This window comes from Micropterus salmoides, unplaced genomic scaffold, assembly GCF_014851395.1.
Source record: "Micropterus salmoides isolate LMB-PRFRI ecotype aquatic unplaced genomic scaffold, ASM1485139v1 Ms_hic_scaffold_18, whole genome shotgun sequence".
NCBI lineage: Eukaryota > Metazoa > Chordata > Actinopteri > Centrarchiformes > Centrarchidae > Micropterus > Micropterus salmoides.
Window position 1 is genome coordinate 1084177 of NW_024040928.1, and position 119481 is coordinate 1203657.

Genomic DNA, 119481 nt, shown 5'->3' on the forward strand with positions numbered 1-119481 from the left:
TTCAAGACCAGTCAAGACCGTAACATTGGGAATATCAATAAATTGCTTTTGCATTGTCTGATTTGTTAACATCCTAACTTTGATTGGAAGTAAAACATATTGCTTCAAATGCAACCAATAACCCTAATTAACGACTGTCCCCCCTCCCTGCGATGCTTTGTTGATTTCAGCTCTTAGTGTTTGTATGTTGGTGTTTTAATGGGAATGTGGATCTTTCAGATCAATTTGAGAACTACCTATGATCTCGTTTCACATTTTATTGCATGCTATGCAATGCAGGGAACTGGTCTTGGTCTTGACTCAGTCTCGCCCTCCCTTGGTCTTGGTCTCGACTGCTCTCAGCCCCTAAAACTCTTGGTCTTGTCTCAGTCTCGATAAACTCTGGTCTTGGTCTTAGTCTTGACTAGCTGTAGGCCAGGGGTCGTCATAAAAACTTGGGTGTCCGGTTAGCTCAGTCAGTAGTGCACAGGCATTTCAGCTGAAGGGTTGTGTGTTTGGTTCCCCCTTGAGTGAACATATTTTTTTCCCTCTTCAACAAATGAACTATGAAGAGACTGTTTCACATGCTCACAATAAAGCACGTGTTCAGGTGCGTGCATCGTTACGATTGATTCACAACCTATGGACGCGTATTTTCATTTCTGTAGCATCTCCAGGCAGAAGAAAGTCCTGTGAATTTTTCTTAACATAAATTTAATAGAACAGGATGCAATCCCCTTATTACACACTTAGTTAATTCAACTAGGCGTATTTGTTTTAGTTTTTGCTTAATGATGCAGTTTTTACCAACAATAATGCATTGATTATTGACAATTATAGACTGAAATTTACCTCTCCACCACTCTGTAGAACAAGAGCCTGCCAGACTTAAAAATCAAGCAAAAACTAGTGTGCATTGTGTTTCAGCGTCGACAAGGTAACGTGATAATGTGGCAAAGTGCTGTCCCATTCCTGTTTACAGCATTTTCAGACCTTGCAGCCTCTTGCACTCAATCACTTTCCAAGTGACGTCAATAACGTTTGTAAGGGTTCAGGTCTTAGGGCTTAGGGGATTCTCAGTCATCCAGCTCAGTTATCCAAAGAAGGTTAAAGTCAAGGGCAACTGGACTTGGTTGAAGATAGGGCTTAGGGTAGACATTGGGATTGGGCCAATGAAGTCTCATGGCCTTGAGCCACCATTTTGACCTAGTGTTGTGCAATTCATGCATGTGGTCGGGCTATTGTGTATGGTATTGTGATGTTAGTTGGTTGAGACAGCCAGTTACTGACTCATCCTTCACTGTTGGCCTATTACTAATAATTAATGCTTCACTCTTGACAATTTATAGGTAAACACCCTTCACTCTCCCTCCCTATTTATGTAACAGCCCAGTCTTTGTGGGGTGGCTGTGGCTCAGAGGGAAGACTAATTTCATATTTGGTTATTGGTCCCTGATTCCAGGGTGGTGTCCTGTATTTATGACAATTAATGATTTTTAATTTTTAAAAGTAATGATTTTATTTACACTTCTAGGAAATCTTTTATTTTCAGCTAAGCTGCCAAATTTGACCCCATGTCCCAACAACCCCATGCAATTAGGCTGCTTAAGGACACGTCTTTTCTACATATGATCAATCTGTCTTTTCTAACAGGCTATCCACAGTCCTTTAAAGTAGCTGTAATTAAACCTCTTCTTAAAAAGTCCAATCATGATCCAGCAAACCATAGACCAGTGGTGCTGCTGAGCCCTGCTGCCATCCATTCAAAATCTCTTAAAGCACCTTAAGAGCAGTAGGTTAAACGTCAAGCAGGTAATTTAGATAACTGCTTTAAGTTTTGATTAGATTAGATTGGAACAAATATTTGGGCTAATCATTTTAATGTTTGTCTCAGTCTTTGCCTCATAATCAGTAGTTTAGATAAACTGCTGAGACTGTGGACTTGTTTAAACTGTTTGACTTCTCTGAAACGAGAGAGTCCTTTGAACAAGAGAGGGAAAGACAGAGTATGGGAAGGCACATAACGTGTGTGTGTGTGGGGGGGTCCGTGTGAGCATGCATTACTCATGTTCTGAGGACATAAATCTGTTTACACAGTCACTATGTGAGGACTCGCCTTCCTTTTCGGGACAAAACACTAGTCCCCATAACGTAAATCATTACATTTTAGGGTGAAGACTTAGGGTACGTCTCCAGGGAATGAATGTAAGTTAATGTAATGTCCTCCAAAGTGATGGAAACGTGACTGTGTCTGTGTGTGTGTTTCGGGGGGAGGGACAGAGTCAACAGCCAAAAACACTTAGCTATAAAAGGGATAATTTCTTTGTTTCTGCTTCATGCTGATTGCACTGCCTGGAAACCCCAAGAATTTCACAAGGCATTTAAGACCCAGGAACATGATAACTAGAAACCCAAATAAATTGCCTCAGCTCCAGACAGTCTCTTTCTAATGACTTCACATCTCAACCTTTTTAAAGCACACACATTTTCTTTAGTGAACTACATCTTTATAATTATTATCCTGCACACATTTTGCCCTCTTATAACGGCTATTGTTTCGAGCTACTGCTATTATTAATGTGGAGCGAGCTTTTGAGATTTGAAGATTTTCGTTTCAAAAAGACTTCAACAATCAAAGAAACAGGGAGAGAGCACACACCCTCACAGCTGGTCCATGGAGTTCCATAATTTGGGAACTGTATAAGACTGTGTTCAGACATCAGTGCTGCATGTAAAAATGCAGCCCCCTCATTCATTTCAATGGAATGACTGGGGTTGCCAACAAAGAGTGCTCTGGCAAAGAAAAAGACACACATACACACATTCAGCAAGGTGCTGCTTTGTCCAAACAAATACGAACAAGAACACATTCCTGGGTTACTTTGTCATGTGAACAGTGTGAACAGGCAATCATCACAATAAAGCATAAAATGATTGCGCCCCCCCATAAAAAATACATACTGCGCAAAGTAAATAAACCTAACCTTGCCACCTCCCCACTCAGGTAAAACTGTGTGCGCACACACACACACACACACACACACACAGAATAAGAGAGCAAAATTCAGTTAAATTTAATAAAAGTACTTTTTGCTAACAGGTCCCTTGGTATGTATTATAGATTATTAGTTTGTGTATCATTTTGGTTGTATTTAGGTGTAATTTTAGTATGAATTAACGTAAATATGCTTTACACAAAAAAAAAACTGGACCCCACTCATTTCTAAACCCTGGTTACTGCCCTATTCACAGATGCTGACAACCTCGCCTTACAGTTTTTTTCAGTCGCTAACAAGCGCTTACCCATACTTCAGATACTTTTTCTAAACTCTTAACACAGACTCACACCTACAAAACACAATTGGCCAAATGGATAATTTTCTTCTCAAAAACACATTTTGTTAAATATATACTAACTCTTCATTTCAAAATATAACACATTTTTCTCTGCACACACTATCTTTACCAAAACACTGGAAATCTGACTCAAAATGAAATTATTCTGTCAAAGAATGACACTTGTTTTCACTTCACAAAGTACATGCAGTCAATCAAAGTACACCAGGTTTCAAAATACTGGCTATTGTTGACATTACAAAAACTACATAGACTTTTATGTTTCAGTTTTACAGGTATTTGCATGCAAAACATGCAATCCACCGTTTTTACACTAAATTTCTTGGTTGGTAACTGTATGTCCACAGTAATGTTCACATTCAAAAGCATTCCAGTAAAAAGCAAATCCGTTTTTTTTTCCTTTACTGTTTACTACAGGAGGTACAATAGAAACACGGTATGATAGAACAGAAAAAGTTTTACAGTATTTCTTACAGTGAACAAAATATCCATCCAAGACCATTCTGAACAAAAAAACAACAGCAAAAAGTCCAGATAAAAATTGGGGGAGCTAAAAAAAAAAAGCACAACATTGCTGTATCTAATCTCTGCGATCTTCAGGGTTAGGCCACATGTTTTCGTCAACATCACATCTGATATTATCCAAGGCGATGCACCTGGGATAAAACCGCTTGGTATGTCGGACCAACCCTTGACAATCCTGAACTGTGATGTCCCTGCAGCCAGCATCCATGGCTTCAAGGAGGGACATCTGGTCATGTGGCTGATGGTCATAAACCCTCCACCTCCATGCTGAAAAGAACTCCTTTATGGGGTTGAGGAAAGGTGAATAGGGTGGAAGGAAGAGACTTACCAGTCTTGGGTGAACTTCAAACCATGTTGTTATTGCTTGCGCATGATGGAAAGCCACATTGTCCCAGGTAATTACAAATGTCCTCATGTTTTCACCCTCCAGATCCTGCTCTGGAACCAGGCGCTGGTGGAGATCATTGAGAAAGGCAAGGATGCGCTCAGTATTATAGGGTCCAACCTGACATCTGTGAAGGAGTAATCCTGCATTTGCAATTGCTGCACACATGGTAATGTTTGCCCCTCTCTGTCCTGGCACATCAACTGTGGCCCTTTTTCCAATCACATTTCGTCCACGTCGACGCCTTTTGGCCAGATTTAATCCTGCCTCATCTATGTAAATGAATTCATGAGGGAAACAAAGTTTATGTAAATCATGTCATTACTGTAATCCATACTGTACCGTAACCTATTACTGTGTAGGTTACCTACTTGTAAAGTGCAAAGCTTATAGAACTGGACATTGAATTGAATATACACTATACCTGGACATATTGTCGTCGTAGCTCCTTGACTCTCTCACTGTTCCTCTCAAAGGGAACAGTGTAGAGCTGCTTCATCCGCACTCTGTGTTTGGACAATGTCCGCGTAATGGTTGTGAGGCTGATGCTATCGATGTTATCAAACATCTCATGGTCCTCCACAATTCTAGTCTGAATTTCACGCAGTTTTATTGCATTGTTTGCAACAACTATTTCTACAATGGCAAGCTCTTGATCATTATTGAGGAGCTTTCCTCTTCCCCCAGAGGGTGGAAGATGTTGCATTCTTTAGAGGGACAAAAAAATTTAACATATGCATTACTGTATGACCTTATTGACATGTCAAGTGAGAATAGAAACAATCCATGTAAAATGCAATACTTACCTGTTGGTTTGTTGAAAGATGCGTATAATGGAAGCAACCGTTGACCGCCTCAAATTGGGCTGCACTCTTTCACCAGCCTCTCTTAGTGAAAGACCGTGGTTGATTACATGGTGAATGATAGTGGCACGAATTTCATCACTGACTACTGTTCTTGGAGCCGTTGGAATGCCACCACCACGCATTCTTACACCTCTACCTTGCCCTCTCCTTGGGCCTGCTCCTCTCACTGCTCCTGCTCCTCTCCCTGGTCCTGCTCCTTTTCCCTGGTCCTGCTCCTCTCACTGCTCCTGCTCCTCTCCCTGCTCCTGCTCCTCTCACTGCTCCTTCTCCTTTTCCCTGGTCCTGCTCCTCTGACTGCTCCTGCTCCTCTCCCTGCTCCTGCTCCTCTCACTGCTCCTTCTCCTTTTCCCTGGTCCTGCTCCTCTGACTGCTCCTGCTCCTCTCACTGCTCCTGCTCCTCTCCCTGCTCCTGCTCCTCTCACTGGCCCTGCTCCTCTCACTGCTCCTGCTCCTCTCCCTGCTCCTGCTCCTCTCACTGCTCCTGCTCCTCTCACTGGCCCTGCTCCTCTCACTGCTCCTGCATCTCTCCCTGGCCCTGCTCCTCTCACTGGCCCTGCTCCTCTCACTGCTCCTGCTCCTCTCCCTGCTCCTGCTCCTCTCACTGCTCCTGCTCCTCTCACTGGCCCTGCTCCTCTCACTGCTCCTGCATCTCTCCCTGGCCCTGCTCCTCTCACTGCTCCTGCATCTCTCCTTGCTCCTGCTAGTCTGAGTTTCCATTGGTTTTCCTCACTTCACTACCAATCCGACACATCACCAGTGCTCTGGCTCAGCCGGATGAGTGTCTCCCAAAGTGCGAGCCATTGGCTCAAGTGAATATGGTCTGATGACCCCTGTCGCATTGGTGTTCTCGTCCACAGGTGAAAGAGGTGGAGAAAAATCTTCCACCTCATAACTTATGTCATTCATTCATTCAATTCATTAAAGTTTATGTGAAAAGCCTCAACGAGGCTGCATCTATGTCACTTGTTATGGGTAAGTGGAAGGGCTAGAATATTGTAGAAAAAGTGCTGTCCCCCTCTCATGAAAAGTGTTGAGCTGGCAGTTCACCTCTTTAGAACATTTCCGTCCTCAGTAATTTTGCCACGCAATGACAAATTAGTTATGAAATCAGTGTATCGCCTCCAGATCTGGACATCTGAACCAGAGATGGGGACTTGAGTTTGAGAGTGTGACTTAAGTCGTAACACATAGCATCTGCTGCGCGCGGCCGCACGTGAGAGAGGACAACAAACAGCGGAGCTGCTGAGCCCTTCATCATAAACTTTGGCTTTAAAACTTCATATAACAAGACCCAAACAAAGAAGCGCTGAATGCAAAATAGGTTAGTAACCTGAGGTTAGTCAACATGTTTAGCTCAGCATTGGCCATCTATCGTCAGCTTGCTTCTTGCTTTAGTTACGACCTACAAGAGGTTTACTCCGACTGTCGTTCATTATGAAAAGATGAATGAGCGTTTTTTTACTTGCCAAACTTGTGGTAGTCGATTAATGTAATCATTTACGTATCACTGGCTGCCATCACGTTAATTATTAATGCTGGGTGCAAACAGGTTACAGGTTTATTGTTGGTAATTTTACAGTTTTATTTAGTTATAACGTTACACTGGGTTTGAGAGTCTGGGGGGGTGTTGACATACAGTAGTTAATAAGCTGTCATTAGTTGTAGACGCATTGTACATTAGGCTACATGGTTGTGCTCTGTAAGTGAAAAACAGGTTACAGGTTTAATGTTGATCATGTAATGTTTAATGTTGAGTCTATGGTTGGTGTTGACTAACAGTTTATAAGCTGTCATAAATTGCATTGCACATTACATGGGTGTGCTCTGTAAATGAAAAACAGGTTACAGTTACAGAATTCCTTATAGCCATGCAGTGTTATAAGCAGCCTGGATAGAACACAGCAGGTGATACAGCATTCATTATAACCACGAGAGACGTGACTTGGACTCTTGCTCAAAGACTTGTGAGCATCTCTGATCTGAACTGACCATGAAAAAAGCTTACCTCTGAAAATGCTGTATTTGAGCTCAGTTTAATTTGTACACTGCTGACAGCCCATTTACAGAGAAGATACAGTGTGTTCCAGCTGATAGAGCCCAACTCTGAGGCTGGGGACACACTGTAACTGGTAATGTGTGTGATGTTAGTTACCAGTCTGTTAGCTTTTAACATTAAAAACTGAAATCATCTTTCCCATTGTGAATACAACTTACTACCCTATGTCCACAATTCTTTTTTCTTTTTCTTGTCGATCATGGGAACATGGCAGCTTAACATGCCATCTTTGAACATATTTCCTCCTCTGGCAAAGTTGAAACGCGACATTACCTAAAGATTGCCTTTAAGAGGAGCTGTAATTGTGAAATCAGAGACTGATTGCAGCAGGCTGTTGCATGAAGGTTCTTTGTGTCTCGTCTTTTTGTGTCTTTTCATGTCTCCTTTCTAATGACAGATGTAATGGTGGACATTCCACACTACAGACATATGAAAAGACTTAGGACCAGCTGACAGTCTTCACTGATCTCAGACACATAGATGACCTCACTAACAATTTAGAGAAAATTCATTTGATCAGCACACAAGTGTTACCATTTGTCTGATCTCCATCAAAGTGAATCAGAACTTCACATGCATTAACTTAAGAGCTGCAATTTAAAAAAAGGTAAATATATATATATTGCATAAGTTTTCACATAATGGCTCATACTATGATCATGAACAATATGTCTTTCTGATTGAGGCTGAAAAGGGAACTATATGGCTGTAACAATTTACAACTGCAAATACACTTTGAAAGACAAGTAATGCCGTCCTTGGTCATGTACATAATGAGGAAATCTTGTTGGTGTTCCTATCTGCAAAGATGCAAAATGTTCTGCAAAACATACTCTGACTAGAAATGTCGTTTGATATTCTACAAATGCTATTCATGGCAACTAAATCATGATCAATGCTTTAATGGTTCTGATCAGGCACTTAGAACACTTGTTTAAGGGGGATTCACAGTTTTAAAATACCCTGGTATCTTATACTGGCCCTTTATGCACACACACAGCTCCATGGGGACGGGCTGTAAAGTTGTGTAATGGTGTGTGTGTGTTGTCTTGGCTCCTGGATCTTTAAGGCCCTCCTTCCTAAAAGCCTGCTGAGGGGCTTGTGATCCGCTGTGACCAGTTCCAAAGTCCTTTTAGGCAAGTCATGCCACTCGGCTGCCATCTTGGCAACGCTTCCGGGCAGCTATTTCGGACTAAGAAGACCAGGCTCCTATCTGAATGAATGGGGAGAGCGCCAGAACTGCACTTTTACCGGTCACCAGGACATAAAAACTACATGAATAGAATTGGCTTTAAAATCTGATAAAAATTGCTGAAAAAGTTTGAGAACTTTGCCCCAAAATAGGGTTTCTATTACGCTTGCATCACCACTTCCACATATGCGCAGTAGAAGTAACACAGAATCACACGATTGTCTGAAATATGTTTCTCGCTTTGGCTGTTAAAAGCAGACAATTGGCTTTCTAGCGGGAGGGGCGGGATAACCACCATCTTTGCTGTTACGGGCTTTTCTCATAGAGTTGTACTGAGGATGTGATTGAGTGGCGTGTCCCCTCTAAATTGTCTCTGCCAGTTCTCTTGATACACACAGTGCTGTGAGCCGCACTGCCTCGTCCTCCTGCCGGTGTGGTCGACTGCATATGATAGCTTTTATTAATCTTGGAAAACAGCAATATGCGGAACTGAAATTGATGAATTTATTTTATATCAGACCATAAATAAGGCTTAGGTTCGAAAAATGGTAGATGCCACCGGGCTGGAGTGTTTCCAGAGTTCAGGACTCACTGATACAAAGACACACAACTTTTATAACTTGTTTCACTGATTCTGGTGAAACCTGATCATATTTTAAGGAGTTTCTAGATGGACAGCTTTAAAGTAGCCGCTAACTGGTGGTAACTGTAATGTTAGCTGCTGTTAACAATTGAGCTCAGTTGCTCAGCAGTCAAGTTAGCTTATAGGACCTCTAGCTGCACGGCTAACTGAGCTAACTAGTTAATGGCAGGTACAATTAGCAGTAGTTAGTTGTTACTTTAGCAACAGGTAAAGCCATCTGTCCATCAGGAAACTAACATCTTTGCTTCACAACCAAACAAGCCTTTTCAGTGAGACTTCCTCCAAAATTCTAAAGCGTAATTCTGAGCAAAGTGGTCTCTCATAGCAAGATCTCTCCACACTTTTAGCACTGTGCTGAGTGGGTGGATGGGCCCATCCCTGTACTGTATGTGCTGGGCCTGGAACAGATCAAGAGCAGATGATGTTTAAGGACATCCATACCAATCGGACAATCATAAGTAGAAGTAAGTACTATAAGTCTAAGTAGAAAAAAAAACGTTGGAAATATAATAGTCAGAGCCAGGAAAATGGATTACTTTTACATATGTTTACCTAATTATTTAAAACTTTGGCTATGTTTAGTTTGAACATCCAACACTTTTATATATGACAGAAAATAAGGGAAAGCATAATAGGTCAAAGTAAATGTTAGGTAAACATGGTGTCTTGATGAAAAACTGTAAAAGTCAATGCTTACTTTAAGTATGGGTTTGTTTTCCTTCTCAATATTTAACCAAAATCACAGCCTTACCCAAACCTTAACTTAATTAAAGCGTTTTGAGACCACACACATTCACACAGTCCAGATGTCCAGCTCACCAAGCAACGTTTCCAAGCCAGATGAGATATATAATCTCTGCATGCTAACCCAGGGGTCTCCAACCGGGTTGGAAGTGCATGGAAAACCTCCAGAGGAAAGAACCCAGGAGGCATCATGATCAGATGCCCAAACCACCAAAGCTGGCTCATTTTAAAATGAAGGAGCAACGACTCTTCACCAAGCTCCCTTCAGATGTCTGTGCTCATGACCCTATTCGAAAGAGTGAGCCCAGCCACCCTACAGAGGGAACTCATTTTGGCTACGTGTATCCGCAGTAGATATCTGTCATTCTTTTGGTCACTACCCAAGGCTCACGAACATAGTTGGAATGTAGATCGACGTCCGGCTCAGCTCCCTCTTCACCACAATGGTCCGGCAAAACGCCTGCGTTACTGCTGACACTGCATCAATCTGGCTGTCGATCTGATGCTACAATTTGCTGCACAAACAATAGTCAGACTAACTTCTTGTCATATAGCCGAGACCCTCTCATTCTTAAGTGGGAGAACATAAACACACCGCCTATCAACCTGGGCCACTCTGGAAAAGCAGATAGTACAGCCCCTCACCGGGAGTTTGGTTCCAGACCCACTCTGGTTGGTACAACTCCACGTCCTACACTTTCTCTGGTTCCTTTTCTTTCCTTTAAAAACTAGTCTGCGATGCCAGAGGTACCTCACCCCCCATGACCCTGCAAAGGATAAGTGCTTATAGATGAAGGATGGATTTTTTTTGTTGAATTATATTAGAATTAAATTTAAATATAATTATATTTATCTTCATGAACCTTACATGTTATTGTTTCAAATTCTGTATTTATATATAAATACGCCTCTATGTTGGCCATTATTTTCTGACAAGCATTCAGCTGATCACGGATTATTTTTTACACACGAGATGCTAACAGCTCTGTTAAATAAAAACATACCTTGTTCTTTCCTCTGCCAGTGTTGCTGCATTAATTGTTTCCAGGGCTGTAGGTTCCATTGAGAACTCTGAGGTCATGTCCTCTTTTTTTTCTGGGGATGTGGTTTTTAGCAACCGAGGTGCAGGTTACATTTACTCATGGCAGACGATGTTACAAAGTTACAGTACATGCAAAGTGTAACTTTCCATTTGTTATTTGCGTCATAATGGTCTGCTAGCTGTTAAATGGGTTTATTTTATTTTAAATCAGACATAATTGCACAAACTGCATAAACAGGCACTAGTATACTTACCCTGATTTTTTTATGTGTTCAATGTTGCTAAGAGACACAAAGGCCTCTAATTACCTAAAACATTTGCCAGCACAATTCTGGCACAGAGCAGGACAAACTGGATGGATGCACTGTAGGAATACTGCAGACAGTGCCGGAGTGTCTTGTCATCCTGCTGACACCAAAGAAAATAGTGTTTGCTAATCAGTCTGGTGTTTAGAGTACAGAATATAGTATACCTGTTTTGTACATCCTGGTGCTGCATTATAAGTTTTAAATAATTAATAAAGGTTCCATTGCTGTGAGACCCATGTGCAAACTATGCATGTATCATGCCTGCTGCTGTATGATGGCTACAGGTAATTAATTACCTGAAAAGAAATAATTGTATACATTATACAAGCAGTTATGGGTGACATTTAACTTACAAACTCCAACATGCATAAAAAGGGTTTATGTGATTTTGTAACTGTCAGTGTGTGTGCTGCTGCTAACTAAAACCACAAATAATGGGCTTTGTGAGATGTGTTGGTCTGAGCAGACAGAAGTCCAAGAACAATGTCATACCAAAATTGCACTGGGCTGCCTGATCTGCATAAACACAACCTCAGCAAAACCGATTTACCCAGCTTGGCACAAATTACCAATCAGGCACAAAAAATGGACAAGACAGCAGAAAGGCTGCATTGGTTATACCACTGAATGTTTGGAGATGATAACTGAGGAGGCAATATTGAAGCAAGCCCCCGGGCCTCCCACGTTCTCTCTCTGATAGATGTTTGAGCCTCTTGCTGAGTGCAGCTCTGTATTTCACTAGGAGCAGGGAAGTTTGCTTTATTGAAACAGCAGCACTTGCTAATTTAAATTCACATAAATATTTCACCAGAGACTTAATAAAGCTCAGCTTCAAAACACAAGACAAGGTTGGATGTCTCTCTCTCTCTCTCTCTCTCTCTCTCTCTCTCTCTCTGTCTCGCACAAATGCCATTATACAATGTCAGTCAAGAAAAGAACAAGAACAAGCAAAACGAAACAGAAGTTAAAGGAAGAAATCTGTGTGTGTAGGTGTGTGTGTGAGTGAAAGTGGGGGTGTTCAGAACGATTGTACAAATAGAACCTCTGGAAGATACAATTAAATTGAAAGTTTCTCTGTATTTGGTGTTAGGTGGCCTGCTGCTACACTGGTTAGCAGTCAAATCTCTGGGTTTCTGAAATCTTTACAAAGTGCCACAGAGCTGAACATAATCATAACAGAGTTCAAAGCCAGGCCTGGCTGGTGTAAACAAATCAAGCGCTGAAATGGACTTCCTGTAGCAGGACATGTCTCTGTGACCTGACCTCAGAATTTCAGACTTTTCATTTTCTTGAGATGGAAAAATGCAACTTGTTGAATTTGAAACACGAAGATGTATTACACCAAGTCCTTCAAACTAACAACAAAATACTTGAATATGTATCCTGATTCTACTGCCCTCATATAGCCATTTTCTTTTTGCTATGTTAAAGCTTTGCTTAGGATTTAAAAACTATGTTGTTGAGCGTAGGGACAGATTGCGGTCATCCTTAAAAGATATCAAAGTTGACTGTTGGCTTCTTGTGTGCACACCGTGAGCACACTAACAGGCTGCTTCACAATGAGGAACATCAATAATGACCTGTGATTGCTGTATTAATAGGAAACAACAAAGCAAATGGAATACGTACGTTCTGGGCTGGGAGGGTGTTTGATTTAGAACGTCCATAAAAGCATCCAGTGTTTGGCATGTAGTTTAAGTATGTGTCAAAGTCTTTGTTGCTTTAAACACAGAGCCCAGCAGGCTAACAGGAGAGTGGAGAAACAGAAGACAAGAAGGAAGGCAGGAGATGTAAGGAGGAGGAAAATTTATTTTGCTATGTAAGAGAGGGGGGAATATATCTTTAACCTTGATATGGAGGAGGAGTCTTCCATGAAATTATGAAATCCACCACTTTTTAAACACCTTGACAAAGATTGTCACTAAACATTTCTGAGTTAGTCCACAGATATGCTACCCACGATATAAATAAATGCACATGTGGATATGCAGTCCTAACCCACTGTAAAAATGAACAGGGTAATGAATAAGTTGGATTAAAAAAATCCAGATGCATGACAACATATAAGTCAATCTTCTGGGTTGCTGGGTTAGTCAAGGTAGCCCAGACTTTCTTTCCTTTCAGCACTTCCTGGTAGACTGAAAGCCCGATGGAATATCCCATCCCTCCAGGGTGTCCTGGGTCTGCCGGCGTCTCCTCACAGTTGCCTCACATGCCTGTAGATCCTCCACATGGAGCCCAAACTATCTCAACTGACTCTCTTCAATGTGAAGGAGCTGAATTTCTGTGCAGGCTCCTTCAGCATGTCTGAGCTCCTCGCCCTGTCTATGAGGAGGAGCCCAGCCACCCTGCAAAGGAAACTCATTTCAGAAACTTGAAGACATGATCTTAGTCATGACTTGACCAATGCAATGGTACAACCAGGGTGCGAACCACAGGGAGCCTTAAAAAGATATGAGACCCCTTGAAAACAAGATTTGTGAAATTTTGGCAGTCTCTAAAATATTCACAATATGCAATTTTTTCCATTAATTTCCATTTTTCTGTATCAGCATGGATCATGTGTAAAATCAAGTCCGTCAGACTTCATACAGCCAGAGTGAACAATCACTGACCGTTCGCAGCGCGACCTCCTCTCCCTAGCCCCCCATGCTCTAAACCCTGGTCCCTCTCCAGTAAGCCTACTGTGCTGCGCTGGTGATTGTTCCCTCTGTCAGATGATGTCCGACACACCTGATTTTACTCATGATCCATCATGTGCTTCTTCAGCTGGAGGCTCTTCACAGCGCAGCACAACTTTCTAAATTATTCCATCTCACGGAGAAGAGAAAGGTCAGGTCGTAAAAGTGTCGGGAAGCTGCAGGTTTGATGTTGACTTTTTATAAGCTGCTAGTTCGATCTCTCTGGGCAAACTCAGTAACGGATGTGATTTAAAATGTAGCAAAGTTTCTTTGTTGTTGTTTTTCTCCTCCTCCCCCCTCTCTGTTCTATTGCAGGTTTCGTTGCTTTCTGCAATTGGTGTTTCCCACTGCTTTTCCCTGTTGTCCCCACCTTCCATCCCCCTTTCCCCCTTCTCTTACAGGTGTTGTCCTTTCTCTGTGCTGTCTGTTTGTGCCCCCCCATCCCCGTGTCTGCCCCCCTGTCCGGCCCGGTAACAAATCAATACATAATTAAATAAATAATAAAACAAAGGAGTATTTTAATGCTCTCTTGTTAAAGTAAAATCTGTCTGGCACAATATGGTATCCAGGTCATTATACTCTATACCAGGCTGCTGGGCAGGACAGGTTTAAAAAATTTTTTAAAAAATGTAGCAAAGTACAATACTTCATACAAAACATACTTAAGTAAAAGTAAAATTACAGATTATAAAAACTACTAAGTACACAAATAAATTACTCAGCAACAGTAAGGCGAGTAATTGCAATTCATTACTTTCCACCTCTGCACACATGACTCTCTCTGTATCTCTCTGCTCCCCTGCCTTTCCCCATCAGCTGTATGTTTTATGAAGTTGCCAAAAAGACACACAACTCATTTATTTCTCGGAGTTTTTCTCTCCAATTAAAATGGTGTTTCCTGTAGCTGGTAGCGTAGTGTAGTGTTTCCCCCTTCACAGTTTTAGGGCTTAGGTTAGGTTCGGGGTTAGGCGGTTGGATGTAGATTGAGGTAAGGGGAAACACATTTCAACAGGGGATCAGTCTTCAACATAACACTGGTAAAAACTAGAAGCAAACACCATCAGCCCGTGCTGAAAAAAAAACAGTTTTTGCAGTCCCAACGTGGAATCTCTGAAATCCAAAAGTGGAGTTATGACATAGCCACTTAACTATAACCCCTTAATGCGGAAGTTTTAACTGTTAAACCTGGAATCTGTGAGTAAAAGCTTTCCAGTTTGATGTTTAAAAAAGTGCATAAACTATTATTAGACACTGACCAGTCCTCTCTCAAACTTGAGGCTAGATTAAATAGACCTGGTGCTGAGTGATGACCATAGGTCAACTACTCACAAAAGATCTGACATTCTACAAGTTGCCATGAGAAACTCACCAAACACAACATCAGTATAGTGTTTCTTTGGAACACTGAGTTACATGTGGATGACATTATTTGGAAGAATCTCCCTCCCATCACATAAAAAATTGTGTTGCTCATATCAGGCTGCAGTAGATGAAAAAATGAAAGTAAACTAAAAGAAAAAACATAACTTAAATGGTATTTTGTGATGTTGGAGAGTTGACTAAAGCCATGAAAACTGCCCTGGGTCTGCGATAAAAGGTGGACTGAGCAGGATTTAAAGCACCATAATATGAGCCTCAGCTGGCCTGTCCTCCCATCACAGCGCAAACACGTTTGTTTTGAGCCAGGAATTTAGCAAAAAGGCACAGATGCAAATAAATAACGGCTGAGGAAAATTGCATAAAAACGGCAGTTGCCTTAGGATGAGCTTTGTGTCTATATATATAAACCTTTATTTAAACAGGAAATGTCCCATTGAAACACAGTCTCTTTTACAAGGGAGTCCTGTATAAAACAAAATTTTTCAACCATAAGTTGAGTTGGGACCCGACCCCGGATAAGCAGATGAACATGGATGGATGGATGGAAGTTGAAAAACAATATATTACGTAAATTAAAATACAATACAGATGTAGGATCTGCAGGTAAATGGAGCCCCAATGCCTTGTCTACACAAGAGGCAATTTAGCTACATTTTTCAGTCATCTGTCAGGCATCTGATGGAACAGATAAGCCTCCATTTTAATCAATCCAGTCTACACATGCTGTGGAAAGACTTTCTTCTGTTTAAGCGCTTAACTACGATGATTGTGCGTTGAGCTCTCTGCACTGGCAAAATGCAGGTGAATATACTCAGTACTGAGCCTGAATGCATCCTGTGTAGACACAGACAGAGAAGTGAAGCTGCTGCTGCTGCTCACACTAAGCCTCCTATGTAGACACGGTGTAATTTCGGTGTAAAAGTAATTTCTGCCCCGCTGCTGTCGTGGTAACGTAACGTTACACCGTGTCATCTAACAGTCGGCTGTTTCATATTTTCTGTTTTAATTAACGGCCACATATGAGCAAGAAAACAGCTGGATCTAACATTAAAGATGATCTGTGATTGTCTGCACAGTCTGTGAATCGTTTCAGTTATCTTCTTTGCTCCACACTGATGCAGACATACATTTGATTACCATACTGTATTACTCAATACTGAAATAAATCCATGTCAGAAACATGAAAGGTTTTAAGTAAAGAAGCCTAATTAATGTCTGTTATTGTTGTTATCACAACACATCAGTGAGGTGGAAAGTAGATTCATTTTAAGATATGTGCTTCATCAGGATGATTGAATAAACTATTGATTTATTGATTAGACATGTTTTGATAGATATTTTGGATAAATTGGTATGTTAATTGAGAAATAGGCACCATCATTTTTCATTTGAATACACAAAATTAGTCTGATCGAAAAAGTTAGCGTTAGATTAATCGACTTGAAAAATAATCGTTATGCCCTACACTTCTGTTGTGGCTAAAACAGAAAGCATCACAAATGGGCCGCTGCATGTTTGTAAATTAGCAACTGCATACAATACTGTGACAAGCTAAGGTCTGCAACATTGCAACAATCACAGCTTATAGCTTATAGTTTATATGGCTTAGATGAGGTATATCATAGGCAACTATATACTCTATAATGTTGAAATTATACATGTTTTTGCTTTAAGTTAAAAGCTCCCTCCACATGTTGTCCAAATGCTGCGCTGATGCCCACTTGAGCTATGGAAAAACAAAACTACATGAAAGACCATGGGTAGTTCTGGGGGCCTGGGAGATTAGAACATTAACACAAAACATGGCTGGTTCAGCAGCTATTACAGGTCCGAACTAACAGCAAAAATCAACAAGCCCTCACTCATGAACCAAGAACCAGTAAAACATTAGTGATTGTGCTGTTAAGAATTTGCTAGTCATAGTCGCTAATAGTAAGCCAATGATGGGTCAGGGTCAAATTATTTGTCTGTAAATTATAATAAATTATAAAGGAATAGTCATTGTCAAACAGTTGCCCACACAAACAACAACACAGTTGTTTTGAATGTGTATGAGATTTGGTGACCCTGAAACCTGCGGTTGAACCTCATCTCACTAAACTCGTGCTTGTTTCCATTGGCCTCCTTTCCCCTCCTTTACAAATGGTCTTGTGTTTGGACTTAAATGTCATAATCGTTTGGTTTAGCCTCTTAAGGCACTTTAAGCCATTTTCCGACACAGTCCATCGACACACATGCCCATACACACACACCTTGTAGATGTACTGCATACTAACAAACAGCATGTGTTTTATTAAGGCTGTATGAGCAGCAACTGTCCACTGGACAGCCTGAAGGTGCAGGTGATGAGGTCTGACTGAATTCCTGATTCAGCTTGTTGAGGGCAGATGGAAACTCACCTGAAGAAAATAAAAAGGAATGGAAAGAACACAAAAGATGAACTCACAATGAAAATCATTGGAAACCAGAAACAAATTTTCAGCATTTGAATGATGTTTTTAATATCACAAATAATAAAGTGTCAATATAAAATGTTTATGCAAATAAGGGCAACTTTTGCCTGTAAGCTCCACAGTAATGTCCTAATACTAACAAAGAAAATGTAATGCTATAACCAGGAAGTTTATTCTTTTACCTGCTGTGGTTCTGTAAATTCTCTTCTCTATGTCCTTTGCCTCCAGATCACAGGTACCAAGTCATGCAGTGTTGGAGAAATTGGTAGGTTGCTTATTTACAGCTTGTGAGCACTAAAACGCCCACAGCAACTAGCAAACATTGGTGGTTGGGGTGTTCACTACCAGTATGTCTTATAGTCCTACTAAAACATGCCAACTTAAGGAGTTTGTTGGTGTTGACTTTGACTTTAATGCCATGAAATGGCACAATGTACATTACTGAGTATTGTTAGGTGTGTATAATGCAGCCCAGTATATCTAGAAATTACATTTATATTTATATTCAGAAGAATTAATTGCGCTGGTAATGGCGACATGCAGTTGTGTGGCATGGCGTATCTGATTTTGCAACGTTTTACTGTTATCTTAGCCTAACTTCTTTACCTGATCTTCGGGTGACCTAAACAATAATAACTCACCTTAGTTTCAGGGGTTTCCTTCTGTTTTACACTTTTCTGCAACATTTTGTGTGGACTATGTGAGCAGCGGAAGCCTCTCCAGTATAGCTGCGAGTTCCTTCTGTTATGGCGCAGTTCTGGTATGGGAACTGTGGATCCTTCAGCAGCTTTTTCCTGCTGAGATCATCCAACTTGACCCTTCTTGTTAGGTTTTTGATTTTATGAAGTGGTTTGTATTAATATCGTACTTCTCATCATTAACAGTGAGTACAGATGTGGTGTGTAGCCCACGTAGGCCTATAGCCTACAGGGTAACCTCGGGTTAACCACGAACAAAACCTGCTCGGAGCAGTTTAGAGATGCGGTGTAAATTTCCATGGCAACAGACCTCGGGTAACACCTATCCACCTTTCGTGGTACGGGTTAACCGGGAAGTTACACACAACGTCACAAAGTTACTCCTGAAGTTACCTGGATGAGCCAGTTACCTCGCTTCGAATGAACAGGCCACTCGTCTGTTCCTTGTTAGGTTGTAGTTTATTTGTGTCATTTAGTTTTCTGTCTGCTAAGTGTTGCCTTGTGTTCTCTGGTGATTGTTCATTTGACAGTGTTTAGTCTTGCGTGCTTGTTTGTTTGTTTGCCTTTTGATGTTCAGTTGTGTTGGTGCATTTTGGTCTGGTTCTTTCTGATCCTCCTGTGATCACTCTGCATGCCTATGTGTCTGTGTCTGATTGACTCCACCTGATCTTGGTCCCGCCCTGCTCGTTACCTAGTGTTTAAATGTTTGCTTGTTCTGTTCAGTCTTTGTTACATCCTCGTGTGATGTTGAATGTTCTATTGTGATCTGTTCTATGTACTTTGTTCCTTGTTTCTGGATTACCCTGTCATTAATTATTGGTTTGGAGTTTTCTTTGTTTGGACTATTGCCGCTGTGCTCCCAGCGTAAACATATTCTGTTTAACTTTAATAAATCTTTGGTTTGAACTGCATCCTCCTGGCCGTTGTCCGCATTTGGGTCCACACCTCTTTTACCTGCTATTGCCTTCAGCCACCCATGACACTTCTGTGGGGAACCAAAGATGCGCCCATACCAACGTAGGTGAGGAAAAGAGGTAGACGTGGTGGGGTGTGCCAGCGGCTGAAGAGACGGGGCCACCGACAGATATCTCTTCACACTGTGCTCCTGGCTAACGTAGAGGAAGAGGTAGTATTATGCTCATTTTCAGGTTCAAAATCTTATTTACCAGAACAGGTTTACATGGTTTAATTTTCAAAAAACACCATATTTTTCTCATACTGCACATTGCTGCAGCTCCTCTTTTCACCCTGTGTGTTGTACGCTCTGCTCTTGAGCTACAGAGTGATGCATCTTAATTGTACAAAATCTTTGTTGGGAGTTGCACATGCGCAGTTCCCAGGTAAGGACTACTAGCAAATCACAAGCAGAGAAGGGCGGGTCGTAAGAAACAAGGTAGTGTGATCCAAATCAAAGCCCCTTCAGACTGCGACCATAACCTAGCAGATGGTAGAAGTTACTCACAAGCCAAATCGATAAACTCGACTCCACTCGGCCCTGCTCCGTTTTCCATTGCAGACAGTACTCAGAGATAGTACGTAGCTTGTCGTCATAGCGACGCCACACACAACTGGCGTGACATAATGTTCAATGCGACACACACACCAGCGACCAACAAACAGCTTTCTCTTTTTTAAGTTAAAACGTTTCAACCTTCCTCAGAATGTAAAGACAGATAAGCGGTATGAAAACCTTCCAGCTGTGTTTTCCTCTGCCGTTGTTGCTGCAGCGGTCTGTGTGACGGCGGGAGCAGAGGGCTCTGTGAGCGGGCGGCTGGCCGGCCTCACACGCTCCTCCCGCGGGTTGGTGCAGGCTTCCCCCACAACCACTTGCAGAGCTCCTCAACTCAAAACTTTCAAGCACATTTTTGTTCCGCCATCACTTCTCGTAAAACTGTCAATATTCAAAATCTACACAGCTGATTTCTCACCTCAAAACTTCTCAGAAGTGGATTTAGTCATGAAATTACATACGAAAACTGTAAAATATAAAACTTTCCATTGTTAGCTTGCAAAGTTTTTTCTGTTGCTGCTTGCAGAGTTGCTGCTTGCAAAGTTGCTGGCGCACCAGACAGGCCAGCAACTTTGCAAACCGGTTACATGCACAAAAAAGATATATAACTCAACAAAAGCAGAATACCACCTCTTGAAGTCACTCCACTCGAAAGTGGATGAGCTTTGGGCAAATGTCAAATTTCGGACGAATATAATAGCGCCTGTCTCCTTGCTCTGACAGACACATGGCTCAAAGAACAAGACTCTTATTCCAATGTGGAAATCGCGGTTTTTGGGGTACCCTTTCGCCTGGACAGAGACTCCAAAGTGACCGTTAAATCACGACGTGGAGGCTTGTGTCTCCATGTGAACAAAAACCAGTGTAACACGGTGATCATTTGGGAGACAGTGTGTACACCTGACATCAAACTCTTGTCTGTATCCTTATGACACTTTTATTTACCAAGGGAATTTCCTCAGATATTTATTGTGCTAGTTTATATTCACCCGAAGGCTAATGTTGACTTTGCAACACAGACTATGGTTAAAAATGTGCAACGGCTACAGGGGATTGCCTCAGATGCACCAAACTTCGCCATGGGCAGTTTTAATCATTGCAATCCAGGAAAATCTATGTGTGGATTTTACCAGTATGTGACTTGTCTGACACGACACTCGAGATGTTTGGATCTATGTTCTGGATCTGTCAAGGGAGCTAACAGTTCCCTTCGTAGAGCTCCACTTGGCATGTCCAACCATAATGTTACAAACAGGACCTCAAGAGGAACAAACCAGAATGAAGATTAATTCCGCTCTTGACAGATGACAGATATTCAGTGTCGCCAAGACTGGTTGCACTGTGTCTGCTTACATAACATTTGGTGAGGATTTGGTCATTCCCCGGAAATCAGTTTTCATCTATCCAAACAACAAACCATAGAGCTGTGGTGAGGGAACTCCATGCCATTGGTACTGCTGACGTATTGCGGTAAGCGTGTCGACTCATTTCCGTTTCCGGTGCTTGTGTGTTGGTACCGTGTTGTGCTGCTCTCGCTAAATAACAGTTACATTTGTTTGTTACAGCGGCCAACTGTTCGCTAAACACTTATTCTTTACAGTAATTTTGCCTAAGCACTCACAGTTCTTTCCATCTTTTAGTGACTGCTGTTCAATCTCATAGTTGTTCTAAAGTTTTGGTAACTGACGCTACAGTAATTTAGCTTAGCCGTTAGCGACTTTAGCTTAGCAGCTAGCGATGGCTTCTCCTTCTCCCTCTCTCTCTCCTACTTTTTCCTGCTCGGTGTGTCAGATGTTTAGTTACTTCTCTGCCTCCTTTAGCGGTAATGGTACATGTAATAAGTGTAGTTTATTTATAGACATGGAGGCGAGGCTCAGTGATTTAGAAGTCCGGCTCCGCACCTTGGTAGATCAGTCTTTAGCTACTGTAGCTAGCCAGTCCCCGGTAGTCGGTGCGGAACGGCCTGAGTTGGCCTCTGGTAGCCGTCCTCCGGCATCCCCTGTGCAGCCAGGAAAGGGGGGGGGCTGGGTGACTGTCCGAAGGAGGAATAGTCGTAAGCATTCAAAGTCCACGGGGCATCATCAACCTGTTCACGTTTCTAACAGATTTTCCCCACTCAGCGACACACCCGCTGAGAAACCAACTCTGATCATTGGCAGCTCCATTTTGAGAAACGTGAAGTTAGCGAAGCCAGCGGCCATAGTTAAGTGCATCCCTGGGGCCAGAGCAGGCGACATTGAGTCTTATTTGAAACTGCTGGCTAAGGATAAACGTAAATACAGTAAGATTGTTATTCACGTCGGCGGTAATGACTCCCGGTTACGCCAATCGGAGGTCACTAAGATTAATGTTGAGTCGGTGTGTACATATGCAAAAACAATGTCGGACACCGTAGTTTTCTCTGGACCCCTGCCAAATCTGACCAGTAATGATATGTATAGCCGCATGTCGTCATTCCGCCGCTGGTTGTCGAGGTGGTGTCCAGCAAACGATGTGGGCTTTGTAGATCATTGGCAGACTTTCTGGGGAAGACCTGGTCTGATCCGGAGAGACGGCATCCATCCCACTTGGGAAGGAGCAGCTCTCATTTCTAGAAATCTGGCCAAGTTTATTAGTGGACCAAATCCATGACAACCCAGAGTTGAGACCAGGAGGCAGAGTCGCAGTTTAACACACTTCTCTGCCCTTCTTTTTCAGCAGTTACCCACCCAAAACCCTACGCAGAGTCGCAGTCTAACACACTTCTCTGCTCCTCCATTTCAGGAGTTACTTAGTGAAAATCCTATAGTGACGGTGTCTGCCCCCCGACCATCGAAATTATTTAAAAAGGTAAACAGAAGAGGAGCTGTGCATAAAAACCTCATAAAAATTAAAACCACAAGAGCAATAGTGCAAACGAATAGGAGAGTTAAATGTGGACTCTTAAACATCAGATCTCTCTCTTCTAAAGGTGTACTAGTAAATGAACTAATATCAGATTATGATATTGATTTATTTGGTCTTACTGAAACCTGGCTGGGTGATGGAGAATATGTTAGCCTAAATGAATCCACCCCTCCCAGTCATATTAATACTCACATTCCTCGAGGCACAGGCCGAGGAGGTGGAGTTGCAGCTATCTTCGACTCTAGCCTACTAATCAGCTCTAAACCTAAACTAAACTATAACTCATTTGAAAGTCTTGTTCTTAGTCTTTCGCACCCAAGTTGGAAATCACTGCAACCAATTCTTTTGTTATAGTGTACCGAGCACCTGGCCCGTATTCTGAATTCTTATCTGAATTTGCAGAGTTTTTGTCAACTTTAGTCCTTAAAACGGACAAAGTTATTATTGTAGAGGATTTTAATATTCATGTGGACGTTGAGAATGACAGCTTTAGTACTGCGTTTATCTCTTGTTAGATTCCATCGGCTTCTCTCAGAGTGTTCATGAACCGACTCACTGTTTTAACCACACCCTCGACCTTGTTTTGGTGTATGGTATTGAAATTGAACATTTAGTGGTGTTCCACAGAATCCCTCTTTATCCGACCACTGTTTGATAACTTTTGAGTTTGTATTGCTGAACTACTCACCATTGGGCAAAAATTTCTATACAAGATGTCTGTCTGATAGTGCCATAGCTAAATTTAAGGATGCGATTCCATCAGCTCTAAATACATTATCTAGTCACAAAGTAACGGAGGACTCCTATGCTAATTTCAGTCCCTCCCAAATCGATCATCTTGTTGATAGTGCTGCAGGCTCGCTGCGAATGACACTCGACTCTGTAGCCCCTCTAAAAAAGAAAATACTAAAACAAAGACGGTTAGCTCCATGGTATAATACTGAAACTCGCAAATTAAAGCAAATATCACGGAAACTTGAGAGGAATTGGCGTTCCACCAAAGTGGAAAATTCTCGTTTAATTTGGCAAGATAGTCTTAAAACTTATAGGAAGGCCCTCCGTAATGCCAGAGCAGCGTACTACTCGTCATTAATAGAGGAAAATAGGAACAACCCCAGGTTTCTTTTCAGCACTGTAGCCAGGCTGACAGAGAGTCACAGCTCTATTGAGCCAAGTATTCCCATAGCTCTCAGTAGTTACGATTTCATGAGCTTCTTTAATGATAAAATTCTAGCTATTAGAGACAAAATTCACCAAGACCTGCCCTCAATTGGCACCGACTTATCTCTTAACTCAGGAACCTTAGAAACAGCTGTAGAACCAGATACATGTTTAGACTGTTTTGCTTCCCTCAATCTTTACCAACTAACTTCAATAATTTCTTCATCTAAACCATCAACCTGCCTCTTAGACCCCATCCCGACTAGGCTGCTTAAAGATGTTTACCCTTAGTCAGCACCTCTATACTAGATATGATCAATCTATCTTTATCAACAGGCTATGTACCACAGTACTTTAAAGTAGCTGTAATTAAACCTCTTCTGAAAAAGCCCAAACTTGATCCGGATGTTTTAGCCAACTATAGACCTATATCTAACCTTCCATTTCTCTCTAAGGTTCTGGAGAAAGCAGTTGCTAAACAGCTGTGTGACTTTCTACAGAGCAATAGTTTATTTGAGGATTTTCAGTCAGGATTTAGAGCTCATCATAGCACAGAGACAGCACTGGTGAAAATTACTAATGACCTCCTTATTGCATCAGACAAAGGACTTGTCTCTGTACTGGTTTTATTAGATCTTAGTGCTGCATTTGATACCATTGACCATCAGATCCTATTGCAGAGACTGGAATATTTCATTGGCATTAAAGGAACCGCTCTAAGCTGGTTTAAGTCCTATTTATCAGATCGATTTCAGTTTGTACATGTTAACGATGAGTCCTCCATGCACGCCAAAGTTACTCATGGAGTTCCTCAAGGATCTGTCCTTGGACCAATCCTCTTCACTTTATATATGCTTCCTTTAGGCAATATTATCAGGAAACATTCCATAAGCTTTCATTGTTATGCAGATGATACTCAGTTAAAAAGTCCATTAAGACTCTTCAGCTGATCCAGAATACTGCAGCACGTGTTCTGACAGGAACCAGGAAAAGAGATCACATTTCTCCTGTTTTAGCTTCTTTGCATTGGCTTCCAGTAAAATCCAGAATAGAATTTACAATCATTCTTCTTACCTACAAAGCTCTTAATGGTCAGGCACCATCTTATCTTAAAGAGCTCATAGTACCTTACTACCCCACCAGAGCACTGCGCTCCCAGAATGCAGGGTTACTTGTGGTTCCTAGAGTTTCCAAAAGTAGACTAGGAGCCAGAGCGTTCAGCTATCAAGCTCCTCTCCTGTGGAACCAGGTTCCAGTTTGGGTTCAGGAGGCAGACACCATCTCCACATTTAAGAGTAGGCTTAAGACTTTCCTCTTTGATAAAGCTTATAGTTAGGGCTGGCTCAGGTAGTCCTGAACCATCCCTTAGTTATGCTGCTATAGGCCTAGACTGCCGGGGGATTTCCCATGATGCACTGAGCTTCTCTCTCCTCTACTTTCTCTCCCTCTGTATGCAACCTTATCCCATTATTGCATGTTACTAACACAACTTCTCCCCTTTCTGGTAGTCTTGTGCTTTCTCGTCTCTCTCCTCTCTCCTATCACTTCCTGCAGGTTTTCTGGCTCTGGAGCTGTGGAGTCTGGAGCTGTGGCTGCGGGTCACCTGCTGCCCCCGTGTTCCTGCTCGACACCCTCTACTGCAACGACTATTGTTACTAGTCTTATTGTTATTATAATCATTAACATTACGATGGTTACCATTAACACTACTATAAATATCTGTACCATTTTTCATTTAGTCTATAGCAACATTACCTTCACTCTGTGTACCTCTGTGTGTATATTGTGTAGGCTGCCTCCCTCCCCTCTCTCTCTCCTTACATCTCTCTCTCTCTCTCTCTCTCTCTCTCTCTCTCTCTCTCTCTCTCTCACCCTCTCTCACCCCAACCGGTCGAGGCAGATGGCCGCCCACCCTGAGCCATGGTTCTGCTCGAGGTTTCTGCCTCTTAAAAGGAAGTTTTTCCTTGCCTCTGTCGCCTAGTGCTTGCTCTTGGTGGGAACTGTTGGGCTTCTGTAAATAACATCACAGAGTACGGTCTAGACCTGCTCTTTTATGAAAAGCGCTGTGAGATAACTGTTGTTGTGATTTGGCGCTATATAAATAAAATTGAATTGAATTGAATTGAATTGAATTGGATCTCCAAATCCAAGTCTCCTGGGTCTCCTTGGAAGGATTCCATCATTGTGCCTGTACCAAAAAATAATGATCCAACTCACTTAATGACTATAGGCCTGTGGCACTTACCTCACTTATATGAAAGTATTCAAGAAAATTATAAAAGAGGTACTTTTGGAAATTGTGCAAGCAAACCTGGACCCATTCCAGTTTGCCTATAGGTCTGGCAGAGGCGTTGAATATGCGGTGGGGACTCTTAGAGGGTGCAAAGATTTTAACTGAAAGATCCCAACATGGGAAGGTAAATGGTGTCCTATAAGACATCCTTTTTTCCTCCACCGGATCTCCCCAGGGTTGCGTCCTTTCTCCTCTTTTATATTTGTTGTATACCAACGAGTATCAAAGTCAATATGGAGGCGTCATATTTTTAAGTTTGCTGATGACTCAGTGATTGTGTCTCTCCTGAGCAGTGACAATCCTGATTATGGCCCTGTTATTACAGAATTTTTAGAGTGGTGTAAATTGTCCTTTTTGGACATAAAGGTGTCAGCTATAATCCCTGTGGTGATCAGTGATCAGGCTGTTAAAGTTGTTCAGCAGTAGAAATATTTTGCCATTACTATTGATGTCAAGCTGACCTTCAAACCTCAGGTGGATGCTATGTGTAGGAAAGCTCACCAGCGTATGTATTTTTACTGTAAGCTTCTGAGTTTTAATGTTGACAACACTTTTTAGAATATATTTTGTTCTTGTTTTATCGAATCTGTTCTCTTCGGTCAGTTGGTACAGGTCACTCAACCTTAACCTTAAATTGCAGGCACAAGTTTGGACAACCTCCCGCACTTATATGAGGTTTGAACTTTGAAGAAGGCCCATTTAGTCCGAGCTGCTCCTAGCCAACCCCTGTTTGAGAAGTTTAAGTTGCTTCCTTCAGCCGTAGATACAGGATGCCAACATGCAGGTTAAACAGACTTAGGAATTCATTTGTCTGAGTTGCCATTGACCTTTTGAATAATTCACTGTAATTCCATTTTATTGTTTTGTTGTTTTTACTTTAACAGTGGTCTTTTAACGTTATTGTATTTCTTAGGTTACGTACCTGTTTTTTTTTTGTGGCCTATTTGTATATTGATATATTGATAGTTGCGTGTTGACTGCTGTCTGTACAACAAATTTCCCCTCTGGGAAAATAAAGATATACTTGATCCTATATATCATTAATATTCTGCAGAGCATGTTTTATGTCCAATGCCTATGTTTACCGGCAAGAGTGTTGAGGTAAGGGCAGTGGATGGGCATTTCATACCATAACTACGATCTCTTCCTAACTGTAATGTTGTTGTTTGTTGTGTTTAAGTTGCCTAACCACTGAATCTCAAAAAGATTGTTATCATCATGTAATCAAAACTATCCAATATCAATGTTCTGACTGCTGATAATGAAGTCATGCATAATACTACTTGAGTTGTGTATAGCTGTATTTTGACTGTACATAATGCTGCTTCAGGGGCTGTACAGTGCAATCAGTGTAAACTGTTCATTACTTTTTTGTTTTAATGTTTTGATATTATGAATACAAAACTGAAATTGTGCCATGTATGTGAACATGAACTATATCTATATGTGTTACACTGTGCTTTGTGCACATGCATGTCAATAATGAGACTTTGTGTATCTGCATACATAATAACAACTGATGCTCTGTCAGCCTGTGAGTCTGTGTAAAATCAGGAGAGTCAGGATTCATCCAGCCAGAGGGAATGATCACAGATTGTCCGGCCTGGCACACTGCGGACGGTCGGTGATCTTTCCTTTTGCTGGATGAAGCCAAATGAAAAGTATGATCCATATGCAGATGGGGACTCTCCACACAAACATGCATTTTTTTTACTCAGTAGCGGATGTGATTTAAAACGTAGAGAAGTACAATACTTCAAACGAAACATACTAAAGTAAAAGTAAAATTACAGATAGTGAAAACGCCTTTAAAAAGTACAAGTAAAAAAAAAAAAACACTCACATTAAAGTAACGCAAGTAATTATAATTCGTTACTTTCCACTTCTGGTTTGTATGTGCAAAATACTGCGTAATGTGTTGTTATCTACTGGTATTGCTAACAATGGCTAGAGGCATCCATGTTGGTTTATTGACTTCTGATGTCAGCAAATCAAAAGAGCTGATTGTGGACTACAGGAAGCAACAGTGAGAAGGACATGCCCCCCATTGCCATCAACAGGACAACAGTGGAGAGAGTCAGCAGGGTTCACATCAGCAAGGACCTGCTCTGGACTCACCACACCAATCCTGGACTCCAGAATACTGTGTAACTTCTACAGGTGTATCACTGAGAGCATCCTGACTGGCTGCATCACTACATACATATGTACTTCATCTCTGTTTCTTTTCCCATGAGCACATTTATGGCCTCCTGATGTAGGGGAGACCGGGTATCTGTCTTTTTACTATAACTCACTTGGACAACTACTACACAATCATAGATTATGTGACTTAGTGTTAAATTCCATTGTTACAACCTACCCCACAGCTGGGGTGAGTAGTAATACCAACTGGGGATGGATGTAACAATGAGAGGTAATTTTAAAATAAGATCCATACAATACAATTTATACAAGAACATTAATAAACAATAAAGAAGACATTGTTTTGAATATTTTATTTGAATTTTATTTAAAAGCAATTTAAAGTGATAAAACAACTGAAAGAGAAAAAAACGCTTATTTTTTCAAAACTTTACATCAACTGAAAAAATATTTCTATGTGTGTTTGTTGTGTGTGTGTCAGAGGTTTAATCACTGTCACAACTGTGGCAAATGTAGATGGCTGCCCTTGGAGTGCAGGCGTTATGGGCCCAGAACTGATCTTGACCCACATTTCTTTTGGCCTTGAGTTTGCAAAGTGTTCCATGCACACAATGCAGAAATCTGAGGATTCAGAATCCTCTTGATCATTGGGCTTGGGCCTTTTGCTTGTTTGTTTTGCTTTACCCTTGTCTGTCTTATGCTTAACAAAAAAAGTGCAAAAAAATATTCTGAATCATCATAAGAGTATGGTTGTAACAAATTTGATGAAGTGTTGCAACCATCCCCACAACAACCAGCCATTACATAGCTTACATAGGTGTTTAAGGTATGTGGGACTAAAGTTAGCATTAATGCATCAAATTCAATTAGAGAAATGGCTACTTTAGGTGATATAAGTTACAACAATGCATCTACAATAAAATGAACGCTAGGCAAAAAATAATCTTGATTAAAAAAATACAGTTTGCGGCAGTAAATCTGGCTTTACGAGTTCAGAATTCATAGTCAAAAGAACACAAAGCAAAACAAATTTTACATGTCCTTTAAATGGGGTTTTAAATGGTCTATTAAATGGGTTTACATTCCTGGTGTCTGCTTCTCCTCATGGACATATGAAGAGGCAGAGTGAGTGATGGAGAGGTTGTGGATGGTGAGAGTAAATCTGTAGGCTGTAAGGTAACTGTAATCATGTAAAAGCAGAGATGGACAACAGGAGACATGAAGGAGAATAAAAGCTATGGGAAGTAAGCTTTGGTTTCTGAAGAAGTAACTTCCAAATACATTTTTGTGTTTGAGAGCATTATTACAAGTTTAATATCATGAGTCACACTTTCCAGATGTTTCACCATTTCCAGTCCCAGTACAAACATACTGGCTGTGGTGGTGGGACACTCCAACTCTACAACTGAAGTCCTCACATTTAAAGGTATTGTATTGAGATGTATGCTTCTTTTAGTTGTTTTTAAAGTTTTAGGTTCTGATGTGGACCTATTTTTGAGTTTCAAGAGCAGGACCTTAACCATGACTCTTCTGGCATTTCTATAAATGCCCTACTAACCCATCCTCTCTTCTTCACTCTAGTATTCTGTATTCGGGATGGTGATGGTGCAATGACTATGCCTTTGGCGTGAGAGACCTGGGTTCAATCCCCCACTGTGACCGGTCCACTATTGTGTCCCTGAGCAAGTTGCTTTGGATAAAAGTGTCAGATAAATGTATTCTGCACCCCAACAAGACCAAGCAACATCCTCTTGCACTTCCTGTTCTTGGGGAAGGCGATTATTGCACCTTTTTTGGGGGGGATAGGAAGCAGGAGACGAGGGTGTGTTCATTTTGCTGTCTGTGGGAAGAAGCTGTTTCTCAGTCTGTTAGTTCTGGTTCTGATTGATCTGTATTTTTTCCCAGAGAGCAGGGGGAGGAAACAGATGATGTCCTGGATGAGTGGGGTTCTTTGCAAAACAACTGGCTTACTTTTACAGTTGACCAGTGTAGATGACTCTGAGGGTGGATAGTGTCGTCCAGATGGTACGCTCTGCTGCCCACACTACCCGCTGCAGGCCCTTCCTGTTCTCTTATGTGCAGCTGGAGTACCAACTGTGCAGCAGTAGGTCAGAAGGCTCTCTGTTGCTGACCGATAGAAGTTAATCAGCAGGTGATGGAGGTGAGAGTGCTTTAACTTCCTGAGGAAGTAAAGCCTCTGTTAGGCCTTCCCCACCTGATGGGAGATGTGTGTGGTCCAGTTGAGGTCAGATGTGCCAAGGAACTGAAAGCTCTCTGCTCTCTACTTCGTCTCCTTGCAAAGAGAGAGCTCAGTGCACTTAGATGTCCTGTAATCTACAATTATTTCCTTGGTTTTTGTGATGTTTAAGTGCATGATATTATAAGAACACTGAGGACACATCCCTTTGGTGCGCCACTGTTAAGCATCAGAGTGATGATGTCGGGTCTCCCATCCTGACATTCTGTGGTCTGTTACTCAGGAAGTCCAGTATCCATGTGCACAGTGAAATTCCTAAGCCCAGGTTGCTCAGTTTTTGAACTGGTTTGTGGGGGATAACTGTATTAAAAGTTAAAATTAAAAGTTGAGCTAAAATCCACAATCAGCACTCTTACATAGGGTTGTTTGGAGAGCTGTAATGACTCCATCCTCTGTCGTCCTCTGTGTTGGTCCAGGTAAGCAGGGATGGCAGATTTAATGTGAGAGAGGGTGATTCTCAAAACATTTGGTGATGATGGGGGTTAGAGCAACTGGTTGATAGTCAATACTGTACTGGTGTACCGGGATGCTAGTGCCACCAGCCACCCACCATCAATCGACTTCATTCGGGGCACCGGGACGCCAGCGCCTACCATTAACCGGCTTCAGCCGGGGCACCGGGATGCCAGCGCCCCCAGCCGCCCACCCTCAACCAACCACAGTAAGAGACAGCAATTACACCAAGCAACCCCCCTTAGCATCCTGCAGTAGGGGTTTGGCACCAAGATGCCAGCGCCCCCCACACCCTTCCACTAACCTCAGCAGAGGGCGTTAGTAGGGACTTCTGGCCCAGAGATGCCAATAGTCGTTTCAAGCTAACATCGAGCTCTCAGTCGTTCTGATCTCGGTCATTTCGAGCTAACATCGAGCTCACAGTCGTTCGAGGTAAACATCTGGCTCTCAGTTGTTCGAGCTAACGTCTGGTTCACGATCATTCGAGCCCACAGTCGTTTGCGAGCTAACGTCCAGCTCTCAGTTGTTTTGAGGTCATAGTCGTCTCTAACTAACATCCGGCTAACTGTCGTCTCAAGCTCACAGTCACTTCAAGCTCCGTCATTTCAAGCTAACGTCCGGCTCAGTCACTTTGCGCTAACGTACGGCTCTCAGTTGATTCGCGCTATCGTCCGGCTCTAGGTCATTGTGAGCCACAGTCGTCACAAGCTAACATCCGGCTAACAGTCGTCTCGAGCTCACAGTCACTTAAAGCTCCGTCGTTTCGAACTAACATCCGGTTCTTATTCTTTTTGTGCTATCTTTTGGCTCAGTTCAAGCTCACAGTCATCTCTAACTAACATGCGGCAAACAGTCATTTCTTCTCGAGCTATTATCAGCTAATAGTCGTCTCAAGCTCACAGTCACTCAATTCAATTCAATTCAAATTAGTTTTATTGGCATGAATGTGTAACAAAAATATTACCAAGGCATCATACATACAACATAAGAACAATCAACCCTATACATTTCAGTCCACTCCAAGTTCTTTTGTTTCAAACTAACATTGGGCTCACAATCATTTTGTGCCATCATCCGGCTAACAGTCATTTCGAGCTCAGTCATTTTGAGCCAACAGCATTTTCTAGCTAAGGCGCTCTGTGTCGTCTTTACCTAAATCGGTATAATCATTTCAAGCAAACAGTATATTTCTAGTTAAGTCGTCTTCAAGGTAAGTTGTTTTGAGCTAACATCCGGCTAACAGCAGTTTTGACCCAACATCCAGTCACGGCCACTTCGAGCTAACATTCGGCTCACAGTTGTTTCGAGCTAAAGCCGTTTAGAGTTTAAAATTGTCTCGAGCGAGCAGTGTCTTCAACTAAGTCGTTCAAGCAAACAGACCTTCGACAGTTGTTTCGTGCTAAAATAATTTTGAGTCAACAGTTGGTCGAACTAAAAGGTTCTTTCGGCACTGGGATGCCAGAGCCCACCGCGGCTCATTCCCAGTCATTGCTAACTTGACTGTGCCACTAGTCAGGCGAACAGAAGTTTCAAACTAAAGTCGTTTCAGTTGTTACAATTAGAAGGGGCTTCCGCAACCGGGATGCCAAAGCCTACTGCTGCTCGCTCCCAGTCCAGGGTTTGGGGGTTCTATAAGGATAGATGGTTCGCAGCGGAATGGTCGCCAAAACCTTAACATTAACAACTAGAGGCCAGCTTGAAGAGCTCCTGCCACGTCACAACTAGTACAACGTAATCACATCAGTCAGCAGTGGGAATTGGTTAAGATTATTAGGATGTGATTTCAATAATTATCTGATAATCTCTTTCACACTGGCACTAATTATTATTAGCTACAACTACGCCACCTGGGGAGTTTCACCCCAGGAAGTAGAAACTAAAGTTGACATTTCAGTAGAATGCACACAGGTTAGTTTTTCTTAGGGAGGTGGGGACTGAGACAGTGTTTCATTCACATATAAAAATATTCTTTATTTTAAATTAACATGCATCTAAAATCTCTTAAAAAGCAGCCATTTGCCTAAACACTTCTGACATGCAGCGCCCGAACAACAACAAAAAAAACGAAATTCAAACAAAGCAAAATATTTAATTCAAGCAGAAATAAATTCAAACCCAGAAAAAAATATTAATTCAAACTAAAATAAATTCAAACCAAGCAAGTGGTTAAATTACCCAAAACAAATTATTTAAAACAAAGCAACCAAAGGTTAATTCCAACAGAATGAACTATTAATTAAAGCAAGGAAAGCAACCCATAAATGAAAATTTATAAAGTTTAGCACATTCAGAAGGACGAGGCAGAAACACAAGTTCCCCTTCGAGGGAACTCGAACTGCGTCGGTTACGACACTATGGGAACGCCTCTAGGCGAAGCAGGTCTGAACGTGAATGAAATCACTCCAATCCTATTGGCCTGTTGCTAGAACGGTAAGGTGTGACGGAATAACCGGAGGAGTATAAAGCACACCTGTACACACTCATCATTAGCTTTTTTCTATTCAGCAGGCGCTCTGTATGTTTTTTGAAGAAAGCTCCAGTCCTACAAGCAGTATGTCTTACCTGAAGAAGAAGTCTACCAGCATGTCCGGCAACCAGATGTACAGAAGGTGTGTTTTTTCTTGCCCTCGGTACATCACGGATGGAGATTCTCATGAGATGTGTGTCTCATGTTTGGGGATGGAGCACGCACGGGCAGCTCTCGAGGGGGCTGCCTGCGCCCGTTGCGAAGCCCTTTCCGTGCGGGTACTGAGGTACAGCATGGCTCTCTTTCCGAGGATGGCCGGATGTGTTTTCCCCGTGGCGCGGGCCCTACGGCCGCTGAGGCGGCCCGGCGGCTTCACTCATGGGTTCACAGCGTGATCTGTCGGAGGATTTCGGGACGGTTGAGGCTTTTTCCCGACCTTCATCCGCTGGCTCCGACGCTTCCTTTCCTCGTTCGGGAGCCCGTTCTCGGCTTCTCCCGCTCGCGGTTTGGATCCGGAGACGCTGCAGCAATCCGACTCCGAGGAGGCGGACGTGCTCAGCGCAGTGGACGATGACTTCCGGGTGTCGGGGCGGCGTCATCTGGCCGCGCCCGACTATGACGTGCTGCTGGAGGTGGTGACTAGAGCCGTGGCTAAGCTCAACATCAACTGGCCGAAAAAAAAAAAAAAAAGAGAAAAGAGGAGCAGACACCACAGGCTAGTGGTAGCTTGATGAAAGGTTTCTTAAGCACCACACGCCACCTCCACGCCGGTCTCTGCCATTCTTTCCTGAAAAGAAAGTACATGATGAACTGAGTAATCATGGGGCAGACCCTTCTCTACATGGCTTTCCACACCCATCACTGAACTACAGTAATGTGATGGGGGTTAGGGACCGTGGTTATGGGAGGATGCCTCGGGTGGAGGATGAGCTTGCGAGCTATCTCTCCCCTCGACTTGCGTCCTCCCTGGAGAAGCCGGCGTTACCATCCAAACCATGTCGCACCACATCCACGCTCGTGGGGAAGGCGTACATGGCAGCGGGCCAGGCAGGTGCGAGCTTGCACACCACGGTGCTTCAAGCCTACCAAGCCAACCTGCTACAGGAGATGGTTCAGAGGGGGGGTCCCTCCGAGGAAGATCTGGCGGAGCTTCGCAGAACCACGAAGCGTTAGACGCAGTGCGAAGCGTTCCACCAGTACCTCCCTCGCCGGTCTGGACCCAAGGCAGCTGAGGCTGCCAGGCGTAGGTCCCTTCCCTCTACGAGCTCCTACGGAGAGGAGAGGAAGCAGAGTGTCGCTTCTCGGGGGCCCCCCGAGGAGCTGGGGCAGCGAGACGGCGCTCTCACCCTCAGCCGTCTGAGAGATGCGATCTGAGGACCGTCATCCAGTCCCGACGGAGCTCAGGGAAGACCGGAGTAGGGGAGTCTTTCTCCCCTCCCGCACCCCCCCCACCCCCCCCGGAGGCCGACCGAGGTCCCCTCCGCCGTGGCAACAGGTGATGTTATCCCGCCGTTTACACGTTCAGGACGCACCTGCCACCATCGAGTCCGCGCCGTACTGCCTGCCCCGAGGGTCTGCAGGCGGACGGCATCCCGACTCACTCACCGTGGATCTTCGGCGGTTCCCCCCTGCCGTTCTGGGGCTTCAGGGGTCCACCAGAAGATCACACGAGACACCAACCCCGAGGGGCTGGTTCCGTTGGCAGAATTTGCAGACGCTTGGTGGAGCCTGACGAACATTTCTCCGCGGGTCCTGCGCACTGTCATAGATGGGTATCGACTACAGTTCAAAACCCGCCCTCCAAATTCAACAGAAGAGAGGGGGTGGTTTGGACTGTGGTCCGCCCGGAGCAAGGTCCGGTGTTGGGACAGGAAGTTTGTACTCTGCTGAGGAAAGGGGCCGTGGAACGTGTCTCCCCCCCAGACAGAGACGCCGGTTCTACAGCCGGTACTTCATAGTCCCCAAGGGCTGCGTGCCCTATTTTGGATCTGCGGGTTCTAACCGTTCTCTGAGGAGATTCAGGTTAAAGATGCTCATCATCCCCGCCACCGTGACGCACATCCAATCTGAGGATTGGTTCGTCACGATAGATCTAAAGGACGCCTATTTCCAGGTCTCCATCCGTCCTTCTCACAGGAAGTTCCTGAGGTTTGCCTTCGGGGGTGTGGCTTACCAGTATCGGGTTCTTCCATTCGGCCTGGCACTTCCCCTAGCACATTCACCAAGTGTATGGATGCAGCACTGGCCCCGCTGAGGCTCCAGGGCATCCGGATTTCAACTTCATCGACGACTGGCTCATCCTAGCCCAGTCTCGAGAGTTGGCGGTTCGGCATCGAGATGTCGTTCTGGCTCGTCTGCGGCGTTTAGGGCTGAGGCTCAACGCAAAGAAGAGCGTGCTGGCGCCCACCCAACGGGCTACGTTCCTAGGGGTTGCATGGGATTCGACAACGATGCGGGCACAATTGTCTCCGGCACGTGTCGACACCATATTGGCTGCCGTGAAAGGGGTGAAGTTAGGCCACGCCATCACTATGAAACGCTTTCAACGAGTGTTGGGTCTCCTGGCGGCTGTGTCCAGCGTAATACCATCTGGACTGCTGCACATGAGACCCCTGCAGTGGTGGCTAAGGAACAAGGGTTTTTCCCCGAGGGGAATCCTCTCCGTCTGGTTTGGGTTACGCGCAAGTGTCTTCGTTCCCTATCAGTTTGGAAGGAAACTTGGTTCCTGTCCCAGGGGCCCGTGCTGGGAGGGTCTTGTCGCCGGCTGGTTCTTTCGACAGACGCCTCCCTCACGGGCTGGGGCGCGGTCATGGACGGCCGCTTTGCAAGGGGATCCTGGCAGGTGCATCGATCCGAGTGGCATATCAACTGTCTCGAGATGTTGGCGGTGTTCCAGGCTCTAAGGAGTTTCCTGCCCGATCTCCAAGGCCACCACGTCCTGGTTCGTTCCGAGGAGAACAACACAGCGGTGGTGGCCTATCTGAATCACCAGGGCGGTCTGCGCTCGCGCCCTCTGGACAGACTGGCGCGTCAGATCCTCCTGTGGTCCCAGCAGAGGTTACTATCGCTCAGGGCGATGTATCTCCTGGGGACGCAGAATCAGGGAGCAGACCTGCTGTTGAGGCAGGGGCTGAGGCCCGGGGAATGGAGACTTCACCCCGAAGTGGTGGAGCTCTTGTGCGAAGAGTTCGGCCCCATAGACGTGGATCTGTTTGCGTCTCAAGAGACTACGCACTGCCCGCTATGGTTTCTCTCGTTCCTCTAGCCCTGTTGGGTCTGGACGCCATGGTACATTTGTGGCCGAGGCTACGTCTGTACGCTTTTCCCCCAGTCGCTCTGCTCCCGGGGTTCTGGAGCGGGTCCGCCAGGACTATGTCGGCCTACTGCTCGTAGCCCCGTTCTGGCCAACCCGGGTGTGGTTCTCGGACATCATGTCGCTCCTGGACGGCCTGCCGTGGCGGGTCCCTCTGAGGAGAGACCTGCTGTCCCAGGCGCAGGGCCGGGTTCTTCACCCTTGCCCCGCCATATGGCGACTGTGGGTCTGGCCCCTGAGGGGGCACAGTACCTAGAGGCGGGTCTAACAGCCGGAGCAGTCGAGACCCTCCTGAGCTCCAGGGCCCCGTCCACACAGAGGATGTACGGCCTGAAGTGGAGTGTTTTCTCCACTTGGTGTAGGGAGCGGTCGGTGGACCCTGTTACCTGCCCGGTGGTTCAGGTACTTGAGTTCCTCCAGGACCGGTTCTCTGCTGGTCCCCTTCCACCCTCAAGGTGTACGTGGCAGCTATTTCATCTTTCCACACCCCTCTGAGGGAGGGGTTCTTGGGGAAACTTCCCTTGGTTGTACTTTTCCTCCATGGTGCCCGGAGGATGAGACCTGCGACTCGGTCCAAGGTTCCCACTTGGGATCTGGCAGTGGTTCTTGGGGCGTTGGCTGAGGCCCCCTTCAAACCCCTGGAGTCAGTTGAGGCTAAGCACTTGACCCTCAAGATGGCCTTTCTCCTTGCTATCACCTCTCTGAGGAGGGTGGGGGAGCTCCAAGCGCTTTCGGTTTCCCCGCAAAGCCTGGAGTTTGCCCCGGGGAATATTAGGGCTATCCTGCACCCTCGTTCAGGATACATCCCTAAAGTGCATTCTTGTGCGGCAGGGTCCACAGTGCTGCAGGCATTTCATCCTCCACCTCATGTGACGGCGGAGGACGGGAGACTTCATCTGCTCTGCCCTGTCAGAGCACTGAGTATTTACACTCTGAGGTCCTCCCGTTGGAGGAAGGCTGACCAGCTGCTAGTGTGTTTTGGGTCCCCCAGGGCCGGGCTCCCTGCATCCAAACATACTATTAGCAACTGGATTGTTCAGACTATTTCCCTGGCCTATCAGGTGCGCGGTTTGCCTTCACCTGTGGCTGTGAGGGCTCATTCTACAAGAGGCAAGGCGGCCTCTCGAGCCCTCCTTTCCGGGGCCTCTTGCAGGATGTTGTTTAGCGGCTGGCTGGGCCACGCCGCACACATTCATTCGGTTTTACAGTCTTGACCTTCCTTCGGCACCTGGCACTCGTGCGCTCTCCTCTTAGTCGTGCCACTTTATTGCACACAGGGGCAGGCGGGGTTTTCGGCACGGTTTAGTGGGTATCTCGTTCCCATAGTGTCGTAACCGACGCAGTTCGAGTTCCCTCGAAGGGGAACGTCTCGGGTTACGTATGTAACCCTGGTTCCCCGAGAAGGGGAACGAGAGACTGCGTCGGCCCGCCGCACCTCTCTCCCCGCCTGAAGCGCCTGCTTCATAGTTTAAGCTAATGATGAGTGTGTACAGGTGTGCTTTATACTCCTCCGGTTATTCCGTCACACCTTACCGTTCTAGCAACAGGCCAATAGGATTGGAGTGATTTCATTCACGTTCAGACCTGCTTCGCCTAGAGGCGTTCCCATAGTGTCGTAACCGACGCAGTCTCTCGTTCCCTTTCTCGGGGAACCAGGGTTACATACGTAACCCGAGACGTTGTTGAAGTATGCCGACTTCACCGGGTCCGTTGATGAGAGGAGATCAGATGAGACAGTGCCTTAAGTTTCGAGACCTTTATTACCAAAACAAAAGCAATTGCAGATATATGTCTGGAGACTCCTCACACCAACACAGAGTCTACTCTGAAGCAGTAAGCAGAGGAGTCTGTCTCTTCCTATGCAGCCTGACAATTTATAGAGGTAACTGTACCCAGAGAGGTGTGTCTGTGTGTGATTAGTGATATGGATGTGTGTGCTTGTGATTGGGTGTGGATGATTGAATCACAATGTATGGTATGTGTTTGTGTCAACACAACTTCCTCTTATCTAAGCCTCACAAACTAAGTATTGCAACACAAGTTACATAAGATATAAAGAGAGCACCATGTACCCTTCTCACAAAGTCCAGCCGAACTATCACTAAGAGGCAACTCAATTAGAAGACAATTCAACTGTCGCTGAGAGGCAGGACAGCGGTGAGAATGAGGCTGATCCTGTGCCTGAAATACACCAAGAGGAGAGCTCAGATTAGCTCTCTTGCCGTGGAATCACAACACACAACAGTCTGTAACCTACCGGGCAGTGAAGGAAGACTGACGTACGGCCCGGAGAAGGGGAATCTTCCCACACGCACGCGCACACTGGGACACATCGATTTCAACAACATGCGTATTTAGACAATCTCCTTACCAATGAATGAACAGCAAATGGCGCGGAGGTGAATACTGCAGACAGTAAGCGCTGATGTCAGTGCGGCAAGGAGAGAGGCAGATAATGCGGAAGTATGAAGCTTTAAAACCTCCAGCGTCTGCTCCGCCAATCCCTGACTACACTCCCACCTCACACCCCGTAACGTCACTTCCTAAAGCTCTGCTGACACACTTGCAAGACCCTCGTGAATCATTGCAACTCTGGGAACACGCCAGATCGTCTCCGAGTCGGTTCCAGTGGTCTCTCGATTCCCAGTGCCACCGCCACTCCCGCAGTGTTAGCAAAGTTGTTGACTCGAGTGAGATTTCACAGAGACACAAAGAGGTTTGGCCACTAGCTATAAATCTCGAGTTGATGTTAGCATACTTAATTATTAGTAATTAGTAAAAATTTGTAATTTAGCTGACGATTTTAAAATTACTATACACTCACCTAAAGAATTATTAGGAACACCTGTTCAATTTCTCATTAATGCAATTATCTAATCAACCAATCACATGGCAGTTGCTTCAATGCATTTAGGGGTGTAGTCCTGGTCAAGACAATCTCCTGAACTCCAAACTGAATGTCAGAATGGGAAAGAAAGGTGATTTAAGCAATTTTGAGCGTGGCATGGTTGTTGGTGCCAGACGGGCCGGTCTGAGTATTTCACTATCTGCTCAGTTACTGGGATTTTCACGCACAACCATTTCTAGGGTTTACAAAGAATGGTGTGAAAAGGGAAAAACATCCAGTATGCGGCAGTCCTGTGGGCGAAAATGCCTCGTTGATGCTAGAGGTCAGAGGAGAATGGGCCGACTGATTCAAGCTGATAGAAGAGCAACTTTGACTGAAATAACCACTCGTTACAACCGAGGTATGCAGCAAAGCATTTGTGAAGCCACAACACGCACAACCTTGAGGCTGGGCTACAACAGCAGAAGACCCCACCGCAACCACAGATCCAGACTCCACAGCTCCAGAGCCATAAAACCTGCAGGAAGTGATAGGAGAGAGGAGAGAGACGAGAAAGCACAAGACTACCAGAAAGGGGAGAAGTTGTGTTAGTAACATGCAATAATGGGATGAGGTTGCATACAGAGGGAGAGAAAGTAGAGGAGAGAGGAGCTCAGTGCATCATGGGAAATCCCCCGGCAGTCTAGGCCTATAGCAGCATAACTAAGGGATGGTTCAGGACTCACCTGAGCTTGATAGCTGAACGCTCTGGCTCCTAGTCTACTTTTGGAGACTCTAGGAACCACAAGTAACCCTGCATTCTGGGAGCGCAGTGCTCTGGTGGGGTAGTAAGGTACTATGAGCTCTTTAAGATAAGATGGTGCCTGACCATTAAGAGCTTTGTAGGTAAGAAGAATGATTTTAAATTCTATTCTGGATTTTACTGGAAGCCAATGCAAAGAAGCTAAAACAGGAGAAATGTGATCTCTTTTCCTGGTTCCTGTCAGAACACGTGCTGCAGCATTCTGGATCAGCTGAAAAGTCTTAACGGACTTTTTCGAGCAGCCTGATAATAAGGAATTGCAGTAATCCAGCCTAGAAGTAACAAATGCATGGACTAGTTTTTCTGCATCATTTTTAGACAGGATGTTCCTGATTTTCGCAATATTTCGTAGGTGAAAAAAGGCGGTCCTTGAAATTTGCTTAATGTGAGACTTAAACGACATGTCCTGATCAAAGATAACTCCAAGATTCCTCACAGTGGTGCTGGAGGCCAAGGCGATGCCATCCAGGGAAACTATATCTTTGGATAATGCGTCACGGAGGTGCTTAGGCCCCAGAGCAATAACTTCAGTTTTATCTGAGTTTAACATGAGAAAATTACAGGTCATCCAGGTTTTAACATCCTGAAGGCACATTTGAAGTTTAGCTAACTGATGAGTTTCATCTGGTTTGATCGATAGATATAACTGCGTATCATCTGCATAACAATGAAAGCTTATGGAATGTTTCCTGATAATATTGCCTAAAGGAAGCATATATAAAGTGAAGAGGATTGGTCCAAGGACAGATCCTTGAGGAACTCCATGAGTAACTTTGGCATGCATGGAGGACTCATCGTTAACATGTACAAACTGAAATCGATCTGATAAAAAGGACTTAAACCAGCTTAGAGCGGTTCCTTTAATGCCAATGAAATATTCTAGTCTCTGCAATAGGATCTGATGGTCAATGGTATCAAATGCAGCACTAAGATCTAATAAAAGACAAGTCCTTTGTCTGATGCAATAAGGAGGTCATTAGTAATTTTCACCAGTGCTGTCTCTGTGCTATGATGAGCTCTAAATCCTGACTGAAAATCCTCAAATAAACTATTGCTCTGTAGAAAGTCACACAGCTGTTTAGCAACTGCTTTCTCCAGAACCTTAGAGAGAAATGGAAGGTTAGATATAGGTCTATAGTTGGCTAAAACATCCGGATCAAGTTTGGGCTTTTTCAGAAGAGGTTTAATTACAGCTACTTTAAAGTACTGTGGTACATAGCCTGTTGATAGAGATAGATTGATCATATCTAGTATAGAGGTGCTGACTAAGGGTAAAACATCTTTAAGCAGCCTAGTCGGGATGGGGTCTAAGAGGCAGGTTGATGGTTTAGATGAAGAAATTATTGAAGTTAGTTGGTAAAGATTGAGGGAAGCAAAACAGTCTAAACATATATCTGGTTCTACAGCTGTTTCTAAGGTTCCTGAGTTAAGAGATAAGTCGGTGCCAATTGAGGGCAGGTCTTGGTGAATTTTGTCTCTAATAGCTAGAATTTTATCATTAAAGAAGCTCATGAAATCGTAACTACTGAGAGCTATGGGAATACTTGGCTCAATAGAGCTGTGACTCTCTGTCAGCCTGGCTACAGTGCTGAAAAGAAACCTGGGGTTGTTCCTATTTTCCTCTATTAATGACGAGTAGTACGCTGCTCTGGCATTACGGAGGGCCTTCCTGTAAGTTTTAAGACTATCTTGCCAAATTAAACGAGAATTTTCCACTTTGGTGGAACGCCAATTCCTCTCAAGTTTCCGTGATATTTGCTTTAATTTTTGAGTGGTCGGATAAAGAGGGATTCTGTGGAAACACCACTAAATGTTCAATTTCAATACCATACACCAAAACAAGGTCGAGGGTGTGGTTAAAACAGTGAGTCGGTTCATGAACACTCTGAGAGAAGCCGATGGAATCTAACAAAGAGATAAACGCAGTACTAAAGCTGTCATTCTCAACGTCCACATGAATATTAAAATCCTCTACAATAATAACTTTGTCCGTTTTAAGGACTAAAGTTGACAAAAACTCTGCAAATTCAGATAAGAATTCAGAATACGGGCCAGGTGCTCGGTACACTATAACAAAAAGAATTGGTTGCAGTGATTTCCAACTTGGGTGCGAAAGACTAAGAACAAGACTTTCAAATGAGTTATAGTTTAGTTTAGGTTTAGAGCTGATTAGTAGGCTAGAGTCGAAGATAGCTGCAACTCCACCTCCTCGGCCTGTGCCTCGAGGAATGTGAGTATTAATATGACTGGGAGGGGTGGATTCATTTAGGCTAACATATTCTCCATCACCCAGCCAGGTTTCAGTAACACCAAATAAATCAATATCATAATCTGATATTAGTTCATTTACTAGTACACCTTTAGAAGAGAGAGATCTGATGTTTAAGAGTCCACATTTAACTCTCCTATTCGTTTGCACTATTGCTCTTATGGTTTTAATTTTTATGAGGTTTTTATGCACAGCTCCTCTTCTGTTTACCTTTTTAAATAATTTCGATGGTCGGGGGACAGACACCGTCACTATAGGGTTTTCACTAAGTAACTCCTGAAATGGAGGAGCAGAGAAGTGTGTTAGACTGCGACTCTGCGTAGGGTTTTGGGTGGGTAACTGCTGAAAAAGAAGGGCAGAGAAGTGTGTTAAACTGCGACTCTGCCTCCTGGTCTCAACTCTGGGTTGTCATGGATTTGGTCCACTAATAAACTTGGCCAGATTTCTAGAAATGAGAGCTGCTCCTTCCCAAGTGGGATGGATGCCGTCTCTCCGGATCAGACCAGGTCTTCCCCAGAAAGTCTGCCAATGATCTACAAAGCCCACATCGTTTGCTGGACACCACCTCGACAACCAGCGGTGGAATGACGACATGCGGCTATACATGTCATCGCTGGTCAGATTTGGCAGGGGTCCAGAGAAAACTACGGTGTCCGACATTGTTTTTGCATATGTACACACCGACTCAACATTAATCTTAGTGACCTCCGATTGGCGTAACCGGGAGTCATTACCGCCGACGTGAATAACAATCTTACTGTATTTACGTTTATCCTTAGCCAGCAGTTTCAAATAAGACTCAATGTCGCCCGCTCTGGCCCCAGGGATGCACTTAACTATGGCCGCTGGCTTCGCTAACTTCACGTTTCTCAAAATGGAGCTGCCAATGATCAGAGTTGGTTTCTCAGCGGGTGTGTCGCTGAGTGGGGAAAATCTGTTAGAAACGTGAACAGGTTGATGATGCCCCGTGGACTTTGAATGCTTACAACTATTCCTCCTTCGGACAGTCACCCAGCCCCCCCCCCCCTTTCCTGTCTGCACAGGGTTTGCCGGGGGACGGCTACCACAGGCTAACTCAGGCCGTTCCGCACCGACTACTGGGGACTGGCTAGCTACAGTAGCTAAAGACTGATCTACCAAGGTGCGGAGCTGGACTTCTAAATCACTGAGCCTCGCCTCCATGTCTATAAATAAACTACACTTATTACATGTACCATTACCGCTAAAGGAGGCAGAGGAGTAACTGAACATCTGACACACCGAGCAGGAGAAAGTAGGAGAGAGAGAGAGGGAGAAGGAGAAGCCATCGCTGGCTGCTAAGCTAAAGTCGCTAACGGCTAAGCTAAAGTACTGTAGCGTCAGCTACCAAAACTTTAGAACAACTATGAGATTGAACAGCAGTCACTAAAAGATGGAAAGAACTGTGAGTGCTTAGGCAAAATTACTGTAAAGAATAAGTGTTTAGCGAACAGTTGGCCGCTGTAACAAACAAATGTAACTGTTATTTAGCGAGAGCAGCACAACACGGTACCAACACACAAGCACCGGAAACGGAAATGAGTCGACACGCTTAACGCAATACGTCAGTAATACGTCCAAGCAAAGACGTATTCAACAGATATTGCTGGCGGGCAGTTTTGGTCTATAATCACAGAGAGAATTAACGTGTTTCCTTTTCCCCGTGTCCATGTTGTAAAATGTCTTTGTAAAAAGAATCAGTTCTAAGAGTAATCAGAACTCTCCCATCAGGAGGAGAAACCTTTTTTGACACATCACATGTCAATCTCAGCGAATCTTATTGGTTAATAACATTGTCCATCACACAGTACCTGCATTAACTGAAGTTTGCATATGTTGACAAAACAAAATTGTTATGTTATATATGACCTTTTTCTCTCTGCTGCATTCACCGGTCTTGTGCCAAGTTGTGTATAACATTATTGGAAGGTCCTGCAAGGTGCACACACAACTCAGCACAACACCTGCACAGCTGTTGAGTTGTCTCTCTTACTCTTCTACCACACACAGGCAGCGCCCACGCATGCGCACTGACACCCCCTACCTTAAAGGTCCAGTGTGTAATATTTCTGGGGATCTATTGACAGAAATGCAATATAAGATCCATTACTATGTTTTCAGTGGTGTATAAAGACCTTACATATTGAACCACTATGTTTTTATTACCTTCTGATTGAGCCTATTCTGCCTACATAACCGCGGGTCCCCCTTACATGGATGTCACCATGTTAAGCCGCCATAGTTCTACAGTAGCTGAAAACAGACAAACTGCACTACAGGGCGCATTCATTCTGAACTTTGTTTTGTACTCTTTTTGAATTTTTCAAAGTTAAAGCTCTCAATTCAACTCGAAATTAAGCATTGCAGCAAAAAAGGTTCTCACGCTTTTATTTTGCAGGCAAAACCACTAAAGAGGAAGTGATTATGTGAATATCTGTTGCTGTCATGACTGAGATCTATTTCAGCACCACTATCAAAGTCTGTATTTATTTAAATTTTTTGCCTCTATCAAAGCTGGCTGCAGGCCAGATATTGCTGGCGGGCAGTTTTGGTCTATAATCACAGAGAGAATTAACGTGTTTCCCTTTCCCCGTGTCCATGTTGTAAAATGTCTTTGTAAACTTTATCTGTTATGTGGTTTGATATTTATATCATGATAGGCTGTATATTAACTTATTGGGAGATGAACGGTAGTTCTATGTAAAATCAGACATTGAGCACCCCCAAATAGCCAAGCGTGACTCTTCGATCCTTCACTCAAACATCTGTTGACCTCTCATGACCATCTGCGCTCCAATGCACTTTGATGATCTTTCTGATGGGCCAACTTGCCCTGGGGAGCTTCTGGGGTGTCCTGCCATTTCTGACGAAGTTGGAGGGTGGGAAAGTAGTTTCGGATAAAAACTGGTCCACCAGAATTTGGCAGTATTTCAATCTCCTTCTGGTAAGCCCCTGGATCATAGTATACACCACCTGAGGGAGTGCACCATCAGGCCGGCCCATTAGAAGGACAATTGGCGTCACTGCATCCTCCTTAGCTATACTAGACAATGTATAGCCTATAGGCTTGGAGTTTTAGATGCCCTCGACCTCCAGCACCTCTTCAGATACTGACTGAGCTCCAATCACTGTGTACAAGGCAGTCTTCGCAGATCTTATTTCCCATTCCCACGTACCTCCAAGATGGGGGGCCACCAGCGGATTAAAATAAAAGGAAATCATCTGCTTTGCCAGTCTGCCTCCTGCCCTAATTGTCCTCTTTTTTGTCGTCCTCTGTGCTGCTCAGCTCCTTGTCCTTGCCGCCACCCGGCGCTCCAGAGACTTTGCTGGCCATCTTCACTGAGATTCAGCTGTCCAGCAAACTAGAGACTTTGCCACCCAGCACCGGACTTCCACCCGGCCTCCACACAGGTATCGCCCACGCCACCGATGTCCAGGTTGCACAACTGAGGTCTCTAGCTGAGCTTCAGTCCTGCCTCCAGGCAGCCTAAGGTCTGCAGCTGCACTTCAGTCCTGCCTCCTGATCGTCCGACTGAGGGCTCCTGCAGCACTTCTGTCCTGCTCTCTCACCAACCAACTTTTCCTCTGCTCCCCAAGTACTTGCTGTCTTTGGGTGTGGGTAGTGTTATTTGCTGATTTATTTTGTTAAACCCTTCCTCCTGGGTTTGTGTTTATGTCACTTCCTGTCTGTGTTGTCTTGCTCTCTGTGTAGGTTTGGCATTGTGTCAAAATATGGGCAGGCATCAATGATAGACAGTCATGCTGCTTTACCTATTTCTGCTTAATTTACTCCAGTAAAATGTGAGCACACTAAAATACCACATGGTTCATCCTAGGTGGGAAACTGCTATTAAATGCCACCATGTAAACGTTAATGGCATTCTTGTAATGTAAAATGTGTGATGTGTACATTTAATGTAATCTTGTTATGCTCTCTTTAGAATTTTAACCTTGCACTAGTTCATAGACTGATTTCTTGATTTGTATATTTTTAAGCTGATTTTTTTTAAATTTGCATTTGAGTGGACATACATGTGGTCCTTAGTCCTGAGTATTATTAATGTGCTGCAGTGAGATGGTTAATGATGGTGACTTATGAGCAATGCTATTATGGCAATGTTTGTTGTTTTACGTACTCTTTCACAACTGCACACAAAGTGGCCATTGTTTGGTCACTGTGTATTAAAATGATACATGCAGTGACTATCGTGGTTGTGAGTTTGTCAGACATGCAGAAATGCAACTTTTCAGTAGTCGGACATGATAAGGAGCTCAGGCTGACAGCCATGTAAACAGTCCCCATTCATTCTCCAAGCTACAAGGGAAGGTAATACACACTGATATGTAGGCACTGATATACAACCTGTACAACATTCACACACATACCCTGTGTTTGACACAGGTATACACTGTTCAACCTGTGTTTGACCTATTATACCTGCTGAAACTAATTAATTCAACTGCAACTGTAGATTAATTCACATCACTGGAAAACTGCAGGATTATACAAGAGCTTGCATTAAAACAGTTCTGACTGCTGAACAGAGTTCAATCAGAACAGACTCCACAAGTAAATGAGAATTATGGTTTGACAGAATCTTAACTTAAAGTCAAGATAGTAGCTTTCAATAATCAACCATATCTTGCGGTGAAAGGGAGCGGATAGAGAAATCATAATCATCATCATCATCATCGGCCAAACACCATATTTGGACAGAGCCAGGTATTACACCCCCAAACTGTCAAACTACTAATTCCAAGGACAACAATGAACTTGTACAACATCCCCAGTGAAAGCAGTGGAGCATTCTTTCATCTGAAACTGACTTTTTTTCACAGTAGTTTTAAATTCAGGCTCCCTAACATGGGCCATGTAGTTGCAGGTGCTGTGCTGGTGTGGTTTATCTGCTACGGACAGACATACACAATGGGACACACAAACACACACACACACAATGGTATTGACCCTGTGGCAACATGCCTGTTATGCACTGAAAAGACTTAGGTCTGTCTGCCAGCCTGTCCTGACGTTTGCTTCTGCGCATGTCTCAGTAAAATCTAATGCCTGACGATTGATCTGCAGCATCTGAACAGTAACAGTCAGCATGACGCCTGCACGCTCCTGATTGGATCTAAACCTAGAAAAAACATGGCAGATTTAAGACAAAACAATCCCAACTCTACTCTCTCAACTATTGATAGTTTGCACAGTTGTCATGGAGATGGATCTTCTGACATAAGAGTTCAGTAGCTGTTATGATTTCATCTATAGCTCTGATATAGACCATGTATTACAGTCTAGAAAAAGCTGTTAACACTGTAAGGTATTGAGTGTTTTGAATTTAAGGCCATGATCATACTCCAATATTCACTGTAGTTGGCTAGCTAAATATATTTCTAGGCCTATAGGTCAATGTAAGCCCCTCTCTGGGGGTTGCTGAATGATATTCTGGGGAACATCCTGAAGCAGAGAGAAAGCAGAAGCAGGAAATAACTTCCCACCACAGATGTCCAGTGAATAGAGTATTTTATTATTTTAAAGGAATTCTCCACCTAAAATCTATCTCAGATCGATTACTGCCTTTGTTCATCTTACTATGTGACATCAAAGGCAAGAGCGCATGTTATTTTGTTGTTTAATTGGCTAATTTAATCTGGCTGAGGGGCAACAGTTGAAAATTAGCCTTTTGGTTAACACTGGCACATTTGCAGTGATGTTTATCAGTGTGCACTTCCTGTAATGAAGGAATACAATAAAATAAAGTGGGGGCTTCCTTTGCTACCAGCTGGTTCAGGTTTAAATGTGACGTCACAATTCATAAAGCTTGTTGAAAGGCCATTTTTAGAGAGGACTCACACACACACACACACACACACACACACACACACACACACACACACACACACACACACACACACTACTTATGCACTTCTCCCAAGTAAGCTATAGTTTCATCCAAGCTCTGTGGTGTGTGGTTGTAAGTCAGTCAGTGACGTCTTTGGATGTCTGAGAGCAGGAAACCAGCTGCAGTACAACAGCTGCCACCCTCAATGTTCATTTACACACTAAATATAAGCCCAGCAAACATAACATGCTTGGTGTCTAACCAAGTAACATACAATTGCTCTTGAGACAGTAAATGGGAAATAATATTGTGGGGCATGTTCTCTATTGCAATGACCTAAGCTAATTGCCGTAGAATTGAAGAATGTTTTAAAAGAGTAGAAGTTTTCAGGAAAAGGGTTGTTGCTGTTGCTAGGCTGTCCTGTTGTGTCTAAGTTGAAAAGAATACTATATAAAGTTATGTTAGGCTTATCTTTGCTTCCTGTAGTATTCTGTATAGTTGTTTAACTTAACAGAAGAGTGAACCAAGAGCTAAGGATTACTATTACCTGACGGCAGGGATGGGCAAAGATACATCAAAATATATTTTAAAATAAATTCAACTACAAAATACAGCAGCCATGCCATGTATCAAAATAAACTACTGTATATTTGCATTTCAAAAATACTAAAAACACCTTGCCAAGGTACCATGAAATCACTACACAATCCTTTCTATCAGGCTGTTTGATCTATCCATTCACCAGAACACTGACTCAGCTGATTAAATGGACAATGTTGGAGCAACAGCTTTCGTGATAAATCTAATATATGCAACCAGTTAACAGATCAAATATTCCAGTCCCTGTAATCACCCAGATGAAGGTTAGTTTTAAAGTAACCAATGTTTAATGTTTAACTAACAGTTTGCTAATAACTCATAATTTTATTTTAATTTAGTTAGTTGGTGTTTGGTAATGATGGGCCTGCTTTGCATCTTCTGAGTGAAACAAACACAAGTGGTGGATGGGTTGACAACCTGCTGTTTAATGACATTGCAGCACAACCTTGTTAATGACAATAATGCACATGTGTCTGCATTTAACAAGTTACACCATCTCGTGGCATTAGAAAGTAATGTTGTACAACAACTCTGAAATGTTTGCGTGCTTAACATAGGCTGAAAACAGCAAGCTTGACTGTGAGAGCTGCTACTGAGGTTGAATAACATCACAGAAATTGGTAAATGATTTAGCCTAGGCTAAATCTAAAACGAACAGAAGGAACTGTTAAGAATTGTAGCAATTTATGCTAAACATCAATGGAAAGCTGGTGACCTACTTGTTTCTCACCTTGACCATCTTCAGATCTTGATCAGTTTTCTGTTCTGATCAAGTCTGGGCAAATTATCGAGTAGGCACCAATGACAGGCAGCATTTCAGAAACAACAAAGCAATTACATTTTCCATCACAATATCCTCATGGGAACAGTGATGCCGGGCCTTGGACTGAAGAATGGTTGTCAGGCCAAGTGCAAGTCTTACAGTGTAGATTTTAAATATCACAGACTGTTCGTCATCTTTGACCTCAGTCTGCTCTTGTTCAGTATCAAACAGTAAGAGATAATGTTTACGCACATACAGTATACATGTGGAGCCAAGAAAACTGAGCATCCCTTTGACGTTGTACCTCATTTACAGGAAATTTGCACTTTTAAAACCCCTGTAGAGCTCTGACAGTGGGGGCTGCTGCTGGCTTTGTAGAGTATCATCACCTCACACATTGCATTTCAATAAACTCCATCTGCACGTACTCCTTTAAATTGAACAGGGAAAGGAAGGTCCTTCACAATGGCAGCAAAATCCTCTTGCAAGTACTGCTTACAGCTAGGGTAGGCAATTTATTTTACCTGCATTTTATTATGAAATTATCTTTACATCCCGACAACAATCAAAGATCAAATGCCCTGACCAAATCATTTTAAAAGAACTCACAGGCCATGTAAATGAAGGTGCCAGGCTGCATGTGGCCTGTGGGCCACAGATTGGCTAACCCTATTGTACACAGTATGCGTACTATGTTATAGTATCTTCAATTTCTACCATGTTAGTATAGTGTTCAAAACTATATGATATCATGCAATCACCAGCTGGTCGATATGAAACCAGGTCCAGCAACTTAAGGAAGTTGCAATCATAGACTGTATATTAGAAGTGGACGTAGTAGTCATTGTGACGCCACCCATTGGTATCTGGACTGCCATTTTGAAGCCTCGAGTTTTGCCGTTTTTTGCAACCAGCGGTGCACCGGACGTGACGATGTTTGGAGGAGACGGTAGCGCTAGTTAGCTTGGTTAGCTAGGTGCATCCGTAATTCACTTTAACTGGGATGCTAATTTTAGCTAGCTAATAAGAGGCTTAAAACAAAAACGTACTTACCGGAAAAATTAACAGCTGACTCCTAATAAGCTTTTTGCAGCGGATACGAGTCACCTCTAGCCTGATTGATGGGTCGCCATGGTAACGACTTGTCATTCACAAGGTAGTCCTGACCTAAAGCATACGCCGCTTTATCATCTATTTTCCTCTAAATTGGACCATATTTTACTGAATGAACATCATGTTGTATTAAAGAAGGCTTGAAACTAATGATTGAAACCATAAACTCATTAAGAAAGTGTTTACTCAAGTAATAAATCAGCTGAGAAGTAGGGTCATTTTACCATTAATTCTAATAGAACCAGACTTTTACAACCAGAGGAGCTGGCCGTTCAATAGAATGTAGGTTTAAGTTACTTCCGGGTCGCGTCACTTTTCAAACCCGGAGGTTGCCCGCTTGGTTGCAATACTTTCTTCACCAATCTTACTACCGCTAAGTACCGCTCTAGCTAGCTAGAGCTGAATCAAAGGGGGAGGGGGAGGTCACCATGTCAATGCGTCAGGTGAGTTTTTAAGTTATACTTTATAGCAGCACGGCATATTTTGCAAATTGCATGTATCTTGTAAGTTCTCAGTCTCTGTTGAGAAGTGTTTGTAGGCATTTTAATGTGACACCTGTAGTAGCTGACAGGCCAATGACAGCAGGAGATGAGAGAGTGTAAAGCAGTGTAAAGAGGCGGAATTAATCTAAATGTAAAGTGTAATCTAAATTATTGGACCAAATCGTTGGTCACATTTCTAAATAATAAAGGCAGAGGGCTTCTAGTAATAATTTATATAAATAAAGTGGATGTTAGAAACGACACATCTTGAGTTTAGCCAAAAATGTAACCAGTGCACACACAAATAAAGGAATGATTTGACATCTCTTGTGCTGGTCTGTTGCTATATTGTCAGCTTAGTGAAATTATAATGAATAAGTTGTTGATGAAGGTTTGACGTCCCCCCATGCTCCTCTCCCTCTCTAACTCTGTGCCACATGTTCAGCTCAGCTCTCTGCACACGTGGTTTGATTTAATGCTGTGGAAAGATTAAATAGGAAACTTGGAGAAGTGAAAAATAGCGGATTCCTTTCATTTTATAAAATTCAACTGCATCTCTTAAAAGCCTTTATCAAAGCTACAGTACACTTTAGGACTGAATACCTCCTGAGCCGTATCACTCTTCTTTATCTGGATCATGACTTGGTTCATGTGGTGTTCAGAAGGCCTTGCCAGTATTAACTGGCCTTCTGAACAACTGAGCTGTTTTAAGTAAATGATACAATCCTCCAGAAATGTTACAATATTTAAGTATTTCATCATAAAGTAAAAAGATAATATATGAATGCCATGGTTATATGTGGCAGTACAGGTAGCTCTGCAGGGTGTTCTATGTATATGTATCTCAGCACACAATTAATGTTCATCTCACTGAAGCATCTATTTTCCATATCTGAATGGAAAATAGATCTGCATCAAATTTGATTAACTATAAAAAAAAAAACACATCAAGAGAAGGCAAGCATGAGGAGGAAGAAGCCAGCACAACCCTATGTCAGTGAAAACAGTGTGTCCAACTTCAGTCTTCCTTTAAGTTTGACTAAAATGTATTATCAACACAAGCCTGAAGGTCTTTAAATGGTTTTATTAGTGGTTAGAGTATTTTTCCAACCACGACAGGGATGTAATTCTTCAGAAGTGTGTGGCAGGTAACCAGCACAGCAGTCAGTGGTGGCATGATGTGGTGCTCGCACCCTAAAAACACTGGCCTGTGGAGACGACAAACTTGATTGAAAACTGTTCAGATCATCTGACTGTGTCCTGCCAGAGCTAACATACTTCATTGTCTTTAGTGTGAATTATACTGAGCATCTAAAGTGACAGGGGGGTTTCTCCTTTCTGAGCTGTTATATTGTATCCTTCCTGTAAGTATTTTATGGTAAGCCCGAACACAATATAAACTGTATATCCAGAATAATGCTGGGTCATAGATTTATTTTTGTATAATTTTTTTATATTCAGTTTTCAGCTATTGAAGTGAACATGACATTACTGCCTGCAGTAGTGCATGACTAATGTCGGCTGGCAACATCTAAATGTTCCTCTTGATTTCCTAAAAGAAATCAACTAGCTATTTCTGTGTTAACGTTATCTGACTCTTTAGCTGCTCACTTCAAGCTAAATCCAAACAATGGACAGTGAGATCAGTAGCTGACGCAGTTAAAACAACCAGTTTAGGAATGACAAGTAGATTTGTTGCATACATTATAGCAGAGCAGAGAAGAGCTGCAACTAACGATTCTTTTTATTGTCTATTAATCTGTATAATAATAATATAATAGTACATATAATCTATAATCAATTATTTTCTCGACTGATCGATAGTTGTTTGGTCTATAAAATGTCAGAAAAATGGTGAAAAATGTTGATCACTGAGCCCAATATGGCGTCCCCTAATGTGTTGTTTTGGCCACAACCCAAGAATATTCAGTTAACTGTCATAGAAACCAGGAAATATTCATATTTAAGAAGCTCGAATCAAAGAATTCTGACTTTTCTTTCTTAAATTGATTATCAAAATGGTAATTCAATTAAAAATTGACTACTAATGGATTAAGCGAGTCTGAACAGTCTGCTATATGAACAGGTAAGCAGTGCCATTTTCTCTAACACTGCAATAGGCGAGTCACTAAATCAAAAAGAATTCACTGACTGGCGATTCATTCAAACCACAGTGATGGCAAAGAGAATGACCTGCAATGAAAACAATCCATCTGTGATTAAAACAGAAACATATTTATTGGTTAAAATAGCTTTTCACAGACACAATGAGTTTTTGTCTCGCTATCATACATTTACACTGTACAACAGTGGATCCCCATAGATTAGCATTGTCTGAATAACTGCAACAAATGACTATTGCTCTTGTTCTGTCAAGGGAGGACATATCCCACAGAACCAGTGGCCAGATGTCTGATATTATGCACTGAAGTGATTTCTGTGTTATAAAATAAATTAGTAACATATGTATCAGAAAACTCTTACCAAGATCTCAGTGCAAACGCCATTGTAGCTGAAAGATCCATGTAACATGTAAGTACCAACAAAATGATGCACAAATGACAATTTAAAAAATTACAATAAAAAGAAGGTAAGCCCAAATTGAGATTTATTTTGGTAGTGGTGGAGCTACATTGGCATACGTTTTAATATAACTGACTAAATATTAGTCCAGATCTATAAGCAGTCTTCTAAAAACTCACATTTTTTATTGTGACACAGTTAGCTTGATTTACAGTACTAAATATCTATTTCTCAAGCAGCAACGATTACATAGAGTCTGAAAAACAAAACAATACCTACAGAACAGAAGCATTCACTCAAATATGTAAAACCAGGATTATCATTCTACTGTTTTTCTCTACCACCAACAAAAAATGAAAAACAAGAACACTAGTCAAATTAATGACAAGAAGCCTTTCTTTATGGTACCCACATAAAAGCAGATCAGAGTTTGCTGTCACAGCAGCCTGAACCCTCACACACACACACCCCCAAAAAGACAAATAAAACCTCAAAATTTAAACATAACACCACATAAATTCAAAGTTTATCAGGAAACAACAGTCCACGCTGACTGACAAAGTTACTGAAGAAAAAAGTGTTTTTACTGTCAATAAATATGTAGTTTATGGGGAGTTAATGTCAGATGTTTTCTGCGAGTTGGAGATACTGGATAGTAGTCAAATTTCCTCTTAGTGGTAGGTGTCCTACAGATGCCAAGCAATAAATATTCACTACAAATGGTTTTAAGCATTCTCCCCAAAACCCTCACTGTGAGCCAAGCGGCTAACACTTTTTTTTTCTTTTATTATGTGACAGTGCTGGCACAATAACTTCTGTCTGTGTCATGACTGAGAGACTACAATGTGAATTTTATTAAGAAGTGGGATAAGATAGTTATTATGTAGTAAAAACAGAAGAAAATGGATTAATAATGTTGATTCACACATAAATTCAGCCTTATCTTGGCCAAACTGTACGAGCAACTCGAGTGAGTCCATTGAACTATCTTTCAATACAAACATGCCTAAAAAAACACACTGAAGACTTGGTTTAAGTTAGGGTAAGTATCCAGGAATTGAATGTAAGTCAATGTAATGTTCTCTTAAGTGTGTGTGTGTGTGTGTGTGTGTGTGTCTCAGTGAGGGAAAATTCTGCTTTACTGGAACCTGGGTTTTATGTGAATATTTCATCCTTGTGGCCATCATTCCTTTCAGCTTTATAACAGAGTGCACCGTGTCCTCATGAGCGATCGCACAGCTTTATATTAAAGCAATGAACGGTACTCACCTGAAAAACCACAGCACTGGTCATTTGTTCAACAGCTAAGATAATCTATATTTGCATGATACCGACAAGAGATCTGCTGTGGTTACACTTGTAATGACTGTCCTTTCTCAGGACCTACCATGGAGGTAGAGTGACATCATTCTGCAGTAATACATATTAGGGAAGAGCTTTTCCTAATTCTAACTAAAAGGTTTAGTTACCTTACCCACAGTGGTGGGATATGGTTTCGATCATTTGGCTAAATTAGGGATTTGGTACATGTGGAGATTTGTTTCTTGCCCTACTGGATTCTACTTTTATTTATTTCCTTATTTTTGACAGGGACGACGCTCACTGATTAGTAGAAAAAAGCACTGTAAATGAACCAGTTAGAGAGAAGGCCATTTTTGATCTGGTCAGATGTTACAAAGACACATCCCCATCCCTTCAGCTCTCAGCTATGACAGTGGCAAGTAAAATTCTGTAACCAATAGGAAGAGAGAAACAAGAAGAAAACTGAACTTTCCTTTAATGAAACTAAATCAGTCATTTTGACCAGTGGGCTCCTCTGCTCAGCTGATCAGTGACTTCTGCACCATCCCTGTGGCTGTTCTGTTCTCTTAAAGCTGGGTTAGCTCAACTAAAAAGTTATGGTGAAAGTAATCGAAAGGATATTTGAAACCTGTACCTTTGACAGTGTTACATAAAAAGTTTAAATGTCTCTTTGATTGACTAAGAGTCTCTATGCTGAAGACAGTGATTGAGGTTAGCCCCACCTCCTATGTGATCGAGTTTTTCCTGATTCTCTGGCTGCAACCACACATCACGTAAGCCAGGTAGAGGTGGTAGGAGGAGGAACCGGGCCTCACACGTCCAGGTCGTCAGGCCTGGCTCGGCTGCTCATCCTGCTGCTGGCCCGGCTGCAGGGCCTGGCGTCCATCAGCGCCAGTGGCTGCAGCTCGTGTCCTGCCGATGAAGACAGTTTCTTATGCTCGTGGGTATCATCAGGGAAGTCAAAGGCTTGTGCATGGGAGTTTGAAATAGTGCTTCCTCCACCATTCTGGCCGAGCCGGTTCTGCTCTGTGGAATAGTTGGCCCAGTTCTGCTCATTGGCCTGCTTATTATAATTACGGCACGAGCCGGTTCCCCGCTCCCCTGTGGCCAGCTTGTAACCTGGGGGAGACATGGGTGAGAGCGGGGCAGTCGGGGAGGAACAGCCATTATAGTAGGCGTACTTGGTGGTGGACAGTTCTTTAGGGGTGGGGCTCAAGGTGCCTCCGCTGGGGTAGAGTGTGGGTGGCTGTTTGCTCTTCACACGATCTTTGATCCTCTTAAAAAACACGTAGAAAAGCTCGATGACATTGAGCAGCAGGGAGACCAGTGAGACCACCAGCATGAAGATGATGAAGACGGTCTTCTCTGTGGGACGGGACAGGAAACAGTCCACCCTGTGAGGGCATGGGGACCTCTCACAGGTGTAGACTGCAGCCAGGCTGAAGCCGTATATGTACCACTGGATCACCAGGAAGCCCACCTCAAACATAGACTTGAAGAAAATGCTGACTATATAGGTTCTCAGCAGGGCTCCCTTCATCTTCACTTTGCCGTGCTCCTCAATGCCATACTTTAGCTTTTTCATCTCGATTTTCTTCAGTGGTATGTCAACATCACCTCCATCATTTTGCACGGCTTTAAGCTCCTCCTCCTTCCTGTTGAATTTCTGTTCCTTCCTGTTCAGATAGAAGACATGAGCCAGGTAGAGGAGTGTGGGCGTCGACACAAAGATAATCTGGAGGACCCAGAAGCGAACATGGGAGATGGGGAAGGATTTGTCATAACAGACATTCTCACAACCAGGCTGCTGGGTGTTACATTTAAAGGCAGACTGCTCGTCTCCCCAGGCTGATTCCACTGCAGTACCTAGAACCAGGATCCTGAAGATGAAGAGGACCGATAGCCAGACCTTCCCCCCAGCAGTAGAGTAGGCCTGGACCTTATCCAGCAGACGGCCCAGAGCACTCCAGTCACCCATTCTCAGGGAGCGTGAGCTGGTGAAACAAAGGGAAATGTTGAACTGGCAGTACTATACAGACAGCATTAACTACTCAAACTGTTATAACTACTTTAAAAAGGTCCGGCTCACACAGATATAACATATGTACGTGCCAAACAGTCATTTATATTTCACGGAAGATTAACATCCTCAGCATTCTTGAAATTTTGGCAGCATTATGTGATTAAACAGCATAGTTACTGAAGGAGACAAAACTAGATGTTTCATGACGCAAAACACAAGCTAATCCAATTACTGAGAGCAGGGTCAGTTCATGCAACACTTTAAATCCAGGCAAGGAAACCAAATGTGACTCAGTAAATACAGTCTTTAACAAACTTAAAGTTTTCATCAAAATAAATAGTGCTTCAGACTGGATGGATAGAGCAAGTTTAAGAAACCCTGAATCCCATCAAAGTACTTCACAGCAGCAGGAGGATCAAATCGTGTACCCACTTCTCAGACTAAGAGACACAGACTGTCATCAACCTGGTCAGTCCTCCAGGAAAAAAAATAAAAAATTCAGTCACATGAGAGAATTCTACCCACAGGACATTTCTGCAGCACTGAACCTCTGAACCTTTACGGGGCCTCAAAGTATGTCAACTGAGAATCCCTGCTGACTATTGTCTTGTACAGCTAGGGCACTTTTTAAAAATCTGTGTGTCAAAGGTTAACAACTTGCATTCTCCTATTGTTATTGTGTAGTGCTTCAACTACTTTCTCAGTTCCACAGTAGTTGCTCTTGTCTGTGAAGCACAGAGCGAAGAGGAGAGACCCTGATCATCAGCAGACCGAGCTTATTTGCTTGGTAGAAACGCAGAAAGGCTTTAGAGAACAGTAGAGCAACCACTGAATGCTGCTGCCAAGCTGTTCACAATGAACTTGTGTACCCAATTTGATAAGTGAGTGCGGCAGAACAGACACTGCAGCTAAATCTTCTCAGTGAGGCCCCGTGCTTTTAGAGAAGCCCTGCAAATTAACAGTTTACAGGCCGTTACAAAAGTGCGGCATCAGCTGAGTTCCTGTTGACAGTACTCCTGATAATTGTGACACTACGCAGTGAAAAGCTCCGATAGACTGGCAAACATACTGTGCCCGCCTGGGCTCATCCCCTGAAAAATAGCACCCCCCTAGGTCAAAATTAACCATGAGAGCTTTAGTCGCAGTGTCAATGCCACAGAGTCCTGAAGCGGCCTAACAATAATTACCGCAGAGCCATTAATGTGAATTAACAAATCACACTTCACAACCAACCATAAATTACAAAAAATGGTTAAATTCAGCACAAATACCAAAGAAAGGGTCCTTAGGGGGTTCTAGGAGTCTTTTAGGACTCTCCAGGGAGTCTTCAACTGGTCACCAGTGGGTACTTATAATGAGCAGCATTTTTACTGTAATTACTGATGAAATACAGAATATAAAACATTTTAATCAGATTTAATCTTCATAACTGAACCAATTCATGTGAAATCTATAATCTTATCAGGAATCTGGTGGAGGTTTGTAGACTCCAAAGTGGGTCTCGTTCTCCGCTCTGACATGAAAATAACAAAGAGGAGCTGTTAAAAGGTGGTAAAACATAAAAGACATTTTCATACAGAGAGCAGGGAGAGTCCTAGCCATGCCTTCATCAGGACGTTAATGTGGTTTAAGTAGGAACCTCCAGTCAAATCCACACGCTCCCAATTATCTTATCTTATAAGAACATACACTGCATCTTACCACCGGGAACACAGACAGAATGCATTCTGTAGAAATCACCTTCAGTATGTAGAGCCGAATGCAAAGTAAAATATGAGCTGTAACAAGGAGTTTGCTGTTGTTATCAGGCAGAGAATATCCCGCCACTTTCTACATGACTGACTTTGTCTGGTGAAAATGACCAAGACAGAAAAGAACAATAGCCTCCAACACAATGGTCTCTGCAGAACTCTCAAATCTTGCTTTTCAAGGAGAAGTCGATGATCTGAATGCAGCCACCCAAAAGTTTTAAAGTTTCTTGGTGTTTCTTTCTGTAAAATAGTCACTGGGTTCTAAGAGAGAATATAAAACAGAACTTTCTTTAAGTCAAATTCCAGAGGACAGATCAGTGGCACAGACTGCAGCATAAGTTACAGCAGCAACAGGATGTTTGGGATGGAAACTAGAAGAAAACTAATTTGTTTCAGAAATAAGCACAGTCCAGTGAATGGAAAACTTCACACATTCCTCCCTGGAGGTGTGAGCCTCCACTGGTGTTTCTGACCGGGGAACAACTTTTAATTAGAGGGGAAACGAATAAAGCACGCAAACTGAGCGGCTTTAAAACAATGAAGGAAAAGTCTACCAACTCTCTGAGTCGCTCCGCGCGTCATGTGGAGCGCAGCGCCGCGTTCTAACGGAGGAACTTTCCTGACAGGAGAACAGTTTCTCCACTTCTTTTAAAGATCGAAGACAGCAACACTTGAACTTACCTGGAAGTTAGAGAGAAAGAGAAGAGGGCCCAGAGGCACTTTCTCCGCCACCTGTTGGAATCACCCTCTGGAGGAGTTGAAATCCAAGTTTGGGACCAGGAGGGAAACTGAGGGGAACTTGTCAAACTTCCCTTATAAGAGTCCCGTCAGAGAAGCTGCGTCAGCTGACCTCTACGTCAAGACGAAGCCCCAGCCTGCTGGGAGGACAAAGACAAGAGTTTGGTTTATTGTATCATACAGAAGAGATAATCTGTGATGACAAACCAAAGAGACCATCTGTGCCCTGCCGAGATCGTCAGTACTGTTGGAGTATACACGGGGTGTATTAATATCAAGCATACTGTAATCGGTAGAGGAATGTCAGCACTGCACTCAGCTTTACTTGAGTATTTCTATTTTCTGCTGCTTCATACTTCTGCTCCACTACATTAATCTGACACCTGCAGTTACTCTTTATTTCAGTGGTATTTCCAACACTTATGATCACCTTCTAAAATATGATGCAGTGACAGATTCAACTCTCCGATAGTTCAGATCAGACCCACCTGCAGTGCACATGGATCCACCAGTTAATGATGGGCTAACACTACTAACACAGTGACGGAGGCCATTCTGTATCACGACTACTTTCCTTTGATACTTAAGTAGGCCTACATTTAGCTGATGATACATATGGGCCTCTGCTTCAGGAAAGATTTAAATGTAGGACTTTTGCATGTAATGGAGTATTGTTGCATTGTGGTACTGATACTTTTACTTAAGTAAAAGATGGACATGTTTATTACATTGCATAGCTTTGATTAAGTCATACAATCAGTTTTCTAAGACAAATATGTCTGGAAGATGACAATGTTTGTTTAAGTGTCATTAGAATGCGCTGTTAATGCCTCCTGTGATGCCTTTTAACTCTGACCTAGTTTTTATTTGGGCTTAAAGCTTTATGATAGCTCCACCTTAAATTGGTGTCGATTTTGCATTATTATTCTGCAATATCAGAATAGTTTGTTTCAAATTCCAGTGTGTCCTTTTTGGCCTCTTTATAATGACTAAAAAAGTGAAAAGGCATTTTATTAGAATTTAAATACACTAAATGCTGTTAATAATGAACCATTGTGCAGTATTTGTAACTTTCCATTAGACCCCTCGGGTCTCCCATCCTACACTTGACCAGTGCACAGCACCACCTAGTGATGAAAAGTATGAAGTGCAGGTGTATGTATGGGAACATGTAGTGTTGCATGCTATTAAATACATGTTTTAGGATGTAACAGCGGCATTCACTCACACACACTCACAAGCAAATGAGTGTTGCCCGAGGCAGCAGCAGATTGGACAGTACCTTTAACTGTCAATTCCAGTTATATTTGTTCATATTTAACTATAAGAATGTGAGAGTAGTATGCAATGAGAAGCTTAATATACACTGATTCTGGCAATTACCATTGCTAAACGTGTGGATGTTGTTTCCGATGCAGCTGATGCATGAGGTATAGTTTGGCTACTGCATGTAGTTATACTGACAAGCCTGTAGTTCAAGAATAGGTTCTGATCTTATCTATCTTAAAACAATACTGACATGCCCATATGTCTATTTGAAAGAGCATTGCTCACTGTAACTGTTCCTGTTGGCCACAAAGAGATTCCATTCCTAATGTGGTTTCCAGGTACAAATGCATTCTGAAGTTCAGCTGAAGCTTGTGTGAGCCTTCAGCAGTCTGAGTTAGTCAAATAAGGTGGGGATCGTCCAAAGGTAAAAAGTTTTTAGTAAGAAATTCTGCCTTTGTGCTTCCACAGTGTTTGGTTGCTGAGCCACGGCAGAGGGATTGAAACACAAAGTGTGAGTCTGGCACCATTATGACTGTAATGTTGGATGATATCTGCCTGGTTTGTCTCTCTCCGACTGCTGAAGCCCTCTTAGCTTTGGCTGATCTTTGGAAAGATTTTTGAAGACCGTGGATTTTGTCCCAGTCACTGACATTGAAAATAATTTTTTCTCACTGCCAGTATGGACAGCAGGAATTATTAAAGAGACTAGAAAAGGTTTCAGTGCACAAACAGGCATGTGAATATTGTTTTAAGACAATCTTGTACTGCAGGTACCATCTTATGATCCTTTTCAAATACTGTGGACTGTCATTTTTAGTTTATGTTGTGGGAGCTCATCAGTGTGTTTGCTGTATCTAATTTACATGTTTTCTTGTAGAGCACACATTTAAATGCATTATTTTTTCTTTTTCTTTTTATTTAACATTTATTTTCCCAGGCAGATCAGTTAAGAAACAATTCTTATTTACAATGACGGCCTGGTCGTGGTTCAAATGGCCTCTAATAGGAAAGGAGTGTAGGATTACTTAAGTTATAATAAAGTTTAAATGTAATTTCTACCCCCTGGTGTTTTTTACCTACCTACCATACCTCCTCCACACACACAGGGGGAGAGCTTTTTGTTGTCATGTAGACTTGGTGAAACAGTATGATATTAATGATGTACATCTCTGTGCGCCAGGCCAGGTTATATGTGCATAACTGTGTAAAAAATTGTTGGGCTTCTAAATAACATCACAGAGTATGGTCTAGACCTGCTCATTTATGAAAAGCGCTGTGAGATAACTGTTGTTGTGATTTGGCGCTATATAAATAAAATTGAATTGAAAATTGAATTGAATAAACTTGATTTGATTGTCCATGACTTGACAAAAGCCGGGAATGTTCAATCCTTCAACACTGGTTTTGTCCAGGTGCTCTGTTTGAAGCAGGATCTGTGACAACATCCAAAGCAGCTGCATTTTCAATGTGTTATTATACCTATATACTTAAAATCATATTTATATTATGTGTACTACATACACTTTCTTAACAAGTCACTATTCTACCTCAGTACAGCCTGCAGAAACACACTTGCACATAAATACAAATCTCCCGTATGGCCTAAGTTTTGTAATGTATACAATGTCATGTTTTACATTTTTATTTTGTTTTATTTATTCATTTTCAACATTTAAAAAAAAAAAATTCCACCTCAGACGCTCCGATACAAAAATCTTGATAAAATGATGTTTTTAGACGAGAACATGGAAAATGTGGAGAAATGATCTGAATCTGTCCATGTCAATTGTCTATCACAAATGTGGCGCAGTGGAGCAGCACTGTCGCCTCAAAGCAAGAAATCTCTGGGCTGTGGAAGGAGCTGGCTGGCTGGGGCCTCTTTGTGGGGAGTCTAAATGAGCTGACCCCAGGCTAAATACTGCATTCAAGTTACATTTTTTGTTTACCAGACTAATGGAACTGAAAAAAAATGTAGTCTATCTGGGGAATATGAAAATCATTTAAATGTTATGTTGTGAGCAGAATTGTGTACAGCTGGATTGAAACATTCAATCAATTTGAATCTTACGTAAAATCTAAATAAATGCTATAAGATTGATAACGGCTGTCTGTAGCTGTACTGATTTTTTTTATTTTATTCATTCATTCAATTCAGCTTTTCAAGAAAACACGGTAAGTGCTATTTTATTAAACTATTATTATTTTCCTGAGGCACAGTACATCTGATAATTCAATCAAGAACCATTCATACAATCCAGCTACTGACCTTAAAAAGACTTAAGCCAAATAATAACAAGGAGAAAACATGTAGAATATATGTATCAGGTGTCCTTCTCTTTACTGATGGAGTCAATGTGTCCGTCTTCATTGCAGACACCTGTCAGACCCGGAGCAGGCCGAGGCAACAGTGGGAAGCCTCCATACTTGCTGCTCGTGTCCACCCAAGCAGTGTTGGATGGGTACGGCTGTGGACTGAGCAGATGCTGCTGAGCTAGAAGCTGTTTCCTGCTGTCTCTCCTCTTGTTACAGAGCAGATAGATTATCTCTATGATGTTGAGGAGTACTGAAATGCCCGAAACTACAAGCATGAAGATGATGAAGATCGTCTTCTCTGTGGGACGGGAAATGTAACACAGGGCACCACTGCTACGGGCACATGGTGGAGACAAAGTACAGTGGAAGTAGAGGTCTAGGAACACAGGGCCAAAGATGTAGAACTGGCCCACGCTGAATCCCACCTCCAAGAAGATTTTAAAGAGCAGCTGAGTAATGTAAGTGCAAAAGAGGACGCCTTTTATCTTCACCTTCCCTCTGTCATCTGTATATTTGGGCTTCTTCAGTGCAGTTTCCGTAGTGCTGTCCCGCAGCTTCTCCATCATCCTCTTCTCTTTGTGGATGATGTGGACAGCATGGCCCAGGTAGACCAGGGTAGGTGTTGACACAAAGATGATCTGCAAGACCCAGTAGTGAATGTAGGACATTGGGAACATCCAGTTGTAGCAGGCGTGTTCGCATCCTGGTTCCCGGCTGTCACAGTTGAACTCTGACACTTCGTCTCCCCAGACTTTGTCCGCAGCAGCGCCCAGGACAAAGATCCGAAACAGGAAGAGGACACTCATCCAGATCTTCCCCACCACCGTGGAGTGAGACTGTACTTTGTCTAGCAGAGAGGACAGGTAAGACCAGTCACCCATGGCTGGAAAATAATGTCTACAGTAGGGGAGAAACACAGAGACATCACACTTACAGAAAGACAGATGAGACTAGTACAAAGATTAAGCATTATTCTGTCTTTTATAGAAGGCATTTGCAATTTTGACAAAAGATAAGACGTTATTAATGCCGGAGAGAATTAAATATTATGTGTCTGTGTAAAATAACAAAAAAAAAAGCTCAGTCTAGGACTAGAATCTACACTCTAGGACTGTGTGAAGCAGAGAACAATGAAATTGTTGAGCTTTGAATTTCTCTTTAAATGTGATCCTACACCTGTATGGAGCCATACTTATCAAACCTCTGAGAGCACCCTCTTAAGAAACAACATCTCAATCAATACAGTTTTCTTCTGTAGGAAGTGTAGGCGTAGCAGGAGTAAGCTTTAAGAGCTGCTCACACGATTAATCATGTATAAGCTCATTGTAACAATAGCCAATCAGACACACATATGCCATACTGTTGATTCAAAATCCTTCTCAGTGAGATGTTACATATAAAAACTGTAATGTAAAAGTATATGATTTATTGTTAATATCACTTTGACAACTACAGAAACAACAAAAACGACAAGAGACTACAAACAAAATCAATGCCAAGTGCAGGAATACATCCTGTTGTTTGCACCCCTAATCTGTTGATCACCCTGTTTGAAATTACACAGATTGCTTCAATTAACATGATGTTCATGATCAATGATATATCGTACAGTCTTTCCAAAACATGTCTGAGAAGGTGTGCTGGCCTCTGTTTCTGTACCACAGCCATGCACCTGAGCTATCTTGAAAATAATAGTAAAATAACATTTACAAACAAAGAGATGAGTACGTTCTACGCCTATGTTTATACCGCACGCTTATCCTAGAAGCAAGTTACTCAAAGTTTGCAACTACAATATTCTGAGGTGCTGAACATGCGCCTGATTTGTCAGATAGAAACAGTGAAAAAAACAATAACATGTTAATAAAGAAATGGTTCAAGGTTGCAGAAACATAAAATGTACTTGCCTGTCAGGCTTCAGATATTAGAAACTCTTGACCATGAGCCCATCACAGAGGAGACACAGTGTGGGCAACGAAAGACACACTACGCTGACCAGGACAAGACTTAAATACCGTTTAAAAGTAGGAGGTCTTTGGGTTTGGTCTGATGCGTACACTTCAGTCCGCCACTCACAGCTTCTTGTTTCATTCGTCAACCTCGTGATGATTTTGATGAGTCTGATGAAAGGTTTCATAACACTCAGTTACTGTAAAGGAAACCTTAACAACCCTTTAAACAGTATTTTTCTCCCATTAAGTCATACTGTAAATCATATTTTGCCTTACCTCCCCCTTTGGACAGATACATCACACGCCTTATACCCAGACTGTATGTGTGTATCATTTCATAGACACACCCTGATTTTGAAACGTTAATGTGCAGAAATGTGTTTTTGTCTAAAAGGGAAGACATTGAATTGCAACATGTTGCTGAGTATTACTGTTAAAATGGGCTGCAGTTAAAGCACATAGCACAGTGGTACGGTGAGTATTATAGGACAGATTTTAGTTATGAGAAGAGGTCAAAGGGCATTCTTCATCGTGCCGCATGTTTTATAATTACTGCCAGGAGATCAGAGGTAACGTGTTCCTTATGTAATAGATCATGTAAAAGCTGTTAATTCTACTCAACAGGTTTACATTGCAACCCAGCTGTAGACTAGATCTTTTAGACGACCTTGAAGTACAGAATCTCAATGTGAATAAGATGAACCACAAAAATGATTTATATAATGTAAGAAGTTATCCATAACTGTGCAGTTATGAAAAGTAATAATATTAATAATAATCATAATCATATTACCACTACTACTACTACTAATAATAATAATAATGATAATACACAGAATGAAAGAAACAGGTCAAAATGACTCTTAACATCCATCCTTAAATGTATTTCCTGAATGACGCTCAGGGCAAAACAAACATTTGAATCCAATATTTTCAGAGACTTAACAAAACCTGAAATTTTAAGAACCATATGGGGCTTTGGTTGGAGGTTGAAAGTACCTTCAGTTCTTTAGTGATTAGTATCACGTCCTGAGGAGAAAAAAAAGAACAAAACCAAATAAAACCAGAACCTGTGACCATGGATACATGACTGTGGTCTGTGATGACCTCTGACTCATTGTACTGAGTCTTAAACAGGAAGCGTTCCCTTCCTGATCACTCATGTTGTATCATACTGTCCATTCCACTACTATGGTAGAACAGGTGTCAATGAAATTATACTGAAAGACATCAAAAAGTGCAATATATTTATATTTATATTTATACCCTACTTTTATATATATCTGGTTTTATATTTTTACTTTGATATGAGTAAGTACTTTTATTTTGTTATGTGTTGCTCTGCTACTATTTTGATTAGTTTCATTGCCATTTGTTGTATCGTCGACTCTCTCTATCTATCTCTATCAACAGGCTATGTACCACAGTACTTTAAGGTAGCTGTAATTAAACCTCTTCTGAAAAAGCCCAAACTTGATCCGGATGTTTTAGCCAACTATAGACCTATATCTAATCTTCCATTTTTCTCTAAGGTTCTGGAGAAAGCAGTTGCTAAACAGCTGTGTGACTTTCTACAGAGCAATAGTTTATTTGAGGATTTTCAGTCAGGATTTAGAGCTCATCATAGCACAGAGACAGCACTGGTGAAAATTACTAATGACCTCCTTAATGCATCAGACAAAGGACTTGTCTCTGTACTGGTTTTATTAGATCTTAGTGCTGCATTTGATACCATTGACCATCAGATCCTATTGCAGAGACTGGAATATTTCATTGGCATTAAAGGAACCGCTCTAAGCTGGTTTAAGTCCTATTTATCAGATCGATTTCAGTTTGTACATGTTAACGATGAGTCCTCCATGCATGCCAAAGTTAGTCATGGAGTTCCTCAAGGATCTGTCCTTGGACCAATCCTCTTCACTTTATATATGCTTCCTTTAGGCAATATTATCAGGAAATATTCCATAAGCTTTCATTGTTATGCAGATGATACGCAGTTATATCTATCGATCAAACCAGATGAAACTCATCAGTTAGCTAAACTTCAAATGTGCCTTCAGGATGTTAAAACCTGGATGACCTGTAATTTTCTAATGTTAAACTCAGATAAAACTGAAGTTATTGTTCTGGGGCCTAAGCACCTCCGTGACGCATTATCTAAAGATATAGTTTCCTTGGATGGCATCGCCCTGGGCTCCAGCACCACTGTAAGGAATCTTGGAGTTATCTTTGATCAGGACATGTCGTTTAAGTCTCACATTAAGCAAATTTCAAGGACCGCCTTTCTTCACCTACGTAATATTGCGAAAATCAGGAACATTCTGTCTAAAAATGATGCAGAAAAACTAGTCCATGCATTTGTTACTTCTAGGCTGGATTACTGCAATTCCTTATTATCAGGCTGCTCGAAAAAGTCCATTAAGACTCTTCAGCTGATTCAGAATGCTGCAGCACGTGTTCTGACAGGAACCAGGAAAAGAGATCATATTTCTCCTGTTTTAGCTTCTCTGCATTGGCTTCCAGTAAAATCCAGAATAGAATTTAAAATCATTCTTCTTACCTACAAAGCTCTTAATGGTCAGGCACCATCTTATCTTAAAGAGCTCATAGTACCTTACTACCCCACCAGAGCACTGCGCTCCCAGAATGCAGGGTTACTTGTGGTTCCTAGAGTCTCCAAAAGTAGACTAGGAGCCAGAGCGTTCAGCTATCAAGCTCCTCTCCTGTGGAACCAGGTTCCAGTTTGGGTTCAGGAGGCAGACACCATCTCCACATTTAAGAGTAGGCTTAAGACTTTCCTCTTTGATAAAGCTTATAGTTAGTAGTCCTGAACCATCCCTTAGTTATGCTGCTATAGGCCTAGACTGCCGGGGGATTTCCTATGATGCACTGAGCTCCTCTCTCCTCTACTTTCTCTCCCTCTGTATGCAACCTCATCCCATTATTGCATGTTACTAACACAACTTCTCCCCTTTCTGGTAGTCTTGTGCTTTCTCGTCTCTCTCCTCTCTCCTCCTATCACTTCCTGCAGGTTTTCTGGCTCTGGAACTGTGGAGTCTGGATCTGTGGCTGCTCGACACCCTCTGCTGCAACGACTATTGTCTACTAGTTGTTATTATTGTTATTATAATCATTAACATTACGACTGTTATCATTAACACTACTATAAATATCTGTACCATTTTTCATTTAGTCTATAGCAACATCACCTTCACTGTCTGTACCTCTGTGTGTGTATATTGTGTAGGCTGCCTCCCTCCCCTCTCTCTCCTTACATCCCTCTCTTTTACTCTCTGTTCCTCTCCTGCCCTCTCTGTCTTTCTCTCTCTCCCTCTCTCCCCTTCACCCCAACCGGTCGAGGCAGATGGCCGCCCACCCTGAGCCATGGTTCTGCTCGAGGTTTCTGCCTCTTAAAAGGAAGTTTTTCCTTGCCTCTGTCGCCTAGTGCGGCTCTTGGTGGGAACTGTTGGGCTTCTGTAAATAACATCATAGAGTACGGTCTAGACCTGCTCTTTATGAAAAGCGCTGTGAGATAACTGTTGTTGTGATTTGGCGCTGTATAAATAAAATTGAATTGAATTGAATTTTAATTAACATGCCTGGTAAAATAAAGGTAAATATCAGTGCAGAAATATTGAGATCATTTAGAAACAGAGTCTCCATAACAGTTTGTCCACCAAAGAGCACTGACATGTTTATTTTTTCACAATGTTCCACTCAGTCACAATAACCACATCTAACCAAATAACCCAATTTACTCACATCAAAAACACGAGTTTATGTTAAAACAAAAAATTGAACAATTTTAATCAAAGTTCTGTCAATAAAGTAGGGCCCAATTTAGGCCCCTATTACATCAGCTAACATTATATTTTGATGGCACAGTGCATGGTACAAATACAATACCAATTAAATTAGCACAAACCAGTTGACAGAAGGTCTTTTAGAGCAACTTAAACTTCGGCACGTCGCTCACGGCTACAAGAGCAGACATTTTCGTGGGAGTGGGGTTTGTTCATCCATATTGCAACAGCTGAGCAGCTGTCAGCTAACTAAGCTGTTATTTCTCATGACAAAACATCAGTGTATTTCAACACTACTGAGTGACAGACATGTCATGTTGTTAGGGAGTGTGGGTGGGTCAATCTGATGATTCTGCAATGTCTGCCTCAATTATAAGAGGGAGAAGTGAGAGTATCCCAGTTGCAGTACAGAGACTGACTGAACAAGGCAGTGGTCATTACAGAGGTAGGAACAAATATTACTGTGAGAAGAGTTAATATTGTACAAATGTAATTTTAATTGTTAATTGGTTGAAATGTGAAAACCACGATGGAGAATTTATTTTAAAATCTGTCTAATCTAATCTGGCAGCTGCAATCCAGTGTTATTGGCTACAGTGACAGCCAATCATTCAAAATTCAAAAATCCTTTTAAACTAAATATATAGTAGCATTATGGAAAAATACATTTGTAAACGAATGCACTTGATGAATCACATCTTTCGATATGATGCTGATGTTTGAATAGATTAGGCAGTCAGGCTCCGGAGCAACACTTGAAGTTTGTGTCTTTTGTGGTGTGTTGACTTTTTTAGTTTTTTTTAGTTTAGTCTCTCTTGAAAATACCTGAAAGTTACACTTTATTCAGAAGTACTGCTGCTTTGATTTGTAAGACTGAAAAAAAAAAAAAAAAAGAGTACTCTGATCACTCTGCATTGGCTTCTAGTGTTCAGTCAGTCTAAATTACATCATGTTTCATAAGGCTTTCAATTATGAACTGTCTGGACCTGACAGATCTGAAACTGTTTCTAAAATTTACACTGCAGCAACAGTTTACTGAAATATAAAGAACGGACGAGGTCACTGGTGAGTGTGTTCCATACACCCCATGTGTCTGTTCGAGGATGTGTTTCCTGTTTGGGTGCGCGTTCACCGTTGTTTAGCTTTGACTGTGTATGTCACACTGAGGTAGGATTAAGGCTGTGGCAAGTAGGTTATGGTAGTTTGATGAATTATTAATGTGTTTGGTAATATGCACCACTAAGCCACAGTGCATTTTTTATCCTGGATGCCAGATGCACAGTCCAACAATGTCCCCTAAACTCAGATATAGAAATCAGCACGTCAATACATACCATGTGACCCTTGGTAAACTCTGGTTTTATAGATATATCTTATCTCAATGTCTTCATGTCCACTTTGAATTGTCCTGTGAGCAAAATGTGCCACTTTGGTAAGGTTGCCTCACGCTGACTACACTGACATGACATTTGCGACCTTCTATGTCAACTGTGTATTCATCATTGCTTTCTTTGCCTTCTCTCTCTTGTAGGCTGTCAGAATGGGGGAGTGGTCCTTTCTGTCTAACTTGTTAGACAAGGTGCAGTCCCATTCCACTGTAGTGGGGAAGGTCTGGATGAGTGTGCTTTTCCTTTTCAGGATCTTCATCCTGGCTGCTGGCATAGATAAAATATGGGGAGATGAACAAGGAAACATGGTCTGTAACACCAACACCCCAGGCTGCAAGAACGCCTGCTACGACCGGTCCTTCCCCATGTCTCACCCACGATTCTGGGTCCTCCAGATCCTCATCGTCTCCACACCAACACTCATCTATCTGGGCCACGTCCTGCTGGTGATACGCAGAGAAAACAAGCTGAGGAGACGCCTGGAGCAGAAAGTCGGTAAGAATGGGATGATTAAAACTCCAACGTATTCAGATGAACATGGCAAAGTTCAGCTCAAGGGCGTCTTGCTGGTCAGCTACATGATGCAGCTGCTGCTGAAGATCCTGCTTGAAGTGGCATTCATCGTGGGCCAGTACTACCTCTATGGCTTCATTATTATGCCTACTAAGATTTCATTTTCTACGTACCCCTGTCGGACACCAGTAGACTGCTTCATAAGTCGTCCCACAGAGAAAACCATCTTTATTTTCTTCATGTTGGCAATGGCCGTCCTCTCTGTGATCCTCAACATCGTGGAGATGTTCCATCTGATGATCTCAAAGATGAAGGAGAAGAAAAGGAGAAGCAGTGGCTCACTTCCCCCAAAGATGTACTGTCTTGACGGGACCAAATCACAATTCCACTGAGAGATTTTCACATTTTTGAAAGACTGAACAGAGACGATCCTGTGTCTGTGAGGGAGCTTGTTTCTCACTCAGTCACATCCAGCTTTAAATGTCAAAGTGCTACATGAATCCTGTTTACCAACAGTTATACACCATATATTTATGTTAGAAAAATTTGCTGTGCTTAAGTATTGTTGCAAGCTTGTCTTAAAATTGAAAAGGAGAAGCGTACAAACATCACAATCTCAGTGAACGTATAAAACAGGAACCGGTGCATAGACAGAGCTGGGAAACATCTATGGGTGAGAGACATGGTGTAATGCAGATAACAGCTCCTGTATGTATCCGAGTGACATGTGACACAGATAAAGATTTAAAAAACAATGGGTGAACCAAATGTTTAAAAGCAGACTGTCAAGCCTTTCTCGTCAGTCAATTCTGTACTCACTGTGTGCATGTATTGACTCCTTGATGCAAGTAAAACTTAATTGAAAAAGACTCCAGTGACTCAGTCATTCTTTGATAACAATAACAATATACTTGTTACATCAGGCTTTAAATAAATCAGATCTTGGTAAGTAGCAGGATAAACTGTATTCAACCCGACCTATGCACACAAGTGGTCAATGCATGGGGTATCACCTGATTCAAGAACTACTGAATGTGAGGCGTGCGACAATTGTAAGTCACTTTGGATAAAAGTGTCAGATAAATGTAAAAACTGTAACCAGTTTAATTTTGTGTGAAACTTAAAACATTTACAGTTAAAGAGGGTAATAGTAATACCAGTAAAAATAGTGTTAATAATAATAATCTATGTGGTGAGTCAAAAGCTTTAAAAAGGCCTTTCTACGTGAGATCACCTCCCTGTATTGAACATCAGTTTTTGACAGGAAAGAACAAAACTCCAGGCCATGAAGTGCTCTTGCTCTCCCACGGTACTCTTCACATTACCCAGCAGCACGGGTCTTGTGCAAAGTACTTCCTGTGACTGATATTCCCATATGCATTGTAATATAGTCAGCAGGCCACATATGATTTTCCTTTTAAAAGAACTCACAGGCAATGTAAATGAAGTTGTTGGGCCGCACATGGCCTGCAGGCCGTAGTTTGCCCACCCCTATAATAGAGTGTTTCATTTAAAATCTCATCAATTAATTTAGTTATAACTGTGTTATTAGCATCAAGCCAACAGAAGTAATCATGTATTTTATTTTCCTTTGTCAAATGAATTATTTGATTAATTAATTTGATTTTATGTATTTTATTATTTGTTCTGTATTTTATCAGGGGAGACCTCAAAGCCTCAGAAAATAGGACAAAAACTAGGTGCAAGACTCAAAACTATTAACACTACAAGGGCAAAGTGGGAAAATGTTTTATGATTTGGGTAGGTTGACCCCAGGTGGTCTGACTGACATTGTCTTTTTAACCAGACGTGGTGATGTATACCGTTTCAATGAATGTCAGTAGAGATATTTTTGAGAGCTTTTTTTTTTTTTTTATGATGGTCTACAGCACACAACACTGCATGGTTGAATTATAAGTGATATGAAATAAGTCATGAACATTACTTGCTGCCCCCCCCCCCCCACAACCTACACCACTTTATATAAACAAGACTACTGAACAATATTTATAACAATACTATATGTAAAACAGAAGTCGCTGTCCAGTTAGTCTGTTCTGTCTAGGCTCTGATTGGTTGGTTGAAGTGACACTGACGAGTGCATCAACTTGATGAAAAGTTGAACATGTTTCAACAAAAAGGTATCAGGTAGCTAAACTCAAACCTTGCTCATCTGATCCCTGTTGTCGTCTGTCTTTTGGCTTCAGCTGCAGAACCTTGACAACAGTTTAACTGGTATCGCTGGGCTGAGTTGCCTCACTGGTCTGCTCTCTCTGCGGCCAGTGCCGTTCGACTCACTGGGCACAGAGGGATGATTGACTGATAACGCCACCAAATCAATCAGCCTTCTTTGTGCTTTTCCTCTTTTAGTTTGTCCACCTCAGTCCACTCCACAAACTTACTTATCCAAACAACACTTCAGAGGTGGGAAAGGTGCGGGGTCCAGGTAAAGTCAGAAAGGACTGGATCAAAAGTAGCTGGCTGGGAGAGAGAGGCTGACAGATGCCACACCCAACCACGGTGGACGTGCAGCCCAGTCAGCCCACAGCAGCACTTAGTTCTATTTATGTGGGGGGGGGCTGGGTTTTTAAAAATATGTATATACTGCGTTGCAGCTGGCCAACTGTCAAGTGGCTCCAGATGGCCAGTCAGTCAAGGGTCTACTCCAGCAATTTTCACTTACAACAGGGTAAGCATAAATTCTCTCAGAACAAAGAATAAATAAAACAAAGAGGTAGTCCTGGCTGCTAAGCAACATGGACAGACTGAGTCACAGGCCTCAAAGTCCCTGGTAATAGAATTACAGAAGAATATTAAGAATAGAAAGACTGCAGATGTCATGCATCCAGAACAGGTATTTATAGAAAGTCAAATCACCAGCATTTTGTATTAACCATGACGAAACCATAACAAAAACATCACTTGTGTTTTTTGTTGGTTTGCGTTTCTTTTTTGCTACTAAAACAGCCAAAACCACCATGAAATGATGTATATAGTGGGACTGACCACTTAATATTTTGTTCTGACTTACCAATATTTTAGAAATGAGAAAACGCTGAAGAATCCAAAAAACTGAGTGAGACAAAGTTGGAGCATCCATATGCTTGATGAGTCCCACTAAACGCTAAGGAACAGCACAGCAGCATTCATCTCTGTGAAATATAAACTATTTGTAGTTAATAAGGTGAAGAATTTACAGACCCAGCAATTTTCTCTATAAGACATAACATGGATACGTATGAAGATGCACATCATTTATTAGTGTTTGCCTGCTGTAAAAAAAATGCAATTCCAAGAACCTGAACTTTTCCAACAATTTAACATTTATTTTTAGGCTATAAAAGGTAACTAAATCATACCTCAGGCAAAGCATTGAATTGATCTTCCCTACACCAACATGTGCTGTCAAGTACATTATTGTGGTATATTTCTTTATCCAGTGTGACAGCAGCCTGTGATTTCAGGTTTTGGCTTTCTTTGAAACCTCTTGGTCCCAGTCAGTGTCAAAAACATCATTACTTAATTCGACAGAGCTAAACAGAGACAGTCCTGAGAACAGATCCTTGGAACCACCAACACTACTTGGTGGAGGGCCCAGCTCAAAGCACTTCCTCTTCTTCAGATGAATAGCACCATCGTTCACCATGGTTACATGTTTGCTATGGTTTCCAGCATTAGTAGGCACAGTCTGCTTTGTTTTAGCTGCTGACTCTGTCCCTTGTTCATGTCCCTGTGCTGGTGTGAGCTCTGTGGCTGGGGGGTGTATTATGTCCTTTACTTTGCCCATGGTGACTACAGTTTTGGTGTTCTTTCCTGAGGGACTGTGTTTTATTGTTTCCCTGTCTTTGACGCATGCAGCACCTGTTTTAAGTGGGCCCCCCCCCCCCACTTTCGTTTGCACTGTGGTCGCAGGTTCAGTCGTGCAGGTGAACGTGAATCTTGACAGTTTAGCCAGAGTTGAGGAGGCCACAAATGACTTGGTGCAACCTGATTTGGATAGTGCTGGATCACCAATGCAAGTGCTTGGTTTTCCTGGAGGCGTGCACTTAAAGCTGTCTGCTTTACTCTCATCACCAGTGTTGGTTCTTTGGTGCGGCCACAGATTTCCTGTATCGTCATTCCCCTTTCGTCTATCTGCAGTTGTTACTTCTGCCAATTCGCCAAAAGAAAAAACATCCCTATTCAGTTCTTCTGACAAAATACTGGCTTCAGACCTTCTCTCACCCACCTCACCCACACAGCTCAGATTTCTCCTGCCACCACCTTCAGAAAGACTTTGGTACTGTCTTTTCTTTCTTCTTTTCTTCTCTGGGTCTGTAAGTGGGTCTTCACTTGAGTCATTATGACCAACTATCTTGCTTTTTGTGGGCAGGTGAGGGTCTCTGCTGCCTGGGTGACATTCTGCCATGACACCTGAGATGGCCCTGAGGTTGTGCTTGTGGACTGAAGGTATCATCTTCCTTGGTTTGAATATAAAGCCCGACAACTTTGCATGGACTTCTTTATCTGCTTCACCTTCAGCATTCATCTTTTCCCTTAGCACAGTACTAATGTTCTTAGTCCCGGCCTGGCCCCTCCTGTCTTCCTTTTCACATCTACTTTTTTTACCAGAGGACAAGTTATCCTGGACTCGGTCATTTGAGGGGCAGTTCTTGCCTGATGACAGCGTGCTGCTAGCGTGGCATTCTGAAGTCATATGATTTTTACTTGCACTATCTCCGGACACCACTATCTCACCTTGTCCTTCCCCTCCCTCTCGGTCACACTGCTGATGACTCAGCTCCACCTCCCAGAGTCTTCTATCTCTCACATGCTTTGAGACTTTCTGTAACACATACCCCAAAGACTCTGGGGGGTTGTTATCTTCCTGTCTCTTAAAGCTCTTTTCTTTAATGTTTTCATATGTCGTACAGTTTCTGTTTTCGTCTTCTGAAGCAGAGATTATGGCTCCAGAGTGATGTGATAAGACGTCTTGGTTTAATGCTGAGCCAGTGCTAAGGTCCTTCTCAGTCTGACAGATCGGCTGTTTGGTTAATGTCGACATTTTCGGCCAACTGGACTTCTGTTTTCTATTCATGTTTTCTTGTGTTGATGTAAGTAGAGGCGAGGCGGTACCATCTACCAGTGATGGAGTGATGGAATGGAACCAGTCCAGGCCGCTCTCCGCTGTCACATCACCCCTGCAGTTACTGGGGATGTCGTGCTGTTGTGTTTTGCTGATGGAGTTTGTGTCTCGGAGCTGATGCTGATAATTATAAGTTGGTGGGTCAGACTGGGAGCCATCTGAGGTGTTGCTTTTTAACCTATTGAACAAAGAAGATGCAGATGAACTCCTCTGGTGTTAAAAGCTATGTACAATTCTGTGCCAGAGAACTCCATGGTCACTCAAAAACTACTACCCCCTGTGCACAAAGTCAGTTGCACAAAGGAATGGTTTCCCAGTTTGCTGTGGAAGTATTAACAAAAAATACAACCACAAGATAAGTTAAATGAACTACATGGGCCATGTTCCTCATTGTAAAGGAACGACCCAGCACAACAGTATGGTTGTTTTATGTTTGCTTTTGTACAATATTGGAGTTTGATGGCATGGATCAATACATAGTAGGAATATGAAGCTAGACAATAATAAAAAAAATATAACACAAGCAACATTCTGTAAACACTGAAATATTCAGTCTAGGTTATCCAACATTAGCTCTATAATCAAGACTCAACAAATGAAAGAAAACAAGCAGTCAGTTACTCACCTGGCCAGTCTGTTCATCTCCTTCTGAAGGAGCAGCGGCAGGTTCAGTCCTTCCAGCAGTAGCTGACACCGAGTCCGATACTGCTGACCAGGGTCGGCAGGGAAGGAGGTAAACAATGCATTTACATTTCCCAGCAGAGCACCACCCTGAAAGGAGGAGTGCACCGTATAGTTACTGCATTGTGGTGGAAAAAGCGGCATGAGCCAAGAGAAAGACAAATCTGTGTAATGGGTCACTTGTGTGTCAGTGTCAAAATGTTTCATGATATCAATCCAATACTGATCAATCCTTTACTTGTCGTCAACAGTGGTTGGCATATAATTGACCCTTCGCTAAGCCATGCCCCCCTTAGTTGCTGTTGCCAAGTCGGACAAACTGTTGGACCTGTCGGATTTATCACAACACCTCCACTGTCTATAACTGGGGAACTTTTGTCAAATTTTTTGATAAATGAAAAAAGCGATCTGAGAAAGGAGACAGAAAGGTCTGCATTATACGTTTGAAGTTTTTATTTAGGCTGTCCAACTGACGTGAAACAAATAAAGACAGAAGCTAAACAGAGTAAACGTTAACCACCGCATCACCTAATGATTGAGACGAAGGACAACGATATTAAGGATCAACATTGTTCCTGTACAGCTGGGTAGGTCTCTATTACACTATTACGTCATTAAAAAGCAAAAACAGTAGGGCTTTATAATGTTACGTTCCGTAGTAATTTAGCTAGCGTTAGTTACCTAACCTACAGTCCCATTTTTCTGGATGTCTTTTAGGTTGTGGAATGGGGAATAAATCTTACTTCGCCTTTCAACCTCTCTGGGTAGCGACTGTAATTATTACAAGTGCCCCAAGAACAGCTTTGACCATGTCTTGGAAAAATACAGCAAACAAACAAACAAAAAAAAACAGTCAATGGAGCGCAGCCATCAAAGTGGCTCACTTAGAGAGAGTCCAATAGTGCGCAGTGATTGGCCAGCTGCGTATTCGGGCAGTGGCTTACAGAAGGGTCAACTGGACTAGGTGAAGTTACTCACAGTCGGACTACACAAAAGTGCTCAACCTTTTGTTTTGGTTGCCGCTCGCCTGCAGGGTTGCCACAGAAAGCACACAGTAAACTTCAACCTCACAGAATCCAACATGCGGTTATCTTTTCTGTCATCAGGAGTCACAAAGGCCCCCCCTCATCACTACTCTATCTGGCTGTAGGGAGGAGTCCCAAAGCACTCACTGTATTTCATATCAGAGGGGCTGTGGCGGAAAAATAACCAGACTCTGTTACACACAGGGTTGAATAAAGATTCACTTGTACTCACTGATTTCACTAAGTGTAGATTCAGAATGTGAATTAACAGGAAAATCTATTAAATCCTTTTTTTAAACATGATAAAGTCCTGCAGTGTACAATGTTTACAGTCAGAGAGCTTATATATTATAAAAGGCTGATTATAATGGTAGGAGGTGTAGTTTTTTTCCTGAGCTGCTGATGAGAGCCTTACTGAGCGCATACAGTATTTATTCAGGAATCCTCATCCCCTCTGCCTCAACTGATTTTTGACACCAAAACAAAAGCAAGTTTAGCTGTTTAGCAACCTCGAACAACAACGCTGTGCATTTCAGGACAATGGCTGTCAATTTCTATACTCGTGTGACTGATTAGTTTCTATGATGTGACTGTCTGCATCAATCAGTATACTCACCAATATATCAAAGTTTATTTATTATACAGTATTGTTTCTATTGTCCACTTCCTCGTCATTGTCTATTAAAAACTGAAAGTTGTACCATAACAGACGAAATATATCAAAGAAAACCAACAGTTCCAAATATAACGTAACAAACAGACAGATAAGGGAAATTTGTCATTATTAGTTTATTATTCTTCTTGTAGTAAAGTATGTTGTAAAGTACATTGTGTTTTGTCCTTACCTGCATTGAGCACTCCATGACAGAGACCGCCATAACAGCATCCTCCACGGTCACGGTCTCTCTGTACATGAGCCTGGCATGGGCTGGAAGTTTCAAATCATTCTGTGTGAGTGCTACAAAGTGTGTTTGTGATTATATTGTACACATTTCACCCTGCTGAAAATCTGTGTTTCATCTTTGGTCATATTTGGTACTCCACACATGGTTCTGATGATGGTGCTTGTATAAGAACTCTGCCTCTTTCTGAACATGGTGAAGATGGGTAACCCAAAGAGAACCAGAATCAGTTAGACCTGCTTTGAGACCCAGGGTCCAGGGCCCTGTTTCAGAAAGTGGGTTTAGTGAAAACTCTGAGTAAGTTGAGCCTGAGATGAGGGAAACTCTGGGTTTTCGGTTTCAGAGAGTGAGATCAGATAAACTCTAGGTCGATCCTCCACTCCTACGTTTTAGAGCCAATCATGGTCGCGTTGGCAGCATACATATTTCTAGCTCCACCCGATTAAAATGGAGGCTCTGCCTTTATTTACCCGTTGCCATGGTGAATCATAGTATCGTAGAGCTCCGTTGATGAGGCTTTTTTTCACCCCCATGCACACGCTTCCATCAGGCTCAACATACTCAGAGTTGACTGAACTTATTCTGATCGGCCTTTCTGAAACGGAAAACTCAGAGTTTGACAGCTCAGAGTTCTTCAACCCAGAGTTCAGGTTTACACTCAGAGTTTGTTGAACCTGCTTTCTGAAACAGGGTCCAGGTCAGTAACTTGATACCAAATGTCCAGATGTTTATTAGCATTCACACAATAGTTTTCTTATTAACATTATAGATTTGTGCTGTACAAAAACACTGAACAACTTTCAGTTGTCAACCATTTAGATTAAGACAGATTTGGTTGTAAAATGAAGTGTTAAAAGTGAAAGGTGAAGTATTAGAACTGTCCACAACCCACAAATCAGCGTCAAAGGTGAGGACAACTCAGGGTTAACTTCAAAACTTCAACTGAAGTCAAAGCCTCACCTTCAGCCAGTCTGCTCAGACTCTCCAGCATGCGAATGGTGGTGCGGGCAGCGTTGCGGCCGTCACTCTGTCTCTGCAGCTGGTAGTAACGAGTCAAGATGATGTTGGCCTCCTCAGACACCTGCGGCTGCAGCCGCTTAATCACACAGAAATAAGCTTTCATTTTCTCCAAGGACCACAGGCTAGAAGACTCAGCAGGTAGTCCTGAGAGCAAAACAAGAGATGTTTCACCACGTCAATCAAAATGCTCTTCAGGGAAGGGATGTGTGATAATATGAATACTGCATTACATACTTGTTGATGTTTTGATTAAATCACTATATAGTATCCACCTTAAAAACAGTTTTCAGTGTTCTGCTGAGACAATATTCTGCATTTGTTAATAAATCTATGTTCACAGGTATTCAAGACCTATTTTCAGTGGACACTGTATTTAGAAATATTATTTATTTACAGATAACTAATACTTATATTCTTATTTCTACCTAGAATGATGTATAACATCTTTACTATACAATCACAATAATTAACAACATTTTTTAAAATTGTTTTAGCTTTTCATTTCCAAAGTCAAAAGCACTTCCTCTACCTCTGTCCTCCAGAATAAAAGAGGAGATGATGCGGTCCCACTCTGAGTTTCTGGTGTCAAGCAGAACTAGGACCAGGTCAAAACGACTCAGCAAAGGGCTGGCAAGCGCTACGTTCACAGACAGTGGCTCGTTGGGATCATACTGGCCTTTAGGGTTGGCGGCAGCCAGGATTGTGGTTCGAGTGTTCAGCTTACACACCATGCTATAGAGGACAGAGAGCAGGATGCAGAAGAAAGAGACTCCTGCTGTTAATGTCCACCCTAACCTGTCTAACATGCCAGCTTGATAAACAGTTTAACCTGCTAAACATCAGTAAAGTCATTGTCAGCATGCTGCCATTAGCATTTAGCTCAAAGCACTGCTGTGACTACATATAGCCTCACAGTGCTGCTAGCATGGCTGTAGACTTAAAGCTCACACTACAGCTTACATAGCTGTCCCACACACAATCATATAGAATATTAAACCCAGCAAGCATCAGCGCAAAACAGAAGAAACAAGCATGTTTCCAGAAAGTGGGTTTAGTGCAAACTCTGTGTTTGTTAAGCCTGGGACAGAGACAGTGATCTCTGGACATAAAAACTACAGTCTGCACTGTCCTTCTTTACCACACTGTGACTCTGTGGACATTAAGGCAGTTGTCAGGTTGGTAACAGCAGTATCACTGTTTAAATGAAACTAATCTATATGCAGCTGTAAGTGATCAATGAACAATCATTTGTCATGTTGTGATTGGTCACACTGATGGAACATTTCTATCATAGTTCTCATGCTGGAGATGATGATGAGGACAATTGTGGTGCAGCTGAAAAAACTAAACGTAGTTTAAAAGTGAGTTTTTGAATATTAGCTGCATTTTAATGTGTTCTGACAGCATTTCATTAAAGAGGTGGTATTATATTTTTTGACTTTTCCCTCTCTCCTTTATTGAGTTGAGTTATATACCTTTTTTGTGCATGTAACAGGTTTGCAAAGTGAAAAAGCCCAAAGGGAGTTCCCACATCCCACAGAAAACTCTGCTCTGAACTGCTTGACAGCTCATTTGTAGTCCAGCCGCTTCCCTTCATCCCTGTGACGTCACAGGGATGAAAGCTAAATGCGCCTCATATAACGCTCGCCAAGCGGCTAGTCCGACACGCCCTCAGAAACACTGGTGGAAAACACTGAGCCGCAGCACAGCTCTCCTCTCCCTTCCAAACACTAGCTACCCTCCAGGCAGTCAGTGGACATAAAGTTGTTACTGTGATGTAGAGACAGAGCTCAGTTAAAACTTTATGGATGAAAGATACTTTTGTTACAGATTAATAACTCACCACTCTGAAACTCTCGCTCCAGTCCATGTTGCCAAGCTGGTCGGCAACATGTACAGCTGAACCGAAGCGTGTTTACCGGCTTCTCGCTGACCTGCCCTTCTCTGCTTCTGATTGGCTAGTATAGTCCTCAACTAGGAACTGCGCATGTGCAACTCCCAACAAAGATCATATAGAGACAAGATGAATCACTCCCATAGCGAAGCCTTCAAGACAGGGTGAAAAGAGGAGCTGCAGCAATGTGCAGTATGAAAAAAATATGGTGTTGTTTGAAAATTTAACCATGTAAAACTGTTCTGGTACAACCTCTAAATAAGATTTTGAACCTGAAAGTGAGCTGAATACCACCTCTTTAAATGTGATTTTTGATGTAACATAGATGTCTAAAAATGTCAGTGAGCTTGAATCTACATAGATTTTCATCTCCACATCACCAAAATAATTATTACTGGGTCGGACTGTGACTTTACAACCCCAGGTCCATGAGTAAACCGTGTTATCTGTTTGATCCATATTTTCATCTTCTGTTATTGCCACTGGCATTTTTTCCCTGTCAGGTTACAGCTGAAAAAATAGATTTAAAAATCAAATGCAACACACAGAAGGATTTATGCACTTTATCATTAAGGAAATTCCATTCTGGTAAATGCTGAATGAACGCTGACTAAAATCTAATATTGTTAACTTACTGAGTCCTTCCTCCACTCCTGTGATAAAGATAAATGTCATGGTCCGCATTCATATATCACTAGCACCAGTGGATTAAAATGGAGGCTCTGCACGTTATTTACCCGTCGCCATGGTGAATTGTAGTATCAGGGCTCCATTCTTTTTTTCATTTCCCCCACACACACTCACAGTGAACCTACTCAGAGTTGATTGAACTGATTCTGATCACATCTCAGGCTTAATCAGCTCAGGGCTCAGGATTAGGCTCAGTGTTTGTTAAACCGGCTTTCTGAAACAGGGCCCTGGTAGTGGTAATGGTGTTGTGTGCATGTTTTACAAGACATGCTTGAACTTCAACTAACTTTCAGAAACACTTCCAAATATAACTAGTGGGAACTGAAGACATATTTACTGACTACTGTTCCTTTGCTCACAAAGCAGTGTATACATTGCTATTCACTAATCAAAAAAAGACCCACCAAGCTTGCATATGTATAATTAGTTAGCAGTGAATCTCACTTATACCCATCCCAAGAGTACAAGCTGCTCAGAATGCTGCTTGACATTCTTTACTGCAGATTTTACACATGGCTTCTATGAAATGTAGTAATTCTCCATTGCCAGTTGGTACAAACACAAAGAGCTGACAAGCTACAGCAGTTGCATGTTTTTGCCCCCTTTCATCTACTTTATTACTACCAAACCCTATAAAAAGTAGATACACAGTGGAGTTTTTTGCCTAGACAAGAATTCTGAGCATGACTGTCCTACCCAGCTTTGGCCACACTAATAGACTGCTGCTCCATAGCTTCATGGATGCTGATGCGATCATGTTCCTTGATGCTGTTGAATTCATCTATGCAGCACAAACCGCCATCTGACAGGACCAGGGCTCCTGCCTCCAGATGCCAATCACCTCCATCTTTCACCGCTGCGACTGTCAGTCCTTCAACAGATGATATCATGCGTCAACAACTTCAGTAACTTCCAGTAATACACAAAACTGACAGGATGTGTTTATATATAGCATGTATACTTCATATGAGGTACTAAAAACCTGAAAGCTGACAGGTAACATGCACTACCTGCACTTGTCGATCCAATTCCAGCCGTGAGCACAGAGCGAGGCATGATCTTGGCTGCATACTTCAGGAACTGAGACTTCCCTGTGCCAGGATCACCAACCAGCAACATATGACACTCACCTAGAGAGGAGAAGATTAACTAAACAGTGAGACTGCATCCCCCAGAGGACTAGCTCTGACACTGACAAAAGCCATCGGAGATTGGTTATTACCTAATATGAGCCTGCAGATGCCAGAGAGGCCAGAGTAGAGGAAGAAAAGAGTGCAACTCTTTTTGCTGAGAACTCTCATCCCTAAAGTATTTGGATTTACTTTCTGTCTGCATCCAATTGTCAATTTAAATGAACTGATACAAACTCTGAGCTCAGTGCATGGTCGTTAACACAAGAAGAGGACGCGGGCAGAGCTGCACAGTGGAGTGGGTGACACTCGGGGACATTTCCAATTTCAGGTACAGCCTAAATAATTTTCTTGTTGAGTGGCAACTAGGGTTGGGCCGAAAATGTCACAACACTGAGCTGGCATCGTGAATTTACCCCACCCCGCAGCATAAAATAACATCTTAATTTTTCACCGTATACCCCTGTGAAACCAGATTTTAATCCCCATGAATATTTTTATTATAATTTTTAAATCTACAGGCTTTGCACCTGCCTCGGATGTCTCTTCTCCACACACTCACACACAGCTACACCTGGTCTCTCACTGCAAACACACACACAGACGCCTCTCTCTGTCTCTTTCTGCTCCCCTGCCTTTCTACATCAACTATATGTTTTAGAAAGTCACCGAAAAGACACAGAACTCGTTCCTTTCTCAGAGTTTTTCACCCGCGATCCATTATATATGAAGAAGCCTATCAAACCACCGAAACCAACATCTGCACTCTGTGTATTCACTGTTGCTTTACCTGGTCCCTGCTTGTAAAATATCCATGTAACATAAAACCACATTTTTTACCAAGTAAAGTGTGACAAATACATTCCTGCAGAGGACGACCCCCATCCCGATGTTTCACTGTAGACATCATCTGATGCCAATTTTGTAGACATCGCCCAACCCTAGTGGCAACCCAGGTTTTCGGGTATTTTGTGGGCTGTGTATTACTACTGCGTAGGCCAACTGCAGCCCACCCAGTGAATTTTTAACATATTTTTAAACTCAAATATGTCTTGAGCTTATTACTAATAAACAGCACTGTACCTACATTGCACATCCTAGTTTAAACACTAGATGTCGCTGTCATTTTGAACAACTATTAGCAAGTCCCATCAACACTAGAGGTGCTGCCTTTTTGAAGGACTACTTGAACTACAAGGATGGATTAGTTCAACAATCAACCTCAGTTGATTAAATATGGCGGAACAGAAAATACTGTGACGACTTAGATTTTTCTGGCCCACATTCAAAAAGGCTTTTTAAATATTACAACAAAATAGCAAAATCACTGAGATACAGATGTCCTTTTCAGTTGCTTCACTTAAAACACCTACGAAACAAAAGAGTTACCTCTGATCTTGGTCCCAGAAGAATCTATTCTCTGAACTCCGCCAGCCAACACCATGGCAACCGCCAGTTTAATCACATACATGCCAAATACCTGTGGGCAGAGGCTTAACAAGATCTGGTTCCTACCTACAGAGTGAGGAGAGAATAACATTTAAAACAACTAATATAAAACAAGAATAGAAATATAGAGGAACTGTTAGTGTTATGAGGCAAATTCTTTCATACCAGCTATGGGATCATGTTTATAGCTATTCCAGAAGTCTTCGAATTCTTTCTGAACATCCTGCATGAGCAGGGCAGCAGCAGCCTGTTGGTTGTTCACTTCTATGTTGTTAGCTTTGAGAACCAGCTCCACATCACAGCGAGCGCCATCATAAAAGGGCTTCCATCGTTGGCACATCACCCCATAGACAGTCACATCATCACCTAGAAGCAGCCCATACAGTCCAACAGCATGAGCACTGTACACTGCCATCATCAGGTGAAAATGGTTATCAACAATGCTTTGTCTCACAGAATCAGTATACAGCGTTTGTATGTAAAATACTTGTACTTGTATTTTAGACAGCTTTTAATTTAGTAATGAACCAAACACAATGTTGTACCAGAAAAGTGGAAATGATGTATGCACAGTGTGTTTCGTGTCTGATCACTGAGGATAGTTGGTGATCATTACAGGCAGTCAATATAGCCTTCTGTCTGCTTTGGTACTCATGTACCAGGGCTGCTGTGGCTCAGGAGGTAGAGCGGGCTGCCCGTTAATCGGAAGGTCAGCGGTTCAATTCTCAGCTCCAGGCTGCGTGGCGAAGTGTCCTTGGGCAAGATACTGCCCCTGGTGGCTGATCCAAGGGCCTGAATGTGCCTGAAAGTTAGTTTCTGTTTGAGTGAATGCAGATGTAGTGTAAAAGCGCTTTGAGTGGTCGAAAAGACTAGAAAGGCGATTTCAAACTGGGCCTTACTTTGAGCTGCATCTTCAGTTCTTACCAGATTTACAACTGTCAACCAGGTCATCCTCCAGAACCACCACCATAGAACGAGGAATACTGCCCACTGACAGCCTCTGCACCTGTGTTGGGGGGGCAGGAGTTACACTGAGCAAAGGGATTTATTTATTTATGTTATGTTTACTTGATAAGGATGAATAGAATGTAGAATAGAACAGCTATTCTACATTCTCAGTATCACAGTGTTTATAGCAAATGCTATAAACTCTTACTAAAGCCAGTCTGTCCCTAGAGGGGCTTTAGTAAAATCCCCTTTTTAGACACAAATCTGCAAATTAACTTTTTTATCTGAAGAAAACATGGTACTGCATATAACATGCATAACTGCCCTACTTGCTCTTGAATCTTGATCTCCTGGTAGTCCCTGCAGGCAGCAGGCTCAGATTCAGACAGACAGCTGAATTTGTAGGAGTTACAGCCATCAGGATTAGGACAGGCCACCGGTTGGACAAAGGTATAAAACTGGTCAAAATCCGCCTGCGCCGTGAAGACGTGCCGACACTTTACGCACATGTAATCCCGCTCATATTCCAGAACCTACAAGAGGTGGAGAAGGCACTGATTCTTATTACAATTCAAAAGGAAAAACGAACACGTATAACCACACATTTGTGTTTCCATTGTTCTGCCACAGCAGACACTTTATTACAAGTCATTTTTCTTCCCACAGTGAGGAGTGGAAGGCCCAGCAAGCCAGAAACTCAAATCTGTCTCAAAAAAGACAGCACACACCCGGTTACCAGACTTTTATTAAATGGCTGCATATTCTGCTCTTTAGCACCCTGGTAACTATTCGTACTTTACTGTGCTTGAACAGAACAACTATAAACTTCCCAGTGAAAATGCAAAAAGTACAGACACAGTACTGTATAGCTTTGACATGGTGGTCATTTCTATGAGGATTTCTTTGATATAGCCTTCTGAAATTACATGAAATGCTAAACTCTTGATCTGCTGATGTTGCATATGATCGGCTTTTAATAAAAATCTCCACTTCTCTTGTGGAAAAAAGAGAGTTGACATAATCAGGCCCAACAGAGAGAGAGAGAGAGATAAAAAGGAGCAGCAACGTAAAGCGCAGCAATCCTGCACTTCATGGTTCACACATTTAATGCACAACCATCAACAATCTCCACTTATGTAAGGGTTACATGAATATGGTCACCCAGTAGCCAAGCAGTGGCGTTAGGATCTACTCTATGTCAGTACCTCATCAACTAATCTTCACCCATCTCACTCAACCATTTCCTAATCCAGTTATTACCTAGTTAGTTAGTTAGTTAGTTAGTTAGTAACTAACTAGCTGCCTGACTAACCCTGACCAATACTGTCTTTTTATTATTCGGATCATATCTGTTTGATGTCGCGAAACGACCCAAGATAAGCGGTTTGAAATGTATTATCTTCATATAGGCATTATAAAAGAAAAGTCTCCTCATTAGCTTACAAGGGATTTACATCCCTAACTTGCTTTACTAACCTCTGCTCCTCCACGGTCACCACCAACCATTCTTTTCCTACCAGCCAGTCTGAAAAGTATTAGGATGTAGCCTACAGTAGAGGACAGAGCTGTAGGCTGCACCAGTTTAATCTAAGCTTGTAGGCTACCTAATGTTCTCAACGCTGGACAAGTAGGCAGTAATAAAATGCAGCTAATATGTTAAATGCTATGCTATGCTAATTGAAGGAATATACGGAAGCCGTAAGTGGCCATCCATTCAAATATTTTTCTTACTCCATTTCCCTGTGATTACAGGATAATTTTTCTCGAGATCTTGAGATAACAAAACAGTACAGAGTGTTTCTTAATGATAATTTCAAAGGAGTTTTCAGTGTCAGTGGTTAGCTCAGTTGCTCAGTTGGCAGAGCACAGGACTTCTAGTCAAAGGGTTGTGTGTAACGCAACTTTATGTCTCTTTCTGTTGTGCATTTTCCATAGCCCGACGATTTCACCCACCGCTGCCAAAATTTACTGCAGGTGCTAATTTCATTCCCTGTATACACCTTTACAGCGGTTTCATTTCTGTGTGTTGTTTTTATTCATTAAATCCTTGTACAAGTAAAAAAGGCTCTACATGGGTCACTAAACTGATAATACTAAGTACTAACTTGTCAATAATCATATTGTTCAAGATTTGAAAGTATGCTGCAGGATCTGTTTTTAGGGGCACATGCGAGAGCCCGGTGTGGGCGTGGATAATGAGCACACACAGAGAAGAGTGTCACACACAGCACACTTTTTTGTTTAATTAAATGGCAACCTTTTTGCGGTTGTGTAATCGCACAAGATGACATCGCAATGTCCTGCTGACTGCCTCATCATTAACTACGGGATTATAAATGACATGTTTAGTGTTAATGTGTGTGTGTCTGTTGCACCCCTTGGCAAACGTTCTGCTAATGTAACAGCAGCAGTATCATAAAGGTTACTTTACTTCAACAAAAACAGCTGGATGAGCAATAGCGCTGAAATGGTGTGGTGTTGTTGAAAACTGAACACTCGCCGTGCTGTTACCTTGGTAACACTGGTCCGTATGACAGTACCAGTGACAGACAAAAAGTGCCCCACATCTCTGGACCTGGGAATGGTGTCTCTGGTCAGCTCTGGGCACACTGGCAGACCTGGGCACACATATGAGAGCAAATACACAACAAAAAGGTCAATAAAAAATTAATTCTAACCAATCTAACAAAAGGCAAACAAAATGTTTAGAATACAAATGTTGGTAATGCAACAAAGCAGACTGCAGAAGAACACTTTGCTGAACCAAAAACAACGACTGATTATGTGAACTGGTTCATCCACCACATGATTACACACCCTTTCTGATGACAAAATGTGCTTCGATTATAAACATAGAATTCAGATATCTTATTTATTTAATAGTAGCCTACATCTGGTAACATCTGACCATCATTCCCAGTTGGAGGTCTAACCTGTAATGCGGGCATGGATAGTGTGTCTCATCCTCTGCTCTTTTGTTCTTGGTCCTCCGTAGTGTTTGGGAGAGGAACTGTCAGATAGCTCCACGGCTGTTCTGTGTAACACTTTATCAAATATAGCCAGGACATCATTGGGATAGGCGTTGAAATAGTCCCCAACCTGTGGTCACAGATAGCAGAGATACCACATGTGTATGTGTAAATGCACGCACGCACGCACGCACTCGCACCTTATTGTGCTGACATTACCTCCATATTGGCTTCAAACAGTGTCATGGCATTAACAACAACAGGGTGATGGGTCTCTTCATTAGTATCTGCAATACGCTGGAGAATGTCCCCATGATGATGCTCTCTCAGGTAGGTTTCAAACACCCGGCCAATCAGGGCCTCCTGTTCCGGGCTTATCAACATAGCGAAGTGATGTGATCTGAACCCCTGGAAGAAAAGAATCGAATTTGAGATCATACAAATGTCACGTTAATTGGAGTTAAAGAACAATTAAAAAACTCAGCCAAGTTCACAACAGATAACAGTTTCCTTGTTATAAATATTGTGTGTTTGCATTCAGGAATAACTTAATATTTACATCCAGAAAGTTTACTTAACGTTACTGGTAATTTTATGTTGCAGCTGATTACTGGTACTTCATCAATACTATAGCCACCAAAAAGAGGGCCAGAGAGCTCCAGTGCTTTTATATACAGTGAAATTCTGGATTTCTGAACAGCTGTGGTTTATCACAGTAATGCATGTGTTCCAAACATTTACATGCTAGGGCAGGGCCGGAATGGTGCCACTGACACACATTTTAAGACCTGAAATATCTATATTTTATTCATGTAGTTTCATGAAGTCGTTCTCCTAGTGTTTGCATTGACGCCTACAAATGATTATTACTTCATGCTTAATGAAATCATAAAAACTGGGAAGTACATAACAAGGGCATGTGCTGTAGCAATATTAAACTGGACTACACCTAGTGTAACGATATCTGTCGCCTCACTGAGGCATCTGTCCTTCAGTGTCAGCCCGGTGTTATGCAGCAGCATTTAGCAGGAAGGTAACGTTAACTGTTTGTAGTCGTAACACCACCTCGGCTAGCTAACAGTTAACTGCCACATGGTTGTAATACAAACAGAAGGCTTCACTTACCGTGACCTTGTTCCAAAAACAAACTTCTCTTTCCCCACGGGAACAACAGACTCGTGTTGCGCGCGCCAGGACTGACAGGAAGAACTACAGCGAACAGGCTCGCTGGTTGGCTCGTTCGCAGGATCGCTGCAGAGCATGTCGGGTAGATTCCTGTTTACAGCCACAGCCCATGCCCAACTTTTTTTTTTTTTTTTTTTTTTACAACTTTATTCAAAGAGAAACATCTTTAACAACAATAACCGGGTGTCTTCTAAAAACAAACAAAAAGAGGCAAATGTCGATCGTTATCACAGCTTAGTTATTGTCATCAACAAGTAAATGTAGTTTAAAGATGATGGTATTTTGCCATTATAATTATTGCAATGATTTAACTTTTGATATGAATTGGCGCAATAAATGATATTGATGAAACTGTTGCTTGTTTTTTTTTTATCATATTATCCACAACACCTTTGGCAGAAATGTCAACCTGGGAGCAGTGCATGGAGCTCCAGGATCTGATCACTTTGGGGTTGCCAAAACACTCCGCTGCCTCCAACAGGGGTTCTACTGGGGTCAGTATAGGTGAGATATGTGAAGGCTATTGCCTCACTGCATGTAAGGACCCCACAGACAGATTTCATATCCAGCTCATACAGTTTCCTGCAGGGTGCCCCTTGGATAGAGTGGGGATTGATGTCCTTGGGCCATTTCCTTGCATGGAGAGGTGTAACCCGATGCATACAGCTTGCCAGACTAGGAGACAGAGACCATAGTGGATGCAATAGTAGAGAGAAGCTTCATCAGATTTGGGGCACCTGAAATCATTTACACCGACCAGTACAGGAACTTTGAGTCCATGTGTTTTTAGCCACAAGACCCTTACCACACTCACCTTCAGAGTGATGAACTGATTAAACCACACATTGTCAGAACAGCTGGCCGTAGTGATAGCTAAACACTAAAAGGCCTGGGACACCCATTTGTGTTAATGACATTTCGGTCTGCTGCCTGGGACACCACTTCCTGCTCCCCTTCCCTTCTTATGTTAGGCATGGAGATCCGGATAGCTGTAAGACCGGCCACACCTTAGCACCCTGTGGGAAGGAGCCATATTGCCAAATTTTGTGTGAATGCAGGTGAAACACATAGGCTGTTTAGTTACTGTTTATGCTTCTCTTCATGTTTGTGTGTAACTCAGCCCTCCCTTGGTCAAACAGGCACACAGACCTTCAGCTGACGAAGCCCATCATGTGTGTAAATGTATTTCAAAATGTGAGATTTCCGCATCACACTTCAGCGACCACTGTCTGATTAGTTTATCTTTATTGACATCTGAGCAACATCTTTGCTGATGTGCCACTGTCTCTGAAGATGTTATTTTGCCTGCCTGTCTTGTTAGTTAGCTCATTCATTTGCCTGCCTGTCAGTAGGACTTACACCTGCTCTCCCCGTCTCCAGGATTTCCTGCCTGTCTGTCTCGCCAGTTTACCTTTCATCCCCTGGATTCCCTCTGCCAAGCCTTCCCCTACATTGCCCCCCCTCACCTCGGCCCCTAAACTCCACCTAGCTACCATCCCACTGTTATAATTTTTTAATATTCATAATAAAATAATTGATTTCACCTTTCCTGCTTGTTCTGTCCTAACATGAGATAGGATAATATCAATTCATTAAATTCCTGATGCCCCGCTCCCTACACATACACACACACACACACACACATACTCATGACACAAAACAAACTAATGCAAACTTACTCTGGTAAACCATTTTAACAAATACAGTGTTAATGGAATACAGTGTATAAAAATGGATGGAAGTAGTTTACTCAGTGACGTGCCAGGAGGTGTTGCAGCCTTGCAGCTGGCCGTTTGGGGGCGTCCTTCTGGAGAAACGTCATTGGCGCAGAGCCTGTACCGTAATTGCAAGAATAGAAGCTCTATTATTTTGCAGTATCTCCTACTGCTCCATCGAGATTGCGCGTGTGTAGCCGTGTCGTGCTGGCAGTCCTGCGGCTTATCACCACAGGACTTTACGCTCGGGACGTACAGGCTTCATTTATAGGAAGGATACCGTTATCAGACAGAGAATTTTTCAGTGTTTCGATCTTTTCTACTACAGTGTCATGCATGACACAGTGCCCGTGTTTTCAGACTTTGGCCTTGTTATCTCTCTTTTGTCCTCTGATCGAGCTGCCGTTTTTCCTGCTGTTATATAGGCTAAAGCCCACGATCACACAGAATGTGGTATCGAAGTGATTTCGAAGATGGATACGAATCTAATAAAACAGGTGAGACTCCCGTAAGATAACGGTCAGATGATTTCAAAGGCCGGGAGCAGCTAACGTTACTCCGCCTCTGATACTGCGCTACAGGGCTCCATTAACAAATGGAGCGCACGAGGAAGAAGTGTGTCTTGGTTTATGAGCTGTCCTTGTTCTGAGGGCTCATGCAGCCAGTATAATATACAATGGAACTGTGTTAACGTTACACTGTTATATTATACATCGGACAAAAATCTCTCTATATATAAAACAAAAGCACCAATAAGTCAGTTTTAAATCTGCTGCTGCCTTTAATCTTTCATTTGGAGAGCCGAGTCCACCTGGCAGCACGTTGTGGTGGCATTTTGAACGTTTTATGGACAAAACGATGGATCAAGAAAACAACCAACTGATAAATGAATAAGGAAAATAACCGTTAGTTACAACCTTAGTCTCACCACATGGTCAGATTGTCATGGAGGTGAAGAATGAAATTTAGGCTCTGTAGTGTTCATGGTGTGTGTCCTCTCATTTCAGCAACTGATGGTGTCACTCCTCTCGGTAAAGTGAGACTTTTTCAAGGTCAATAGATTTCATAGAGCAAACTGACCCATTCATCTAGAGTATGCCAATAGCATCATCTATTTCATGCGTTTGCGCATGTGGATCAGGTGTGGTCTTACGGTTTGTGAATGCTTTGATTCTTTGATCTACAGTGTGGATGCTGAAATACCAGAAGCGTGAGCGCAGTGAGTGCCATGAATGTCCTGAGAGAGTCAATTGGTGTTCTCTTTATATAGACCCAACTCCCAAATCTCCAATGTTTTGATCCTTTTCCTAGCAAAGCCCAGATGTTAGAACATCCCTTGGGTTTTAAATGTAAATGCTCCCTGTTTGTATATTTGTATAGCACCTTTCTAGTCTTTTCGACCACTCAAAGCGCTTTTACACTACATCTGCATTCACCATTCACACACATTCATACACTGGTGGAACAGCCACCAGGGGAAATTCAGGGTTCAGTATCTTGAACACTTCAACATGCACCCCGGAGGAGCCGGCGATTGAACCGCCGACCTACCGATTAACGGGCAACCCGCTCCTGAGCCACAGCCGCCCAAAACACGCCTTTGCCTGATACAAACTAGATTCTGCAGTATTTTCTGATGTTTCCTGGGGAGGGCACAGGATCTAAATGTTATATGTATTTTTTTTATTTCACATAGCATAGCAATAACATTGGAACTGCAACATAAAAGTATGCACAAGCACTAGACACACTGTATTTAGTATTTGTTTTGTGTGAAAGACTGTCTCCCTGTCGATATGCATTGCTCCTCACCTAAATCTTAACCAAACCCTATGCCTGCCGTTGGTGAGTGGCCCACCTAATAATCCAATATTTTTGTAAGTGAATAACTTGTGTAACAAATACATTTTTGCTTTAGGCTCCAGTAACGGTGGCTCTCCAGGATGGGTCCCTGGCCACGAATCAGCCTGGCACAGCAACCCTCCTGGCCCTGGGAGCAGCTTCTGTGGTGGACGCCGACACAGCACGGTGTCTGACAGTGGTGACACAGGAATTGGCACTTACTGCTCGGACAGTGTGGAAGGTACGACGTCCTGTCCATTTATTCTGCATTGTTTGTATCTTTCAAAAAAGTTCTATCAGCAGGCTTTTATCAGTTAACTCAAAGATGAGAGTGTGGTGGAATTAACTGTCAGCAGAGAATTCTTTATGGGATGCATTTCACACCTCGACAATGAACACAGCACATCAAGCGAACCAGTGGACAGTGTTTCATTTGAACTGAAAATACTAGAGTGTAGCTTCACCACGTTCAACCCAACAAGAAACCAGATGGAAAGTGTGTTTGTGCTGATCACTGATGGAGTATTACGAATCACATACAACAGCCCCACGACTGGCACAACATTTTACTGTGTATGTGTTTTAGATTTAATTTAACAATGCCCACAAACGTTTACCCGCAGCTGTAACAATAAACCATGTGTATAGTATTGCTGCCAACACACAATTAATTAGAAAAGAAGATCTCCCACGTTGCTTAACTCCATAACACTCCAACAATGGAGCTGCCGCGCCGCCTCCCACTCTTACATTTTATTTTCTAGTTCTAGTTCAAATTCTAGTTCAGTAACATGCTTGCGTTGTTGATGTCTGACATGATTCTTTAAAATTCACATTCTTGTGCTGGTCTCTTTGGCCTGTATGTCTATCTGCAGACGACTCCAGTTCCAGTACCACGCCTTTGTCCTTCCGGCCGCTGCCCCAGCCTATCTTGGGCCAGGATTATGATGGCATCCCCTCTGTCCACGTCATGCCGTCCCCATCCTCCTCACTCTACCCCAGCTTCAGAACGTCAGCCTCACCCAGCAGCACAGGTCGCTGGAGCAGGTCGTGCCAGCTGCTTACGCCTGCCATGTCTCCCCAGGGCGCGTCAAGCTGCCTGGACATGAAAGACCATCAGCCCATCCGGAGGTGGTCCTCTCTCACCAAGTTGTCATCTGGGGCTGATAAGAGCTTTACTAGGACATCAGGTGATCAATATGCACATTCACAAGGCTCCCTGGACAGAGGCCTGCTATATGGATACAAAAAGGAACCTCTTGGTTCAAAAGTGGACCTTTATCTACCGTTATCGTCCACCTTTCTCTGCCATAGCTTGCTGCAGCGCTCACCAGGGTCTGGCCCCTGCTACCGGTACAATCACAGCAGCAGATCCACTGGTCTAGAAACAGACCTGTCCCTTTCCTCAGCTCTGTCCTCACCGGTAAAACACAGCAGTTTGGACATGAACTATAGTGCTTTACCAGAAGCTAAACTGTCTCGGAGAGGTGGACAGGTTTATGGCCTGAGCTTACCCAAACAAGCAGACTCACCGCTGGGTCATCAAGCTGATAGAGGCTCCCCGATTCAGCCTGCAGTTCGCACCCAGATGTGGCTGACTGAGCAGATGGAATACAAGCCCAAAGTAGAGCGTGGAGGTAAACTTGGTCAAATCAGTGGTACTGGAACAGAGGGCTGTGGTGGCGATGGGCTATCGCCATGGCAACAGGGACATCAGCACGAACCAGGGCTTAACCAGGTGAGTCCTGTGGCGTTTTCTTGCAACCCGAAAAACTGGAATACTGTGAAGACTCCAGCCAGAATTAATTGATAGAATAATAAAGTCACTGTACAAATAATTTACTAACGAATAGTGGATTTAGTGTGATGTTACTCTTTAAGTATGGATGCACCTATTATCCCGCTTGTGACAACCATGTGTTGACCAAAAACTCTTTCCATACTAGGGGTGAGTGAGAAAAATTCACATAGGAATCACAATTCTGATCTTATGTGGTTCTTTTTTGTAACAGCGTCAGTTAATAACCTTAGGTTGATGGAACAAAAAAGGAGGACACAGTGCAGCTCCGGCACAGTGTGCAGCGATCACACACTAGAATTATTTTGAAGTTTATCCTCAAAAAAGAAGTTTTTGGGCGCAATTTGGATTTCATAACCCAAAAATTAGCTTTACCAGATGAAGGTCCCCAACCCAACCTGACAGTCTAGCTAACGGTGACCAACTCAGAATGAAGCACTTTCTTAAAGAAAACAACTCGACCACCGTCAGTTTCATCCAAAAAGCACTGCGCCCATTGTATGCGTAACATTGCAGAAGAGAGGATGTTTGCCACAGCTGGAGATATAATGTTTCGTTAGTAAATCAGCAAAGCACTCCTAATAGCAGATCTATTTACAAATGTGAGTGGTGTGTGTAACTGTATCTCAATCTGTGTGAGCGTAATCAGTTAAATTCACTGCAAGTCTGGCTGTGTACATAGATCGGGGGAATTAGGTCTGGGCAATAAAACAATAATGATAATTATCACAACATGATTTCCCTCAATAACAATATAATAAATGTTAAACATAGCGTCAATAAATGCTTGATTTAATTTATTTTCATTTGAAATGTCCCTTTTGCTACACTTCTGCTGTGGCAGAGATCTGCAAAGGTGTGTGGAGATTTTTGTCTGTGTGCCTCAGTAGCTTTACAGATTACCAGCCAGCTATAACAACTAGTGATTTTAAACAAGTTTAACATGAACCAGTAACTGTGGGCAGAAGCAGCAGAGCCGAAGTCCTCCCAGTGGCACTGGCAGCTCAGAACGCACTTAGAGACATATTTACAAATCTGCACACATGGACTGAGATACAGTCACGCAACACTCACATGTGTCAATAGTTCTGCTACAGTAATGTCTCCATAGAGACTCTCAGCCCTTGTCCACACCGTGTGTAGCTGTGATGTAGCATGGCACTGAACAATGCTACATCACCACAAATGTGATGTGTGTGTGTGTGTGTCTGTGTGTGTGTTTGTGTGTGTATGATTTGTATTCAAATACGTAGTTACTGTAATCAGTTACAGCCTATGATGTCTAGAATATGTAAATTATGAGTAGAAGATGCTGATTCAGTCATTACATTACGTCCTTATGCACCTGTGGATGTGTTTAGTTTCCTGTGTTTGTGTGGTTCCAGACGCTGATGGGAACCTCCCTGTCAGTCAACACTCTGGTGAAGGTTGAAGAAGGGCTGCTGAGACAGAGAGAACTGGAGATAGATAGGTACTGCAGGACACACTCAAAAACACTTCCTCCAACAGGACTCTTCACCAAAGGGCCTCCTTTTGATCATAATCATACTTTCACAGTATGATCGGTATACAGTATGTACGTTCTGTTTCCGTTCTCGTCTTATTAAAGTTACAGGAAATTTGATTCAGAAATGAAATTAAAAAAACATCTCCCTACAACAGTTTCAACAAAAATTAGAACCTTCATGAACGTAGGCTTGTAGGAATAGACTACATTAACTTTAACTAGGTGTACCTAATAAAGTGGCAATTGAGTGTATATGCAGGTAACAAATATGTATAGCTGCCATTTCACTGTGAATTAGGACCAAACTGACCTGTTGCTGACCTTCACACCATTCTGACACTAGTGTTGCTTCTGCTTTATACCCAGATGTGTATCTCGTAGCACATAAATGCACGTTTTTTGTCACTTAGAATCATATCTGTGGAAGTTTTACGGTGAAAAATCAGCCAGATGCAGATGTTGCACCTGTAATAGTCCTGCACTGTTCCACTCTTAAGCCGCCTCCTGTCAACGCAGATGAGTCTTACACAATGCTACTGACAGAAATTTTGATGTAGTATTTTTATTAAAATATTTTGTGCAAATAACACTTACAACCTGCACTTGTACTGTGCATGTTCCCGTTTACTTTGTAACGATTCCCAGTGACGTAACAGTCCCAGCTCGTTATTAGTCCATGCAAGAAAAATTGGATCTGGTGTGGTTCTTCATCTGTAGTACTTTACTCTTTCGCCAAATCTTCTGTTACTACAGAATAGACAATCTGCTTCATGTTTACACTGACACGCTCATGCTTAGTGTACGTGAACGGCCACTAAATGTGTGTTTTCAGTTGTTTTAATATAGCCGGAAATCAACTCTGATAAGCTGCTAAAACGCTACCTCAGTGACTGTCAGTCACATACAGGAGACGCCCAGGTGAGATCAGTGTTGCCTATTTCAACCTTTTCTTGGTGAGATATATTATAACAAAACAACATTACATAACATTACAGAAACTTGGTGATATTTCTTAGGGGGCTTTCGCCAAAGTTCATGTTTTGATAGATTTTGATACATTCGGTTAGTTTTGGTTTGGTTTCACACTGCAATTCTGTGACCGCACTAAAGGACTTTAAATGACAGACCTGCGTCCTGTCGTCATCATCTATGTGGGCTCCTTCTCCCTGTACTTGACATTGACATCAGCGTGGAGCTTTGACAACAACGAATGAATAAAAAATTTACATATTTGCCACTATATTGTTATTATTATGGCATTACTACCTGCAGCACCAACTATACTGAAGGCTAGTTCAAATTCGCAATTAAATGTCCTTGTTGTACGAACATTATAACGTCACCAACAGGACAGGAGGAGAAGCCAGCAAGCAATCCTTCTGCACCTCCGTATCAGGAGAAACCAAAGATGTATGTGGCAGTGTGCTTCTATAGTGGCCATCTGAAAAGATGATCTGTCACTGGAGATTTATAATTGTGTCATCCCCTTTAAAAGCAGCAGCAGGTGAAACGGGAGAGAGGCTGAGGGAGAGGAGGAAAAGGTTATGAAGAATCAGATTCAAAACACAAACTCTCAATACCATAAATAGTAACATAGATTGCCCCACATATTCTGTCAATCAAGGGCACCAGATTCATTACAGGGGGGCCAAACACTGTAAAATTATTCCACTGAAATACAGCTAGGGCATGAGCCAGCATTCTCTGAACAGACAGATTACAAACTGCATTCTGAAACATAAAACAACAAACTACTCATCGAGGAAAATGTCGGCTGTCGTTCCCATATTTTAGCACACATTACAAACGGGAGCAGAGAGCAGCAAAATGTAGATTAATGTGTGGCGGTTGCATAGTTGGGCATCAAGCTTGCGTTTAAAAAGACACGCCGTGAGACACAGCTGAGTGGGGCACCCAAGAAGCAGAAAGCACCATGCAAGGCGATATATTGAACATTTGTTGTATTTTTATTGAGAATAATTATCGTTATTGTTTTATTGCCCAGCCCTACTCATAAACAAAGCTTTTCACGTCTTCCTGGATCAGCATGCGTTTTGTGTGATGATCTGCAGGAGCAGCTTCTCTCTGTCACTCTGTTTAGACACAACTCACCAATATGTGGAATAAGTACGTCAGGGATGACTGAAACATCTGTTGCTAAATAGGGGATTTGCAACTTTGGTTACATCCACACTACTAAAATACTACTGTGGACTACTCTGTCCATACCAGCATTTGAGCTGCGTTTTAGAACTGATCTCTCTCTATATTAAAATGACTGAAATGGTCGTATCTAGTGGCCATTAACATACACTGGCTAGTGTAAACAGGAAGCAGACTGCCTACTCCACAGTTGAAGATTCGGCGAAAGAAGAAAGTGTGTTGGCGAAGAGACCGAGCCCTAGCCTCACCGGTGTTTGTCTGCACCTCATGGGACGTTCGGATCATTTATCGCCATTGATGAACCACACAAAGAATATTATATCGTTTTTAAATAGTACTTGAAATAGACCCACGAGGAACCGCAATGTGCATGCAGCTGTTGGCTGCATGCAAAACTCTGCAAGTCTGGTGAACGGCAGGCAAGGAGAGAGAAATTGGTCAACAATAAGCCTCAGTTTAGCTGGAAATGTACAGCAATCGCTGCCCACAAACACACACATGATTTGACTAGCAGTCGACTATAGGCAAAACTAGACAATTCTGATTCGACTATGTAAATCCTTAGTCGGGGACAGCCCTAAACAATACCAAAACTAAAACTCTGTCAGTAGCATCGTGTTTATGCTTTGCATGACTTATAAGACCCAAGCCGGAAGCCAGACGTGAGAGTCTGCGTCATCGTTTTTAAAGTCCTCTGTTTTTGTCTGTCCACACTAATATGCTACACCGGAGCTGAAATGAAAACAGGGTCAGCAGCGTTTCAAACTTCACCGTTTTTGTCTGGACAGGAGGTGCAAAAGTAGCAGAAGGTCTGCGTTTTAAAACGAAAACTTGGTAGTGTGGATGTAGCCTTACAAAGAATGGGACAGGGTGTAAAGAGAGGGGCCAGTGGACCATTGGACCCCCATTTTCTGGTGCCCATACATAAGTACAGACGACCCAGGGCCCTGGCCGTGTATTCAATTCAACTTTTTAATTTATATAGCGCCAAATCACAACAACAGTTTTCTCACAGCACTTTTCATAAAAGAGCAGGGGCCTGTACCACGAAGCGAGTTCAACATACCCAGGATATCTTTTTTTTTATCTGGCTTAACTAACCCTAACAATCACGATCGGGATAAGCGGTACCACGAAGCGGGTTATCAACTCGGTGGCCCAATCCCAATGTCCCCCCTCACAGACTCACAGACTTTGAGGCGCGTTCCCAGGAAGTCCGTGAGGCCTTTTTTCTTAACTTAAGATGGTAGGCTACATAGAACACATGAAGTCAGAGGAATGCAATCACCTTATTACACACTTCGTTTATTCAACTAGTTAGTTTTTGCTTGATGATGCTGTTTTGACCAACAATAGTGTACTGATTATTTGCAAATATATATTGACCTGCATATACCATTGACATGAGTCTGCAGGACTTAAAAATCAGGCAAAAATAAAAAATAAAAAGTGTGCAACATGTTTCAGTGTCGTCAAGGTAACGTGATAAAGTGCTGTCCCGTTCCCGTTTACAGCATTTTCAGCCTCTTAAACAGGCAAAACTAAAACAGGATAGACAGACAAAGTGAATAATAAACTGAACAACGAGGACAGACTATACAGAACAATCAAAATCATAATAATAATGAAACTAAACAGATCAGGGCCCCGTTTCAGAAAGCAGGATTAGAAAATTCTGAGTATGTTGAGCCTGAGATGAGGGAAACTCCGGGTTTTCTGTTTCAGAGAGCGAGATCAGATAATCCCTAGATCAGTAACTCCGGACACTAATGCTGTAGACCTAACCCCTCGGGAGGAGGTTAGGTTCCAAGGATAAGTTGGAAAACTGTCGATATCAAAGCACATATTTGAACGCATTTACATCTTTAAAAACTTTAAAATCCCGGTTAGATAGGCTGATGCCAAACATGATCTTGAACATGACGCTTTATGATCAGTCTGTCATTGATGTAAAGACAGATGCACATCATGGATTTATCCTCAGCCCAGAATAACTGTGGACAGTTGCACTGAAAACACTTAGCCTACTGTGGGCTACATTACTGCAGTAATCACTATTTAATATGTAACCTATAAAACTGTCAATAACCAGTAATCTTTCATATTGTAGTCGCATTGATTGGGAACATTCCTATTGTAGTTATCAACTGGAGATAATGTTTCTGAGTAAGGATGACTGTGGTGCCACTGAAACAAATAGGCTTAAATAAGGTTTAAGAGTGAGTTACCTTCTGATAGTCTGAATGTGTTTTCACAGCATTAATAAATGATACGAAATGAGCAAGATTTTATTAATGTAAAATAGAAACTTTAACCTATAGACACATTTTCCACTGCAAAAAATAATTAATAGGCTAACCTGCTGGGTGTGACTTTACTATCACAGGTTCATGAGTAAACTGTCTTATATTTGATCTATAGCCTATTTTCTTAATCAGGTAGCCGATTGGCATCGGGTTACAGCTTAAATAGGTATAAATAAATACATAATAATAATAAATAAATATAGCCGAATCGAATGTAATGGGCTGCAGCACTTTATCATTCATTAAGGAAATTCCAGTCTGGTGAATGATGAATGAGCAACGCTGTATAGTGATAATGTTAACGCATTCATTCTTCTTCCACTCCTGTGTTTTAGAGCCTATCAGGGTCCGCGTTGGCAGCATTCATATTTCTAGCTCCACTCGATTAAAATGGAGGCTCTGCCTTTATTTACCCGTTGCCATGGTGAGTCGTAGGATCGGAGCTCCATTGATGAGGCTTTATTTCATCCCCACACACGCACTTCAATCAGGCTCAACATACTCAGAGTTGATTGAACTTATTCTGATCAGCTGTTCTGGACCCGAAAACTCAGAGTTTCACATCTCAAGCTCAATCAACCCAGAGCTCAGGCACAAACTCAGAGTTTGTTAAGCCTGCTTTCTGAAACAGGGCCCAGAACTACACTAACAGACCCTCCAACAACACACACAGACAACATCAGACCAACAAGCACGAACACACAATGTAAACTGAAAACAAGACAACAGACAGGACTGAAACCCAAAACAGAGACAAAATAACAGATACTGAAAAGAAAGACTAAAAATAACCAAACTGACTAGGAACTAACTAAACAGAGCAGACACGCCCACAGTGTGACAACAACTCAGCTACAATGCTTTTAACTCCAAGTATCCAAGTATCACATTACACCTGACTGAGCATCTCTACATTGGCTTCCTGTTCATTTTGTTTATAACTTTTGCTATTATGTAAAAGCTCACAGTCATTTTGTTTCACCATTGCTTGATATTGCTATTTGCTTTCATGCTGTTTAGAAAGGTGTTCTATAAATATCATTTATAATAAGAATTATTATTATTATAGGCTTGGGTGAGTTAAAGGCAGTTTTGAGCTTGCCCCCTGGTGGAGGATAGCAGCTGTAGACAGCTTCATTTCACAGCAGTTGCAACAGTGACCCAAAGAAAGCCATAGAAACTGAGCTCAGTATGTTCCAAACACTGACTCTGCCATTCTGTTTGTCCTTGTCATCTTTATCTCACCAGTTTTGGTGTCTTTTACAGGCCCTAATGTTTGCCCTGCCTGCCTCATCCTGTCTTCATATAGAACTATTTTGCTTTGCTCATATACAGATGAAGATGTTTGTAAGCAGGAAGGGCTTCTGTGTTTCAGACAAAAGCAGCAGATCTTGCAGCTCCATGCCCGCATCAGAGAGAACGAGCTCAGAGCACAGCAGGTCCTGCAGAACCAGAGAGGGTGGTTTGACGATCCCCACATTCTAAATAACAAGGTAACACTCAGCCACATCTCTGTGATGAATGAGCATCAAGATTCATCATTTCATCATAATAATCACAACAAATATTTTCATAATAAAAGTCACAGCACAAGTTCTGGTTGTCCAATAGGAATCAACAATGAGAACGCCATGCAAACAGCCGTCTGAAATGCTGTGCTGTGATGAAGACCTTGGTAGGAAGCTAGCAGTGGCTGAACTGGAAGTACTCCATCTGAACGAGTTCTTCAAGCAAGTCACACAAAAATATACAGAGGACATCAGAAAACTGGAGGAAAAGGTAGAGCAAATTACCACGGCAACGCCAAGACAATCATTAATACAGAGGCAGCTCCATCTGATCCTACAGATTAGAACAAAAATATAGATCACTTTTACCATTTGTAGAGCAAAAGATGTATTTGTTGCTTTTGTTAGGTTTAGTCACACTAGGGTCAAGGAGCAGGCACAGGAGCAGTGATAAGTTATAAACACAAGAGGTTATAAATTTAACAAATGTGCAGGGTGATGATCCTGCAGGCTGTGGCCCGAAACTTGTCAAAAACACTGAGTAGCAGACAGACTGAGTTCTCTCTCTAAAGAACAGCAACCTGAGGATAAGTCAGGTGACTAGATAGCAAAGAAGACAAAACTAGATCCAGTAAGGAGCTGGCTGTAACGTGAGTTCCACTAAGGTGAACAGGAGTGATGAGCCGGGGTTTTCAACTGCAGGGGTTGTGGAATCAGCTTCAGGTGTGTCAGAAGCCACAGGTGATCTGAGGCCTCATGTATGAACACTGAGTATGCACGAAAAGGTAATGTATGCTGGTTTTCACACACACCTGTGATGTATAAAAATGAACGTGAAGTGAGAATATGTGGACAGTCCAGCAAACTTTTGTCTGGCTCTGTCAGTAAACCTCAAAGTACCGATTCTCACCTAATGTTTCAAAATAACGTTTCTACTCCAGGACCTGCGAAGATTAGGCAAATTAACCAGCTGACACAGGCCTATACGCCGGACAAAGCTATGCACAGGCATCAGATTTACCTGGAATATAATGAAAAACTACAGGCTGTGCTTGACCATTAAAACAGCTTTTTTGTGTGGAAGTATAATGAAGAGACACATGATAAAGATTGTTACAAATTTAATACCAAACTGGATAAAGCCATCAAGTTCTTAAAATAACTCCAGCACAGAGGAAGAAACACAACAATAAAATCACGACAGTTTGAAAGGTTATTAAAACATTTCCAGCCAACGAGAGCTGCAGATCAGCTGACAGCACTCACGTCTGTGTCGCCTGAGCGTCGGAGGAACGGGATGTTTAACGAGCTTTATTACCTGCTGTAATCAGCTGTTCGGCTGGTTTTGGAGAGGAGGAAACCAACTTCTGCTCTGTGTAAAAACTTCCTGACTGATGAAAACAACATCTCCGGACTCAGTATTTAGCATAACTCCATCAGCTGTTTGCTGTAAACACAGCGCTGCACGCTGGCTGCTGTTTCCGAGTAATAGACCTACATTTAATGCTGGCGTACGATCTCAGGCGGACATCAGCGAGACTTGTGTGTCTATCTGACTGCTGATTGTGATTTATTGGTTTGCAAACACGGTGGAAAAGAGACGAGCTCGATTTAAAGCCAGTAGCCTTCACTCGCCCATTCAGAAATTTACTACAAAGCAAGCCCCAACCCCCCAAAGTACCGCTACTTTCGGAAACTACTACCCCCCGAGCACAGACTTTTTGGGGGGTAAAATAAAGACCCTAGAACTAAATTTAGACCCTGGTCCCTTCGGTGGAAACGCAGTGAGTTCCTCCAAAGGTTCCTAGTTCCAGGGTAAAGTTCACACGTTATTACTTTATCATTTAAACATCCAAACCAGCAGTGTTATTTGTGCTCGTGCTAGTGAGTCATAACTATTCCATACTGCACCTTTCAATTGGAAAAGATAGAAATTCAGGCTTGCCTTTCCCCGATATTAGACAGGTTTCTGGCAGCCGGCCTTTAGCAGCGGGAGCTGACAGGTGTGTGTTTAATGTGATCAACAATATATAGTGTTTACCTTTCTATCTAAAGACTTTGTTTGGAATAATATCATTTTTGTTAAACTGAACATGCTGGAAACAGACCAGATTTGTTTTGCATGGACCTATAACAAGCTGGGACTGTTAGTGAACATAACACGGGAGTGTGGCGCTGGAAAACAGACTGTGAGTCGTCGCAAAGTAGAAAGAAGAAGATGGCCCCCAAAGATGAAGGGCTTAGTGAAAACCTCAGGCAGCAGAAAGGTGAGGAGAAGGAAGATGAAGAACCTAAATGGAGGGACAAGCCGCTGCATGACATGTACCACAGACAAATACCAGGTAGCTGGCATAGTGTACAGGAACATCTGCCATGAGTATGGGCTGGAAGTCCCAAGGTCAAAATGGAAGACACCTTCTAAGGTAGTTGAGAATGACCGAGCTAAGATCCTGTGGGACTTCAAGATCCAGACTGACAAACTGGTGATGGCTAACCAACCAGACATCGTGTTGATCAACAAACAGCAGAAGAAGGCTGCAGTGATAGATGTGGAAATCCCAAGCGACAACAGCATCAAGAAGAAGGAACACGAGAAGCATGAGAAATACCAAGGGCTGAAAGAGGAGCTAGAAGAGGAGAGGGGACAGAGGAGAGGGGACAGAGGAGAGGGGACAGAGGAGGGACGCAGACAGAGACGTTTTATTCAATTACATTTTATTATTATTATTTTTAATATAATTTTTTTCCTGCTTGATTTTGTTTTTTAATTTATTATTATTTTGCTGTTTTTTGTCTTTTTCTTTTCTAGTTAATCACCCCTCTTCCCCCCCCCCCCCCCCCCCCCCCCCCACCTCCCTTTTTCTACCTCTTCATCATACACACACACAAACACACATACACAAATTGCCTTTAAACATCTTTAATGTCCAACATGCTGTTATGTCTGTGCACAGTTGTTTCTCGTTTCTGTTTTTGTGTATTTTGTGTACCAAGTACTGTTGTGTCTGTTATGTATTTCACCTGTTGCGTATTGCGTCATCTAATACAAAAAAAGCTTTTTAAACTGTAACTGATAACTGAATATTTTATTTTATAACATTTGTACATGCTGAACATGTTTGTCATTTAAATATATTTAAATTACATTCAGCATTATAATATGAAATCAGTGCAGCATATTGTTTTTTGTCCACAGATAAAGACAAGGGATCGCTACATCAGTAGTCTGAAAAAGAAATGTCAGAGAGAGAGCGAACAGAACCACGAAAAACAGCAGCGCATAGAGACACTGGAGAAATACCTTTCCGACCTGCCAACGCTGGACGAGGTGCAGGCACAGGCCCAGCAGGTACACACTATAACATACACAGACAGGCTGCCAGGCTTAGGAGAGCAGGGCTGTGAAAGCCTGCCTTCACTTAATATCTTCTATAGTGGTAGGGATGCTCAACCATTTGTGCTTTGCTGGCACAGTGTTAACGGTTTTCCACAGGACAACATGGTAAAGCAAATGGTGTAGTAAGAGCCTTTCGCCAGTAGCTCTTCATCTAAAGGCTCGTGCAGACTACACGACTGTCAGCGCCGGCCGATGGCCGTGCCGTTCACACTACACCACTTGACGTCTTGTAACGGGAGTCTTAAAGTCGTTGTGGCGTTCACACTACGTGACTGATAGGTGACAGGGGGTCACACACTACACGAGCTGACAGCGGCTGTGTCACCCGACGCTGGTCTCCAAACCACGTTTTGTCAACACACCTGAAATGTAAAATGGGAAATGATGCGAACCTACACACAAAACAGCTGTTTGTTATTATAAAGATAGCAATTATAAAGAAAAAGAATCTGGCTGAAAGGATGGATTAGCACACGCAGGTAGCAGGGATTGTCTGAGCTACAGAGAGAGCTGGAGGGGAGTAAAAAGTGTTTTGCAGTGAAAAGTAGCTGCCTGCTCTCATTGGCTGGATGTGGATGTGGAGTCGGCCGACTCCTCCAGATATTTGGCATGCTAGATATCTGGCAGACATCGGTGATGTGTCAGAAATGTGTCGGGGAGCCGTTGTGACGCGCCGTTGAGTAGTTCACATATAACAACTGGCGACCGCTGAGCACAGCCTCACGGTCACCGAGCAGCAAATCGGGCTAAAAATCGTGTAGTGTGAACTAGGCTTAACAGCTTGCTGTGGCTGCTCTGTCTTGATCTATTCTGCCTTACAATATTTAGAAGTAATTAGCTGACTGTTACAGAATTAAATTATAAGATACAAAAGTACTGAGAGCTGAACACTAAGGGATAGCCGCCGTATATTACAGTTGCAACAGTTGAAAAAGTCACCTAAACACTGGAACAGGTGGGAATCAGTTGCATGCTTTAGGAAATGGCTGGCAGTAATGCAAGAGACACCATTATGGCCATTTAAGCTTTGAATCAATGCAGATTGCATCAAGTGTCTTTCTCACAGACTCTCTCAGCTTTAGGTCTACTGATCTGGTTCCAGTTTCTGAAAACAGGGCTTTTTAATTTCACTAAAGCAAATACTCAAAGCTGTGCTGAAACAGTTGCAGCACAGGAAGCAGCTGTTGGGTGATTCCTTTCTCCTCCTGTCTGTAACTGGTTAAAAAAAAGCTGATAATGGAGATGTATATGTAATGTCCTCTGCGAACCTTTGTCAAGAATATCATTGGCCAGTTAATCATATCTTGACATAACATCCACATTTGTAGTCTTTAAGTACATACCGAGACATACATAGGAGAGGGACGAGAAAGCCCAAGACTATGGGAGAGGGATGAAGTCAAGTTAGTAACATGCATTAATAGGATGAGGTTGCATACAGAGGGAGAGAAAGTAGAGGAGAGAGGAGCTCAGTGCATCATGGGAAGTTCCAGTCTAGGCCTATAGCAGCATAACTAAGGGATGGTTCAGGACTCACCTGAGCCAGCCCTAACTATAAGCTTTATCAAAGAGGAAAGTCTTAAGCCTACTCTTAAATGTGGAGATGGTGTCTGCTTCCTGAACCCAAACTGGAACCTGGTTCCACAGGAGAGGAGCCCAAGTCAGTACGCAAACAGTAGTAATCACTGATGGTGGGGAACTGTTCTCTGCTGCAGGGGGCGGGGCTTTGGGCAGGGGTCTGGCAGACAAAAGATAATTTTCCTCAGTCTGTCCTTCTTTCTTCACCAGATCAATTTGAGTTGATGCAAATGGACTGCTGATGGACAGTCACTAGTAGCAAAATCTGGTGCAAAGCATCTCCTAACCAAAACCAAAGTTAAACATTGAGAGCACTCATTTGTTTCAATCCATACATGAGGTTATGTGTTTGAGTGTGTGGATTTTCACAGCAGTGGGACTGCGTGTGTGCTTTTACTTGTTTTGCCTGTCTGAGCCATCAATTCATAGTTGTCATAGCGACAACAGGAACGAGGTCTGAGTCTGAAGTTAGAAAGGGTATTGGTATTTTCTGTGCTATTTTTCCGTTGGCTGAACAAAAACAATGTTTTTCATAACTTTTGATTCAGGTTTTATTAACGCTCACAGTTTATATTTCTTGATAAATAGTCTCATCATCAATAATGTCACACATTTATTTAATTTCAATTAATATTTTGTTAAAAACATTGCTCAGTTCCAGTGACCACATTGTGTACGACTGCGTGTGCTCAGCAGGAGGAGGTGCAGCAGAAAGCCAAGGAGCTGGAGAAAACAATGTCTCGGTTACAGAAGAGCCTAGAGGAAGGCTGTGCTCTGATGAAGGAGAAAAACATCAAGATTGGGATGCAGGCAAAGAGAGAGAAGGAGTTGATTGCATCTGTACACAGGTACATAACCAACCAGGATGTGGCACGATGAACAGCTGCTGCTAGCTTGTTTTTTTGCCAATGGACATGCTGTTCAGATGTTTGCTTTCACTAGTTAGCACTGCACACTCCAGTCATGTTTGTGCGATGTAGCAACATCTTCACCATTAGTGTCTTTGCAGTAACTAGACATGCAGCTCTCTAAATCTCCTTCTTCTACATTGGATGACAGAACTGCTGCTAACATGCTCTCATCTCTTTCTCCTGGTCTCTCTCTCTATCTCTGTGACTACATGTCTTATTTTGGTAAAGCCTGCAGAAGAAGGTGCAGCAGTGTTTGGATGATGGGGTGAGGTTGCCAATGCAGGACCTGAAGCGTCTTGAGGTGGAAAACACTCAACTTCTGGAGCAGCAAGAGCAGAGCAGCATGGTAGCATGCTGAACACACACAGGCTCAGTGCATGCATACATACACAAATTCTGCATGTCAAACTGTTTGGGCAAGATACTGAACCTCAAACTGTGTGTGAATGTGTTCATTTCTTTTTCTGATGAGCAGCTGGCACCTTAAGCTTTGTGCAGACTGCACGACTTTCAATGTCAGAAAATTGCCGTACTGTTCAGACTACATGACTTGTTGTCTTGTAACAGGAGTCTTGAAGTGGTTGTGGTGTTCACACTATGTTGACTGACAGGGGGTCACACACTACACAAGCTGACAACGACTCTGTCACCCGACGGCTCTATCTGGTCTTCGGAGACATGGGAAATGATGCGGAACAGGAATTGTTTATTATTATAAAGATAAACATTATAAAGACAAAGAATGGATTAGCACACACAGGCAGCAGGGAATGTCTGAGCTACAGAGAGAGTTAGAGGGGAGTAAAAAGTGTTTTGTAGTGAAAAAGTAGATACCTGCTCTAATTGGCTAGATGTGGATGAGGAGTCGGCCGACGTCTGCAGGTATTTAGCACGCTAGATATCGGCCTGGGGTCGGTGATGTGTCAGTGAGCCTCTTTGTGGAGTAGTTCACATAAAGATTGGCAAGCACCGAATGATCGCTGGTTTGCCCCTGATCACAGTCCGACTGTCAGCGAGCTCGGTCACTTGCAAATCGGGCTTAAAATCTTGTAATGTGAACTGGGCTTTAGCCTCTGCTCATCAGTGTGTGTGAATGGGGATGAATGTTATATGTTCAGAAAGACTAGAAAGGCACTATACCAGTACAGACCATTTTCTCATTTACATGTGATCTCTGCTCCCCACCAGCTGATTGAGCATCAGAAAGGGCAGATTGAGAGACTGACATCACAACTAACGGTATGTTTTCAAACCAGAAAAAAAGTGTCATTCATTCAAATGAACATTGAGTTCTCACTTGGCCCTGCAGTTCTCCTCAGCTCTGTGTTGCTTTTTAGCCTCTTTGAGCTCACTTTAGCATTCACGCTTACCTGTCGTATTCTGTGCTTTGTTAGGCCATGAGTACGAAACTGCAGAAGAAAAGAGGCCATTCTCTTCGACAACAGTCTTATCCACTAGAAAAGGAGGAAAGCCCAGCCACCCCATCCAGAGCCCCCCCACAGGTATCAGTATTTGAAGTGTTAACTTAGTCTCGCTCGCTCTCTTTATGAGTTGGCTGTTGATGTGGTTACTGATCAGTATTCGTAATTTTGATCAATTTTCAGTCTTCTAGAAGTTCTACAACTTCTTCAACTGATCTCTTAAGCATTTCACAAGTCAGTCTCAGAATGTTTTGTCTGTATTAATCCATACCAACACATCTCATACATATTCAATAGTGTCTACAGGCAGTTTAATTGCCTACTACACTAAATGCTACAGGAAACCAGACCAGTTACGGCGGGGCCTAGGGGGCCAGACTTTTTAAAACAGGAAATAAGCTTTTTAATGTCATGTATATTTATAAATATGTTTTTGTGACTGTGGCTATGAGTGGTTGTGAGACAGCCTGATGTAATATTAAGCAGACTTTGATTTAGCAGCTCTACAGGACTGTTCTGAGTGCAAATGTTCAGAGAGGCCGCCACCCCAGGAGAACAATCATCAGTGATCATATAGGAGCAGATGTGTTGATGATGTGGTGATCACTAAGACAATAAAATCACTCCCCAACCACAAAGCCAGGTTGAATGGAGAGGTGAGGGCTCTATCCAGAGCCAGAAAAGCTGCTTTTCAGTCAGGTGATGAAGAAGCTTACAGCACCACCAGAGATACTGAAAGCTGGCATCAAGGAGGCGAGGCAGAGACATCAGCAGAGACTGGAGAGACCAACCCCAAAGATATGTGGCAGGCCATCAAAAACATCACAGGCTACAAAAACAGGAGCTCCCCCATCATGTGTAAGCCACATTACCTGATGAACACCATTGTGCTTGCTCTAATCTCCTCAACAAAGCGTCAGCTGTAAAGGCTAGTCCAGCTCCAGAGGACCGGCCACTGCCAGTATCCACAGCAGATGTGAATATGAGTAAAGCTGCTGGGCCTGATCATCTCTGGCCGTGTACTAAAAACCTGTGCCCATCAGTTATAACTGACATTTTCAACATCTCACTGTCTCAGGAGAGGGTTCCCACCTGCTTCAAGACAGCCACCATTGTTCCTAAAAAGTCTGCAGGGTCTAGACTGAACGACTACCACCCTGTGGCTCTCACCCCCATTCTGATGAAGTGTTTGAGAAAGTGGTTCTGCAGCACATAAAGAACAACATCCCAGCCAGCCTGGACCCTCACTAGTTTGCTTTCAGAACCAACAGATCCACACAGCACGCCGTTTCCACTGCCCTCCACTCAGCCCTCACACACCTTAAGAAAAACAACACCTACATCAGAATGCTGTTTATGGATTTCAGCTCAGCTTTCAACACAATCTCCCCATGAAGCTGATCAGCAAACTCTCTGCAACTGGACACTGAACTTGTCATAAACAGACCCCAGACAGTTCAGATTGGCGGACTCACCTCCTCCACTCTAGTGCTCAACACCGGAGCCCCCCAGGGCTGTGTGCTCAGCCCCCTTCTGTTCACGCTGTACACCCACAACTGCATCCCCCGACACGAAGTGAACTCTGTTGTGAAGTTTGCGGACGACACCACCATCATTGGCCGGATTTCAAACAATGATGAGACTTCATAGAGGGAGGAATTTGTAGAGTGTTGCGCAGAGAACAACCTACTGCTCAATGTCCGCAAAACCAAGGAGGACAGGACTGATCGTTGATTTCAGGAAGAAGGAGTTAAAGACACACACTCCTGTCTACATCAGTGGAGCAGGTGAACAGTTTCAAGGTGCTGGAAATCACATTACAGAGAACCTGACAGGGTCATCTCACATCTCCACACTGATGAAGAAAGCTCAGAAACGACTAGATTTCTTGAGGAAGCTTAAGAAGGCCAAATTCCCAAGGTTTTGTCAGATTTTTAGAGGAGCATCACTAACATGGGATGTGCACGGCCCAGGACCGGAGGCTCAGAAGATCATGGGTACCTCTCATAGGCTAGACAAACTGTCCGTGTTGCACAATTGCTTAGCCTCCATTAACAAATGGATGGCAGACAACCTTTTGCAACTAAATACAGACAAAACTGAGGTGGTGACAACATTACCCCTAAGATCAGGCAGGCCATTGGGGCTCTATCATCCTCTGACGGTAATGTTGTGCGAAATTTGGGTGTCATTTTTGTGTGTCATGTTAAATCTGTGGTTCATTGCTGTTTTTTCCATCTCATTAACATTGCTAAGATTAGATCTATGATTTCCAAAGAAGAGATGGAGATGCTTGTGCATGCTTTTATTTCTTCTCGTCTGGATTATTGCAATGTACTGTACACTTGTCTAAACAAATCCTCCATAGACCGACTGCAAGTTGTACAGAATGCAGCTGCAAGGCTTTTGTCTAAAACCAACAAGAGATCGCACATTACTCCTTTGCTTAAGGCTCTTCATTGGCTTCTGATTGGTTTTAGAGTACATTTTAAAATTTCGCTCTCTGAGGTCTTCAGGCCAACACCTTTTAACTGTTCCCAGAACACGTTATAAAACAAGAGGTGATCGTGCTTTCCGTGTGGTGGCTCCAAGGCTCTGGCACTCCCTCCCTTTAGCCTTGAGAGCCTTGGATTCTGTGGAACCTTTTAGAAAACACCTTAATACACATCTTTTTAGACAAGCTTTTAACTAGCCATGTAATTTTGTATTTTAAGTGTTGTTGTTATTTGTTTATTTTATTCTATTTTTTACTGTGAAGCACTTTGTGACCCCTCTTTTCTGTGAAGGGTGCTATATAAATAACGTTTACTTACTTACCCATCTCCCGAGCATCAGTGATATCGGTGAGGTGCGGTGCATGCAGAGCCTAAAGGATACTAAAGGACAGTACCCACCCAGCCACCAGACTGCAGAGCAGCTTTTCCCCCAAGCTATCAGATTAAACTCTAATTCATCCTCAGCACTGCACCATTGCATTTATTTCTGTTTACCATTTTTATGATTTTTGTATGACTGTATATTGTCTACTACGTAGCAGAAGGGAGTCACAAACCTAATTTCACTTTATGACCTGTTGTAATAAGCCTACCTTCTACCTTCTGTTCTGATTTTAAATATATGTATATATGTTCTGTGTGTGTAGCATGAAAGGAGCTACAACTTTCATTTCATTGTGCAAAAATGATGTAATGTCAAATAAATGAACCTTGAACATTGTCTCAAAAAGGACTTAACCAATTGCAATGACATTTTGTGAAATTCTGACCATGGACACCAACACGTGGCCATTTACAGTATAAACCACTGGTGTATCCCTGAGGGGCATGTTTTCTGCAGTATGAGTGCAAAGTTAGTGGGAATTAAAAGATGTGCCTTTGTTTCCCACTGACAAGCAGCGACAGGCGGGTGACGTGCTGATGGTGCATCCTCTATCCCACGTGGAGATACCAGAAGTGGGTCGGCTGCTAAAAGAAATGTCCATGTGTCTACTGGACCTCCAGGCTCTCTGCAGCATCCTGGCTCAGAGGGCACAGGGGAAAGAGCCCAACCTATCTCTGCTTCTGGGCATGAAATGTATGTGAATAACACACACACATTATTACTTCCTGCAAGGCTTTGAACATAAGTATAGATATTCTTTACTTACCAGCACAGATAGTGAGTTATTATCTATGATTGGCTCAGAGGGAGAGAAAAACATATTACCATTTCCTCATTTGGATAATCTTTCGTATAGTCAGTCTTTAAACTAAGTCTCAGCTGTTACTTTACTTATCTTCATGTAAGGGCCTTGATTCACCATTCCTGAAATGATTCAGTCTGGCTCACAGTATATTATCCCTTTCCCAGTTCTAACTTTTTCTATTTTGCTGTCACCATGCAGCGTTGAGTGTTTCGGCAGAGGAGAGTGACTGCAGGGTGGTGGTGGAAGAAGAACTGAGGTTCAAGCTGCTAGAGGTCGGCCAGCTGAGGAGAGACATCGACGAGCTAAGGACAAGCATCTCGGACCGCTATGCTCAGTATATGGGTGACAGCTGTGTCTCCCAGTGACACCAGCACCCTCACTCCGTGTGTTTTAACTCTTACTTCTAAATACTTCATATATAATCACATTAAGAATTATTTATAACAAGAATTACCAGGGCCATAACAATGTGGGCTTTCCCCAGGCAAGTGTTTTTGTCACCTTCATGGTTTGTACATGTTGACTGACATTGGAAAAGTTGGGTAGGCAACGTTGAAGAGTCGGCTAGATTTTGAAAGTATCCAACTGAAAGAAAACCCACCCCCTCCCTTTAAGCCTCCCTCCAAAACCGTTACCCCACAACATTCATGGGCAGAGTGTGCACCAATATGCAGGTAGGTAGGTACGGGTGCTCATTACAGTCCTGAGACAGCAGCAGATACATTTTTGTCAGAGCATTTGATTTATTGATTGCTGTCAGGATGTACAGAAAATTTCATAATAGAACAAAAATGCTTCTGCTTGCCCCATCTTTAATGTGCCATGTAGACACAGAACCCACAGAGAATTACCTTTAACTGTGCAGTCCCCCTCAGTTTTAGCCATATCTGCTGGATGTGTAAATGAGCAACTGTTTTAACACATCACCATAGCAACAATATAAGATATGATATATATTGATATGTCAACTTGTGCTTCCCCCAGGTGGACCAAAATATCTGTTCCTTTAATAATAAAAACAATAATAGGAACTTAAATTTATATATCGCCTTTCATGAAACCCAAGGACACAGAATTATTGTTAAAGTTTTTGTTATAGAGTTTCCAGGCTTATGGCTTGTATTGCTTGCCTTTAAGCCTAAAAAGGCAGAGAACCCCTTTGGAAAGAAAAGAGCACACTCAGCCACATGCACAGTGGCTGTGGTGAAACGGGATATTCACATTCATCTTTGAATATCCAACCTCAGGTATGTGGATCTCAGGCTCCTGTCTTGAAATGCATATCAGACTTTTAGACATTAGATAAGGGTTTGAAACTCTTTTCTCCGTGAATTAAAATGTCTTAAAAAGCAATATTAATTGTGCAGTTGTGATGTTAATCAAAAAAAGTCAACCATAGGACTATTTGGTAATTAATGGGCAGATGAATTCAACAAAGACTCCTCAGCTGTTTGTCACAGCAAAAGAACAGTTCAGTCTATAGACAGCACATTTATATAATGTTATATACAGTTGAAAATGTTGATTGTTTGTAATTACCCTTGGGTACAGTGAATCTTGCAGCCTGAGAAGCTGAAACAGCAAATGTAAACAGCATATGCACTTTTTTGGTAGATTATGTCTTCTGTGCAACCAAACAGGTCAGAGAATAAATTACTTCCACTACCAGGCTTCATCAAACAAGCCAAACCTTTTTGTCTGCATGATTTAACAGTTTTTTAACAGTTAAGTGCACTAACCTAACATGACAACCAAAACCAAAGACCTGTTTTGGTCTTCATAGGCAGTGTGTTCAGTCCACCTGTGGAGGATTTAAAAAGCCACTGGATGGCTTGTTCCTCTGAATAAGAAATTATTCTTAGTTTGATGTTCTTTTAGTTTTACTGTCAAAATATATGAATGTTAAATGTATGTTTATGTTTGCAATATGGAGGTCTGATCTTATTTGTTCAGATGGCAAATAAAATTATTTTTCCAAAGAATTTGTGTGAGTTTTTACAAACTGGTGTCAGAATACTTGCAGTATTTGTGTGCAGTAAAACAGTAAGCAGGTTAGAAGAAACTCTTGATTGATATTCACTCTCTTCGGATCTGTAACAACGGTCAGTGGAAATCAAAATCACAAACCAATGAGCTGGATTCAAATTCACAAAAGTGAAAAATTTAAATAACAGGCTGATAACAGCTAACTTTCATCAAGCTGACTCATAATGTCACTCAATAGTGTGTACGCCCCCACATGCCTGTATTCACTCCTGACAATGTCCTGATGAGAAGGCGGACGGTGTCCTGACTTGAATTGAATACAAGTCTGGGGAACGTGAGGGCCAGTCAATGGTATCAGTGCCTTCGTCATCCAGGAACTGCCTACACATTCTGGCCACATGAAGCCAGGTATTTTCCTGCACCAGGAGGAATCCAGGGCCCTCTGCACCAGCTCAAGGTCTGACATTGGCTCTGAGGATTTCATCCCAGTACCTAACAGCAGTCAGGGTACCGTTGGCTAGCACATGGAGGTCTGTGACCCTCCAAGGATATCCCTCTCCAGACCATCACTGCCATCTGCTGGGACCTGATGACCAGGATTTCTGTTTTGTCTGAGTTCAGCTGGAGGAAATTATTCGACATCCATTTTTTAACTTCACAAAGGCAGTTGTTAAGTGAACTCAGCATTCCAGGGTCTGTGGATCTGACGGGTGTGTCATCAGCATAAACATGAAAAGAAATGCCATGTTTATGGATAATATGTCCAAGAGGAAGCAGATGCAAGGAAAACAAAATGGGTCCTAAGACCGACCCCTGAGGCACACCATATTTAACTAGACAGAACGAAGAGACATAGTTGTTTACAGACACGCAAAACTTCCTATTTGACAGGTAGGATGAAAACCATTCTAAGGCCGTACCAGAGATCCCCACCCAGTGCCTCAGTCTGTCTAACATGATGTTGTGATCAATGGTGTCAAAAGCAGCGCTAAGGTCCAGGAGTACAAGGACTGAGCACATGCCTTCATCAGCAGACATTAAAAGGTCATTGGTGACTTTAAGCAGGGCAGTCTCAGTGCTGTGGTACTTCCTGAAACCAGACTGAAACCTTTCAAATAATTTGTTATTTTCCAGTACAGTGAGCAGCTGTTTGGACACAATTCTTTCTAGAATCTTTGCAATAAAAGGCAGTTTTGAAATTGGTCTAAAATTTTGTGGGTGGGAGGAAATGAATGACCAACCAGAAACTCTGGACAAACCTCCTCTCCAGACTGTGCAAGGGAGAGTCAAAACACAGAGAGACAAGGGAAAAAACAAAACACACCAAGCATCCCGCAATCACAGGCAAACTCACTCACAAATACCAGGATCTGTAGTCAGCCTGGTGTAAGGCCACCCATAGGAAAGCAAAATCCAAGATGAGATCTCATAGTTGTTTCCTTCTTTTCTCCTAGACACAAATGAGCTGCTTTTAATATCAAGGTGAGACCAAAGGCCTTTTCTCCCACTTCTCAAATTCATCTCAGGAGAAACAACCATATAAAATCTCATTTATGTCTAACTCTGATCAAAACAAGAGATCTCTAACTGATCTTAAAAAAGTTTTATTTAAGTCTCCTGAACATTGGACCATGAGATCAGAGAAAGAGCTCAAAGAAAACTCAGCTATGACTCCTGGGATCTCATGATTCTTCTCAAATATGTCTCGGTTTTCTAATATTGGCCTCAGGAGCAAAAACTCATCTCTGTCTTACTCTGATCAAAAGATGAGATCTCTACAGTATCTTAAATAATTGTCATTTCAGTCTAGAATGTGGGTCAGAAAAAAAGTTCCAAGATATTTCTCAATTTTGTCTTAGTGACCCCACTTAGGGGTTATTTTACTCAAGTACTTTACTTACGTCAAATGTTGAGGTTGAGTATTTTCTTTTTATGGGGGTTTGTACTTTTACTCAAGTTACTGAGAAAAATAAAATAAATTTTGACATTGAAAATAATGCAATTTCAAATGTCATGCTTTCCAATTGGTTAAGGTCACAGCCAGCATAACTGGAACACCCAATACTTTGACATGATGTTTAGAGGACTGAATGCACGCAAGAACTGAGATACAACATGTATCTGTCATACAGAATGAGCACTTTTACTTTTGATACTTAAGTACATTCACTATGGAATACTTTTAAACCTTTTACTTGACTTTAATTGTGGATATGGTATTTCTCCTCTTTTAAGTAAAGGAAGATTGTACTCTATTTAAAGACAATCAGTACTTCACGTTAATTTTAATGTTATACAATCAAGCTCACAAACATCTCCCCAGAGCTCCCAACTGCTTTTTAGGAGCAATAAGCCAGACAATAAGACATTAATGAACTCAAAAAGATACAATGATGAGATCTCATCTGTTACTTTCATTTATCCTGTTGTAATCTCAATTCAGTATCCATTTGTCTTACCTAAGTCTCAAAACCTCACTCTCTCTTCACCTCATCCTTTTCTCCTAAGGGGTTTTAGGAGCAACAATTCAGATTAGAGTTATCTCAAAATGATATACAGTACTATTGAGATCTTAGTGTTTTCTCAAGAGTTAAAGAAAAGACCATTCTGAGCAAAAGATTTTTCCTCTGGGAAACCTATCCCCACCTGACCTGGGCGAAAACATTGCGCATTATGCAAATTTAGTTTTTTGTGTTGTGGTGTCTGGCACTGCCTGGAATCCCAGAAAGCCTTGAAAAGCATAGTGTGAATAGAAAATGAATGGGTGAACTTTGTGTTGCGCTGCCTTCAGTGGGCCTTTACAGTTAAAAGTTCGGTGGCCTGGATACTGCTGAACCTTCCAGACGGCAGTGGACTGAGCAGTCCATTGGAGGGGTGAGAGGAGTCTTCCATAATGCTGATGGCACTGCCGGTGAAGCGTTTCTCTAAACGTCCTGAATGGAAGGTGAACTCTTCATCGTGATGAACACCTTTTACCACATGGTGCTGGTCCGAAACCATCAGTACCATGTCAGCACAGATTGAATAGTTGCTCACAGATCGGCTTGCCGTGAGCAAAAGTTGCTGTTTGGGACGTCCTCACCCCACCACACCCCTCACATACACTCTCACTTTTATTTCTCTCTAATTTTTCATCTGTCTTAAATAGTCATCCAAACATAACAAGACTTTAGTATGTAGGCAAAGTAAGTCTTCCAACTATTTCACTTCCCTCTAAACTTTCTTTGAGGAAGTTAATTTAAAATAAAAAGAATCCTAAATAATGAAGGGAATTGCCTTTTGGAGAGTCTTCTGGCAATATTCCATTGCACTGCAAGTATAGTAATACACTGCATATGAAGACAGAACAGACAGGTTGTTTTGTATTTGACAACAGGTTACTCATTTTAGAGGTCAGGTGTGCACGTTTAAAATGCTGTCACAGCCTGCACTCACTTAATCTAGCCAAACTTTCATATCTATCTGTTCCTAGTAGTGAAGTACATGAATGTCATCTGGATACTGAGAGCTAGAGGCTCAACCACCAGCTCCATCAG

At 42.4% G+C, this 119481-nt stretch overlaps 5 protein-coding genes across 7 annotated transcripts; 2 read left to right on the forward strand and 3 right to left on the reverse strand.

Annotated features, from left to right (window-relative positions):
• Positions 1 to 53749: 53749 nt before the first annotated feature.
• Positions 53750 to 59969, reverse strand: gja1b (gap junction protein alpha 1b). Its single transcript, XM_038726747.1, has 2 exons — positions 59816 to 59969; positions 53750 to 57354 (listed from the first exon to the last, which is right to left on the reverse strand). The coding sequence occupies exon 2, from the start codon at positions 57336 to 57338 to the stop codon at positions 56172 to 56174; it is 1167 nt and encodes a 388-aa protein (XP_038582675.1). The 5' UTR covers positions 57339 to 57354; positions 59816 to 59969; the 3' UTR covers positions 53750 to 56171.
• Positions 59970 to 62767: 2798 nt separating this feature from the next.
• Positions 62768 to 65488, reverse strand: LOC119908847 (gap junction Cx32.2 protein-like). The gene is made up of 2 exons (XM_038726748.1): positions 65362 to 65488; positions 62768 to 64351 (listed from the first exon to the last, which is right to left on the reverse strand). The coding sequence occupies exon 2, from the start codon at positions 64333 to 64335 to the stop codon at positions 63463 to 63465; it is 873 nt and encodes a 290-aa protein (XP_038582676.1). The 5' UTR covers positions 64336 to 64351; positions 65362 to 65488; the 3' UTR covers positions 62768 to 63462.
• Positions 65489 to 69510: 4022 nt separating this feature from the next.
• Positions 69511 to 71979, forward strand: LOC119908668 (gap junction Cx32.2 protein-like). The gene is made up of 2 exons (XM_038726497.1): positions 69511 to 69654; positions 70741 to 71979. The coding sequence occupies exon 2, from the start codon at positions 70750 to 70752 to the stop codon at positions 71500 to 71502; it is 753 nt and encodes a 250-aa protein (XP_038582425.1). The 5' UTR covers positions 69511 to 69654; positions 70741 to 70749; the 3' UTR covers positions 71503 to 71979.
• Positions 71980 to 74349: 2370 nt separating this feature from the next.
• mcm9 (minichromosome maintenance 9 homologous recombination repair factor) lies at positions 74350 to 90199 on the reverse strand. Its single transcript, XM_038726465.1, has 15 exons — positions 90069 to 90199; positions 89163 to 89351; positions 88908 to 89073; positions 88486 to 88592; positions 86304 to 86507; positions 85951 to 86032; positions 85192 to 85392; positions 84967 to 85092; positions 83458 to 83577; positions 83144 to 83318; positions 80393 to 80595; positions 79804 to 80007; positions 78787 to 78869; positions 76861 to 77006; positions 74350 to 76413 (listed from the first exon to the last, which is right to left on the reverse strand). Exons 2-15 carry the CDS (start codon positions 89325 to 89327, stop codon positions 74571 to 74573), a joined length of 3825 nt encoding a protein of 1274 aa, XP_038582393.1. The 5' UTR covers positions 89328 to 89351; positions 90069 to 90199; the 3' UTR covers positions 74350 to 74570.
• Positions 90200 to 91978: 1779 nt separating this feature from the next.
• cep85l (centrosomal protein 85, like) lies at positions 91979 to 115936 on the forward strand. Of its 3 annotated transcripts, none has more exons than XM_038726470.1 (13): positions 91979 to 92340; positions 93762 to 93926; positions 94561 to 95423; positions 96869 to 96954; positions 102835 to 102952; positions 103071 to 103238; positions 106164 to 106316; positions 108639 to 108790; positions 109082 to 109199; positions 110042 to 110092; positions 110248 to 110355; positions 113667 to 113847; positions 114158 to 115936. In XM_038726470.1, the coding sequence occupies exons 1-13, from the start codon at positions 92292 to 92294 to the stop codon at positions 114322 to 114324; spliced, it is 2379 nt and encodes a 792-aa protein (XP_038582398.1). In that variant the 5' UTR covers positions 91979 to 92291; the 3' UTR covers positions 114325 to 115936. The 3 variants fall into 3 exon arrangements, with proteins under 3 accessions (XP_038582398.1, XP_038582397.1, XP_038582396.1); XM_038726469.1 differs by having other exon boundaries at positions 91982 to 92340; positions 108636 to 108790; positions 113670 to 113847; XM_038726468.1 differs by having other exon boundaries at positions 91983 to 92340; positions 108636 to 108790.
• The last annotated feature ends 3545 nt before the right edge of the window (positions 115937 to 119481 follow it).

Coding starts and splice junctions, on each gene's coding strand:
- gja1b (XM_038726747.1), bottom strand. CDS start 57,338: ATGGGTGACTGGAGTGCTCTGGGCCGTCTGCTGGATAAGGTCCAGGCC.
- LOC119908847 (XM_038726748.1), bottom strand. CDS start 64,335: ATGGGTGACTGGTCTTACCTGTCCTCTCTGCTAGACAAAGTACAGTCT.
- LOC119908668 (XM_038726497.1), top strand. CDS start 70,750: ATGGGGGAGTGGTCCTTTCTGTCTAACTTGTTAGACAAGGTGCAGTCC.
- mcm9 (XM_038726465.1), bottom strand. CDS start 89,327: ATGTTGATAAGCCCGGAACAGGAGGCCCTGATTGGCCGGGTGTTTGAA. Junction 89,074..89,162: donor TGTTTGAAGCCAATATGGAG/GTAATGTCAGCA, acceptor CTGTGACCACAG/GTTGGGGACTATTTCAACGC. Junction 85,093..85,191: donor TAAACATGATCCCATAGCTG/GTATGAAAGAAT, acceptor CTCACTCTGTAG/GTAGGAACCAGATCTTGTTA.
- cep85l (XM_038726468.1), top strand. CDS start 92,292: ATGTGGTATCGAAGTGATTTCGAAGATGGATACGAATCTAATAAAACA. Junction 92,341..93,761: donor ATACGAATCTAATAAAACAG/GTGAGACTCCCG, acceptor TTTTTGCTTTAG/GCTCCAGTAACGGTGGCTCT. Junction 110,356..113,666: donor CATCCAGAGCCCCCCCACAG/GTATCAGTATTT, acceptor CCCACTGACAAG/CAGCGACAGGCGGGTGACGT.